A 107,065-nucleotide genomic window follows, 5' to 3' on the forward strand; every position below is an offset into this window, starting at 1 on the left:
TTATGTTTATATTTCTCACAGGCACATAAGTTCATTTTCTGTTGACTGGGTCAAACTTGCTGTTCTGTGCTCACTTCCGTTAGTGGATCATAGCCTGTTTTTGGCTTACATTTCTAGGTACAGAAATCATGAAAACAAGTATCACGCAACACAAACTCCTTTGAGAAAAACTTGTGGAGAATCTCTCATGCCCAATTATGTGATTACCCCTTTCTTTTCCCTGAAAAATTTGATCAAACCAGTCAAGTTTTCATTTCTTGACAGAATACTAATTTCACAGAATGGAACTGCCCTTCCAGAAAAAGTACAAAGATCATCAAGTAGATAAAGTCTAAAAGTTGAATTTTAGGCTGAACAGATTCAACAAAACAAAAATGGAAAGGAAATCTAAGACGTACCATATGCTCTCCACTGAGATCCTGAACAACTTTAATTTGTTCAAAATCATAAGGTCCCTTGAAGCCATGTGCTGCTTTGAACTTAACTGGTCTTGTATACGGCATCCCTTCATCATCACTGGAAGAAGGATCATCTTGATCCGTATGGAAGACTAAGGGGAACACAAATTCAGAATGTTGAAGCACACTTTCTACTAACAAGAATACGTGCCAATACCTTTCAGTAGCAGATCAGTCCTGAATTTGCAAATTTTGATAAACAGCTGTAAGAACTTAAAGCAAAACAAAAATACGTTGCATCAAGGTCCAAAAATACACCTACACTAATTTTGGTTTGCAGTACATCCAAACACTCAACACCCAAATTGCTATGAATTTTATTTCATTTTTCCTTCATACATTGCACCAGGTTTTGCATTCAATACATCCTGCACATAACAATTTCTGCCAAATTAACGCATGCTGAAAATTACAGATTTAATCATACTGGTTTCTTCTGACAATATGCAGAAAGGGCTTGGTGGACTGCCCATGGAAGCAGGAGAACTGCAGAAAAACTGGGACAAAAAGCTAGTGGCAACATAGGATCCTGAAGTGCAGCAGTTCAGTGGCACTTATGTATCTCTGGCTGTGGTTAAACTGGCCTAGTTAAGTACTAGATTCCTGTCTGGAAAACTGCTGAAACAAAGGGACAACTCAGTTGTTTTCAGAAAAACTTCTACCAGAAGTTTCAGCTGTCTGAGGATAGAGCATTGATTGTCAGAAGGCCAAATGGCTTTGTTAAAGCAATTAAGGAAATCCCAACTTCTAACTGTGTTGGAATAACACTTTAAGAAAGACTGTTATACTGTTAGAAAGCTTTCCAGATCTGAATGTAAAAATCATAATATTCAACTGGCTTAACTAAAAGTTAACTCAATATCTGCTGCAAAAGAAACCAAGCCTTGTAACCTCAGAATGCCTACCAAGCTACAAACTTGAAGAAGCCAACTGTACTCAGGTAGCATAAACCAGTACGTCCCCTCAGCCAGCTCTGAATTTGAGAAGCCCAAGGATAAACAGACTTATTTGGTGGGTGGGGAGGTAATGCACAGAAATCATGTCACTGACCTTCATCTCGAACACTCTTGACTTTATTTACAGCACGTTCCCCATATTCTTCAGCAAGGTGCTTTGCTCGCTTTACAGATTTGCCAAGGAACTTTTTCAGCTGCGTCCTTAAAAAGCAAGGGCATTTATTAAACACAATAGTGGCAAATTCTTATTTTTTGTTATTGCGAATCAGTAGCTTTGATTTGAAATGCAGTATTATTGTTTTCCATTACTGTTTCTAAAAATAAGCATTTAATTTGCCAGCAGTCATGTAATCTTCAGTTTTACTGCAGAAAAACAGGCTTAGGTAATATCAGATACCACTTAAATAACTTGTTTGGATTTAAGAAGGGCAGTTTCAGCTTAAAATGAAACCTGACATTTATTCATAAGGACATGAAACAGCATCTTACGTTTTCTGCTTTAACCTCCCTCCATCAGTATCTGTCTGTTGTGTCTGCATTTTGTCTTCATCATCAGACTGTGCTGCGTCATTACTAGGAAATACAGAAGTTGTTGTTCAGTATGAAATCTTACTGTATCTAAACAGTGAAAAACCAGTAAAGTAGGACCAAATGATAAAACAGGTCTTTCATTTTTTAGGAATCTCAATAGTAAAACTGCATATACATCCTAGATGCCAAAGAGACAGTTCTATGGAAGTGAACTTTTATTTAAAACAGCAGTGCAAAAAAAACCCTATTTTTTTTAATGTATATGCATCAATTTAGGCCTTAGAAATAAGTCCAGTTTGTAAGCTGACATAATTTCCTGATCAGTAAAATGTAAAATTCAATTTAAAAAACAACAAACATTCAGTTTTAAAGATGAGAAAGGCCCAAAGCTCTGAACAGAGCTTCCAGCAGTAGCTACAATGACCACAGGCACACACTGCAGTACTATCATAAACTTTTGGTTAAATTAGAAAAATTCAATAAATAATTATGTTACCTCAATAAATAGCCCAGTTCATACAGAACAGGGAATTAAACACGCAAATCAGAGACAGTCAGGCTGGGACTCTTGCACAAAGAGTCCTCTGCATGCAAAAAAAAAAAAATTGACAGAAACAATACTAGAAAGAGTTAAAGCTATCATCATTCGTACCTGACATATTCTTTAGTTCTCCTCATGATATGCAAAGTGAGAGGATTAATGCCTGTTGGCAACTTTTCTTCCGCCAAACTCAGGGGTATTTCTTCACCTGTGTCAAGGTTTTTTATCATTACACTTGCTAGAATTTCCTATGGAAAAAATATGGTGTGAAGTCAAGATGACTCAAATAGGCATCAAAAGCAAAACAGAAATCATGCGGTCTTACAGATTATTTACAGTAGTGAGAGATCATGTTCTTCACTGTATTTTACAAAGTTCAAGCTAATCTTGCTGTCAGCATGTTATTACAAATGTTACACAGCACTACACACAGATAAATAATTACATGTCATCACAAGCTTTGACAGAGCAGAAACGCAGCCATATAATCATCAGACACTACCTGATGCATGCTGTGCTAAGATCAAACATACATAATAAAATTATTCTGAAGCATCTCCCTTTCAGGTATTTTAGCAGATTTAGGCAAAAAACCTCTGCCTACACATAAAGAGTACTTAAACCTATCAAGTACAACAGAAATGGGTTTTTTTGGAACACGAATACACCTGTTGAGCAATAGTAAGCTGACAACAGTTTGATAACATCACTAGGATAAACTGAAGTTATTAACTGAATAAATTACTTCTCAATATTAGGAAAGTCATTCTCTTGTTGCTGACTTCTTCCTGTTTTCTGTGCAGAAAAAAATTATCAACTTTGCTAACATTACCTCACACTAACCTTACAATGTGTTTGCATAGCTACAAGCACAAATTCACAGCATCCCAGATCCACAACAGCTCATGCTTGTAAACACTACTACTCCAAATGATTCAAGAACCACAAAGTCCTTACATGGACAAAGCCAGCATGCCATCCCTTCTATCTGAGCCTCTGGCCACAGCTTATAGCAGGTCAGAGGGCAAAAGCAAGGTGTGAATACTGCTATTAACTCAGCAGACTGGAAGAAGCAAGCAGAAAAAAGTACTATATACAGATCACTTTTATTAATACCTCATCTGTGAGTTCTCTTCCAGAATTAGATCTGGGTCTTTGTGGTCCAAGTACTTCATTCGTTGTTTGGCCATCAGCTGCTTTTCCATTTTCCTGAAATTTTGCAGACAGAAGATACATAATCTCTAACAATGGAATGACAGAAAATGTTACGGTGATTCTCAGAGTTGAAGCCATTTCCCAATACCTGTGCAGTGACTATTTTATCTCCGCTAGTTGCACTTGCCAAATCCAAAGAAGGCTGAGAATCCTTGGGCATGACCTCTGTCACTGCACTTGGAGTTAAAAGACCACCAGCTGTGAAATTCTCTCGAGGAACTGAAAGGAGATTCATATTAGTAAGAAGAACCACAGACAGGCTACAGAGATTACTGGAGATCTGACATTATCTGACAACTTTCTGTTCATTGTTTTTTTTTTTGTTTTTTTTCCAATCAACCACCACTAAATCTGTCCTAACAACTATATATTTCATATGTAGCTAGAAGCATAGGTGTGATTTCACACTTGGTCTTCTTCAATTTTGCTAACAAATTGTTTTTCCTCTTTTGGTTATTTTCCTAGTAACCCAGGATACTCATTTTCATGAGTCCTCAGCCTACACCTTGACTTGTATTTGTAACCTAATAGAGACAAAAGATACTTCATTTGAAGTCTCTTTTCTTTCCTTAGCTTCTGCATTGGTATGGCCAATTCTCCTTCCTGCAGAAGTAGCTCTTTTGGTAAAATGCGTTAGTTTGCAAGAGACCAAGAATTAGAAGCATTTGTAATGCAAAAGGCTTTTTTTTTTTTTTACACTATAAGAAGTTGGAACTGTTAAAGCTTTTCTCTGCTTACAGGTCAACTACACTGAAAGCACAAGATCAAGCAACTCTTCACTGAGAACACAAAAATAGCTGAAGCCAGTTAAATAAATGACTTGCCTTCTAAAACAGGTTTTTGTACTTCAAAATCCAGCTCACTCTTTTTTTTCCGGGGTGGTGGAGCGGGCCGTGCAGGTGGTGGTGGTCTTGGAGGAGGAACGTTTGTTGGAGGCGGTGGCCGTGCTGGAACAGGCTTCTTTGTGCTAGCAACAATATCAGGTTCCACAGTAAGCTGCCTTGGTGGTTTTGCTGGAGGCATTTCTTCTGTTGTAGGAAGGTCTTTGGTAGATAAATCTGAAGTCCCTTGTTCTAAAGTATTAGCCTCTTTCTTGTCAGTTATGTCCTCATCTTTTGATGTTTCTTCTTGTGCTTCAGTTTCATCCTTTTTATGGTCAGTTGTATTTGTTACTTTTGTTAGTTTATCAGTTTCCTGTTCCTCAGAAGTAAATAAAGGCCTCCCAGATTCCAACTCACTGTCCTCACACACACTCTGATGCACTGGTTCACTTGGATCTTCTTGTAATGAAGCTTTAGTTGCTAGTACTTCTGGAATGTTATTAATGATACCTGCACCAGCAATCCAAGCATTTGCATCTGAAGTTGGAACAGTCAGTCCTTTCCCTCTAGAAGCTAAAGAATCATCATCTAGTTGCTGTGCTTTCTGGCTTTCTTCTATAATACTGTCAATAATCTAAGGAAATAATTTAAAAACAACACTGTACTGTTAAACAGTAGGTACTTCTGGGGAACACTTACCATACAGTTTGTACAATAAACAAAAGAATTCTTCATTGAGGAGTTACTTTGTATACAAAACATATTTTGACTAAAATTCTGGAGACCAGAACATAGATGAAGGAATAGGTGCATCTGGACAATGAAACAAAATGAGTAATTTTCTTTTCTCTTTAATTTGAGAGACAATTATTTCTGCATCAAAAGTTGTTCAGCTGTCTGAGATTTCACATACCAGTATATAAGATCCTATGCAATTCAATGCTAGCAAATCTTAAATATGTTTTTAGAATACTTTTGCTTGATGTTCACCCTTTAGGCAAATATTCTCACTAACAAGAGTCACACATTCTGTTACTTTTTGCATGACAACTCATTAGTGTTATTCCATATTTCCAATGTGAGGATGGAAGTGTAAAGAAGCATAACTAACCTCTTTTGAATCATCTTGCTTCATTTCTTGTACAAAGGTTTCATTTCCAGCCTTGTGCAGCTTGCTGTCCACATCCTGTGAAAAAACATATAGGAAGACAGTAGTGAGAAGGTCTTGAGTAAGATTACTTACAGCTTGAAGAAACTGCATTAAGCATAAAGGAAAATAATGCTGCCACATAAAAATATTCATCCATTACGGAATAAGTATCTATCTGGCAGAAGTAATACACAGTACACACGAAGATTATTTCACACTGACACACACAAAATCAGCATGCTCACTGCTAAACAAAAGGCAATTCAACATTTGGTATTCAACCTTCTGCTTGCTTGTGTTGTAATGCACAGAAATCTGATGAAAGACTCCAAGACAAATATATCTTACTTGGAAAATGATGGATTTTATAAATGACCTAAGTTCTATGTCTTTAAAAGATTTCAGCCTCAACTAAAATAAAACCAAAGGTATCACGAAGATTAGACAAACATACATGTTTAAGAATCTGGAGCAAAGAAAAGATACATAAACATACTTTGCTCTTTGTCAGGTTGTGGGAAAAGATGCAAGAACTGCTTTATCACCAGTTACAACAGAAACATTATTAGTTTTCAATTTAAGTGTAGTTTAGAAATGTACAAACTGCAACACCACTTTGGCACAGCCTGTTAAACAAGGAATAAAAATAATTCAGTAAAGGGGGTTGTGCCAAAATAATTTATTAAGTCCTTGCAAGAGTCTTAAACCTTGCATAATAAAATATTTAACCAATCATACTTATGGATAAGCAGCTCCAGAAACAACAGACACCGGGTATATCAGGTACGTGCATCTATAGAGAGGCTTAACACTGAAAACATCCCAGCTCTGAGTGAAAGGATTCGTCAATTTCTGAGCAATCTTATGCTCAGGAAAGCAAGCAGTTGACACCACAGAGGTTACTGCTTTAACCAGAAGCCTAATTTAACCTCAGTTAATATGGTCTATTGCACATCACATGCATCCTGTTGACATGAAGTACTGACGACACTGCCTAGAGCAGTGCCTAAAGGGGAATCTGATAGAAACCCCAATGCTGAAAGGGATACGTAATCCTTCTGGCTAATGGAGCAGTCTCACAAAAAGACTTTTTGTGGCTGGCTTGAATTTACCAAATAAGCCAACACCTGTTCAGAAAGTCTTGGCTGACTCCCTGAGCAGAGATACAGAATCACTGTTCTCCTCCTCCTCCCTACTGTGCAGGGACAGCTGCAATTATTAAAATCTTATTCCTCTCTGTCCACTCCTCTGCCACCTTCCATACAGTTTTTTCTATTCTAAATAGAAGTTCTATTTTTGTTTTATCACCCTTTACCTTCAAAGACACTACTTAAGAATTTAAGAGCAATCAGTGCCTACAGTAACCCATTACATTAATTTCTAATTTTGTTGACTTAATCTCACACACCTGTTAAACTTTGGACTTCAGGAATCTTTCTTACCCACTCCAAGGCAAACTATACCATTAGTCACACATTCAGAGAACTGATACAGTACCAGGCAGAGAGAGAACAGTGTTTCAGCTTCAAAAACAGTGACTTAGGACAATACTTAAAAAATAGGAAGAGCTGTAAGCAGCATGTAAAACTTGTTGACTGAAACACAGAGGATTTTCATTACCAAGACATTCAAGTTAGCTTGGTTGCACCGAGCTTAGTCAGAGTGACAGCTACATTTCTTGAAAGGTTTATTGTTAAAGGGATGTTACATGTTTAAAGTGTTAAGTAGAACACAAAATAGTTGGCTGCTCCACTAGAGATGCCATAGGAGCTGGTATCACTGTAAAAAGATGACTGATTTGCTGGCAGCTTAAGAGAGGAAGCTACCACCTACTTTCAAGTAGTGCTGACAAATGTAGCATTTGATTTATCAGGACAAAACATTGAGCCTTCTTTATTCCATCTAAGCGTTGCACAAGTATCACTGCTGGCTCTTTGGAGACCAGAAAACCAGTGATATTTGTACAATATTCAACTCCTTACTTATTTAACAGGTGTCAGCTGACTGTCGCTGTGCACAGATGCAGCACACCAATTACTTGTGTAGGAAGTGGCAATGCCATCTCCATCAGCTAAATATAGTGTTGTATTTTCACGTCACCTGCAGTACACACACAGATTTTTCTTACTTTGAAGACTGAAAGGAGTAAGTCAGTGTTTCAGATAAACCAGGACCCCAAAAAAAACAAGTCCCATGGAAACGTGCTTCCTATTCACAAATCTGAAAGAGGATAGTCTAGCAGTCAAGTACAGCTCAATTAATTTGCAAATTTCATTTTTAGAATTAAATTAGCTTCAAGACATGTTAAGGTTCCCTAAAAGCTGGAACATCAAGAGACACAAGCAGAACATTTGCTCCCCACAGCAAAGAAAACTTATCATTCCTCAAGGAATGTCATGACTGCCACACTACACCTACATTAAGTAGAAATGCTTACATCTGACTGATTTTAAGAAACTCACCTTCAATACAAAGGATCCAACCTTTGATGGTGACCTGTTAGAAAGAGAAGACAGATTTATGCAGAGCTCCAGGAAAGAAATCTCAACAGTAAGCTTTGCATTAAACAGTTTTAATGGTCTTCCTTTACAATGAGGTATACTTAATGATTCAGACAAGCAGTGAATGCTTCTGATACACTGCTCCTTTATACAGAACACTCCAAAGAGAGTTAAGTGCCCTTCTGTCTGTCACAAACCCACTGGAGATTCTCCAATCCCTGACAGCTCCAGCTTCCAGAAACCATATTTCTGTCATCCTTTTCTAATATACTGATGTTACTCCAAGCACACATTTAAAATCATTTCCCATTACACGTAATGCATACCCTGATACAGTCTGGATGCATTAGCATCCACTTGGAGACAAGCTCTCATTTCACTAATTACACAAAAAAAGAAGGTATCTTTGGGGACTGGCATCATATAATTACTTCTCGTTAGGTCACCACGTAAACCAATCAGTGAACTGTCAACTTTCACTATATCCCAAACTTGCAGTCTCAGCAAGATTCTCCGAATGCTGTTAGATATTTAAACACTGAGTCTTATTTTGATGACAAGATCATACAGTTTCCTATCACAGCACTTGTCCTATCACAACACTTGCCAGCTACCAGCACACTCCCTTCTGCTGCAGGCACATCACTCCCTCACTAGTAACACACAGCATGAGGTTCAAACAATGTAGCTGCCCTTCCCAAATTCCTTAACTTTCACATACTCAGCTTTGTGGAAAATCTGCACTCAACAAAGAAGCATCCCACACTGATGCTCTGACACAACACAGAAGAGCACAAAAACTTGGTTCTGTTTTCACATAGGATTGCTCAGTAGATGATGGGATTATATATTTGTAACACAATGGAAAGCACAGCAATGATAGCAGAGCAGCAAGGCCCCAGGCTGCAGCAAGTGAGGATTTGCTCAAATGCAACAGCTGTGGGCACAGAAACAAAGGAAAGAAGCTGCTCACCTTCACAAGGCATCAGGCATGCAGTGATTTCCAGCAAGATGCCCTCATCTCCACTGCCAACACTTACATGAGGGCTGTGAGGGGTGGATCCTGGCTCCAGCCCTTCCATTCACTCAGGTACATTACATACACCTGAACTCCACTGGGTTGGCCCTGCCTTCCACCAGGTGCTCCATCACTGCTTCAAGTCATGACTTAGCATTTCCACTACAATATATTATAATAGATTTTGCAGATTGCATTTCAAGTAAAACGCTTTTAACTTCAGTATCCTTATGTGACACCACCAGTAACATCAGTTTAACAAAGAGAGGTGTTAAAAGTTACCCACAAAGATTGGGCAATAGTGGAAGAAAATTCCTATTTCACCTGCACAAACAGCACAGGTCTGATTAATCTGAATGCCAAATAAACACTTCAAGATCTTTGTATTTATTCAGCTGCAGAACTCATCCCAATACTGACCAGCCTAAAGGAGGCCACTCTCTCACTAGTAGCTCTAGTGCAGTACCCACTCAGACTGTAATATTTAGTAATTCTTCATTACACAGTAGGTGAACCGTGTTTCTTTATAAAGTGAGTCATGCACCTGCATCCAAACAAGAGTGCCTCATTTCATGTTCTTCTCTCACAACTGCCATCCTCCTTCACGCCTATAATGATTTCTGAGGTTTTTTCCTTGACCTTTTCTCAGTTACAGCTTTTTGACAGTGGAGTGACAAAGGTTAAATCAGGATGTTTTCTGCCACACTGCCTCTCCACCCCCACTCCAATGACCACAGGACCAATAGATGCCTTCACTGACTGGCTACACTGGCACCTAGATCTTTTTTCCTAGGATGCTTATAGAAACAGACATTGCTTTGGACCTAGTAAACAATAAGATGTCCATACATCATACCAAAAGCAGTTCACCTGCAGCAGAAGGGAAGGATGTAGGCCTCACCACAGGCAGCAGAGAAGTCTCCAAACATTTTATTTCAGCACACTTCAGCTCACACACATCATCAATTCAGGAGAGCTATCTCAGCCAATTATCACATGACATTCTGTAACTAATTCTGTCATTTTTGTTAATTAATCCTTACAAACTACCAGTTATACACATACTTAAGGATATGGTGCTTTCCTTCAGAGACAGATTTGATCATTGGTAGTTACTGACTTAGGAGTGGGAACTGGGAGCTTCCATATAAATTGAAAATTCCACTCTCACACATCACAGCAGTAATGAGTAAAACAACCAAAGAGCAAAGTCACCACTTCAGAATTTCTAGATGAGCAATTATTAAACTTCCCCATGCAGGGCAGTGGGGAGGAAACTAGAAAACACACTTATAATGAAAGCAAATCTATCTGCACTACTTTGCAAAAAGCTGTTTATAGTGTATGCTGCAAAATATATATATTCCTATGTATTTTTGCTGATCATCAGAACATGAATGTGTAAGGAAATAACTCAAAATGCAAATACTAACACAGCCTTTTCAGTTGCCCTTCCTCTTACAAGGCTTTCACTATTTTATGGGTCCCAACTCAGTGCCATTACACATGTATACATGTCAGAACTGCAATCTACAAGCCTGCTTCCAAGAAGCATCCAATGTAAATGTGAAATTAGCTCTCAGGAAATTCCAAAACTTATTTAGAGAAAACAGCCTCTACATGTTGTTAGTACAGACTGAATATCAGACAATGACAGACTCAGTATCTGTATTGCAAACTAAGCCCTCTGAGATCTCCTTACTTGATGCCATCGATCTGAGCCAATGATGCATTCTTATAGGCTATGGAAGGGCAACAGGGAAAAAAAAGAACTTGTTTTAATTTCTTTTAACTTATTCCATAGCAAGACCTACTTAATACAGGTGGGGGAAACTTGCAAGTTCAGACAGACAGCTTTATTTATAGCAAATAAAAGGTAAGATATGGAGCTGGGACAGATTTAATGGCTCACTTTTACCAAAAAATGGATGTTTCCTGCTTCCCACTTCTGCTTTTAGCCACAAATCCCACACATCTTCACCCTACCCTGTCTCCATCCTCCCAGGCTGCAGCTATTTTAACTTACTGAAGAGGTTTTGCTGTCCCTTGTTTTCAGCTGCTTTCAGTTACCGAGTTAAGACAACTCAGAAGGATTTGGTGATCACTAGCATCTGGGCAAGGTGAGAAGCTGGAGCATAACCACGTTTCTGTAACAACATGCTGTTAATTCATCTTACTTACATCTTGCAGAACTGTATGCCAAGGCACATTTTTTACCAGGCTACTTAAAAAGCTAAGAAAAGCTTTGCTATGTGTGAGGATGCAGGGGAAGTTTTTCTCACAGAGGGTGGTGAGGCACTGGAACAGGTTGCCCAAGGAGGTTGTGGATACCCCATCCCTGTAAGCAGTCAAGGCCAGGCTGGATGTGGCTCTGGGCAGCCTGGTCTGCTGGTTGGTGACCCTGCACATAGCAGGGGGGGGTTGAAACTACATGGTCATTGTGGTCCTTTTCAACCCAGGCCAGTCTATGATATGATTCAAACCCAGCCCTTCCCTTGTTCAAGGCACCCAGGAGCCATTTATACAGATTCAAATAAACCCCTGGTCAATTATTAAAGCTCCAATGGATGGATCCCACAACCCGTGTCTCGTTGCTTCGCTGAGCTACGTGGCACCTCATCCTGCAAGGTCAAACCGTGGAGAGGTTTGGTCCGGGCTGCCTGAAAAACCAGAGCTGATACAACCCATAGAGCACAAAACCAGAAAGATATTTACCATCCCAAAAGAGGGAGCGTGTTTGGCTAATGAAAACAACATAGTGAGGCAGCTTTGAGCTAACAGGCGCGGGAGGCTGTGCTATAAAACGCAGCTCAGAACCCTCGATACTTAACATCCAGGCAACGCCATTAGAAACGAAAGACACAGTGCACCTGAAGTTGTTTAAAAGACAGGAAAAGCGAGCCCGGTGCTGGAGAAGCCCTGTTGCTCGTTCTGTACCAGAAAAAACACATCTTTCCGTCACTAAAGGAGGATTTGAGCTATCAGCACAGATCACACCGCCGCACATCCCTCCCAGACACGGTTCGCCTCATCCCAGCGTGATAACAACAATGCCAGCCCCGCCAGCCGCCCCGTCTCCCCACAGCCTCTCGGTTTCGGCTATCCCCCCCCCACCGCGCTGCCCCAACACCCGCTGTGCGCCTCCCCCAGAGCCGAGCCGAGGGAGGGCAGGGCAGGGGAGAAGAGGGGAGGGCAGGGCGGCGGCCGCACGGGACTCACGGCGCGGGGGAGGCGGCCGCTAAGTGCACGTCTTCGGGAGCGTCGTAGAACTCCTCGGTGTCGCTGTCGGAGGCCATGGCGCAGCCGGGCCGCACCGCGCTGGGCTGAGCCGCCGGCAGCGCTGAGCTGCGGGGCCGCGGCCACGTCCGGGCAGGACGGGACGGGCAGGCGGGGGCCGAGAAGCTCTCGCGAGAGCAGCGACGGCACCGCCCCCTGCCGGGCGGAAGTGCGGGAGGGGAGCGGAAGTGAGGGAGAGGAGCGGAAGCCGCGTGACGGCAGGCGCCCCCTTGAGGAGCTGCTGTGCGCAGCGTCTTGCGCTAACGCTATGGGGCCTGCCTTACAGCGCTACGGAGGCCTGTCTTACAAGGCTGTGGAGGCCTGCCTTACAGTGCTATGAGGTCTGCCTTACAGTGCTATGAGATCTGCCTTACAAAGCTATGGAGGCCTGCCTTAGAAGGCCATGGAGGTCTGCCTTAGAAGGCTATGGAGGTCTGCCTTATAGTGCTATGAGGCTTGCCTTACAAGGCTATGGAGGTCTGCCTTACAAGGCTATGGAGACCTGCCTTACAGTGCTATGAGGTCTGCCTTACAACACTATGGAGGTCTGCCTTACAACGCTATAGAGGTCTGCCCTAACCTGGCCATCCTGCTGGCCTCCATCCAGGCCCACATTAATAAACACTATAGGAGAGACATACCTGTATGTGGTTGTCCCTGAGCTCCTGCGTCACGCAGGGTATGGGGGAGGTAGGCAGAGCCTATCCAGGAGCTCATGGCTTCAGAGCATCAGGCTCAGCACTGCTTGCACCTTGTGTCTCACCAGTGTTCTTTCAGTGTTCATTGTGCTGCTGCAAAAGCAACACTCCCTGTGACTGTTAGGTGGTGTGCAAGTGGAGGTTGATAAATGAGGTACTGTTAGTGAGTGTCGTTGTTAAATGCTGCCCAAACACCCAGTTAATGGGGACAAGAAAATGGATGGGGAAAAGAGCAAGGAGAAAGTCTGAGTGTTTCCTGACCATAGGGAAACCAGAATCGAGGTGACAGTGAGTGAGAAACAGAAGACAGAGAATTAAGGTATTCTGTTAGATGAATTGCTGTGAATTTTCAAATTGTAATGAATGTCTGAAATCTGTAATAGGAATTAAATTATATGGCTCCTAATTTGCTTTGCCTTGTGTTTTCCTTTCTATAAATTTTCATCTCCTGGTCATTTTTGTGCTGCTATCAGATTATGAATGATCAGACAGTAATAACTCATGGAGGAAAGAGACTTCCTTTGAAATCTGGAATGCTTTTAATATCTGCACAGCAATAAGTACGTGTTTCTGAGCCAAAGCAGAACTGCCGCCTGAGCACAGCTTGGAAGAAGGTCACTCTGTGGCACAGCTGCTGTCAAAATCTGTGAAAATAAAATGTTGAGCCTGATTAACTGTTGAGCTAGCATAAAACTGGTAAGGAGTTAATATGTTTGGGACAGCCATTGTTATCAAATTGGTTGATGTTGAGGTATCAGTGCACACACACATGAGCCCTTGTATGTACATACAATGTAGGGCTGCACCTTCCTGTTTCCTTAAAAAAATTATGAAACTTCCCAGCCAAACCAGCTGGGATGTCAGGAAGGAGACAGATTGGAAAAGCATAAGCAATTCATCCAGTTCCTCTTAAAAACAAGTAGGTATGAGGCTTGTGTACATCTCAAACTCTTCGTGCTAAAGAATTTGGGCAAACAACTGGTACATAAAATTACTGATTTGTGATTCACTGCTCGCTGCTCCTGCTCTAAATGACAGCCAAACACACCGATCGCATTAGCGTAAGTGGGATGGTCTCTGAATTATTAAAGACAACAATGATGTAACCCTAGATGGGAAGGCAGACAGCTCTAGCAGCTGAAAAAAAAAAAAAAAAAAAAAGAGCTATTGAAAAGCATCTTGAATTGTTTAGCAGCCTGTCAGTAACTGATGGCAGCTGTATGACTTCATGTTTTGTTACAGAGAGAAAATTATATAGCTGCAGAATTAAGGAACTCTAAAATAAAAACCCAGCTCAGGGATTTAATCATATCTGTGTAGCTATTAGTGCAGCCTAACTGCAGTGGTCTTGACCTTCATGCTCCAAAAGCATTTGCCTTTTGCATGAAAGCAACTTCTCAGAGACTGTTTAATCCTCCACACCAGGAGCATTACAACCACAGCTCACTGTGGCACAGCCCAACCTGCTTTGTCCATGGAGGCAAATAGAATATTGGCTTTGGAGGTCTTGTCAAGCACCCCTAAGCATCAGGAAATTCACTCGCCAGGACAGAGCCTGAGCAGGAGGTGTTAGTGCCAGCTGGCAGCTAATGCAGGAACAAAGCTAAAGTTCTTCACAGTGCTGTCAGGGCTTCGTAGAGCACTGTTGTCTTTGCTATTGGTGGAGGGCTGCAAGAGAATTTAATAGGGACAACGTTGTCAGGGACAAAAGATAAATGTTTTTATCAGGATTTACAGATGTCCTGGGTGTTTTCTTGTTTGGGCTGGCACAGTCTTTCCCATGTTGCAGACAGAGATTAGCACTGAGGCTACTGTGCCAGCACTGATGAGCTGCATCCCCACAAGCCCGCTCCCCTCCTGACATGGGGATGATATATTTTTTTCCCTTTGGCTTAGATGTGAACTTCCCCTGGCCTCCCATGAATCAGGGCTCACATGTCAGCCTGTCCCCGGCACCCCAATGGACAGCAGGACCATCCTACCAAGAGTAGCACTGGAAATTTCCCAGCCTTCAGCTGTGGGAATACAAGAAAAACTGTTTGGAGCAGCAGCTGTGGAGCAATATAAACAGCATGAGAACCAAGGACACCTCTAGAAGAAGAAAGAACATCTCACAGCTCTGACTGGATAAGCACCTGCATGAACGGTTGAAGAGTATTTTGTAGAATGCTCTGTAGACATGTAAAAGTGGATGGGAAAGTTGTAGGGGTGGATGGGAAAGCTAGAAAAAGAAAACTTGTAAAGGTGTATAAGTGATGTGAGAACTTGTAATAAACGATTTGGATCGTTCACATCTGAGTCCATGCATCAGATGCTGCATTTGGCCACTGCCAGGCTGACTCCTAGAAGAAAGAGTTCTGTATGCTTCACTGAGCATGCTGCTATTTTCCTGGTTTGGAGGCCCAGGAAGCACAGGAGTCTCTCTCCATTGTTTTCTAGCTCATTTGCTAGCAGTGCCGATATTGGCAGATAGGTCTTCCACTGAATCTTAACATACCCACTGCAGACCAATACAGGGTAAGTTTAAGCCTCTGGTAAATATTACCACTCTCCTGATTTAGTCGCCTATGTCCCTAGGTGTGGTGGAGCCTTCAGAAATTGTCACTACCCAGAACAGTGCTGGAGATCCAGGAGGGACAGGGGGAGGGTGACAAGCAGGAAGCAGCTTTGGAAAGTTTCAGCAGAGAGAGGAAATGAGGGAAATAGGAGCAAGAGGGAGGATGCCAGTGAGCAGGGAACCCAGACATGACAGGTGAACTCAATTTAACCTGCAAGGTATGGAGTGGCACAACAAGAAATGCAAACATGGGAAGAACTGGTGGTACATGGTCCAATACCTGCCTTCAGGCATGGAGGAAGAGAAAACCTGTCCTGGGAAACCCATATCATAGAGTGATAGAACGGCCTGGGTTGAAAAGGACCGTAATAATCATGTAGTTTCAACCTCCCTGCTGTGTGCAGGGTTGCCAACCACCAGACCAAGCTGCCCAGAGCCACATCCAGCCTGGAAGTTGTGCTCAGCTGAGGGCTCCCAGGCAGAAATCCTGGTGACAACAGCAATGAAGCCCCCATCAGAAGCAAATCAGATCAGAAAACAAACACACAGCACAATCACAAACCCAATGTTTGCTGAACATGGGGCAAGGGAAAGCTATGGTGATGCTGGCTGTGACTGCTGCTGCTGTGTGTGGTAAGTGAGCAAACAGACAGTGGCATCCGTTGGCTGTCATGAGTGTGCTGTTCATGTCACTGAGTGACACCGGGAGGCTGTCATGGCTGTGCTGTTCATGCCAGCAGCAATGAATGGGTTTATGTTCATGCAGGGGCTGTGCAGTACTCTAACATGTGCCTTTTCTTCCTGGGAGCATGGAAAGAGCTTGTCACCAGTCATGCTGTAGGAAAGAAACCATGTCACTGCAAAACGCAGAATAGTTCCTCTGGAAAATATTATCCCAGGATGGATGGCATCTTTTCCTGCTGTGACTAAGAGAAAAAGGAGCTCTGACAGCAGAGCTGATGGTGTTGAGAGGTTCAGGCTGTGAGCAGCACCTTGCAGCCTGTCCTGACTCAGCTCCTCCCATACTACTTTTCTTCTGTTTGTAGCCTATATTCCTGAGGAAACAGGCTGCAGGATTTACATCCTTGAAGGGCAAAATGTGAGGCACGTGTGATGTTAGATTTCTCCATGGCACAACATGTCTGATCCTTCAGCATTTCAGCATGGCCACCACCACAGTGGAGCAATCAGTCCAAGCTGAAAGATGCTTGACAGGCAATTTTGATTTGCAGTTGAAGTTGTTGGCTTCATTTTCCTTTGGAAAGGCCAGTGCCAACCTGGGGAAACCCAGCAGTGAGTACTTCCCCTGCTCCTGGACCAGGCCCTGCCTCCAGCCCAGGGGCAGGGGGATGTGGTGCCTGGAACTGAGCAACACTGGCAATGTCTGGGGTTCCCCTTTACTTCCAGACCCAGAGCATCAAGCTGTTTTGTTGGAAGAGAAATAACTTTGTTATTTCTCACGCATGGGGAGTGATCCAGAATATAAAACAGGAGGTAGCACAGCTATGTGGGATAAGAAATCAGAGAATCATAGAATCACAGAATGGCCCGGGTTGGAAGAAACCTCAAAGATCATGAAGCCCCACTCCTCCCTACTGCAGGCAGGGTCACTGACCTCCCCATTTAATACCAGCCCAGGCTGCCCAGGGCGTCATCCAACCTGGCCTTGAACACCTCCAGGGACGGGGCATCCACAGCCTCTCTGGGCAGCTGTTCCAGCACCTCACCACTCTCATAGTAAAGAACTTCCCCCCGACATCCAACCTAAATCTTCCTTCCTTCAACTTAAATGGTTAAGGCAGCCCTGGCTCCCAGCCTCCCAAGTTGCCCTCCCAAAACTCCCCATGCACAGCTTTGTATTCAAAGAATTCTCCTGCTGCTCTGACTTGTACTACATCATCTGCTCTCACAAATAAACCAATTTAATTACATAGACATTCTCTTTATTCATTCTTCCTGGCATACTGACAATTTCTGCATGTGCAGATGCGTTGCGTCTCAGCCTTTGCCAATGCAAATTCTCCATCCTCCAAATTTCCATGTATTATTTTTGCCTGAAGATGTTCAGTGGATGCGTATGCTTTCATACGCATTTGTTACAGTTTTGTTTGCTCTGTGTTCTGTCTTTGAGTGCCTAGGAGCGTGCTGCTAGTTTATGAATCAGAGTTGGAACATCACTGTATTGTGGAGCCATGAGTTATGCTTTCCTCTGGAGATCTGCTTTTGTTCTTCATTGCAGCTCACTGAAAGTCACGATGAAAGCAATCCATGCTAAAAGAAGTGCATTCGCTATTCTTGTAAGGAAGAATTGGGAGCAGCTTCCTTTGAACTGAATTTTGTCAGGTTTGAAAAGATAATTAGCAACTTGTGAAGATTAAAAGAGAATCCAAAATTAATGTAAGTGTTGAATCAGAAACAAGTAGCTTTTAGTGACGTGGCTTTACAGAACACTCAGGTTTGAAAGGAAATGTAGAAACAGAAAAAATAATGACGTGCAGCAAATGAATTATATTGCATGCATTTTCTGCATTGGACACACTTAAGCCAAAATGAGTGCATTCTAAAAACACACACACACACACACACACAAACAGATAGATTTTGACAGGTACAAAAACACCACAAGGTATTTTATGGCAACTGAAATCTAAAGTCGGAAGAGACCACTAAGATTCCCAAATCCAACCCCAACCCATCCCTGCCATGCCCATAACCACATCCCTCAGTGCCACATCTCCACAGTTCTGGAGCACCTCCAGTGATGGTGATCCCACCAGTCCCTGGACATTCTGTGCCACTGTATCACCACTTTTGCAGAGAATGAACTGTCTGTAACATCCAACCTGAACCTCTCCTGGTGCAGCTTGAGCCCATTACCTCTCATCCTATTGCTGCTACCTGGGAGAAGATGTCAACCACCTCCTACTGCTTTATATACACCATTAATGTGAATCCAGTCGATACTAAGAAAACTTCCCAAATTTGTGGTCATCATGTCCACGATGTCATGTGCCTGGACAACTCCTTCTGTTGGGATTTGGGAAAAGCCCAGACTGCCCTGGGCTACAAGCAACCAAGATCAAACTATTCTTTAACTGGGATTTTAGCAGCTGTTAATCTATTTTAGACTCCTTTCCTGTACAGAACAATTGCAACCATTACTCTAAGCCACACGAAGAGACGAATGGCTATGAGTAATTTTGCTTGGAGGAAAATAAAACTGTTCCTGTCACACAGAGATATCTACTGGTCATAGAGGGAAGGGGAAGTCAGTAGCTCTGTTGGCAGGATCAGTGCTGGAGCTGGTTGTGATTGGAGGCTTACAGCTGGGATTTCACTGTTCCAAATTTCACTACTAAAACTTTTGTTTTCCATTCCTGACTCAACTACTGGTGCCATGTCCTGCTGGGGCTGGGGGCTCACGACTTTGTGTGCTACCTAACTCATGAGCCTTGGTCTACCAGTGCAGCTATTTGAACCTAACTCATGAGCCTTGGTCTACCAGTGCAGGTATTTGAACCTAACACACGAGCCTGGGTCTTCCAGTGCTTGTATTTGTACCCTCCAAGTCTGAGTTTCCAGATCTTCCTTCAAAAATTACATCCTCTTCCACAAACATACTGGCCACTTTGGCCAGCAGCTCTGTTACATGTCCAAAAATGTGCATAAAATGCTGAACATGGGCACTGCTGGGAGGTCCTGGAGAAACACTGCAATGCCCAACCACATCAGGGTGAGTCGGAGTTGCCATGGCAGCCTTGAATTCTCCTGGTTTTGTGGTTTTCTGCCTCAAACTTAGCATTACTTTAACCCCAGTTATATATATATATCTGTGCTTTTGATGGTAATTACTATTTACTTAATGGAATCTTGATGGATTCTAGATCCCAGAGGGAATTAAATTACTGCTCTCTCCAGTGCCCAGAAACAGCACATGGTGAATATCTACGAACTTGCCTGGCCAGATGTGGGAGATCCATCTGAAATGGGTTTTTCTGGTGTTTGAAAAGAATCCACCTCACTGAATCTGCTCACTGAATCACCTGTCGCATTCCTGGAGGTGAGCTGCACTCCCTGGTGCAAGCAACAACACTGGCAAAGGACGGAGATGGGCAGGGACAGCCAGGTGGTACCAGGTGTCCATGCAAAGTGGCAGAGAGAGATGCAAATAAGGCTGGGATGACAGCAGTGCAAAGCAGAGGCGCCCAAGACAGATCAGAGCCCTTCTTGTGTTTATCTCACATTCTCTTTTCTACTTTTTCCTTGCCAGCAGGGAGAGCACCTTGCTCTGCCATTGCACTTAACTTGAAGGATAACGCAAAGGTCCCCCATTGCTTCTGGATATATTTCTTTAATTACAGCCAGCAGAGGCTATTTATTTGTTTACCAGCGTCCAGGAAACATACCCAAGGGAGATCTCTGAGCATGACCACAAAGCTGATAAGGATTAATGGTAGGTGATAGAACGCTGGATAAGGCTATCCTGACATTTGGGTCAATATGATCTATTAATACCATGAGCATTAAGTAAATGAATATCAGGTTATTATATGCTATTACGCTTAATGAGTCAGTATTTACTTTTCCTCTAAAAACTGCTGAGTACCATGTTTAGCCCCGTTGCATGCTCTGGCAGCCAGGAGAGCAGCCTGTCTGTTTTGCTAGCAGTCAGATTAGTAGCAACAGCACCTCTGAGCTTCCAAAGGACACTATATGCCCTATATCCATTATTCTAAGATAAAGCTAGCAGTATTTAACTTACTTTCCATTGCTGGCAGAGAATGCGTTATTAGTGGGAATAAATCTCCTTCTACAGAAGCTAACAGAGCTCAGTGTTCATTTGTGAAAGCAGCTCCCAGAATCTGGTGTTGGTATTGTTGGGACTCACGTAGCAGCTCCAGATCCCTGCTGAATTGAGAAACAGCAACGCAGCTCCTCTGCTGACACCTACGCCTTCATTCTCACCTCTCTTAATTTCCTGCAACTTCATTTCAATTAAAAGCTAATAATAAACCCAAAGATACTTAGGAAGTGCAGAAACCCAGCTGTATCCTGCCCATGGGGGCCAATGTGCTTGAGCAAGCCCAAGTGGGGAAACTCCATTTCCCACCCCAACAGCTGCCTGCATGGAGCTGCTTCCAAACTGCTGCAGCCTGGTGGGATTTCTTCCTTTCTCCTTGCTCTTCCTGTGCTATTCATGAACTCTTGCACCCTGCAGCCTGCCAGCACTGCCTCTGCTTGCCTTGCAAAGCTCTGCCTAGAGAGGCTGGAGATCTCTACTACCAACCACCGTGGAAATGAAACCAAATGGTATCCATCAGTAACTTTTGGGTAGAAACAGAGGTTGCTTGGAAAAGCCTGGCTATCCATTTGCTGTTTTGAGTCCTGCTCTGGGCCTGCTCTGGGCCCCAGCGAACTCTTGAGGCTGTGCTAAAAAAGAACCTGATTTATTGTGCTTATGCTACAGAGGAGCAGAAACTTCTTTGGCAGTGTGCAATAAACAACCTTTTATGGGGATGCAGAAAGCAGCAATGGTAGAGAACAGCAGACTGGAGATACTTCTTAATGACACCATTTGAGAAAGCCAAGCTTTCTCAAGATCGAAGGAGCCAAAGTGTCAAGAACTTAGGGTAGCACATCAGTGCTACACTCTGGATGTGTTGCCTCACTGGGCCAGCAGCTCACCAATGTGAGGCATGGAATCATAGAATCATTAAAGTTGGAAAAGACCACTAAGATCATCTAGTCCCACCCCAACCCATCTCCACCATGCCCACTAGCCATGTCCCTCAGTGCCACATCCAAACACGGACAAACACCAGGAGGGCTCACAGCCCAGCTGCAAAGCAACAGGGGCCTCTATGGACACCAGGAGACAAAGCCAAAGCCGGGAACAATGAGCCTGTGTTCTCCGTGTGAGAGGCAGAAGTAGCAGCTTATTGCTTATCCCGTTATTTTACAGACTGCTAGGCTGAAAACCAGCACACCTGGCTCTTGGCAGCGATGCAAACAAACCCCGTTGGTTTCCTGTATTGCTGCACCAAGCCCTGGAGATGAGGAACATCTGTGAGCTCCAGGCTGGGACCAGTGTGCCGCAGAAATGCTTTTCCCATCCACGGGAAACTTTCAATATTTTAAACTTTTCTGTCCTTCATCAGCCAAAAATTCAAAAGCAGGGAGAAATGGAAATCTCAGCTATTTCATTTTGAACAGAGATCCATAAATCATGCAACCTAACAGGCCAAAGAGTTTACTTTAAATGCCTTTGTTTAGAACTTTGTTCTAATTTTACAGCCTTTACCAGCTTTAAATTAAATCCTTACAGTTGCTTATGTACAACATTTTTCCTCCTCTTTGTTTAATTTTAGACGTGCACAGCTAAATGTTAAATATGTATTACCAAGTAATTGAAATGTCATAGTCCTAGATTAAACTCCTCTAGTGGAACTAAATTAAAGGTTTCTGCTCCTGGTTGAGAAGAGTGCAGTGTGGATGTTTTATAGCAGCAGCAAAGCCAGAATTACAGGTTGGGCTTCCGATGGCGTGCGTGACTAACACCAGGAATAACAAAAACACTTTGGACTTTTCAAGGCTGGAGCCAAGAAACAATGAAGGTGATGTCACTTGTTTTAGAGCCAAAGGAAAGAAGCTGGAAAGAAGCAGCTGGGCTCATGCTGCTTGGAGTTTAGGGTATCACCCAGGGAGGATGCCTGGACCTGATGGCTGTCATTGTGTCCCCTGCTCAGAGCCAGCCCAGAGGCAGTTTGTGCTCTCAGATATGGGGGAATATTTAAAATCCCCCAGAAGTGGGATGCTGAGCCCCCATCACTGCCCTGCAGTAAGGCAAGGGAGGTGGCTGGGAGTGGAGGTGAAGGAAAAACCTTCTCCAAGCCTTCCTGTGCCTTGCTGGCATTGGGAAGAACAAGACAGCCACTTTTTCTGCTCCTGTATTTAGTGTGAGAGGGAAATACCTTCTTCTGCAGTAAGGTCACATGCTTGGCCCTCTTCTCGATGTGATCCAGTGGGGCAGCAGCAATACATCACTGCTGGCTTTTGGGGACAGAGTGGCACAACTGAGCCGTGGCTGGGCAATGGTTGGCATCTATGGAAGGAAGCACAGTGCTCCCTGCTGCTCTGGTTTGGCTTTCAACTCTCACTCCAGGAGCGATGGGCATTTTCACTGCCTCCTCTCCTAGCATTGACCTTCCCCACCAGCAGTCAGGGGACAGGTGTAGGGAGGGTTGCACAGAGGTGCCTGTCTTGGGCCCTTCCAATGTAATGCAAATTGAAACATCTCATGGAGCTTGGCTGGAAAGCACTGTTCTACACTGGTCCCAGCCCCATTTCCTCCTCAGCATCTTAGACACATTCACAACATGCCAAAGAGTAGTATTTCCTATTTCCTTCCTCAGCAAACCCTGGAAGGGGCAATAAATAAGAAGAGGAATCTTTTATAAGCAGACATAAAGTACTCACGTCCGTGGCATGTTACTAAAGTTATACAGTGGTTTGTTTTACAGTGATTTGTGCTCTGTACGAGCAATGTTTGGATAAATGACAGCCATGTGGCACGATGCTCTGCTGGCCCTGTGTGCTCCGTGCATGCTGTGCTTTGGCACTAAGAGCCAAGGGCTGCCAGATGCTGAGCACCAGGTCTCTGCACTGCTGCACAGCCAGCAGCTGCGTTTGGTGACGGCAGGGCCAGACTGCAGCGTGCCAGCGCCCTGCCAGCCTGACCTGCGTCATTGTCCTCAATAGCCCCGCAGAGGGCTTGGAACAGTCCCAGCCCAGCAGAGCAAACGGGTCAGCGCCTCCCAGCAGCCCTGCTTTATGCAGGGCTGCCCCGGCGCAAAAACGAGAGGGGCTGAAGGAGGGAAGCGAAGGGCGAAGGGCGAAGGACGGAGAACGGGGGCCGGGCGCGTCCCCAGACGGTGGCGCTGGGGCCCCGCGGTGCGCAGCGGGCAGAGCTGGGGCTGCGTCGGACTGCACGTGTGGTGTGAGGCAGACGTCGCTGCGTCCTGCCCTGATGGATTTTTTTCTCCCCCCCCCCCCCCCCATCCGATTTTTTCCTTTTTTTCCCTTCTTTTTCTTGTCTCCTTTCTTTTTCCCTTTCTTTTTCTCCCTTTTCCCTTTCCCTTTCCCTTTCCCTTTCCCTTTCCCTTCCCTTCCCTTCCCTTTTTCCTCTCCTCCCCTCTCCTTTCTTTCCCCTTCCCTTTTCCCCTTTTCCCCTTTTCCCCTTTTCCCCTTTTCCCTTTTCCCCTTTTCCCCTTATCCCCTTTTCCTTCCCTTCCCTTCCCTTCCCTTCCCTTCCCTTCCCTTCCCTTCCCTTCCCTTCCCTTCCCTTCCCTTCCCTTCCCTTCCCTTCCCTTTTTCCTCTCCTCCCCTCTCCTTTCTTTCCCCTTCCCTTTTCCCTTTTCCCTTTCCCCTTTTCCCTTTCCCCTTTCCCCTTTCCCCTTTCCCCTTTCCCCTTTCCCCTTTTCCCTTCCCATAGCTCCCAGTGCACAGAGGTCAGATGTATGTGGGATTCCCCAGAGCATGGAACTGTCAGAGAGACAAAAAATAAACTGGCTTGTAGAAAGAAAAAAAAAGAACCCCACGACAACAGAGGATCGCAGTTACAGATTAAAGAAAATAAGTGCAAAGAGTGTTTTGCCTGGCAGAAACAACCTTGGGTTTGCTTCAAAGCAGCACAACACACTGATGCTGCAGACAGCAGCTGGATGTGGTGGGGCTCAGAGGCAGCCCCCAGTGGGATTGGCATGATTCCTGAGCAAATGGGCACACATTCATAGTGATGGGACTCCAGTTTTAAGCCCTGCTGGTGGCTTTGGGGCCACCGGCTCCCATAGGAGTATCAAACTGGTATTGAATAGTATCAGATAGCTCAGCCCATCCTTAAGAGAAAAACATGGATCATGCCTCCCCCCAGGGGATGGAAAAAGCAGCGAACTTGGAGCCAACCCAATAGAGCTGAGCTTGGATGTGCTCTCTCCTTCAGGACCTATCCACTCACTGCTCACTGTTGTGAAAGCTCTCAAGGGTTAATTTGATCCTCTCCTTACTATAGAATGTAGGACCCTGGTGGCTTTTATTTTCCAGCCCATTTTGAGCAGCTTGGTGCTTGGGTACCAACTGAAATAGCAGATTCAGCGTGCCTGTGGTAAGGCAAGCTCTGGTCCCCATTACCCCATGCACAGCTTGCCTTGGCTGCGCTTTCCTGACTCAGAAATGCAGGCTCTCCTGCACAGACATTTCATGAAAGGCTGAAAGACAAAATCAAGTTAACTCTTATGAGTTTAGTTCTGTATCCTGAATACCATGGAATTAAGGAAATCTGGTTTCCTGAGTTCTCTGGGAAGGACACTGCATCATGGCACCAAGCACAGGCCTCAGCACAGGGCAGGGTCTGTTGGAAGCAGCTCATCTGTGCTTATGTCCTCTTGGAATTTCTCATTTGACACACTAGCACTGCGTTTCAGTCTGAGAACCCAGTCTGGAAGGTAGCATGCAGAGCTCTGGAGGGCTGCTCCTGCCTGGTGCAGTGTTCTAAGGACAATGCTGGGATGGGAGAATGGGCACTGTTACAGTGCAGTAAATCCTGGGAGGATTTCCAGGGATAAGGGAAGTGGGCTGAGCTGCGGGAACGATCTGTGACATCCTCCAGATGCCTTCATTTAACAACTGCATTTTTAGCAGCTGTTGTCATTAATGGCAGTGAGAGCACAGTTAAATCCCAGCAAACAGCCTTGCAATCATCGCAGCCTCCAGATCCTCAGATAACACTGCAGCAGTAGGAGGTGCCCTTCATCGTTCTGCTCCCTTTGCCCACTGGGTCTGCATTGCCTCTGGTGTGTGTGGCTCATGTGATGCTTGGAAATGCAGGGTAGGATCCTGCTGCTTTGCTGATTTGACCTCCTCATTTGTTTTTATAGCAGCAAAATGGGCATCTTATTCTGTCAAGCCTGTAGATAGAGACTTGCCCTTTCTGGGACAGCGTACACATCCCCAGGCAGATGCGGTCCATGTGTGTAGCACAAAGAAATGTGTCATAGAGCAGAAGAAAACATTCTAAGAGATGGCATCTGTGTATGAAAAGCCCGGTGAGTGGCTACCGATGTGAACCTTGAAATAAGGGATCCAGACCCTGCAGCTGATGTGGGGCAGCCTCCTCACAGTGAAAGCAAGAACTGACACTTTGGTGAGAAGGGAAAAAAAGCTTGCAAATAGTGCCTGGGTTACAACTTTCTTTAAGCAGATAGAACCTTTATACTCACTAGCAGTGCTAAATCCAGCCAAAAACAAATGTCAGACCACAGCCTTTAAAGAGGAAGACAAATGGCCACAGCAAAGGACACATTACAATAAGTAAAGCTGAAAGCAGCAGCAGCCTGAGGAGTACTTGGAGGAACACACGGTCCCTGCGTGCTGGTGTTCTCTAAAGGAAGAGAGGCTGAGTGCAGCTGCATGGCAGCACTGAGGCTTGTGGCACCCTTTGCAGTGCAGATCCCAGCTAGACGCACTGGCAAGGCAGGGAAACGTGCTCAGTGCTGTGCCAGCCATTTGCTTGTGCCTCCAGCTAGCACTAAAAATAGTTCACTTTCATCAGCCTCAAGTTCACCACCAAAAGGGAACAAGAAGATTTAATTCATTTGGGCTCAGCTTCAGCTAGAAGGAGGTAAATCAGGCCTGGGTTGTTACTGCGTTTTTTATTTCTACAGAGTGGGAAGCACTGATGGTGGAAGCCGTAGTGTGCAGCAGTTGGTGAGCACTGGTTGTGGACCCCTCTGTGCCAGCTCAGGTGTGGCAAAGCATCAGCAGAAAGGAGCTGCTCACCTCCCTGCCCCTTGGCACTGAATTCAGGTCCCACTTCAATGAAGCTGTTTGAATAAGTGTTCAGCTAACAGCCTGGCAGGCTGCGGCATGGGTGATGGCAGTGAAAGAGTTTCATGAGGGCTGCATATCACGGCCCTAATCAAAGGGAACGTCGGGCTCTGGTTTCAGGGACTCAGTGCTGCTCTGACACCACAGCCCTGGCTCTCAGGGAGCCTGTTGTGGGAAAATGCTAATGAGAATTTTGCTGCTTGTTTGCTATGGGCCAACACTAGCAATAAGAAACCACAAAATGTACCTGGCTGGGGAAAAGACAAAGTCAACTCTGCAGAGTGACTTCAGGAATCTAGGCAGAAGGAAGCAGAGGGAGCATGATCCATAGACTTTCTGTAACTTTGTAGTGTAGGAAAGTACCCATGTCCTCTTCCAAAAGTCTTGGAGAGGAGCTGATAACACTCAGTCCCTGCTGCAGCCACACCTTGAGCTGCTCTGTCCATCAGCAGAACTGCAGCCCCTGTCTGCACCTTCTGCCTTGTGCCAGCCAGCCATTGTCAGGGACACCGTGTTTGGGCAACACTTTGTTCAGCAAATGTCACCAGGATGGGGAGAGGTTTGGTGAGCAGCCAGCAGCCTGTGTTTTACTGCAGGACAGGATCAAGACACAGGGTACATGTACCAAGTCTTTGTTATTGAAAAGGAAGGAAGGAAGGAAGGAAGGAAGGAAGGAAGGAAGGAAGGAAGGAAGGAAGGAAGGAAGGAAGGAAGGAAGGAAGGAAGGAAGGAAGGAAGGAAGGAAGGAAGGAAGGAAGGAAAGAAGGGAGGGAGGGAGGAAGGGAGGGAGGAAGGGAGGAGGAAGGAAGGAAGGAAGGAAGGAAGGAAGGAAGGAAGGAAGGAAGGAAGGAAGGAAGGAAGGAAGGAAGGAAGGAAGGAAGGAAGGAAGGATTTTGCTTCTTGGTGGGAAAGAAGTGTTTCAGCAAAGTCACAGCATTCCAATAGAAAACACAGAGTTTGTAGATGCCACATTCTCTCCTAAAAAAGTTCAATTAGGAGTTGGTGAACAGAGTCCTGCAGGCAATGTGAAGCTGCAGCGGCTGCTCAGGGATCACTAAGGATGGAGCTGCACCATCTGGTCACACACGTGTAGATTTGTTTTGTGCTCTCTCAATTTTCCAGATCAAGAAAAAAAAAAAAAAAATAAAAATTAACATTATTGAAGAAAATCCTGCCTGCCTGGTAGCATGGAGCTGCTGCTGGGAGGGGAACAACTCACCCTTATCTCTATGCTGCCCTGGGGACTGCAGAAGTCCCATTGATGCTGGATGTGAGTTACCTGCCCTGGGGGTGGCCATCCTCCACAGCCAGCTGTGAGGCTCCAGAAGACTTTCAGGCAACACTACCATCCTTTTTGCCTTTTTTCCAACCCCATCCCCCAAACACATTTCTGCAGCAGGCAGCAGGGCTGCAAGAAAGATCTGGCACACTGCTGGAGCCCTCCCATTCTCAGGGGTAACACTGATGCTGATATGAGACAAGTTCCTGTATGTCCCACAGTTTACATAACGATTAGCATCTATGTTAATCCTGGGGGGGTTGAGCTGAATTATAACTGTATCTATGACGTATAAAGGGTGTAACTTAACTCCTCAGAAGGCTTTTTTTTTGCAGCAGCAGATGGGTATCTGAATTATGCCATCTACATATCTAGGCAAATGTTTGCTGAAGAAGTCTTGTTTGTTATCTAAATGCACACTTTTCCCACTGCTGGTGCTGACACAGCAGCTCCGAGGTGATGGGAGAAACTAAATCCTGTAGCAACTCTGGGAGTAGATCACCTGCTCTGGGCACTCTCCTTGCAGACACTGGGCAATGCACAGCCCTCCTGCACTCATTGCTTCTTGGTCACAAGGGCTGGGCTTTGGAATATTTTCTTTGAAAGTGCTTTTCTAAAAGCTTTATACAATAGCTGGGTTTTCTAAACTGATATTTTTCTCTGATAATTTTAGCAAAGCATTGAAATTTTTCAGAAGCTGTGTAAGAATTCCATTAATAAGAATGTAGGGAAAGCAGAAGGGCTCCCTCCATGGCCCACAGCTCCGCAGCCAATGAGTCCCAGGCCTACAGTGCTGTTCTCAAGGGCTGGCACACACCGTCAGCGGGCAACATGAGAGTGGGTTGAAAATGTCCCATGGCTCCCCTGTCATCAGCTGGCTTCATTTAGGCCTGAGGAAACCTGAAAAGATAGATCTCTCCACAACCTCTTTTCAGAGAGTTGGAGAGCACCATAAGGTCCCCCCTGAGCCTCCTCTTCTCCAGTCCAAACCATCCCAGCTCCCCCAGTTGCTCCCCATAAGACTGATGCTCCAGACCCTTTCCAGCTTCATTTCTCTTCTCTGGACACACTCCAGCACCTCGAAGTCTTTCTTGTAGTGATAGAACACTGTGCTGTGGTGCAGGGCTCAGCAGCAGTTACATGATAACAGCTTTACTCAGTGAGGAAAGCAGGGAGGGATAAACATACCCCCGGGTGCACACAACATGCTATGGCACATCTGGTTCCATGAGTCACTTTCAAGAATTTCTTTGAAGGAGTGGGGCCTCTGATGTTATGTCTGTGACAATATAGCAGATGGGCTAGGGAGAGAGGGAAACAACTGGAAAATCATTTAAATACAATTAGGCACAAAGTATAAGCAATGAAATAGGATGAGAGGCAATGGCGTTAGGTTGCACCACAGGAGGTTCAGGTATGACAGTAGGAAAAATTTCTTCTCGGGAAGAATGGTGCAAGTCCAATACTGGGTGTGGGACTGCTTTCCCCATAGACATGGGCTCTTTTTGATTTGAATTTAGCTTAAAGTGGCAGCAATAAAGAGCTTCTACCATAGGGATTGGAGGGAGCAACCCGGCAAGGAAAGAAAAAGTGATGTGGTAGTTTTAGTGACAGCTTTGGAGCAGAATGGCCCTGGAGGTTTTGTCTTTGTCCTAATTTTACAATATTGGTTTCATATCTTTCCTTCTTTCTTGGGGAGCTTTCTTACAAGATATAAATAGCTGTGACTGAGAGCAGAGCAATAGCTTTGCCTCTTCTGCAGCAGAGACAATAACTACAGAGCATTAAACAAGCAAAACCCCCTGGAAATAGCAAGCCAAACTGGTGAGGTGCATTCATGCTTGCAAATACAATTCCATTCTGTGGCAGTCCGTGTACATTCAGATGGACCTCAGGAGGAGGCTGATGGAAGAAGGCAAAGGGCTGGCTTCTCTCGGTGCTCCCTGGGAGTGTTTTCTCAAAAGCTGAAGCTCTAGTGTACAAAGTCAGACGTTTTCTGGCCCTGTGTGTGTATGGTCAGCCTGCATTTCCTCTCTGCATGCTTCCTCACCCTGCATTGAGATGTCTCTTTCTGGACCATCAGTGCTATGTTTTGCAGATCACATTGCTCAGCTGCCTCCAGGAGCTGTCACAGGAGAGCCGTTGTCCTTTGCCTTCTGCATTCTGTGTATCTCTCCCTGAATATCTCCTTTTCCCAGGTGGTCATGTTATCTCCCATCAGGACACCCAGTCTCTCTTCATTTCTTACTTTCCCAGTGAGATACTGCATTGCAAGAGAGCAGCTTTCTGCAGCCCTCCTTTGCTCACACACAAGCAATACCCCCTCTGTTGTGTGGCTGCTTGTCTTGCCTGCATTTCATCCCTCCTGTGGTTTGCCAAGTCTTACAATGTGCAGGATGTTGCCTGGTGTCCCCAGGAGCACATGGTGCTTTAGCAGTGACCAGCACAAACCCAGGCCAGGAGCACAAGAGCAGCATGCAGGCAGCAAGCACAGCTCATTGCTGGGGCAGAAAGCAGAGCAGAAAAGGAAGCAGGTGGCTTCATGCTCACAGACAGTCCCCAAACACCCCCTTGGTGGCAGAGCAGCTGGGACAGCCCTGTTGTGTACCCCAATGCTGGCAGTGGTAGAAGGGCTTCATGCCATCTCTCATTGCCCCAGCCCACTGCTCCCTGGGTGCCTTCCATCTCTTTGGAATATCGCTTCTTTTCCATAAAAAATATTTAAGTTCCAAATCACAGCATTTCAGAGCACTGGCATGCGTCCTCCCAGTTGTTCATTTGTGCCAAGTACATTAACTGAGTCATAAAGTATACAAAACTGAATGATGCCATCTATTAATGGAGCTTATTGGGTGGGATCTGTGGAGCTGGGCAGGGAGAACAGTTGCTCTCCCATAGGTGGAGTGGGAGTTACCATGGGAGTTTTGTTGTTTAATACCATTTCTTATCACCCCTAACTTCAAACCTCCCTTTCTCTGCACCAAAGATTTCCACCTCTCTTTCTCTTTTCTTCTCCCAAACACTAGAGAACTCTTCTGGCAGCACAGCACTTTTCCTATCAAAAACAAAAGCTATGGGTTCTTTTGATCACTTTGATTCCAGAGGCATGGGCAGGAGCACTCATAGTGTTCCTAATACTTCTGTTCTTATTTCTGTTGCCCACTTTTCGGTTTTTATCACCCAGCTGCAAAACCCAGGCGTGGTGAATGAAGTGGGCCAACGTGCATCCAAACCAAATCGCACTGCAGCCACCACTGAGTCATGTTCAAAGAGCGATTGATTTGGGACAGCTACAACACACACAGTGACTCATGTATTTTTGAAGTGGGCTGTGCTGTGTATTTATTATGCTATTTAACACACAAACACATATATATATATATCTGTTTGGTTTCCTTAGAAGTTTTCTGTGCCTGCAGTGTGTGTGCCTCTGTGCTCTGTGTTTCATACAGATTCAGATTCCATAGCCACAAACTCTGTTCGTAGCCAGGGATCATTTATAATACCTTGTCCTTACACTTGAAGCATGGTCTATGTGGGAAATACGTACAGCCCAGCCCTGTTGGCATCAGATGAAGGTTTGGCACAGTGCATATTATATGGTCTGGAGAGGACAAGGTGGGCTGCTGGAAGGGGGTTGCAGAGCCACAGTGAAGAAAGGCAGCATGCTGACATCAATGCAGTGTCCAGATGTGCAGTCTTCCTCCTGCCTGTCTTCACAGGTGATTTTAAAAAGAAGTGTAATTTTACCTGAATTTAAGAGGTAACAAATGGAGGAATGCTTGTGCTCCCACCACTGTGCAGTGAGAGAGAAAGCAAAGAGACAGAGCAGTCCTTCTGGTGTACAGAAAGTCAATTATTTCAGAGGTACGGTGGAACATCAGCGATGCAGTGAAATCCTAAGGTTTGGTTTTAATGTCTTTCTGCTTAACTGTTGGCTACAATTCAGCTAATGTCCAGATGTGCTGTATTGAAGTGTGATTTCTTATAGCTCCTCAGGGGCTCCAGAACAAAAAGCATGGAAGCACCCAGGGCACCACCTGCCTTTCTGAGCACCACAGAGGAGGGATGCAGTGAGGCAGGGGCAGTGATTTCTCCTTTCAGGCCTCTCTGCCAAGAGAAGTTTCTGCTTCTCAGAAATGTGTCCTTTTGAATCTGAGCCTGTTTATGAAAACAAGAACCTGAAGTAGCCCAATGTCTCAATGTCTCTCTTCTTTTAATCCTGAAAAGAGTCTCAGAGCACAGGTTCAGCCTGGTGCTTTTGGGAGCTGCCTCTGGGAAACTGCATCCAAACTGCACGAGGAGACCCAGAATCAACAGTGATGCCTTGAGAGCAGCTCTGATGATGGATGTAGTCATTCTCATTTGGTGAAAATCCTCATTTCATTTTCCAGCATTGCCCACCAGGATGCATGGGCTGGCCAGGAAACAGAGCTGGGAAAGGACAACTGTTAAAAATGATGAATGTTTTTACTATGAGACTGCTGAGGTGCAGGAACAGCTGCCCAGAGAGGCTGTGGTGCCCCGTCCATCCCTAGAGGTGTTCAAGGCATGGTTGGATGAGGCCCTGGGCATCCTGGTCTAGTATTAAATGTGGAGGTTGGTGGCCCTGCTTGCGGTGGGGAGGGGTTGGAGCTTCATGATCCTTTAGGTTCCTTCCAACCCGGGCCATTCTGTGATTCTGTGAAATGATTTCTCCCTCAATTTAAAAAAAAAAAAAAAAAAGGAGAAACCAACTCTACACTTTCAGGCAGCCCTACAGCATAATCCTGAGCATCTGAGCAGTATGGAAACCATGCACAGCAGAAGCTGATGCTCCCTGGGTGCACATCTGGCCACATCTGCCTACAGGTGGAGAGGAGCAGTGACTTCTGCAGCAGCAGCCCTGGCCTGGATGAGGTGATGTTATACATCCAAGCAGGACAGGGTGTAATGAGGGACTGCATATTGCAACCTGTGCTCCGGAGGGGAAACGTGAAAAACAATTTCCTTTCCTCCCTCTTCTCCTGACCACCTGCATTAGAGCTTCCTGCGGGGATTGCTGGAGAGCAGACGTGCAGGATGCCTGGAAGGAGAGGGGAATCTGTTACATCATTCCCAGCTGTGCAGGCTCCAATCACACAAAATACACTGTCAGAGCCCAGAAAACAGAATTCTGCACAAAGACAATCAGGACTTGCTTCTGCCCTCTGATTGCAGCAGCGTGAAGATGGGTGCTGGCTGTGCACTTGCAACCGTCTTCAGGAGCTTTCCAGAGATGCTTTTTGCTCTGTAGTTCAATGGAAATGATTTTCAGCAAAATGCTGAACCGAATGAAGAACAGCTTCACTGAGCCACTCATCCATTGCTTTTGTTTCACTTTTGATACTAATTTCACAGGGCTTGCCCCTGTACACTGTGGGCTGACTTTACAGACAGACTTCTGTGAGATACACGTCCCAGCACTCAGAAGCACTATTTACAGCCCTGCAGCTGTGACCGGTGTTGTAAATAATGAGTTTCTAAAGCAATTGGCTGCGTTCACCTCTGTATTTATTGTGCTGTTGAGGACCTATGATTTCCCTGCCAATACCGATGACCTGTAATTTACAGCCCCCATTTCATGCTAATTCATTTTGTCTCATTGAAGGGAAAATTGTGTGCTGCTGAGAACTTCTGCCAAAACACAGAGGATCAAATCTTTTAAATTGAAAGAATATCCCCCTGGCAGTAAAGCAAACAAGTGATCTACGGCTCCGGGGCACAGAGAATAGGGCCAGAGTGTCGGGATTCCTCCAAGTGTTGGCAGCCTTTGCTGTTCCTCCTCCTTCTCATACATAAAACTTAGCTTTTACATAGCTCTGAGAAGGGCAGGAGCTGAACATTCGATGGGCAGGAGGTGTACCTGCCAAGCAGTTTTCCAGGGATCCTCTGCCACATTTTGTCTGGGAGGATAACCCAGCAATGGGTGCTGGGCTTGTGGTACATAGGAGTTTGCTCTTGTTTTCTCTACATCCCACACATGCTATGGGATATTGAACACAGTGGATCTGTAATGCTATGGACTAAGTTGCAGTTATTTATTGTCAAATGTGCCCCACAAGTCATACAGAGAGCAAATCTCTGCTCAGAACAGAGAGCCCTGAGTGGGTCTGGGGGGTGTATAATATCTGTTAGGTTGCATTTTTGTTTGCGAATTTCACCTTGTGCCATTTACTTTGGCTCAAGAAAGAATCTCTAAAATTCGCCTTTTTCCTCTCTGGTGTTGTATATCTCAGCCATATCAATGCCATGGGCAATAACTGAAACTTTTTCTTATTGCTAACATGTCAGGCTGAACGGCTGCTTTGTTTTCCCTCTACAGTCAACGTCCTTTTGCAGGCCAGCAAGGCAAAAGCACAGACTTTGAGTGCAATGAAGGATTTATATCTGCACAACTTCAGCAGTAAAATACCTTGCGACGAGTTGTGCCCATGCCATGAGGTTCTGCTCACCCTGTGCACACACTGTGATGTCTCAGAGGATCAAGCACATTTCGTGATGATTCCTTTATCTCTGAAGAAATAACTCTGCAAACGCACACTTTGCTGCAGCTCCTGCAGCCCAGCTTTCCGCTGGGAGCTGCATCCAAATCCATCACTCCTTTCTGCCTCAGGGTGGGAGAGCACCTGAGTTTAACACGTGCTGTATATATTGATGTTGGGAAAATCTCTGCGAGATGCTACGTTTTGCCCGGTGGCAGCCTGAAGCTTCTTTCTGAAGCATTCCCTTTGGAAACACACACTGTACCATCCCATTTTGACCTGGTTCAGGGGCAGCTCACTGTGCACTAAGCTCCTTTCCTACTGGGTCAGCTCAGCTGATTACTGAGGACTTCCCCATCATTGACAGTTAATAAATTTGCTCCAGTTGGAACCACTGAGCTTGAGACGAATTTGTTAATGTATTTCCTGGCAGCAGTCAATAATTTATTTTATATCCATTGTGATCTTTGTTGGAAATTAGCCGGAAGATGGATTGCTTGGGTCTAACAGCTATTGATTGCTGCAGAAAGACTGAGCTTCCATTCTGGAGAGCAGGGACACACAGTGGTAAACTTGTGCTTCTTCTGTGAGAGGTAACAGGAGGTCTTCTGCCAGAACACGTGTCATAACCAGCTTTGATCAGATGTTGTGCAAAGGAGCAGCGCTTCAGAAATCAGCATTGAATGCATGAGCATTTCCAACAGACAGGCAAAAAGTTGCTTTTAATCATTTTCTTGTGATACAACAAATGGTATATGACTGAAGTCTGTGTCTTGCTTTGATAGCGGAATTATATATACAGAAGTCCCATATTTGGCTCCTCCTCCATCGTGGTGAGCTGTGTTGGGTGGAGCAGGGATTCTTCCCTGTCCATCCCCACCTGCAGGTGCAGGAATGGGTGAATTGTAAGAGGAGACATGGATGGCAATGATATTAAAAGACAAAATGCATGTTTTAGAAATGTACAGTTGAAGTTGAGTATTGTATTTTGCTCTTTGATGTTTTTTTTTTTTTTTTTTTTTGGAGCATTTCTCATTTTTGCTGCTTCACTTATGATGTAGCAACAAAAAAAAAAAAAAAAAAAAGAATGTGTTTGGCTATTTTTTTTTTTTCTAGAGCACTAAAATCCAGACAGAGAGCAAAGTGTCGGGAAAGAGAGGATGAAGATCCAAAACTGGCTTAAAAAATCAGATAACTGAGACTTCAGACTTGCAGAAAATCTGTGATTCAAACTTCACATTGCTGCCCCTCTCCTTACTGCCTCAAAAATGAAGAAATAGAAATGCAAAGAAATAATACAACTGACATTTCAGGAGCCACACTACTCTTCATAAAAATACATCTCAAAGACAGACAGCAAGGAAAGACAAAAAGCAGCAGTGGGGGGAATGAGTAATGTTCAGGTCTGGATGTCTTCTGTGAATGAAATGCTGGGAGGTGAAGGGCATGGGCTGGGACTGCAGACTGCAGCTGGAAAGGGTTGGCTGTGTGTCAGTGCCTGAAGATGAGGAGGTCCTCACTGCAAACGTAAATGTCACAGTCCTGCAAGAGTTTGCAAGATGAAGTCTAAAATGTGTTGTGTGTCCACCGTGGCAACTTATACTGTGGGCAATGGGCCTCTGGTGATAAAAGGAAATGGTAGCCCCAGATAATATAAGGATGCAAGTGGTGTATTTAGGTCAGATACTGCCTTTGTAGCTGCTATGTTAAATTTTGCAACCACTCCAAATGCCTGAGGCATTTAAACCTCCGACTGCACAGGATGTCCTCCTCTGCTGCATGTCACCAACTGTGCTTCCTGCAGTGCTTTTCCCTTCCTTCTTTCATTCCTTTCACATCTCATTTATCCCTCCAAACTCCTCAGGTCTGAATGCTTTTTCTTTTTTTTTCTTTTGTTTTCTTTTTTTTTTCACACCTGATGAATTTTAATGCTCAGTGACCAAAATAATCCCCTCCTTTCTACATATTTTAATATTTTGACTGTTTCTCTCTAGTGAAATGCTCCATTTATGTTGGAAATGTTTCTCCGTGAGTAGCAGTGATGTCTGTGCTGATCTGTTCCTTGCTCTGTTGCATTTTTGCCTGGAAGAGAAGAACAGTTCTCTGCTGGCCCAACTAGTTTTCATTTCCATTGTGAGAGACTGTACAGAGGATGAAGAGAGGCAAAAATCCTCTGCCCTATTTCTCTGCCCCAAAGCACCAGGCTGGAAGGCTGGCACTTCCATTTTCCCATGTGTGTGCTGTTTTCACTGCTGATCTGGGAAACGCGTCTCCTCACAGGAAATATCTGGGAAATGGGACAGGCACTGCCTTGCTGGGCTCCTGGGAAGTGCCTGCTGCTGGAAGTGGGGATGGAGCACAGGACACCACGTGTCTGCCCTGACAGCTCCTTGGAACCGGAGCAGGTCATAGAATCATAGGATCATGAAGGTTGGGAAAGTCCACTAAGATCCCCAAGCCCAACCCCAGCCCACCCCATGCCCATCACCACGTCCCTCAGTGTCACATCCCCACGGCTCTGGAGCACCTCCAAGGATGGTGATCCCACCACTCCCTGTGCAGCTGTGCCAGCCCAGCATCACTTTTTCAGATAATAAATTGTTGCTCTTTTCTGGAATTGTTCAGGCTGTTACTGCGGCGTGAATACGAATATCTGTTGAACACAGAACATTTTCAGTACAGATAAGGCACAAAGGGCCTGAACCTGAGAGCAATTGCTTTCCAGACTGCAGCACACAGAAAAGCCAAGAGGAGCAGGGAGGCAGAAGCAGTGCTTGCAGGGTCCCTGCTCTCACTCCAAGAGCCAGCAGTGGGTGGATGCTTCTTGCATTGCTCTTGGGTTGCAGGGTTCCTTTTGCAGGCAAAGCAAATCAAAGCAGCTGGAGAATGTTGCTGGGAGCACACATTTGTGGGTGCTGCAGCTGGAGCTCAAGTGAAGTTCAGCAGAGAACATCTGCAGAACTGCAAGCAGTGGATGCACTTTGTCAAGTGGAATTGAAGCATAGTAGGGCTCAGTTCCTCTTCTACCCAAGTTCTGCATTTGGTTTTGTAATAGATCCTGTTATAACTTATGGAAAACATTCAGGATAAGTTGGTGATAGCACACGTATGAACTATTTTTTTCTTTTTTGGATAAAATCAGATAAAAATTTTTGAATGGGAAATTTTCTTAACGGGTATTGTTCTCTATGCATGACCTGGCTACGTTGAAAAAAATAGAGTTTTGCAGCTGAGAATGTGCTCTGTCAACTGGTGTTGTAGTGCTCATTGCACCCGGGTAGTTCACAGAATCACAGATTGGCCAGGGTTGGAAGGGACCTCAAGGATCACGAATCTCCAACCCCTCTGCCACATGCAGGGCCACCAACCTCCACATTTAATGCTAGACCAGGCTGCCCAGGGCCCCATCCAACGTGGCCTTGAACACCTCCAGGGACGGGGCATCTACAACCACTCTGTGCAGCTGTTCCAGCACCTCACCACTCTCTCTGTAAAGAATTTCCCCCTGACTTCCAACCTAAATCTCCCCTCCCTCAACTTAAAACCATTTCCCCTCGTCCTGCAGTTATCAGCCCTTTCAAAGAGTTGATTCCCCTTCTCTCCCCTCTGTATGCTCCCTTTAGGTATTGAAATGCTGCAATGAGGTCACCCCGCAGCCTTCTTTTCTCCAGGCTGAACAAGCCCAGCTCCCTCAGCCTGTCTTCATAGGGGAGGTGCTCCAGTCCCCTGAAATAAGCAGGAGGCATTACTTTCGGAGCAACCTGCATAGAGTCCGACACACCTGTGGCACTGCCTTTAACGAGGAAGTTTGGAAACGTTTTAATTAGCAGGCAGCCACACACGGTATGACCTCACTTAACCTTACCTAACGACGCTGCTCCCAAATTACCAGCCCTGCTCCTCTTTCTTAGCCCCGCCCCCGGCGCGTAGACCACGCCCCCAATAGTTAAACCACGCCCATTTGATTCATAGGCCACGCCCCTTTCTCGCATTCCCCGCCTTATGCTCCACCTCCCACGCCTTCCCTTCGCCGCCGCCACGTGCGCATGCGCGAGCCCGCCATGTTGGCGCGGTGACGCGCGCTGCCGGGGAGGCGTGGCCAGGCGGCGGGCGCGGGGCCGCGCTCGGTACTTGGGGGAGCGCTCCGGAGCGGGGCCCGCGGCCGTGGCTCGCAGGTGGGTGAGGGGTGCGAGGTGCGCGCTGCGCGTTTCAGCCCCGCTCGGACGGGGGCTTCGGAAGGACTCGGGGGTCGCGGGGCCTTCGCGCCGCCCCCGGACGGGGCTGGGGGGCTCCGTGCGGCTGGGTGCACCGGGCTGCCTTCTTCCGGGCGCCGTGATACGGCCACGGGGTGCTCGGTTCCTCCTCGCAGCTTGCAGCCCATCGCTGTTGGTTGCTCTGCGGTTCTGTAAGTGGGACGGCGGAGTCCCGGGGTTGTTTGTGGGATGCAGGCTGTAGCTGTGGGTACCTCGCCGATCTCTTCTCCTCCTTCACTAAAATTCAGGCCGAGCTCTGCTGTTGTTAAGCCCTATGGAGGACTTTTCGTCTCCGTGTAAGAAGTGCGGTGTTAACTTGGCACCCTGCGTTCCGTGTGTAGTTCTGCACATCAGCTCTGCCTGGCGAGGGTCTCGTTAGCCTGAATGCTCCGAGTGTTAACGAGGCTGATGCTGGCTTGGACCTGCCAAGAAACTCTGCGCCAGGAATGCCTCCTGGCTCATAGAAATGCAGCCCGGGGACTGAGGGATGGTGGCACCGAGCGGCGTTCCTTCTTTTGCCTATGAGCTGCACGCAGAGACAACGCTGGTGGGAACTTTCAGGGCTGTGCTGGTTGCGTGGTGAAGCCTGTTCTGCAGTGCTGCTTAGTATTGAAATGCACCGCCGTGCTGATAGTAAAAGTTTGGGCAACAACTTGGGCTAAACGAGAGGCTGCTTCTGATCTCTTTGATTCTGTGCTTTTCAAAATAGTGCTTCTAAACATTTCCCTTTGCTTCTGAAGTTCAAAGCCGGCGGCGCAAATCAGCGTGCTGCTGGGCTTCAAAGGAGCAGCTCTGTTTCTAGGGAGCATTGGATTGCCACCAGGTGTCAAAAATGAATCGAAGTGGCTTTTCATAAGTCAGGTTTTGGTTTTATTCCGCTTGTTCTGTTAAAGGTTCACCAAACTACAAATCGTGTGAGGCTGTGGTTCTGCTGCATCCAGCAGGAAGGGCTCTGGTGCTGGCATGTGGACTGGATATAGGGAACCAAACCCGTGGGCATGGAGTACAGCTTTGATTTCCCTGCCCCTGGATTCTGGTAATCTTAAGGATGATTTCTGTTTTGCATCAAGTTAAGTGCCTTTAAAAAAACAAACCTGCAGCAAACTGTCTCATGTTTAGTGAATCTCAGTATAATGTGTTTGTAGCTGTTCTTTGATAGTGGAGATCAAGCTGCCTTGATGTAAAGGCATAACCTCTGCTATTGGAATTGGCAGTTCCAGCAGCATTACACCGAGGGCTCTTAGAATGGTCCATGCAATTAGAAAAGGGTAATTAATCAATGTTACAAATACCACTTGCTGGTGGAGGCTCCAAATGAATTTGCAGCGTGTTCTGCTAGAAGTGCTTCTGCTAGCATTGCTGTATCACCTACACGAACATTACAAGCAAAAAGTGTCTAAGATGCTCTTTTTCATTGTTGTGCAGAAGTTGCTGTGATTCTTAGTATGTGGCTTTTTCTTCTTTACTCTCTCACATCTGTGCTGGCAAAACTTAGAGGTGCTGCAGCATGGTGTGATTGAACAAATGTCTCCATTTGTTCTAAGAGCCAGCTGTCTCTGAGAGAGGCTTCAGTGTGTGCCATTGCTCTGTATTGATAGCACAGAACTTTTCTAATGACTTCTAATCGCTTAGGAAAGCTGACTTCAGTGGCCTCAGGCTAAGTTCACATGGGTAGATGCCTTTATCACAACTCTGGCACAGTGTATATGGTTGTCAGAATGAGTGGGAGGTAGGTAAGAGCTTAAATAGATGGGGCAACGTGTTCTGCTTTCCTTTCAGGGTTATATGCTTTGAGCTCTAAATTCCCACAGCTGTATTTCTATTAGTTCTATACACAAGGTTGTGAGCTGAGACAGAGCTTGGCAGATCTCCTTGACTTTTGTATAAGACTCATTAAAAGAAAATCCAAAAGATATCCAATGGTCAGTATCTTAGAATTTGGTACCTCTATGCCTATTTTGAGAAGCTCTTTTAAAATAGTGTGTATTAATTTATTTTGCAGAATGCAAAAGTGATGGATTTGTGTTGTTAGTCAATGGTTTTGCTTTAAACTCACTGCTGGGAATGTCTTTTTGTTTCTATTTGTGGAAACAGTGCTTCATTGTAAATCCTAATGATGCTGGTCATATGATTTCTTGGGGCTTTTGTTTTAAGATGTTTGTAATTGATGCAGCTGCTTAGTGGTATATTCCATAGTTGTGAAATACATGAGATTTACTTGGCAGTGCCAATGTGCTTACCATTTTAAAGCTATTCTGCTTAGTTTTAGTAGGAGATATTTACACTGTGAGAATACTTACTACAGGTGAAAGTAGACACAGAAATAGATGTAAGCAGGAGTTCTGCTGTCAGTGAAGTTCTGAGCTTTTGCCCTGTCTCGTAGTTGCTTAAATTTTGCAGACCTTTGAGATGTTTTTTTTTTTTGTTTCTATGCTTAAGACTATCAGCCCTGCCAGGTGCTCCATGCCCACTTCAATGTATGGATCACGTGCTCTGCACTTCTTTCCGAGGGACCAGTCCCAGGCTTTGATGCACACTGGATGCACACTGGGCAGGACACACATGCTGAGCTTTTCCTGCAGGTGTGGATGGGGTCAGAAGCAGAACTGGCTACCAGTCATCAAGGTAGTGAGGCTACTTACCCATAGCATTGGACTCCTTTGTTTGGCTCCTTCTTCCCACTGGTGTGTGTGCCTGTTTGACCTGTCTGTCTGAAGTCTCTTCATTTGGATGAGGGTGGAAGTTAAGCAACTGCTGTAGGTTAGAGCCTTCTCCATGTCCAGGATGTCCAATCTCATTTATAGAACACTTGTCAGCACAAGGCTGTCCTGCACGTATCTTGTGGTTGAATGCAGGGATGGGATGGTTTAAGTACCTGCTCCTGCTCTGTGGGTTTAGAAGTAATTGTTTAAAGTTATTGCACTGCTCAGCATCTCAATCTGCTGGTCTCTTTGAATGTACAATTCTGTCTTTGCAGTGAGGGAATTTTGTTCCTGGTGAGAAAAACAAACAGAAAGGCAATTTTATTGGTCTGTACCATTGGGAAGCTTCAGACCTTTCTTTAGCAAGATGACAAAACTGTGATACACTGTAAACAAGCTTGACTTCACAGAATGGCCAGGCTGGAATGGACCTCAAGGATCATGAATCTCCAATCCCCCTGCCACATGCAGGGCCACCAACCTCCCCATTTAATACCAGCACAGGCTGCCCAGGGCCCCATCCAACCTCGCCTTGAACACATCCAGGGATGGACGGGGCATCCAGTGCCTCTCTGGGCAGCTGTTCCAGCACCTCCATCTGGTCAAGAGTAAGCTTTTGTTATGAGGAAGGCTAGGTTTCACATCACAAGAATGAAAAATAGAATTTTTGAAGTATACAATGATTAAATCTTAAAGAGAACCCTGAGATCCAAGAAAGCAAGGATAAACAAGTGGATTTCAATCTAATTCCCTTTTCCTGATTGTTTTCTAGGATCTCATGAGTGGCCTGTTCTCTTTTCAAGCTGCGTGTATTCCACACTTCATTTAGCATCGTGGGAACTTTGGTTCTTTTGAGAAAGTGACCTTATCTGATAATGCTAATGTGAGATATCCAGCAGTATGATGAGGTGAAGATCTGAGCTATCCATCAGGCTTCTGCTGTACTGGCACAACATCCAGTGCTCTGAAGTGGAAGCTCTGTTTCTGTTGAATCTTGTATTCTATATGTTGACATAATTCCATAAGAAAATGTTAAGTCTTATTTTCTTTCATTTCTTTAAAACTTCATCCGTGAATCCGTTAAAAGCCAATCAGTGCAGTTAACTTTTGTGCTGCTTATCTCCTGGGAAGTGAAACCCACTCAGCGGTGGTTTGCTCAGGTTCCCAGCCTGTGGCTACACCTTGCTGCTGCTCTCACAAGTCGAGGCAGGAATGATGTGAGGGGAGGCAGATCCCTCTCCTCCCAGCGCACACAGACGGATGTGATCCTCATGCTTCAAAGTCTCATGCTTTCAGGTGCCTTTTAGATCTCCAGCTAGTTGTTTGCCTGCACGGGAGCTGGGTGAGCCACACAAATACCTGACTGCAGGCTTGAGTTGGTGTGAGAGTGTGAATTTTGCACTAAAATAAAGCACCCAAATGCTGGGCTGTGTCCTTTTCACAGACATTGGCTGTCTCCTGGAGCGAGCCATGGGAAGGTGGGCTGCTCTTTTGCTTTTTGTCGACTGGAGCATCTTGGTGCCCAGCTTTCTTGTAGCTCTGCTGTTACAACACAGGCACGGTTCTGGGCAAGCTTATGGCTGCCCACAGATTTTGAATAGAACAGAGGAAGTGAGTAGCACATCTGTTATTTAAAGAAAGCCACGAGTGGCACTGGAATCCTACACACTTTGGCACATGGTCTGTGTATTTTTATAGCCAGTTATCTACTGAGGGGGCCAGAGTTGTAGAAGTCATTAATAGTTCATTCCTCCCACCACCCCTCCCCAGTCAGCTTTCTGTTCATTGCTTCTGAATAATTTCTGTAGTAGCAATTGGAAGTTACGAAATGCCATCACATGTTAATAATGCTGTTTCATGCTTACTTTGAAAGGTGTTGGTCAGAAAATAATGTAACCAGCTTTGCTTTCCTCAGTGTTGGATTTGTAATTTACCAGTGATATAAAAACCTAAAATGAAAATTGAGCTGGGCTGTTGTGCCCAATGTTCTAAGTTTATTTGTATACAGTATTAAACAGAGTTAATTTTCATCAGGGCCCATGTGAGATGTTCTGTAAAAACTGAAGACTTGGAAAACTTCCCCCTTCAAATGGGAAACTTTGGATTAAACAGTTGAGCTATGAGAGGACTGAAGGCTAAATGTAGACAAGTCAGCAATATCTGATTTGCTGGACTGCCCAAGCTGCATTGGCTTTGCTCCTTCAGTGGCTATGCAAATCAGAGCATCCTCTGGTGGGTACTTGCACTTGTTATGGGGGAGTAATGGTAAGTGTGTAGGTGTTCACTGACTCTTCACTATACGTGGGCAGTGTAAACCACTGACATATCTAATGATAGTAGGGCTACTTTGGGGTGTTTGGTAATCCAAGTGGGTCTTGCCACCATATCTCCCCTAGAGATTGTCTTTCATAGCCAAACCTGGAGTTTCATCATTTAAAGGAGAGCTGTAATGAGATAAAGGTGATATCTGCCTTATCTGTCTTAGTGTTGATGTGTTGTCAACTCAACCAGTTATGGTGGTGATGTTGGTGAGTGAGTCTGTCCTGAATCTTTGCAGGTAGGCTAATCTTGGTCAAGAGTGGTTTAATAACTTAAAGTAAGGCTGAGTTCATGGAGGAGTTTGCAATGAGGCTCTACCTTGGTACAACTCCCCAGCATCTCCTTTTGCAGATGATGGTGACCCCAAGGTGTTCAGGCTTCCCACTGTAATGCCTTGCTTTTTATTAATGAAGTGCTCTTGCTGGGCTATGAATCTGATAGCAGACTTTCTAGAAGCTCACACTACTTTTGATTGATATTAAATTCTAGGCTCTAATACGCTTTCATAAGATAATGTTTTAATTACTAATGAAAAGCTGTGCTTTGTGGCTTTTGAGGAGTGCCTCTAACTTAGGATGTTACTCATTTCTTTCTTCCCCTGTAAAATCGATGCTACTATTTAAGAGCCAAGTGGACCAAGACCTCTGCTTTGCATACGCAAAACAAAGGCAGTTTCTGTTCTGAAATCTTACCATGCTTACCATAGACTTTCACCTGTTATTTTTATAAGCTTTGTAGATGGGGTGCACACAGGGGAATAATGAAGTAGTTAGCATCACAGGCAATATCTTACTAAGCATGTAGCCTAACTTTAGTATAGGATGGTATCACTTTTGTGCTTGTAGCCCTAAGGCAACCTGATTGTTGTCTGTCTTCAAGGACAGAGGCTTATGTGCAGTGTTAATACACAGTGCACGTGGCTGTTCCTGCAGGCAGGGCTCTGGGAGTTGGGTGAGAGCCTTTCCTTGGAAAGGGCTGGGCAAATAGAAGCTATTGCCTTCCTTTTCAAGTGAGATCCTTGGATAGAGATGATCGTGCTGAGAGCTGTAGTTTCTTTTGGGGTGCCATTAGGGGTATTCGTGTCTTGGTTTACTCTTGGATGTCATTCCCAGGTTTGGAAGAGGCAAATGCTTTGTTAAGGGGGCTGTTAACCATACCTCTAGCAGCTGAGCCAATTGTGTGAGCTCTTCTGTGGCACAACAGCCAAAACAAGATGGGGTGGTTTGAATAGCATAAATAATCAGCCTTTGTATCAGTTGATCCTAAGTAAATAGGTTAGAAAGTACTTAAGGGCAGCTCAGCTGGTGGCCTTCTGGCAGAGCAGTGACAAGCAGCTGAGGGTGATGTGCTCCTCTAGGGCACAGCTGTGTTCAGGAGGAGATCCAAATCCAGGACAGAGGTTCAGAAGCTAAAAGTGTGCTTGACAGGCAGAGATGTGGGTAGAAAGTGAGATGTAGGCATGGCTTATTGGGGTGCAGGGTGATAACCAAGGTGCTCTTATTGTGCTGCCAGGCTGGGGATGCTGCAGGATATGCCGTTGATTTCTGTGCTGCTCTGTCCTGTCTTCCCTGCACGCCCCCAAAAGAATCAACACTATGGTTCTAATCAGCTCCCTTTAGCAGTTTAGATTGTCTATTCATTAGTAAAATTAATAGTAGGAGGGAATTAGCCCAGAAAATGACTGCAAATGAGAGAAGAGTTTGCGTGGCAGCACTTCATGTTCCTGAGTCAAGAATGAATAATGGTGGAGAAAGGAATGGGGAGGAGAAAAAAAGGAGTGGGCTGGAGGGGGAAAAACGCTATCTTTGTATTGACTTCATTGTCTCAGTGCCATCCCAGATGTGTCTAACAAGTCTGATGTTGTTCTAGTTTTTCATTGCTGAAGGCTTTTCATAAAGACCTCCACTGTAATGCTTGTGTGTGTCATTGGAGCAGCCTGACACTGCTTTGCATAGATGGAGATTTATATGGGATACTCGGGGGGGGTGCTGGGAAGCCTGGCTCATGTGCCCGGTTCTTAGAGGACTTTCTGATTTCTTCTTCCTGGCTTTCTTCACCAAAATGATCCATGATAAAGACTTTGTGATGAGTTTTGTCATTCCTGGCACACGAATATTTATTCAGTTCTGGAATGTGAATCTTTCTGACTGCCGTACATAAATGGGTATCTATAAAAGGTAAAGGAACGTGATGTTTTTAAAGAAGGAATATCATCACGAAGAGCACTTAATGAAATAAGACTGCAATAGTGTATCTGACCTTCAGGTAACTTCTCTGTTTTAATTAAGTTTGGTTAAACTGTTGTCTAACAGAGCGTTCACTATTACTTTTTCTTAGTTTCATTGCTTTGCTAAGGCAGATGCATAACTTCATTTCACATTGGGAAGGGCTTGTTGTTGGAGAAAATATCCCCATGCTTTCACTGAACTGTAGAAGTGCTACTAATGTATTGGTGCAAGCTGAATATGAGCATGCATGTTGCCATGTGTAATGCTTTAATTTTATTTTCTGAGAGGAAACACTGGAAGCAGAAGCAGGCAGCACTGCTACCGGCGTTTCGACACTTTGCATTGGAAAGAATTAAAAAAAAGGCTGCCATTGCAAATGACAGTGTTACCGAGTGCTCTTTGCATGTAGGGCTGCCTGGCTGCTTTCCCTTGGCAGTTGCTGCACTGGCTTTGTGGTGTTACAAAGAAAAGCAGTGTCTCCTCTCCTCTTCTGCTCTCCAGTTGTTCCTTCCGCACAGAAAGATGACTTTCAAATGGCTGTGAAACCTTTCACTGTAACTTTATCCTGTTTCAGCTCAGTTGTAACTTGTAGTGTTTTTGTAAGCCCGGCCAGATAGCTTCCTGCTGCGACAGCAACTGTGAGCTGAATTTATAAAAGCATGCTTGGTTTAGTGGCATGATGCAAGGCATTACTTCTGCTTGGACTTCCGTACCTCCTGGGGCTTCTGTGCATTCAGTGGTTTATATAAAATGGTGGCTCTGCTTCTGATCTGGAGACTGACAAACTTAAGTGAAAATTGGCTCTGATGTTTGTCTTCAACAATACTACTGGAATTGATTTTTATTAGGAGCTGTTGTCTTGCAGAATTGTGTATGAGAGATTCTGTATACATGGAAGAAGAGCAGGGCACAACAGCAGCAAGTTGGATCAACTTTCCCTGCAGGCAAGAGCAGGGGCTGTCCAATTTTCCACTCACAGTGGAGACAGCTCAAAACACTGCAGAAACCAATAGTTAGCTCTGTTGGAGATGCTGTACCCTGCAGTTCTTTAAAATGACATCTACAGTGAATAATAGTGTGCAAACGTGTGACGATTCTTTTTTTCTCTTCCTGAACCTTATTCTAGATGTCAAAATTAACCTGGACTACTTGGGAATGGCGAAACATAGCCCTGGGATCCTGCCATGAACAGTAAGAAAGTTGAGATGCTTTGTCTATGCAACTAATTTGATTTAAATGGCTAAACCCCAGTCAAAGTGTTCCTGTTCAATTAACATAACTAGGCAATATATTGTATAGCTTAGCGGAGGTGTGCTTCCAGCTTTTTGTGCAGTGAAGGAGCACTACAGTGAATCAGGGATGGGGTTGGTAAGGGAGGGCTCTGGAGCTGGGAGGGCTGCTATGGGTGCTGCTCCATGAGATGGGAGGTGGAGGCTGTAATGCTCCATGGTCATGCAATATCATGAAGACGAACAAGTTTGGAATGTGATTAGACATTAACAGGGGGAAAAAGTGAATTATGGAGTGGTGAAAACTGCATTCTGAATGCAATTGGAGTGAGAGAGACCCTAAAACACCAACTCATGAAGGCTGTGAACAGTGTTGTGTTAGTTGGTACCTGCGCTGCTTGGGAGATGCCTGCTATTGAACAAGTAGGTTGGTTCAGCAGGTTTTTGGTCTGGCTTTTAATATCTGACTCCTGGAAGGTGTTTTCCTTGCATGAAGCATACAGTAGGAGTTGGTTACCAGGCTTCTGTATCTGAGAAAGCAAGCACCTTTAAAGATCATCTTGAGTGCTGAACAAAATAATCAGATATTTTTGTGATGCTGGTAGTCTGAAACTTTCCATTTTGAAGGATATGTAAGTAAATATTTGTGTGTACATCATGCTCTATATTCTTTATACAGTCGTCTTCCTCTGTTGCAATAGGCATCCCTAAATTGATGCATAGGAAATTATTCTGCTGGATTTTTCCCAGTACAAAACAGATGATTTATGAGGGACTGTGTGGGTGAGAAGCATGCTTGTGAAGTGTAAATTTCAGCTGAGTTTGGTGCTGTTGACACTGTCAGCCAGCCTTCGCAGGGACAGAAATTAGAAGGCTTTGATACTGTTGAATATCATGAATTGGTTGTAATCAATTGGAAATGAGCACTCCTCCTATCTTAACTCTTCATAGCAGTTTAAATGCCAAACATGCTAATGTTCAAATGAAAAATTTCATTTTCCCTTCTAGAACTCTTTGACCACGACATTTTTATTTCTTTCCTGAGCAGTTCTTAGGTAAGGCTTTCATCTGGTTAATATAGTTGAAATGCCAGTCTTAATATCTTGAAAATACCAGAAATCTCCTGTGGTAAAATCCTACAATTGCTAAATTGTGATTTTGGATCTAATTGTGTGGATTAGCTCATCTGTCAGAACAATTGATAGATGCAAAGCTGCTTGGCTCTTTGTATGTGCAAAGCTGTGTGTGCAGCACAAGGAGGCATTGTTAGAGCTGACTGCCCTCAGCCTTTGCAGCAGCTTGTCCTCTGTAGCTGAAAAGGGCACATGATGGTCTGTGTAGTGGGGCTGAGAAGAGTTTTAAGGATGGAAGTGATTCTCATACCTCTGGCTCTTCCTTTGGGGTGGTTATTGGGACTGGAAAAGCTGGATTGGTGTTGTGCTGGTGTGCAAGGTCCTAGAAACAGAACATTCATCACTTCCCAAATACAAGGACAAGTAGCATTAGAAATCCACATCTCCTCTCCAGTGTTAATCCTGCAGTGTTAGAAGTATCTGTATGGTACTTAATAAGTAACATTTTTATCTCTATTCTCATATCATAGGCTTATGATAAGCCAGTGAATGTGCTGTGAGTATCCCTGTGCCCTGGTATTGCCTGAGTTATGTCAGTTCAATGGCTCTCTTCTTGAGGTATGCTCAAAATACTGTTAAGCCAAGAGAAACTGATGCCTTTGAGTTGATCTACAACTTGATGTTCTGTCCTGGAATGGCTTTGGTTGGAAGCAATCTCAAAGGCCATCTCATTCCAGTGCCATCTAGTCCTTACTTTCTGCTTCACCCATTAATAGCACTCCAGAATTAATAAGCTTCCAGGCAGTGATTGAAATCGTGCTGACTAATGTTGTCCTCAAGTATTTTTCCCAGGCCTTTATTTGCATATGTAGATAACTTCACGGATGTGGATTAGATGAAGCCTGCAGGTAAAGGATGTGGCTGAATAAAGCAACAACAGGTGGGAAGGTTCTGTTGAGGGAGAAGTGATTCCAAGGTGCCTCGTCACACGGGGACTTGAGTGGCTGCTCAAGGATTTCATTTCTCAGTGAAGCAAGGCTCTGGTACTCTGGTGTGTAATGTAGCAGAGGAGATTTAATAGCAAAGAAAGCTTTTACAAAAGAAAAATGGGGGAATATCTTCTAATGTTCTGAGCCTTTTTACTTCTGTTGTCAGATGAGATGTAGTTGCTGCTTGAAAAGCTCCTTGAACTGGAAGACTTCAGAATATTGAAGTGTGCATTGTGTTACTAGGAGGCTTTGCAGGGTCTGAACTCCTCTTACAACCACTTGTTTTCAGTCTATAGTGAAAGTGCCTTTTGGATTAACCCTTCCTGAGCAGTAAATCTGTGGCCAACTGTGGAGAATAGAACTGTTGAAAAAAGAGGAGAATTCCATGTAGGTTACAAGCTGGTAACTGTGCTTTCAGGGCTTTTGGGGGGGTTAAAAACCTCCCTCTGGTCATGATCATCATGAGCTTTTCAAAATGGTGCACCTTGGTCAACTGTAATAAATAACTTCAGTTGGATGCTCTGTAGACATAGGGGCTCCTTCTGTGAGTGGACTAGATTCTTTTTCCTTGAAAATGTTTGTGTACACTTGCAATTTGTAGATGGAAAACACTAACGATCAACTTGTTAATTATTGATTATCAGGTGGTATGTGATATATGTTAATGCCACTCGAGTAATGGAACTCTGGTACTGTGAAAACTCCCCAAATGAAGCTGTTCTACATCCTGCCTTAAAATAACAGCAATATATGCTTAGAAGGGCACTATATATTTAAGGAGAGTCTCTTAAATGATCTGTAACTTGGAGATTAAAGTTATTTTATTTTGGAGGGCACAGTTCAATCTCAGATGGCTGCTAAAAGGAGCAGTGCTGCTTTCTTCCTCTGTTCCTTGCTCAGCTGCTGACTGTGTGCATGGAGGTGCAGCTGGTGCCAGGTGAGTGGAACCAGCTTGCTCATCTGATGGAAAGCAATTATTTGCATTGGGCAGTGGTTTTCTCTGAGCCATGCAGTTGGTTGATGTGTTACGTTTGGTGCAAATTGAGTGAGTAGTTAAGTCAGACTAAGTTTAATGTGGAACTACATCCTTAATTAATGTTCCCAGGTTAGAGTTCAGCCTCTTGCTTGCTGTTAGTTTAATTGTCCTGTGTTGTTTCAGCAGTTCTGTTCTGTTGTGGTTCTATGGACTGCAGTTCTGCTGTAGGTCAGGCTAAATCAGAGCATCTCCTGGCTCTACAACTTCTGAACATCATTTGAAACCAACTTACTTAGAAACCTCAGGCTAGAGGACAAACCTTAAGAAACATGTCAAGCGTATTTTTCATATTTGTTCCATGCTTTATATGCTCCTGTTTGTCCATTGAGAATGTGTGGCCTTCCCCATGTCATGGCTTCTTACACTGTGCCTTTGGTGCATTCTTTGACATGCCTTGCATCACTCATTGTGTCTCTAAAGAGCTGGCTGCTGAAGCAAGCCACCCACAGAAGCCTCATTTATCTGTTTGGAAAATTTCAGAGCCTTCTAGCAGGTACTGGAATGCATGCATGAAAATGGAACCATTTCACAGGGTGTCTGCCACATGTGCACTGGTGTGTGGTCAGCATTAGAAGTAGCTGAACTGTGGTGTGTGGTGAGCATTAGAAGTAGCTGAACTTGGCTGTGAAGTGCCCATCAATTTTACACGGGTCTTAACCACACCACTCCTAAAAATTGTATTCCTAAACTCACGCTGAAGGTTGCTAGCAACAAATGTAATGGGTTATGTAGGAAGTAATTATTCATAAATATGTATATTTGGGTATCTGGAAGAATGATGGTGGAATGTGTGGTTTTTGCTCAAGGAAAAAATATGGAGAAGCAGCAAAATGAGCAGCAGCACCAGCAAAGCAGCACAGAGCAGAGATGTGAGGCAACTGTGCAGCAGGGAGGGCTTCAGCTGCCAGCTTTTGTTGGGGAGCAGTTAATGCCAGTGATCATTTTTCCTTTCTGTGCTCACAGAGAGCAGCTGTCAGGCTGTGAGGAGAGGTGTGAATTCTTCCTGTTTGCATTAGGTGAGGAGGATCGATGGTGAGGATGTACAGGTGATAGCAGCTCTGTTGTTGAAGTTGAAAACAGGCCTTGCCAAGTATGGAGGAAAAAGGTTCATGCGTAGCTTGAACCACCTGAATTTCTGTGATAATGAAGTTGGCAGTTTGAGGTGGGTTTCAGTTATCAATTTCAGCACCTGTGTGCATCAGCTTTCCCACCCTGCTGTCCTGTTCTCTTCTGTAATCTTGAGCTTTCTGCAGTGTGAAGGAAGACAACGTGTGACGCTCCGTCTGATTTTCTGTTGTATGCCAGCCAAACAGCTCCAACCAAGGAGCTGCTTCTGTTCTCTCAGCAGTTCATTAAGAAAAAGCCTCACATTCAAAAGCAAGAATTCAGCTTTCTCCTCACGACGTAGCTGGCTTGGCATCCTCTCACCAGCAGAGCAGTAGGAGCAGATCACAGAGAAGCCACTCTGCTCAGATCTCACCCCAAAGAAACCTGTGGGTGAGGAGAGGAGATGTGCACAGACAAAATCAGCCTGGCTCTTGGTTTGAATTCACATGGCAGGTTTGAGGCCAGTTGGACAGACTACTGACTGAGAAGTTTGGTACTCTGTAGTATTTAGCTCCTTCTGGAAGAAGGGAGGACCTGTACGTTCAGGAATACAGGTTGAGTTTCACCAGGCACACTGCAAGATTGCTGTGCTCTGTTATCAAATTTTGTTCCAAAACCAACTTTAACAAACTTGAAATAACCTGCCTAGGGAAAGATGTGAGAAGGAAGGATGGAAACAGTTACTTTTCATTTTTAATTTGTAATGGAAAGGTCAGATTTTTTTTCCCTAATCTTCAGTCAATCTAGGGTGAGCGTGGCAGTTAATTCACATGGATGAGCAGTCCTGTTGAAGACCACATCAAGAGGATGTTGCTTTGGCCTCATGGAGGAGGTGTGTGGAAACTTGTATAGCTATATATACAAACCCATCTGTATATTTGCCCAGGATGAGGCCAACCTCATTTACTCAGACTTAATTTAGTCCTAACCTTTATGATGGAGAGGTAGAATCATATCCTATTTACTGAGTAGACATGTTTAGTAGAGGAAAACCTGGATTTGGTTTGGACCTATGATGTCCCCAGGTGCAGGGATACCAGGAGCCAAGAGGCACCTTATTCTACCAGCTGTTCTCCTGTGGGTGGATGGGAGCAGCTGAGCTCGGTGCTTTTAAGCATTCTGGTGGGTGCTCACTCTTATGGCACACTTAAAGGTGTAGGGCACACATTGAATTCATGATTCATGCTTAGAAATATTATGTGCAAATGTCTTCTGCTAAATGTCTCTGATTCTAGCATCTCCTGTGGCTTGCTCTTTGGACTCAGAATCTTGGTTGTGATGGCATACAAGCACTTGTGGGAGAGGATGATCTGCAGGAATTTTTTTTTTTTTTAAATATACGTCAGCTGCCCTGTTTGAAATCTTGATGTAGGTTTACTGTTTTGTGGATGTATCAATGCTCATTTACTTCTGAGTGCTAAAAGTGGTAGGAAACTTCTTGGGGCTGTGAAGGAGTAGTGAGCACTCAATTCCTACAGCTATAACTTCTCTGACTGCTCACTTGTGTGTAACAATGTGAAATTCACAGAAGACTGAAAATTAAATTGTGGCTTTTCTGTGGGCACTGCATAGCTTAGATTTTGTAATGCTTACTGCTAAAGGATGTCAGCACATTTAAATATTACAGCTTTATCGCTGTATCCTCAATTAGAAGTGAGTTCATAGACTTACAGATAGGCTGCAGCCTTTCATTCTGATTAATAGCTGTAAGATATTGTACCCCTGAGACATTAAAAAACCAACTAACGAGGCTGTCACTCTTTGATCAACTATATTAGATCTCAAAAGTGGAACTCATTAAATTTGCACAGAAGAGGCCAAAATTTTAAAGTGATTGTCTTGTACATAAATCGTTTGAGCAGCATCTCACCCTTAAAATAGTGGCTTTAATGTGTTGCAGCTTCCATTTTAGCACGTGTTCATGGGATAGGCAGGCTCAGGAACAACTGGGTTAAACCAGGAGATTATTTGAAAAATCTAGGGCATGTGCTCTCTCAGTTCACTTGATTAGTTTTCATAATTCACCCTTTTTTTTTTTTCCTGCAGCAAGGAACAGTATCATACATGCGAGCAGGAATCTGTTTTCTGCTTCTTTCTGTTTGTAATTGTACTGTAGAAAGTTAAATGGGGAAGAAGTCATATGGTGTGTGATTGCTTAGTGTAAATCTTGCTTTGTTTTGTGAAAATGCATGGGGTCTGAGCAGCAAAATGCTCTTTATGGATGTTTGTCTGTAACTTTCTGCTTTAATGCTGTTCTGTTTGCTTGCAGGTGCATGAAGAACTGAGGAGGTAGTTCTGCTCATCGGAGATGATGTGGAGAGACGCTTTGTGAGTAACAAACGGGGTTCCTAAATGTGAATATAGGAGTATTTCCTTCCTGTTTTAGAGTAACTGCTGCCTGTCTGGAGTTTTCATTTGGCTCTGAAAGCTGTGACTATAGAGCCTTTGTGGGAAGCATAGGCAAAAGCTCAATGTCCAAATAAAGAGTTGGAGGACGAAGCAGTAGAATCCGTGTGGTTTCATAAATGATTAACTGTCATACTTAATGTTTTTATAATGATCAGCCTACCAAAGGCTTTCTCCGTTGGCCATTGAATGTGTTGAATATGCTTGTAGACACAGTATCTGATGTGTGCTCTGTGGGAGCCCTTAACAGGGTTAACAAAGTGCTTGGGAATTGTTTTTACCATGCGTAGGGCACTCCTGTTTAATATGACTTGGTTATCAATGCTTTATTGTCCTTGTCTAATTTTGGCTGGCAGTCTGATATGCTTCATCCAAAGAAGATGGAGCAGAAGCAGTCTATAAGAGCTTTCTTGGAAGCTTGCAGTTTGTTTGCTACAGTATAGCAGTGTTCTGATAGCATGAAAATGTCCCCAAAATGTGATGGGAAAGGAAGAATGTCTGATAAAATCACACCTGAATAAAAACTCTCTTGCCAAATTTCCAGTGACGGTTGAGAATTAAAAAACAGGATTTTCAATGATAGTATTCAGGCTTTTTAAGTATAACATGAGTAATGTGGTCTTGAGTGCTTTCTTTTGAGCCATAAGCTTTTAACTCTGGATCTACTGCTTTTTTCAGATGATTATATCGGGGAATGGTGCATCTGTGGACAACTTCAGTGCTTTTCTTGGCACTGAATAGTTAAAATTCAAGTTAGAAGATAGCTGTTACTACAGATACCTTGAATTCTTGGTGGTTTTTTTTGCAATTATATTATTATTGCTATACAACAAGAAGTTTTAATGTGGGGGGAAAAAAATCTCCTTTTATTATAATGGAATAATAATACATTAAACTCCTAGGCAGAAATCAGTCTGGCTTCTTACATGCAACTTTTTAAAATCTAGATCTAAGAAAGGTTTCTGGGCTTCCTTCATTCTGCAGCACTTTGCATAATCCTCATTAAACTACAAAATGGTGGTGGTGAGGAATTAATGGTTAATTTCCTTGTTCCTTGTTGATGTGAGATGCATCAAATACAAATAGTAGCTGGTATTCTGTCTTTAAGTCAAGAGAAATTCTGCCTGAAGACAGTACTAACTGCTTGTCAGATATCTCTGGGCTTCTTCCAGGCTATACTTCCCATTTCAGGAAGGTTGGTGGAAGATGTGGAAGGCTGTAGGAGGATTTGTTGCCAAACCTGACAAGGTGCTGGCTCCTTTATGTAGCAGCAGAAGAAATACCTGTGCTGATCCACCTGACTTACTCAGGAGGCAGTGTGACTTCTGGGCCAAAGTCCTTGAGGGCTGTGTCAGTGTTGGCTGCAAGCAGTAATAATATGGGATCATAGAATCACAGAATGGTTTGGGTTGGAAGGGATCTTTAAGATCTTGTAGTTCCAACCCCCTGCTATAGCAGGGACACCTCCCTCTAGCCCAGGTTGCTCACAGCCCCATCCATTCAATCTGGTCTTGAGCCCTGCCATGGAGGGGGCATTCACAGCCTCTCTGGGCAACCTGTGTCAGTGTGTCCCCACCCTCATAGTAAGGAATTCCTTCCCAATATCTAGTCTAAATCTACTCTCTTCCAGTTTAAAACTTTTTCCCCTCGTCCTGAAATGTTACTTTTTAATATTACTTCTAACAGTAATAATATTTTTGATCTGTATTACTTTCTGTGATGCCCTTTGCTGGTGCTGGAACAGCAGATCTCAACAGCTATGGCACACGTTCTCATTGCTCTCATGTTCAGGTGAGGACTCACAGGGTCCCTTGGTTAGGTACTCTGGGCAGAGCTTGTTCCTGCAGCCCTTTGACTGCTCTTCTCAGCCTCAGTGATCCCCTGGCAGCCCTACACGTGACCTGGTAAGGCAGGTAGCAGCTGCTGGAGCTCTGCTCCTTCCTTAGGCTTGTGTAATCCTGTGGTGGGTGATGCTGTTCTTAAAGCTGCCTGTGCTAACGTTCTCCAAACCTCACCACAGCTATCCCTGCTGCTTAGCAGAGTGAGGGGATATGACTAAAGACTTGGTTTGGTACATAATCTTGTTTCAACTTTTCTGTATTCCCCCACGGCAAAAGAAATTGTCTGTGACTCTTTACATTTAAACAATAAAAAAAAAAAAAAGAATTCAAAGAAGCTTTTAAGGTTTTATGTGGCTTTCTAGCAGGATTAAATATGAGGGAGAAGAGTAGAGGTTGTGCAGTGGTCAGATCTGTACAGGCCTGTGAGCAATCTACTTGAAGTGCTTTAGACAGGTACAGTTTTATTTGCTCTCCCACTGGATATTGCTGTATAGAGCTCTAAAAACTCTGCTTTTAAGAAACCCAGTACTTGATATTTTCCTTGTTATCAGGTTAATAACACTGGAACTTGATCAGTGTAAGTATAGTGTGGGTTCCAAATATCAGCCTTCATCCCTTAAATGAAGTGTTTCCTTAGTGATGCCATTATTGCTGATCGAACAGCAGTTCTATTTAGCGTTTTATTTTGTAGGATATCGATTATATTTCAGTGTGGTGATTTTCAGAGAAGGCTCTAGGCAAATACACAGCAGTTACCTTGTGGTAGGGCTAGTGGTTAGTTTGTACAGCTGCTTGTGGCTAAGGACCTTTTAGCTGCATAGCAGTCAGCTTTTCACAGCCTTCAGCATATGGTTGGGTCAGGTGGTGCTCTGATATTTAAGAGTGGATGAGGCTTACAGCAGTGACATCCACAGTGAACAGTGGTTCTGGATCTGCTGACATTAAGACCCTTCTATGTCAGCATTAGTAGCTGCAGTAAGAGGTGATGAATAGCTGGTTAGTTTCATTAATTCTTACTTGAATGCTGCAAGGTTGAATTTAGTAAGATTTATTGAGATAACTTGAATAATTGAGACCTTGTTGTAGGCTGGAGGTGCAGGTACTGGGTTCTTTTCTCAATTCTGTTCATTCATAACCTTGGCTTTAACCTCTGTGCAACAGTGAGCAATGCTTACAGCTTTGTAAAGTTTATGGGATGCATAAAGGGAATTGCTATTTCCTTGTTATTGATGTTTTTATTGTAAATATTACCATTCAGTTTTCAATGTGTAGTGTTTCTGGTTTAAAGTGGAAAATGTTCCACCTTTGAATGCTCAAGCAGCAAGCTTTCAAGGCCTTAAAATACATACTGCAACTTCAGTTAAAATGTCAATTTGATAATAAAGCGTACAGAAAGTCTTTCATTTAGCAGTATTGAGTTCTGTGTTGACCTCAAAAATTAATTCATAAATACATTGGATAACATTTAACTTGAAACTGTATTAAAAAAAGCATTTTGACCAACATCCAGAGATGCACACCCCCTTTGCTATGTTGATTTTGCTCTTTGAGCCTGGCAGCTTGAAGGAGGGTGCCTTGTTCTACTTGACATCTCTGTGTGGCTGAGGAAGTCTCATTTGTACAGTGGTAATAGGTACTTGAGCTGTGCCCTTAGTAATCAGTAGCTCAGGGCTGTGTGTGACAAGCTGGGCACTGAAGGGACGTGCTCCATCTGTGCTGCTCCATTCCATGGAGAATGGACTGATATGTCCCATAGCTTTCCCTGATCTCTGTAATGATGCAAACCCCTGTGCACTTAAAATAACTGACAGTCAGCAGCTGAGTTTTTCTGTGATTTTTTTTTTTTTTCCCACTGCTAGTGAGAAAGTGGGATCTAAATGTTGTTCTGTTGCCTAAGCGGGAATAATAAAGATTCTTCTTTTGCTTGTATCATATTTGCTAGATATTCTGTTGTATGCTTTTGTTTGCTTTGTTTTGAACGCAGTGCTCACCTAATCAAACTGGGGGATTCTGTTTCACCAGCAGTGATTAAATATAGGTGCTGAGCTAGCTGGGATGTGCTGAAATCATGGTGATGGAGGGCTTGTACTGGAGAAGGGTGAGATGTGAGTCCTTTATAGAACACAGTGTTCAATCTGTAGAGACTTGAATGTTTTACCAGCACTTCTAAATCATTTAATATTTTGTGGCCAGCTGAGAAGCTTGATAACATTTTGAGTCATCTAGCTGTAAATGAGAATTAAAATTTGTTTCATTATGCAAAGCCAGGCATGAAACAGATGTCTGGCTGACTTGTAAGTCAAGAGAGTATTTCATTTACAGCAGTGCTTTGACACACCTCACTTGTAAAAACTCTTTCTTCTACTTCCATCTCAGTGATGTGAGTTGAGTTGTCTTTGCGCAGTGCCCTGATGTGGTGTCACACAGCTGCTTGTAGGAGCAGGGGAGCATCGGGTCCCTGTCCTGTCTGTGATGTGCACAGGATGTGAAGTGCTGGGGAGGAGCTCTTTGCCTTTTCTCTGGTTGAGGCTGTCAGCTGCAGTCAGAGCAGCCAGGCCTGAGGTGATGGGTTAAATTCAAGGGTGTGAGTCTGAAGTTTTGTTGTCTTTAATTCATTAGCTCAAGTTCTGAAGCCTGAGACTGCCCAGTGTGGGTTGTCTGAAGCAGAGATCTGTTAGGGCACAGCTGACGAGTGCTTAGCACCAAAATAATCCTGCTTTAGCTCAGGAGCACAGAAGCATGATTGTGCTCCTTTAAGTGCTGTGCACAGGCTGAAATTGCTGAATGGTTTTGAGATTAGTCTTAATGCTGTCAAACTTATATAAAGGCTGTTCTTTTTCCCTGTAGCAGCTCTAGGAGCTGCTTTTGCTGCCTGTACAACATCATTAATGGTTGCAGTTGCTATGCTGTGCACTAGTTTGTGTGCAGATTTTAGGGTGATGCAAGGAGAAGGCAGTAGATGTTCTGGAGCTTTGTAATATGCACACTGGTACTATTTCATCCTCTGTTCTTCTGCATGTTGGAGTGTATTTTTACAAGCTAAATGTTTATACCTTGCTTTAGTAATATTCTTGTCTGCTATAGAAGTAAGTTTCTCAGTAGAATGGTTTACATAAAACAAGAATTACTTGCACTGGCTTTAAATATGGTGTTTTATGGAGTTCAGTGCAGTGGATCCTGTTCTATTAAACAGCTTCACTTCCTTCTTAGTATAAGCTGTATACCTGAAATGATGCTGTCTATAAATGATATTTCAGGAAGTTTGAGCTGACCCAACATATGTTTCTGAATTGTAATGAACTCCCATAGGCAATGCGAGGTTTTTTTATTTTTTTTTTTCAGAACTAGTATCTTCCTTTTGTTTTAGACCTTGGACAGTGTCACACAACTTGGTTTAAACAATGATCATTTGCTTTGGCTTCAAGGAGCCTAAACTGAATAGCCTTGGAGAGAATACATTGGCTTTTTTGATATAGCAGCTGCTTTGTAATAGTTTTGCAGTGGGAAGTGCAGCTCAATCTCTGTTGCAGAAGCCCTCTTTAGGCAATATATTGTTTGCATACTCATCTGACCAGCGCTGCTGGTGTACAAATGTAAGTCCAAACAGCTTTCATCTAACACTCTTACAGCTCAGTGCAAAATAAGAGGGAACGCAGATGTGAGGGGACGTATAGCAAATGAAACTGGCTCAGAAGAAATAGTCATTGCAACTGATGTCTGGTGCAGTGTGTCATGCTTATGGTTGTTTTGAAGGAGGAATTATCTCTGCTTTTTTTTTTTTTTAGGCACCTTTGTGTATAATGATCACATGAAAGAAACCAGGGTTGCTTGTTGAACAGTTTGCCAAAGGTTGATCTAATTAAGGGGAACAAATGTTGCAAATACAGCAAAGCTGAGCCCTGAAGGTCATTAAAAAGCAGCTTTTTGAGCTTGATGTGGTGAGACAAGCAGGAGTATTGGGTGAATGTATTGCAGTAAATAATGTGGTTGAAGGGTTGAGGCAGGAGGATATTTCAGTAGAGTCTCAAAGGCTTCAGAAAACTGAACTTTGCCTGAAACTAGAAATATTTCTGTGAAAGTTGAATTGGGATAAATAAAGAGGGGATATAGGTGACATCTTGAAGAGGCTGTACAAATGCTTCTGGAAGAGTTACCCATTGGACAGCAGCTCCTTCTGCAGACACATTAATGGAAGTTGGCTTCTTCTGCCCATCCTTATGGATTTGATGGTATGAACTGATAAGTCACTTGAGACACGGAATGCATTGAAGAGTCTTGCTTGTATGAATCAGTTTATTCTGAGAAACAGCACCTCTTCATGTTTCCTGTAAGTTCACTCCCTTGCCAAGGGAAAAGTTCCTGCAAACAAAAGCTTTTCTCTATCCCCCCCATCTTGCAAACAAATTACCAAAACTGCTCATCCTTAATGATACAGTACTGCAGGCAGATGCAAAGCCTAAATGCAGACTATCCAAAGACTCCAAGTAATATATGGGTAGAAAAGAACACCCAAAATGCTTATTTTAATCCAAGTGTTGTCACATTCACCTGAGGCTTTATAATATTAAAAGTCTGAGGACCAATTTCAGCTTTGAATTTCATCTTCATCATTGATGCTTCCTGGAAAAGGGAATTTCTAAACTAAGACAGGGGAGGTTTAGGTCAGATATTAGGAGGAAGTTTTTCACACAGTGGGTGGTGAGGCACTGGAACAGGTTGTGGATGCCCCATCTTTGGAGGCATTCAAGGCCAGGCTGGATGTGGCTCTGGGCAGCCTGGTCTGCTGGTTGGTGACCCTGCACATAGCAGGGGTTGGAACTGAATGAGCAATGTGGTCCTTTGCAACCCAGGCCATTCTATGATTCTGTGGTTGGAGACAAGGTGACAGGCTAGCTGCTTGGGAAAGCAGGCTGCTTTGTACTGTTCTCAGTACTGTATGAACTGTTTTTGTTGAAAGTACAAGATGGGGAACTTCTCCAACTGGTGACTTTGTTAGCAGTGTAACATAATGACATGCTGATTGCCATTTTCCCTTTTGTTTTCATATCTCTGTCTTCTGTCGCTTGGATGGATATGTATTTGTTCAAACTCATCTTCTGATGGCAACTGTTGGGTGGGTGGAGGATGAATAATTGTTTTCCTGCACAGTTCAGTGTTTGGAATGCATCAAATTTCAAGAGGCTTCATCCAAAGCATCTTCATGCTTTGTGATAAGGTGGTTCAGTGACCGAAATCTAGAATAGTCTGCTCAAACTGCAGCTATAGCATTTTCCCTTTGGGGGAAGAATGGAACTTTTCTGCACTTTCTCTCCGCTGTGACCTTGTCTTTAAACTGCATGTCATTTCTGGGTACACACTGGCATGGTTATTAAACTGATAATGCACAGAAACTTGGAAAACTTAAGGAGCTGTTTTGGAAGTGAGTCATTTTGCTGCACGGTTCAATCTGCTGTTGCTAGCAGCCGATCATCTGAATAAATGCTTCAAAATAAAGGTTGTTCATCTCCTAAAGTAACGGTGCTGTCTTTAAGTTCTTCTTGTAGTCTGTTCAAGGATGCCATCTGTTGATAAATAAACATGTGCTCTCAGGTTCCTTACTCCCAGGAACTGTTTTTTGTTAGTAACTTTCACCTATAATCTCTCATTTAGTCAAGCATGGAAGAATTAGACATCACTGATTCATAAATGGAAGGAGAAGAAAATGCCAAACGTTCCTATTGGTGGATTGGATCCGTTTAGTTCATTTGACTGATAAGTAAAGCAACTTAATTTTGAAAAGGGAAGCGTACCTTTCCTGATGGGTGCTGAATAGCTTGCTAGTTCTTTCTACCTTAAAAAAAAAAAAAAAAAAAATGGATCTGAAAAACAGCCCATATCCAAACACCAAGAACACGTTATTAAAACAGAATAACAAGCCGAACAAAAACCCATAGTGCTGTTATTCTCTTCTCATCATTTATCATGCTTGATAATTCTTCTGCCTGTTGCCTTTGGACATCAAGGATGTGTCAGTGATTCAGGTTTTAGTTGAGAATCAGGCATGTTTTAGAGAATAGTTATGCAGTGGTAGGGGCTGTGCTGGGAAACAAAATACTCAGTCTTGCTTGGGCATTCATCTTGTAAAGAAAGCTTGTTAGCTTTGGATCTCTTTGTTTTAATTAGCTGGACTTTAGGCTTGGTAACGTTATTAAATGTACTTTGTAAAAATGAGAAGTATTAGGTTACTTGCATTATTTCCTGCCCTGAAAAGTGAAAGCTGAAGCAACTAATGAGCTATCATACGATCTTCTGATTTACAGAAGCATCTTGCAGGACCAGGGAAGGCTGTTGAGGGAAAGGAGCTCAGTTTTACAGGTAGTATGTTGTCCTATGGCCTGGTGGTTAGCAGTCCCATAAATAAATGCATACTGAAATCTGAAGAGCAGATAACAGCGTAATTTCTGCAGGTAACAGCAAATTTAACAGCTGAAAATCCTGCGTTGTTGGAAGCCAGTCAGGACTGCATCTGTCACAGAGAACTTTCTATTACAGTAGAAATACTTGTTCTGCCTCATTACAATGTTGTGTGTGTATTCATGCCTACCTGTGACACTTCTGAAATCTAAGCATCTTGCTAGTATCCTTCCATTTTCCCAAGTGATGTTATCACATTGGCTCCATTTTGGATTCCAAATGTTTCCAGCTTGTAACTGCCCTGTTCCAAGTTCCACACTTAGTTTCACTTTTCTGCACTGATACACCTGCTCCAGGCTATTGGAACCATACCTGACAGCCAGGTGGGTGGAGGTGTATCAGTCGAGGATCTGGAAGGGATGGTTCACTTAGTATGAATGTGTTAAAACTTCAGATGCTCTCAAAGAGTGAGGATGTCATGTATCAACAAGTCGGCGAGTTCCTCAGTATCCCAGCTGGATGAGGATAGCAAAACCTTTGCAGTTGCTTAGACATGGATTGACATGACTTGGGTGAGTCAGAGTCGTGTGGGAGTAAAGCAGAACACGTGAACAGAAGCAGAGAAGCTTGCATGCTTTGTGAAGCTCTTCTCTCCTCTCTGGCACAGCATCACTGGCTGTTGTTTGGGTTCCTATCAGCACTTACATTAAGATTTTTTCCCCCCCCTCTTGCTCTGTCCCTCCAGTGATGAGAGAACCAATGTGACTGTTTAATTCTGTTTTCAGGTAATTAAAACCAGGCCTGTGTAGTAAATTATGTAGTTGTCTAACTTGTATTTTGCTCGCAGGCTTTGCCAGGGCATCACTGGTCTGTCATTGTGAACGGGATATCCCTTTCATTGTGACATGACAAAGACACTGGGTGGTAATTACATGATGTGTGTTGGCTTTATCTGAAGTTAGGCTGGCCAACTCTGCTATGCATAACTTGGGAGTGATGAGAAGTGTTCTTTGAGAAGAAGAATTGCCTTGTTCTCTAGACAGTTAAAAGTATTGGGTTGTAAGACTTGCAGCCCAAGAACTGGGTGCAAAGAGTGAAAATGAGTGAATGGACTGAACCACGCTACTGGATTTTGTTAGAAAGTGTGTATGATGCATGAAAGCCAAGGTTCAATAATTGTACCTAATTTTGCTTTTTTTCTTTTTTCCTAATGGAATATGTGACTTACAGATCATATGGCCTTTCTTTCTAGCAGCTGCTTTTCATGCAGTGAGATGTTGGTAACTTGTTTACATTTCTGCATCAGTTAAGAAATCAAACAGAAAAAGGTATGTTTGTGCATGTTGTTGCTTGATTCAGGACATGAGCCAGAAGACAAGTTAGCAGAAATTTGACACGAAGCACTCAAAGGGTGCTGCTCTGTAATGGTGCTTATGTAAAACTCCTGTGGTCCAGTAATTGCTATATCTCTTGGTTTCCCCATAGAGGCTTATTATTCAATAGCCAGTTCTTAATTCAGTGTTTACAGAGACTTCTGTGGCCAATGCTCATCTTATCTTGAGCTCCTAACTGCATTTTGCTTTGAGTTCAGTGCTGACCCTGGCTTGTTGCCCTGCCTTCCTAATCTGACTGCTGTATCCTGTCCTTTGAGATTTGGGGTAGTGTATGGCTGGCTCAGCAGAGATTTCCCAGGTGCCTCCAGAATTAATTTTGCCTTCTTTTCATGCTTGCAGTATACACTATTCAAAGGCCTCAAAAGCTTCAGCTTTCAAGGATTTAAAGTCATGAAAGCGCTGAGTTCACTTGAAATTGCCTTTGAATTACCAGGTCTGCTTTTAGTCCGAGGTTTGAGATTTGGAATCGGCGTTCCACGTGAGTGAAGAAACACTGCTGAACTACAAGAATGTATCTAGTTAGTAGTAGTTCTGGGTGTCTGTAAATACATGGGCAGGGAGGAACAACTCAAGCATGACTGATGGTGCCTGCTTTTTTAAAAACTGTCTTAACACTTCATTATGTGGAATGATTGCGTTGCCTTTCCAGGCAGTGCTTGAGGCGGTATTCAGCAATGCTCTGTTCAGGTGGCTGCAGTTCCCAATCTCAGTTCTTCCATAAAATGTGCAGTCGTGGTGTTCTGCTATCTCTGTGGTTCTTGGAATGTCCTCCAGGTTAAAAAAAAAAACAAAAAAACAACCAAAAAACCTGCTGTCACAGCACAGTCTGGTGGTGTTTGTGAAGAAAGCTGTGCTTTGTACTTCTCATGCTGTGTGCATTTTGCAGTGTGAAGGCAAAATAATTACTGCATCTCCAGAAAACAAAGTTCTGAAGTTAAGAATAAGTAAAAGGCCTCAATTGTGAGAGCGTGTTAGAGCGTATGTTTTGTTTGGAGATTAAAAAAAACTAATTTGTCAGTAAGATAGACATATATCCAGCTCTTTACAGTGTATATGTAATTTTAAAGAATGTATGCAGGCTTATGGGAGGCTGTGTGAGCAAGTGGGGATGCTCGTCTGTGTCCTGTGCGTTGTAAGTACCTGCAAATGGGCCTGGGCTTATCTGATGCTGACACCAACAGGCTTTCTATTTACTTTTGCAGTCTGTGTAATTGAACTTGTGTAGTTCAGACTTACTCTGGAAAATTATCACCAGGAGTAATTAACTTGTGGGTCAGACAGACAGATTGCAGAAGTGCTAGGTATGCACCTGGTGAGCACCATCAGAGTCAGTTGTGCAGGTTCTCTATTAGTGTTACCTCGTACCTACTGCCATACCCTTTTCCTTCCTCTACCAAAGCTGCACTGCTTTTTGTCTGTGTGTGAAACTTTACAGTCTAGAAACAGTTCTATACTGAAGGCTCAGATGTAACCAGAAGTTTCTTGAAACGGTTTGTGGCTGAAATTCATCCTTTATTGTGTGCTTGTGAATTGTTGAACAGTTACAGATGCTACAGAAAGAAGGATTTTGATGGCTGATCCCACAGCTCCATATGTTGGTCCTGCTGCAGTATTAGTATGTACCTGGATGTCTGTAGTATCCCCTTGCAGTCTGTGGCAACCTGTGCTCGGGGGCCTTCCAGACTGAAGCAGGACATCCTGTTCTGTAGCTCTAATTTCAATACTTTTCACATTTGCTTTGGATTTTTGTGTAGTAAGAAGAAACAGTTACTGAAAAGCTGGTAGTGTCACAACTGAAGCACGTGTTGTGTGATGCTTCCTCTTTTTTCACCAGACATCTGCTAGTTTCATATGAAGCTTCCTATTTCAGTTAGAACTGGTGAGTAATTACTCCCTGTTCACCTTTGCCATTCACACTGTGACACTTCAGACTGTTAATGTTTTTTTCCTGTGTCTTTGCTGCTGTTACACCCAGCCTACTCCTCCTTTTTGCCCTGCCTCTTCCAGTTCCTTTGCTGTTGAGATAGGGACAGGTAGCAGAATAGGTTGTGTCTCAAGCCATGGAACGTGGATGGATGTTGCTGGAAAGGAAGGGGGACATGCCTAGGGACTGAGGACAAGCTGATCCAAACAGGTGGCAGTGTACAAATTAAACAAGTGAGAAAAATCATTCTGCATCAGTATCTTACCTGGATGGAGTGAGTTCTCTGGGTGTCCTGTTTTTCCCATTTTTAAAAAGGGGATTTATGAAAAGCACATTTGTCTTGTAGAGCAGTTCTTATGAATACCAGAAGGTGGCATAATTGATTTTCCTAAAATACACAGGGTGCTACTAAGCTCATGGTAAAGCTGTTGGTCAAATGTTGATCTAAGGAGGGTTGGCCTTCAAAGTTTAAGGGATCTATTTAAAGCTCTATACATCCTGTTTTTTTCTCTAAATGTGAGAGCTGGTGGGATTAATGCTGGCATTAGATATAAAAGTTTGTGAAGCTGGAAGCACTTTAAAGTGCAGGCTGGAAAGTATTTGTCCATAACTTATAGGGGAATTCTTTCCCAAGATGTGTTTCTGAATCTTGTCTAAAAATACCCTGTCTTGCATTGATGGGAGAGCATTTTGCTCTACTATTTGGCAAGAAGCAACCAATTCCTGCCTGTTTTAAGTTCTCTGGGTGGACTGCTGCTTTGCAGGAACAAATTAATGATAAGATAGTTCAGCTGTATGCAGTAGCACTTCTGGGGTTCTAGAAGCAGTAAGTGGAAAGTGTTTGGGGGAGAAAAAAAGCACATAAGCATTTAAGCATCAAGCTGGAAACGGATTTTCTTTCTTTTAGTCTGTCAAACTGTGTACTTGGTCTTTGCACAGTGTTACTGTGCATGGAGTGAGAAGAACTTGATGTAAAAGGCATTAGATAACATCAGACGTGGTGCTTGCACTGTTAGTCAGAGCAGCTTATTTCTATGAGCAGCTATGCTGTGGATCTCAAGCAGCAGTTGAATATCACCTAAAGGTAGGTGATGGAATTCTGAGTTTGAAGGGACTTGCTGACAGAGGGAGATGTGGGTGGTGGTGGTGGTTTCACAGCAGGACGAGCTTTGTCTGAATAGTGAAATGATTTTGTGTTGTGCTAAACTAGCCCAGAACTTTGGAAGTATTGCATTGCATCGTGTTTTTCTCTTGGCTTCAGCTCCCTCTGGCAGACAAACACCTGAATTACAGCTGCTTTGAGTTAATACTTCAGAGAAAGGCCAGACCTGGTTCAAAGCTCATGCAGTTGCTTGGTGTTGTATGTGTATATATCAAAAGACACTTTTCCTGTCAGAAGGCACCTGCTGTGGAGGCTCCTGAAAGCACTGACCTCCAGTTTTCCTCAGGGATGAGATGTTCTGCACATCCAAAGTTCATTGAGGCACTCTGCAATATAAAACATGCCTGCAAGTGTTATGAAATGAAGATGTATGAGTAGGAGATTAAGCTATTTAGTTTGAAGACTTAACAGTTTTTTTTAAATCCAAACAAGTTAACGTAATGAATTTTTCTAAAAGCAGCTTTTGCTGTGCATGGTTTTCTATGCAGTGTGCCTTGGCTTGGTCCTAAATTATTGGAGCAGTTATGTTTGTTGTCACTACATTGGGATGTTGTAACTGCGGAGTTGTTCACTCTAAGTGAATATCCTAAAGCTGTCATTTTAGATTTGCTTCTGGAAGCAAATTCACAGTTATGCATCTGCCCACTGTAACAAACTTGAGTGAGATAAATAACTGGCACCTTTTGAAACTTTGCCTTGGAAAAGTTTAGCTTCCTTTAAATTATAGTCTCATCAATTCCAATGCAAAATGTAATTGGTACTTTCCTTTCTATATTAAGCAGGGATTTTGGCATTTGGTGATGAATGAGTGTATTTCTAAAGCAACTTTGCAATCATTTTTGTGCTCAGTCTTTTATCTTTTGGAGTCCTGTGTTTTTTATCCATCTTAACCATGAAGATTGTGCTTGCTTCTGAATAGAAGAACATCAAACCAGGCTGTTTGGATTTGCTTTCCTTTTCAAACAGGTAGCATACAAGTTATTGCTGACCTAATTTCTGAGGAAAGGGGGAGGTCCTGAACAAATAGCCCAGGGAGAGGATCCCCCATATATCTTTTGGGAAGAAGCTTTTGGACTCCACCTGCCTTTGACAAATGGAAAGAGTTGATTCCTGGTCACCTAAGGCTTATAAGAAGGAAAAAAAAAGTCTTATATGAAGGGCTTTTCATATTTTACTGCCTCTGACTCAGCTGGTCCAGCTTCTGTCCTGGTCCCACCTGTTCCTCATTCCATTTAAATGGAACAATCTTGAAGGTTCTATGATAGAGAACCTGTTCTGTTTTTCATGCTGGTGGGGGGAAAATGCTGATGGTAGTGAGAAATCTCTCAGCTTTTTGCCATGTAAGCTTTCAGGTGCCTTTGTGTGGAGACGAGCTGAACTTTGAAGCTTGAGTTATTTTATTAAAATTTATATCTAACGTAAGACAGACTGATGTAATTGATCAACTCTCTTATTTATCATTTCTTTTGTGACTTAAACCACCAAGCAGCAGTGAAATAACAATGTGCAGCATGGCATAGCTGCTTCAAGTCTTGCCTAGGATGAGTGTTCCCACTGATGCTTTTTTCTTGGCTCACGATTGCACATGATGACTTATAATGGCCTGTAGCATCAGCATCTTTCTCTGAACCTTTTGTCTGCCTCAGTCTTCCCTGAGGGACTTTGGCCTTGGGATAAGGCCCCCGGCCTGCCCACGTTGGCTGTGCAGGATTGTGGGTCAGCAGACTGGATCCATCTGTGCTGACAACGCAGCAGGAGTTGGTGTGCACAGAAAGTTGATCTTTTTGTCTCTTAAAGAAATTGATCACTGCTCTTACTGTGTGTTTCTATAGAGACTCAGTCTGCTTTATCCTTGCTTCCCCATGCCTGGCCTTCTAAACAGGGACTGCCTTACATGTGTGCAGGAGGACAAAAACCCCTCCTGATTAATGATAGTAAGGTTTAGGGAATGCAAAATGACTAATAGCTCCTGTGTAAAGGAAATAAAAACCTGCGTGCTTCTATTTCAGAATATTTCTTAAAGACAGCAATAGACACATCACTAACATCACTTGCAGCTTGCTGTCTAGTACATGGGATATGTTGCCAATCATTGGTCCTCTGTCCTATCCTCCTTCTAATTACAGAACTGCTTAATATATTGGTATCGTATCATCCAGTTTGTGCATACTTTACTAAAACAAATTGCACAGCCAACAAACCTGTGTGAAATTTGCTTTGAAATAAACTTTCTAGCCTTCAGATTGACCTAATAAAAACTTGTTGCTTTGTTTTCAAGAGGGTCAATCTGGCTAATGTGCCTGTGCATCCAGATCTGTGCTGATTTACTAAATATAACCACCTGGGGAAGATGAGCACAGTTCTCTCAGTAAATCAGTGTTAATTCAAAACCATTTCATTAGAGCTGTATGTTGTCAGCAGAGTACGTGAGCTCAGAGCAAAACTCAGAAACCTTAAAAACCTGGTTTTAATTCCTACTAAAAGGATTTAACACTTTCCTAACAGTTTTGTGGCTTGCTCAGTTGAAGCTGAGATTTTTGGTTTTTGCCTTGCTGTGACCTGTAGCTTGACACTGAGTTAAAATCATGTCTTTGACTCTTGGAAGTGATTTCCACTGCAAATCTTACCTCTGTTTTTAGAGCAGAGCCCTCTTCAAGAATCCATGCAACACCTCTAGAAGTGCAGTGGAAAAAAAGCTACTTTCATGGCCAGGAAAGCACACCTAGCATTCTATTTGCTATTTCTGAGGACTCTGCATCATTGTAAAGCATACCTGAAACTGAATTACCGTTTCTTGGTCCTTTGTGAGCAGTCACCTCAAAAATAAAGCTAGAGAATTAAAATGAAGTATTTTCTGTGATATTTTGTAAGGTAACTCGTTTCCATTTTAGAGGTTGTGTATGTCTTCTATGGTGCAATTGCTTCCAGGAGATGCTGTAACTTAGAAAAGTTACTGTGGGTATCTTGTTAGTGCTCTGGAGTTGTATTTTCATTTTCTTCTGCGTTAAAATGGCCTCGTTCAGCAGTATGCATCAGTTTAATGTGTTGGTAGTTGTAAGATGAACAAAGGACCAGAGCAGTTCCTTCCAATCTGAAATGGAGTTTCTGCCTTCAGCCTGAAGCAAACTGGGGTTAAAATCATTTAAAAGAGGTGTTAGCCATTTTTTAAATGTGAAAAGGCTTTGAATCACTTAATTCTTATAACATCAGGTATGGGGATGAAATATCAAAAGTTCAGAAATGTTGGAAAGACTTTGAGCATCAGCATTGGAACCTCTTTTTTTGGCTGTCACTGAGTCCAGAGCTTTATCTTAAGCACTGCCAGTAAAAAGTAGTCTAATGTTAGCAAATATTATTTGTGATGCAATGAAATATTTCAGCCTTCCTGTCCACGTTTCTAAATGTAAGTGGGAGATGTGCACTGCCCACTCACTGTAGCTTTGAATGTTCTTTATGGTTAAAATGAACACAGGGTTCTGAGAGTTGGTGATGATTTCTCTGGTCCTGCCAGAAAGGGTTTGCAAGGCTGAGGAAGCTCCTGTACAGCAGAGCCCTATTTCCACCTAGTGGTTTCAGCTCTCAGATACACAGCAGATGAATGAAAGGAGGGATGTAAGCAGCTGGCAGGATCAGAGCAGTGAATCACTTAACCTACAGCAAATGATTTGGCTGAGCAAATGCTTTTAGTTTTTCTTTTTGTGCTCTTTAAAGAATGAAAAAATAAGTTTGTCTTAAAGCTGATGAAAATTCAGTGGCACATCTAGGAAGAAGTTAAGCTAAAGCTGCTTGGTTTTCGTATAGGAGTCACATGGCATTCCAAGACTCAAATAATATTCTCGAATGAGCGTGTATTAATAATGCTGCTGTGCTTGGTCACATCTTTCTGTATGTGACTGTTTCTTCTTTGAAAAACCACAAAGGGAGGGAAGTCTGATAGGGAATTCAAAGGTGGTTTAAAAGTTGTGTGGGAAATACATGTGCCCCAGGAATGTGAGCATGCTGTGCTAGAAGAGAATTTGTAATTCATAATATGGTGAATTTTGCAAAAGGGAGCAAATGAAATTGTAGCAAGTGTGCATGTGGTAACATGGGAATGGCTTGGTGTCCCAGGAGCACAAAGGAAAGAGGATGATGGAATGGGAAGGGAGAGAATCACAGAGGGAACAGTCCCTGCTATGATGGGGCGTAGCCCAGACCCCAACAATGATCAGCACTCATGTAAGTGTTGTTTGCTGTATGGCCTCAATCATTTCCCACCAACAGCTTAAGGCTATGAATTGGCTCCTTGGGACTTGGGCTGTGGTCTTTTTTCCTTCTTGTGCCACCTGTTGAGTCACTTCATGGAGGAGTTTCCAGCAGCCATGCTCGATGCTGTGCCACTCACTTCCTTTGCTGTCTGTCTGTGCAGTGTGGGTTTGGAAAGAGCAGCGTGGAAATAATTGCTTAAAAAGCAAAGGCTTCTCTCTTGTCTTCCATATATAACATAAGAGATCAGCAAGACACTTGGATAATAAGTAGAATATAACTTCAAGTTTGAAAGAATCTAATATTTTAACTTACAAGCAAACTTGCTTGAAGTCACACCCCTTAAATGAGGAAATGGTCACAAGGAGCTGCTCAATCTGAACAGTTTTCTGACTCCTTAACTTTAAAATTCATTTAAATGCTGAAGCAGAGCTCTGGTTTGCTGCTCTAATGTAGTGTTTTCATAGCACTCACCCAGGAAAAACCACTTCTTCAGCAAGTGGGAATCTGCATGGTGCTGTAATGCTGCTTTTGGCCATCAGGACTGTTGAGTTTGGGGATGAAAGGAAAAGCAGTATAATGTGAGGACAGAAAATGTAGTGTTTTCAGTGTTCAGTATAACATGCTGAGATCTTCTCGTTCACAGGACTCGTTCACATAAAGCATATTTAGGGAGTATTTTATCAGGGAGTACTTAACTGATTTGGGACCACTGGGAAGACATTTGATTTATGGTGATGTGCACATAGGGGATTTGTTTCTCGCGTGGTTCCTTTTGAAAGTGAAAGGCATTTCTCTAGTTTTGGAGTACCTTGTACTGCTGCTTCCTTGTCTGTGCTTTTTGTGCACTGACAGATCAGTAGTGTGCAGTGTTGGGAGTAGATTAAGTTGGGTGGTGCTCAGGTTTTTATACACGTCTACAAACGTTAACTTTACTGTTATTGATTTCTTTTTTTTCACTGTAAGGGTTTTAATTAGATTGCTTGTCAACTAGATGGAAAAACAAAGGCAGAAGCATACAAAGGAGGTATTTGAGCACAAGTGTTGCACTCTATGCACAGTGATCTTGTTGGCCTTGGAACTGAGGAGCACATCTGCTTTCTGGATGTGTGTTGGTTGACTTAGTACTTAGTCAACGTGTGGCAATGACTACTGCTAAAGTGGGCCTTTTCTTCATCAAAAACAGATACAAATATATTAGCAATTCTGAAAAGGTGATGCATGGGCTGTTCTGGTGTCATTCTCCCACATTAGCAGTGCTGCAGTTGATAAACAAAATCATAGAATTGAATTGTTGGAGTTGGAAGGAACCCTTAAAGGCCATCTGGTCCAACTCCCTGCACTGAGCAGGGACACCCACAGCTCCAGCAGTGCTCAGAGCCCATCCAGCCTGACCTTGGGTGTCTGCAGGGATGGGGCACCATCACTTTTCTGTGCAACCTGTAATGAACTCTTTGGGTTGGGTAGAGCCAGGGGGGTGCAGACTTCAGATGACCAGTAGGTGATGGCATTAGCTCAAAATGAAGAAAGAAAACAGCATCATTTGCTTGTTATAAGGGAGTTTGTATGTGATGGTAAATGTAAAAAGGAAATTCACATAAAATTCAAAATCCTAGGGTTCTCTGTGTGGTTACAGGACCTGCTATCTGATGTTCTTTAGTGTAGCAATGCAGGACAGGGTGATCTAGCAGTCTGCTACACATGTGGGCATGTGCAGTTTGTGGGTGCACAAGTGTGGATGTTGACATGTGAATGCATGCATTCTACTGGAAGTGTAGGACTCCTTGATGCTGAAAATGCATGCTTGCTGTTTGTGGGACTGCTATTTCTTATTATTCATAGCATATGAATAATCTGTCCTAACTCATGTCTGTGCTGCACCCTTTGAGTAGCAGCTCCTGTCTTAATGCTGCTAATATGTAATTATGAATCCCAGAGAACTGGGTTTGCTCAGTAAGTGTATCTAGCCTTGAATACATCCTGGGATGTGATCTTCCTGGATTATTTTAGTCCAATGCTTGTGGCTATGGTAACAGTTTTAAATGCACAAAACTATTTTTGGGAAATACTTTCAATAATAACCATCAGAAGCAGCAATTATTGCACGGTGACTTCATCCCTCAAATAAACTTAACAATGTAGGTTTCACCTCTGGAAAAACTCATCAGAGTGTTACTAAGCGCTATTAAATTGCTGTAAAAATTAATAGGAATCCTGCTCTTTGTTCTGTTCTTTATTGCTGAGCGGTGTGGCAGGGTGTTGGCTTTTTTGTGATGGGATTAAGCTGTCCTGATGAACAGAAACATTGTCACACTGCACAAAGACTGTTCTGAAATCTGTAGAATAAATGTCTCCAATAGTGTTGATGCTGTCTACAGTGGCCGTAAGCGGGATCTGATTTTTTTTTTCCTTAAGGGAGGTAATCAATATGGTCAAAGCTTTCCCTTTTCTTCCTAGAAACCCAATCAGCTTATGCACAACGCGCTATTAAATCCTCCATTCCATTTTTAATAGCTCTCCTTCTAAACTCCCCGCTGTCGTCAGCCCTGGGAGGTCACGGAGTTGCAGAGTGGTCCCTGATGGACACCTGCGTGCCTGGCTGCCTCCCCACTTCTCCAGGCAATGCGTGAGCTGCGGGGCTGGGGGGGCCGGGGGACGTTCAGGATTAGATTGTTGATAGCGTCCCTACGAGGACTGCTATTAACAGCACGCCGCTCTGCTTCTGTGCTGCGGAAAGCAGAGTGATATTTCTGTTCCCATAGCGTGTTGTAAAATGCATGAGATTTTGCTCATCCTCCCTGGAAATGAGAATAGGAAAATGAGAGCGTCCTGAAGCAGAAGCTATTAGAAGAGCGTGCAGAAACCTGCAGCGATTTATGCTTTATTTTGTCTTCCTAGCTATGGATTAGAAGGACTGATTTCTGCAATGGGCTTTTTCCATAATGGCTTTCTTGTATTGTTTGGTCAGAGCTTGCACAGGAGGAAAACAGGCTGCTGAATTTAGTCACTGATCTCTATTAGCCGTGGCCTAAGGCTATGCTGAGATTTATATCCCATTTGTATTGTTGCAGCTCAAAAGAAGAATGTTCAGAGGATGACAAGTGTATTCTGAGTAGGTACGTTGTTTCATTTTTATATGAAACCCATTTTTCTGCTTTCATTGGTCAGAAATGAGGTTAATAGGGAGAGAATACAGTGCAGTGCTGCAGTGTCCCTGTTAAGGTAGAACAATAGCAGCAGGAATAGTTCTTTTAAAAGAATTAGTTGCTTTTATTAAATAAGGCTGCATTGTGCTGGTGTGCACGGTGCAGTCTTTCTCTTTTTTTATCCATATACTGCAGTCAGCGCTTCCCTAACGAGGTGGCACTATTGTTGAGTTAGAACGATAGAATCATCGTATTGCTTTAGGGGACAGCAGGATTTAAAAGGAGATGCCTTGCAGCCCCGTCTTACAGATTGGAAGCATCGGTTTGAGGGCATTGGCAGAATCATTTCCTTGTTCTTAGCAGCAGCCACTGCTGTGTCAGTAGTGTGTGGAATGGAAGTCCTAGTTGGTAGTCTGTTATGGAAACGCTGTTTACTGTTATTGTAGTACCGTGGTGACAACATGCCATTGAAATGGAAAACGAGCTCTCCTGCTATCTGGAAATTCCCAGTTCCTGTGCTTAAAACATCCAGGTCATCGCCACTTTCTCCAGCATACATGTAAGTGAGAGAAATGAGGATATTAAGGTGGGAATTCTTTCGTGAGACTACCCTGTGGCAAAATACCTTGTTATGTATTGAATGACATTGGCACCCAGAATTTTACCTTGTTTTGTATGTAGACCCTGAGATTTTTATCCTGGATGTCTCATGATGGATGTCGTGTCGAGTCTTTCCCTCTCTGTCGAAACGTAGAGAAATTGTGCAGATTGAGCCAATATTCGTAATATCGTAAATGTTGTTTTTTGAAAAGTTCATGTTAATTTGTAGAGCTGAATGGAGAAGTTTAAGGGGTGAGGCAGGCTTAATTTGTGGTGTATATGCTAACATTTCCTCCTGATTAAAGACTGAACGTGGAATCACCTGCTCTGTTGTAGTGCACTTCTGTTCGTGTTCCTCTATGCAAGAAATCATCTTGCTTTGGTCTTTTATCCTTGCAAGCTGTAGCCTTAATACAGATTGAATGCCTTTAATGATTTTAAAAAGTTAAAATAAGTGCTTAAAAGAGAACTAGAAATCATTGGTATCTGAATGCTTGTGCACTTATTCAGTTTGCCTGTGTAAAGTAGCTTTACATAAAGGAGTATTTCAATGGCCATGAGAGCAGCGTGCTTTGTTTGCCTCGCCAAATCTTGGTGGAGCTTTTGTTCACCTTTTGCTGCTGCGAGTTCTGTGTTAGAATATACAGGTGGCTTTGTTGCCTTCTGTGAAATAAAGCTAAACCTTGGGTAGAAAAACAGCTTGTGCCTTTAAGGAAGCAGCTCTCTCATCATGAGTTGCTTCAAGATGCAGAAGTAAGTGTGTAGGTGACTTCTGCATTTGGGAAATCCCTATGAAAACTGACTTTCTGATTGTATTGCAGCCTGATAGCTACCGGATTAGTGCTTCCCTGCTTTTATTTCTTTGCTGCAGCTGCTGTAGGGATGTGCTACAAGAAATGGCTTTTCCAATTCCCTGAGCACGGAATGCTTCTGTTTTAGGATGAATTTTCACGGAAAGGCTTAAAGCATTTATGTCACAGAGTACAACCAACGTGCTTAAGGCTGCCAGAAAATAAGCTATTTCCAATAAATCGTTGCTTCCCATAGGTGTTTTTTAATGACGAAATGCAAAATACCCGAAGAGTTGTGAGGCTTTGAAACTCATTGCACGGTAGTAACGTCTTTTGGTCTTGTCTGATGTGTTTTTAAAACTACAGAACTTGCTAAATGCAAGCAACATCAGAAATGGCCAGGTCTGATCTGTCTGCTGCTCAAACAGAACCCTTTTGTGTGTTGCCTTTAAGTTGTTAATCTAGCTCTGTGCGTGCTTCAGCTTTTATGATGGGGATCGTGTAGCTGATTACCTCAATGTGTTGAAAGTATGCGAACAGGTTTAGTGATCAGACGTAACTATATGATGCTGAGCTTATCTGGAGCATGAGAAATATGTAAGCAGCAGCCTTAATCATTTCTGTAATGTGTATCCGAATGCTTATGGAGGTGTTTATTCACTGCCCTGACTTCATCAGGACTCTCAAATACAGCCTCCAAATTATTCACGTACTTCATAAGGGGGGAAAAAAAAGAGGAATGCTACAAAATGGCACCTATTTGATTAGATAGTAGGTGTGGACTGGCACAGCCAACCTTGTGATTTAGTCTGATCGGTAACATCGGTGTTGGGATCATCGTTTTCATTGCAGAAATGATGCTAAATTTACTAGGTGCTTCGTGATACATTTTTCACCTTCACGGCTGTAGGATTTCTCCCCCAAGTAATTGCTCTGCATGCTGGCAAAGGGCTTCTTCCAAGTACGTACTCAGAAATGACATGTAAAACAGTGCATCTATTGATGTAAAATATGACCGTAAAACCACTGAATGTACAGATGAACACATCCACATTTGATAATTTGGATCCAGAGTATTCAAATCTAAACTGGAACTTTAGTCCCTTTAATATTTGGCAATGTAATGTTATGGGTCTGTAGTGCAATTTTTGTAATGTAAAGGAGAGAGACATTAAAGGCTTGGGTTTTGTCATCCTTACAGTGAAATTCTGATTCTTCAGGCTTTTTCTTGAATTAAAGTTGGCCTTAGCTTGAGAAGCTTCATTCTACTTCTGATTTATAAGTAACTTATCTAGAGAATAAACCCATTGTCGGGACTCACAGATTTTATGAGGTCTGTGCACCTGATATCTGAACTCTGCCTTAGTTTCCCTGTACTGGAATGCTGAGCTGTGGCTCTTGAGCACGTTTGGTGCTTGGATGAAGCAGGCATCTACGTACAAAGTACCCCTGTAAAACAGTTAATTGTCCTGCGGGCTGTGCAGCTGAATAAGTCTAACTGCAGTTTCTGCTTTAAAAGTTTGTTCCCAAGCTGCAGAATGCGTGCAAAGAGCTTACCTGAGAGAGTCCTCTGCTGCAGGAAACTTGTGTCCAGGTAGTATATGAAATAAGGGACCTGCTGAAGTTGAGCTAATGGATTTGTAGGCAAGTACATGGTTCTGGTGTGGGGAAATCTGCTGTTTGCACTGGGGTGGTACTGCTTTTCAGGCAGCGAAAGGAGAAGCAACGATTCACCGCTGCTTGGCTGGTTGGTTTCCCATAGCTACAGGTATAGCTACAGCTTTAGAGACCTTTCCAGAAAGCCCTCACATTATTCAGAGGGAGAAGGGTCCCTCCGAAGAGAAGCACAGGCAACCTGTCTCCTGGTGGACTGGTCGCAAATAGCTTGAAATTGCCCCAAGTCCACCGAGAGATCCAGGGACGTTTCATAGGGAGAGTCCATATTAGAAATGGGCTACTGGCATGTGACCAGCATGCATGGGTGGAATGCAACTTGTGATTTGGTGTGAATGTTGGCAGTGTGCAGATACACTTGCAGGTGTGTGCTTTCACGGAGTCCTTTTGTATTTTCTTCTGCAGGGCTTAGAATGCACTCAGTTGAAATGAGTGCAAAAGCTCTTACAGCAAGTGTACGCTGTGCTGGTGGAAGTGTTTGTGTTGGCTGTGTGGGGATGGGCACAGGTAGCTCGGTGTTGGTGGAGGCATGCGAGCAGTTCCAGCAAGTAAACTGGAAGGAAGGAAGTAGTGAATGATGCTAAATGTAGGATTTCTCAGAATTGCAGGTATTTATTGATGGCTGTGTTTTAAAAACAGGTAATTTAAAAAAACAAACAAAAAGCAACAGCGAAATGTAGATGGAAGTAAGCAGAAGTTAAGACTGAAAGCTCTAAATTAGAGAACGGCAGGTCGGTGTGGTTATGTATAGCAGCTTTAAGGCGTAATGAAACACGTTCACAAAACACAGTGCTCACAATGTCATCCCCTAATGTCATCTCGTACGTGAGGGACTTATGAAGAATGTTCTTATTCACAGTGGGAATGTCATTAAGGCTTGTGCACGTCTTCCTCTTACAGGAATGGAAGAAACCTTGAGATCAGAGTACTGTGATACGCACCTGCTAATTCAATAGCAACGTTTCAGTGGCAAAAATAGTAAGAAATAATTCAATACTAGAAACAAGGATAATGAGAGCCTCTGTAATCCTATTTAGAGTCAAAACATTTTCTGGAAAGCTAAATGTTGAGTGTTCTTTGTCCTCGACATGCCGTGTTTAAAAATAAGGAAAATTGAATTAGAAGGATCTCCATGTGAAATAATGTCTAAAATTAGTGCCATCTATCCTTTTCTGTTGAGCAGTGTTTTGATATTTTTAGGTGGCAGCTCTTCTTTGGATGCATTTCCATCAATGACTAATGGTAGGAGAAGTAAACAAATGCAGTGGTCCAAAGATATCCTTAGCAGAAGGTTTGTTGGATATCCATCCCGAATGGTCTGGTTTTGAAATGTCTGACTGGATATGCAGTGCAGCAATGGAAGTCGGTGTGCAGGAAAGTCGAATGAGTTCTTAATACTCCAGAGTAATCAGTGTTGGTTTTAGCTGCTTATGTAGGTTAATGCTTTTTTGTGTTTTTTTTCTAAATCTCTGATTTGCTCTCCAGTGAGCTCTTTGAATTTGTGCTATGCAGTGATACACTTACACAGGGCAAGGTGTGTGTGCGTAATTCAGAGCCCAGCTGTATTGATGGGTGGCTTTTGTGACCACACTGTATCTACTACCTCAGTTGGGCATCTTTAGCAAACCCTTCTGCTGGGCTCTTGCCTGCGTTTGACACAGTGCTCCATTCACAACAAAGCAAAGACTTGCTCAGCTTTGGCAAGATTTCCACTCAAAGCAATTGTTTCCTAGCTGTTATGTCAGTCACCCCAAATACTGCTTAGAAATGATCCAGCAGTGCATGCCTGCAATTGAAGAGAAGAGGTAGGGTTTGGAAGAGGTTTGTTTTGTAAATAGAGGGCTACTTTTAGTCCCAGTACATAGACTTCTTACTTATGCCTCTTAATCTTATTTTTTGCATTTTAAATAGGTATTCCAATAAGTTAATTCCAAGTTTGAAATGTAAAACTTCATTGTAATAATAAACTGGCACAACAAAAGAGAAAGTGGTTGCCGTGAGATGTCTTAATGCTACTGATGTTTTTCTGGTCAAATCTTCAGAGGTGATTCCATGACTTAACTGTTCCCAATTGCCTTCTCCTTCCATGTAATCTTGCAATAACGGCGTCATGCTGTGCTGTGCTAAATCACTTCCACTGAATTATCTTGAATATATTACTTGACCTGTTCATCCAGAATACCACATCTGCCACTTTGTTTTTGCCCTAATTTGATTGTTGTGGGAAAACCTTGCTGTGCAGTTGCTTTATACTTGCTGTAGTGTTGTGCAGTAGTTTCAGTTGAGTTAAATGGGGATGGCTGTGTGTTTCTGTAGGGAGCACATGGGGAATACTGGAGTCTTAAAAGTAATAGAGCTCTGATTGAGATTAGTGGGGATTGTGGAGTGATCAAGTGTGGTTAGAGCACTAAAATGGAAGTGCATATTCATAGCGTGGCTGTAATGTTCAGTCCAGCAGTGACTGAGACTGTTGCAATATCAGCTGTGAAAACGAGTTTCTATCCTTTATCCTGGAATTGACAAGTACCCCACAGCTGTTATCTGATGTGCCTGCATTTAAACTCTTAAATAATGTGGAGGGGGGAGAAACAATTTACAATTCAAACCTCAAAACAAAACACCAAGCCAACCAAACATAAAAATCTCCAGTCTTCCCAGGGGGGAGTGTAGTCAAGGAATACTAAACAGCTGTGAGAAGTGACAGCAAGAGGAATGATAGAAGGTCCTAGGCAGAAAGAGCAAGGGTTAATTACCAAGTCATGATGTTGGAATATTGGGTATTAATTTGCTGGCCTTGAAGCGCACAGATTTATCCTCTGTAGCAAATAGAGAACAACCAATCTGTGACAAAGAACAATGATGGAGTAAGTTGTTGCAGGGATACTGTGGAGTATATATATATTTTTTTTAATCACCAAAGCTTGAATGCTCAGGTGCCACCGTAAATATAAACGGGTTTTAGTCCGTTAGCTTTGCTTTCATTCTGAGGGACCATTCTGCTAATTTAATGATTTCTGTGTGTATGAAAACTAGATTTAATGACATCAGGCAGGATGGTGCATGCAAAATATTTTCAGTGTTTCCTGCAGTGTGCGGGAAGCATTAAGCTGTGCAGACAGAACTAGGGCTTACATTTCTGATACTTAAGACCAAACGTGAAGGGCGGAGAGCAGGATGTGTCAGTGCAGCATAGAATATGAAGCCTCTGAGTGACTGCATTCTGCAGTTTTGAGCATCGAGGACATAAAATAGTTCTTTAGAAAAACTACAAAGCGTGTGCATGTGCTTTGCTTTCTGTTTTTTAATGGTAGGAATCAATGCACCAAGACCAACTTTGGCAAAATGTCATTAGAGAACCACTTGTAATTTAGCATCGTTAAACAGTGTCTGTGAATTTAAGCTATAAATGAATGCAAACCCTTTGTCAAATAGATAAATGTGGATGTGGCACTAAGGCTCCTGGGGTGACTGCACACTGCGAGGAACAAAAGCTTTATAGCAATGACTGAGCCAAATATTGCTTTGTTTCTGTGGAAAGCATATTTGATTTAACCAGTGGGCTGTAATTATTCAACAAACAGCTTGAGAGCTCGGATAGTTTGTAGTTGTTGAAATAATTTTGTGGAGAATGTTTTCAGTGTATGTATGCATCTTGAGAAATGAGACCTAAGCAGTTGCTCAGTCCTTTGCTGACTTTGCAGGACCTAATTTAGTGCTGGCCTTTTGTCCCAGCTTGGCTTCATGTCAAGTAACACAAAAATGCTCAAAGTGATGTTGGGATTACCCTTATTTCCATGTCCCCTGTTCTGCTTGGTTCCATTGGCACTTGGTACAGCAATAGCAGCTTTCATTGCCTGACTTCCCAGTACTTTTCTTGGTGTCTGCTGACGTTGTGTGCTTGTGCCAGAGCATCGTGTCAGGATGATGGTGAGATGTGTTGGAGTCCAGATGGCATTGTTTGACACATACTTTGTTTTAAATAAATACTGGGAATGGCTCGATTTCTATGCTTTTGTCTCAAAGTTTATTAAAAACTTTATCTCTAGAATGGTTTAAGTAGGTTCTCTTGAGCCTGACTGGTTGGTGAGGTTCTGTCCGAGCCATTCTGGGTGCTTTCATACTTCTGGTGATGGTGCTTGCAGAACTGCACAGACTGCTTTGCTTCCCTGGTTGATGTCAGCCCTAGATGTGGTCTAAATGTGTGGTGAAAATGTTCTAGAAGTAGGTAGTGCGTATCTCTCAGCGAGGATTTGCTTCTTCTAAAAATATAATGTAATTTTTCTTTCTGTAGGACTGATTCATTGTTTTCCCTGTTGTAGGCTTGCTCTTATATATTTCCTACAGCTGTTTCCTTGCCATTGTAGCTTGCAGTTACCCCAACAGCTTTTCTTTGCGAAGACCTGGTGTGCAGAAGGATCAAGGACAACTGCAGATTAAAGCAACGTTGCCTTGCTGTGCAGCTATGCTGGGAGCAGGTGCTGCTCATTGTTATGTACGTTTCATGTATAACTGTGCCCAAGCTGCAATTAGAGCCAGGAATCCACCCACCTCTGCTTACTGCCCTTCAGCATGCATCCATGAGCTGTCCTTGTCATTCTTTGCTGGGTTTGGTGGGTTTGGAGTCCTTTATCCTACTGAGAGTAATATGCAACTTCTCATGGTTTGTTTTGCTGCACAGAAGCTGCTTTTCTGCTCTCATCGTGCAATATTATACTGTCATAATATTAGGGAGCAACCTGATTTTAAAGGAAGGGCGGAGAAATGAATGCAGGAGCATCTATTTGTTTAATTCAAGAAACAAATTCAAGCTTTGTACCTTTGCTCCTTGAACGTAGATTTCAAAGAACTCAGGATAGCACTAAACAAATATTGAAGCGTTCAGCTGTTAATGCCCTTCTAACCTATAAAGGTCAGGGATAAAACCCAAGATATTGGAATATACAAGGTGTGAGTGGTGCTGCACCAACTGCTGTAACTACTATTGAAAATGGCAGCCATAGCAGTGACAGTGTGGTGGTAATTCATGGGGGTAAAAGCTTGCATGTTCTGATTGCAGCAGCCCCTTTCAGGTTTGCAGTGTGAAAATGGAGTTTGAAGAAATTATGGCAACTGGATAAGTACAAGTGCTCCTTGTTATGCTAGCTGCTAATTCATCCATTAAAATTATGGCTTTTAAACATGCATGGCAGGTCATTTTGTAGATCCTTCCAGTGCTGTTCTTGTGTTTCTCCTACTTCCAGTTGTCCAGCAGCACCAGACGGTGCAGAATGCAACACTGATTGCCCTGTGCCACACACAGTAACAGATTTGAACATTCTGGTTGGTTTGTCAACCTGACAAACCTGACAAAAAAAGTGCCTTTTGTCCTTCTCTTCTGGCTGAGCTCATGCTAAATGCAAGCTTGCATTCCTTGTGCTATCCTTTGTGATATTTTCTGTTAAATAATTAGCAAGCTGATAAAATGGGTTAGTTTTACTGGGTTGTGGATCCACCAAGGAATGAAGTTAGAAACTCTTCTTTAAAAATAGGAAAAAAATGAGATGTTGCTGTAGTGGGGGACAAGTGTGAAAGTTATTTACCAGAATAAAGCATGTCCTGAAGCTGTGTCATTAGAAGATTCAGAGTGGAATAAATGTGAAATACAGTGACTGGGTAATTTGTTCCCCTTTGTTATACTGATTTTAGAATTTCGTAATAGAAGTGTTAGGAGTAGCATTGTATAAAGTAAACCAATCAGTTATGTTCATCGAGCTCCTTGGTGGCGTGTAATTCGTTGGGGAGCCCCTGTGTTCATTATTTCTGGAACTGGAACATCTTTTCATAATGGAAAATCAGAAAGACAGGTGATGTGTTTTTTTTTGGTGGACTATGTATGCAAAGCAAAGAATTACTATATCTAATAGTATAGAAGGGTTTAATTGTATTTACTAAGCTTCTCATTAATAGATTCATTACCAAAATGTGTACAACTGCATGCAGAACAGCCCTGTACCACTCCGTATCTTTGACAGATCATGAAATAGTAAAGATCTCTACTGTTATAGGAATGGCTTAGTGTGAAGTAGAACAAAGTTTTGTTGCTGGCTCATGCCAGAAGTGATGCTGGGGATGCACTCAGCCCTCATCAAGCCTCCGCCTTGATCCTGTGATTAGATAGTGCTATGGGATTTGGACCTTCTCTCCATTGAGATGCTGATTAGCAGTGATTGCACAGAAGAAGCATACTGCACTGTGAAGAAGTCATTGTGGATTCATGTTTGCAGTAGTTCAACAACCTCACCAGTATTTGTAGCTTAACATTGAGCTTGGTCACCTTTCCAGTTGCTGATTGCACATTTGGAGTATTTAGATACCTTGTTCATCTAATAAAAGGTGAGAAATTATACCCTTATAGGGAATAAACGGAGTTAGTGGGCAGTCCAGAACTTATTTCTTTAAAATGGTGAAAAGCAAAGTAATTGTCATTCAGATTGACAGAGGCAATGGAATTAGGCTGTATAACATCCATACAACACACACGCTGCTTTGCATATTTCATTGCTACAGAATTATCGGTTGGAGGATTAACTTGGAGTCATGAGAAAGCAAAGCATGCTTGGCTACACTGGCATAGGAAAAAACTTGAAAGAGTTGGCATGAGGTTTAAAAAAAAAAAAAAATCTCCTGAATGACAGCTTCTTCTGTGATAGCAACTAATTAACCTCCTGTGGCTTTCCCTGAACTGCTGAGAGGCTGCAGCGAGTCAGGAAGCTGCTCTGCTTTGCTGTTGCAATGCTGATGCTGTGTGCTGAACTCCAGCATCCCCTTGTTCTTAACGCTTAAAATTGAAAAGCCCATCCAGAGCAATTGAAAGTGATGTAATATCCACGTTCACAGCTACTGGTGGATTATCAGTACGTCTTGTTGCAGTGGTAGCTGCCTCCTCCAACTTTTTTAACCCCAATTAAGAATGCTACAGCTGTTCTTGTTTAATGACTTCTATTGATCGGAACAATAGAATTAATTGGAAAATGAATTAGCTTTCTTTTTTGGTAGTATGCTTTATTGTGATATACTGTGCTTGCAATAAAGTACCAATCAATATATTTACATTCATTATGCTCTAATTAATTATAGTGCTTAGCAGACCTATGTTAATGAATATAAATAATGCCTGTGGTGGCAGCATGCAAATGTGACAGATGTATGTACTGTGTTTTAATTGGGAATTCAGTCAGATATGAACGATGTTACCCGTGTGTTCTGGGCACGAATGGTGGAGATATTAATGAGGATTCACTTTACAGCCCTAAAACTAAAGTAGTATTCTGAATAGTTTGAAATTCCTTTAAAGGGCAGTTTTAAATTCATCTTGTTTGCGAGGCAGGACTTGTTTCTGTTGTTTTCTATATTGGTATCACATGTTATGGAAGAGCCTGTGCATTATTTTACTTTGTCTTAAAAAGATGGGTTTCTGGCCTTATATGCAGATAAATGTTAACACTGGTGCAATGCTAATAATGTGCTGCTGATTTTTGGTTGCTCTGGGAGGGCTCTTTCCTGCCCACAAATGTCACAGCACTTGGATTCAGGGCATCAGGTGTTGGATGGGTCTCTTGGTGCACTGCTAATACTTCAGCATAGATCGTATCCCCTCTGCTGGCTGTGCAGCAGTACGAGAGGTCATGTGCTATAAAGGACCTCGTTAGGACAAAGCATAGAAGTTTTATCATAGAATCATAGAATGGCCAGGGTTAAAAAGGACCACAGTGATCATTTAGTTCCTATCCCCTGCTATGTGCAGGTCACCAACCAGCAGACCAGGCTGCCCAGAGCCACATCCAGCCTGGCCTTGAATGCCTGCAGGGATGGGGCATCCACAGCCTCCTTGGGCAACCTGTTCCAGTGCCTCACCACCCTGTGTGTGGAAAAACTTCCTCCTAACATTTAACCTAAACCTCCCCTGTCTCAGTTTAAAACCATTCCCCCTTGTCCTATCGCTATCCACCCATCATTTCCTGTTAAAGATTCACGTGAAATGTAAGAAAACAGAATGTACCCAAGTTTAGAATAAGGCTTTTAAAGCCCTTTCGTAGAACAGCTATCAGATGTGACATTTCTGGGAGGTCCTTCAAGAGCAAATACAGTTGACATTCATGCCAGGTGACTCTGTGGTCCCTCTCCACCCACGCTCAGCCATCTCCCAATGTGACTTTATATTCCTTCTCTTAGAAAGACATCCAAATTTAAAGACTAGATGTCTCTTGAAATTGTTAGCGTTTCCTTGATGAGACTGTAGTCAAGCTTAAAAAACAACCAACAAAACACTGTAGAACAAAGTGAATTTAGGTCATGAGCAGCTGCTTTGCTGCTGTATTACGTTGTATGCGTTTATTGTATGGCAAGGAACTTGGAGAGCACTTCGAATTCAAACACAGCTTGTAATTTTTTACATCACACTCTGGATTTATGTTACAAATATGATGATTTGGTTTCAAACAGGACTGAATTGCTTACTGCATTACATCTGTGCTGATTAATTTTCTTAGATGTCTCACTACTGAGTTGCTACACTGCAAGTCAAAGCTATCTCGATGTGCCCTTGTTCCTACAATCTGTTTTGTCTGTATGCATAAAATCTCCCTGTTTCAAACCCATGTGTGCTGTTGAATGGTGAATTTGTATGAATATGTTTTTGTATCTGATGTAACCATGGGTTTGAACGAAGCACAGCGGTGCTATCAAGAACTCTAAAGTTTCAGAAACTGCTCTCTGTAGCAATGTACCGAAACAAGTTGGGGGGTAATAGCTGCTCAAAAAGAAACCAAACACTTTGTTTTTCAATTGCAGACTCTCATGTCATCCTTATACAGCAGTCCCAATCAAAACTGGGAAAGAAACCCAAATAATTCAAACGCATTCTTGTCACTTAAAGTAATTTCTGAAACTAGCTTGGAGGCCAATGTGTTTACCTGCATGTTTAAAATCTGGAAAATGTTTTGTATCTGAGATTTGCAGCATTTATTTTAAACTGCTATGAATGTGTTGAAACGTGGAGTCTTTATTAATAATTAAGCCACTAATCCACAGACGGGAGAATTTTCTTTGCTAATTAATATTGTGTATATATGCATTAGACTGGTATGCATGCTAATAGGTAATGTATTAGCTTAAAGAATTCATGGGAACTGGTAACATTTCTGGAGAGGAAATTTATTTACGTTTTATAATAATTACAGGTTAGGGTAATTAGAATCTCATATGCATATCTCTATGTAAATCCAATTTACATCTCAAGATGCAAGTAGAAGGCAAATAACAGAGCAGTAATCCTTAACAATTCTACCTAAATTAGTCCTTTCCATCTGAATTTGGGCAATAATTACTTGGAATCAAAATGTGTGACAACTTAACACAAGCAAATCTTAAATTAAGGTTATGAAGTGGTTGCCTCTAGTAGCAAAACTCTGAGTATTGTGTCCTGAAGGATTTCTTGTTATAGTAGCTTACAGCTGAGGCTCTACCAGTTATTTGCTATTATTCATGTGTGAATGAGTTGATGTATGCCATAAGAAGCAATTCACTGAACTTTAAAGTTATATTTAATGTTTCAATCTTCTAACTTTGCTCTGCAATCTGATGCAATAGTTGATTTTGAAAATGGAATGGGACTCCTGCAAGCATCATAAAATACTGGGAGGACGCGTGGAAATAAGCGTGCAAGGCTCTTAATGTGGGGGGGGGACCAGGATTTATGGCCTGTAAATAAGATTTTTGAAACGATGCTGTGTAGGTATTTCAGTTCCTTAGATGAGCTGACGAGGACCGAAAAGAATCGATTCTGTTGCCTGCTGGTTTTCACGACCTATTGCTTGGTCCTGTTACTTGTCATCCCAGAGGACTGTGTTTTTAATGCAGAAGAGCACCTAATGAAAATATGAGTTTGATCGTAAGATTTCTCTTTTCTCATCTTCTTAGATCTCTGGTGGAAGAGGAGGATCCTCATATGAAAGTATCTCTTGGTAGCAGCGATATGGGCGTCTCTGCCCATCTGCAGTCTTCAAAGACAGGGACCACAAGATTTTTCACCAGCAATACTCACAGTTCCGTGGTGTTACAGGTAATTATTTGTGTCAGTACAGATATGCACTGAGAATTTTGGATGCTCTAAAGAATACCTGTACTCAACAACCTTCCCCGTACCTGTAAGTTCTAAGAAGTCTTTAAAACGTGTTGGTGTGCTGTGCTGGTGGTGCCTGCATACAAGCATAGCTTGTAATTTCTTTTCCTGCAAGTTAAAGGTTCCAGTTTTAGGAATCTTTAGTGTCTACTCTGTTTTCATAGTCTCTAAGTATATGCTACAAGCAGACTTCTTAAGCATTACCTACGTAATCTTAACGACGCAGGCTTTCCTTAAGATAGCTTAACTCTTAAATTATGTGAGGTGAGGCCAACACTTCTCCAAGTGCTAAATCTAAAAAGACAGTGTTTGCCTTGGTAGTACGAGAAAAATGCCTGATGACATCCCTAGTTGAAGGGAGTCATTTTGTTGGAGCTTCTATTCTGTAGTATGTGAAGGAGGCCGGTGTTCCGTGCATCTTCCAGTGTGCCCAGCTGGGTTTGTCTTTAGAGGAAAATTTTACTTTAAAGTACTGCTGCAGACAACTTCCTTTTCTATTACAGTTAGCTATTTTGAGTAATTTGGAGTAGATCAGCTCTTTTCATAGTTTTGCCTTGTAAACTTTGCTAATAAATTTGATAAGCAGTGAACCAGATAGCAGCTTTCCTTTCAAGCCTTGGTATTTTACAGCCTCTTAATTGGTGGAACACTTAAAGTGGTATGGAACAGATTTGTGTCTATAGTGCACATGTGTCTTAACTGCATAGGTCAAAAAAATACGAGTGCCTGCCTTCAAATAATTGCTGGAACATGTTTTCAAAACAAATTCCTTCCTGGAAATAACTTAATTAACTGAATAAAGCAACTTTCTAAGGACCAGGGTACTTTGTAGTCTTCAACCTCTTATAGGAAATGTTCTGATCAAGCTTTCAATGAATAATTCTTATTGAATATATTAGATATAATTATTGTAAAATGACAGCTTATTCCTCGGTGATTTTTTTGTACTACATATGTAAATAAAATAAAACTAGTATTTACATAAGGAAAAGAGAAGTTAATTCCTGCTCTGCTCTCAAATCAAACAGCTGCTTTGCACTGTGTTCTTCTTGCAGGGCTTTGACCAGCTGCGAGTGGAAGGTTTGCTGTGCGATGTGACCCTTGTTCCAGGAGATGGTGATGAGGTGTTTCCTGTCCACAGAGCAATGATGGCTTCTGCGAGTGATTACTTCAAGGCGATGTTCACAGGTGATTTTATTCTGATGTTTGTACAAGTCCATGAAATCACTCAAATCCTATCAAAACGATCTTATAAACTTACCTGCATGTCTTTCTCAGGAGGAATGAAGGAACAGGACTTAATGTGCATCAAGCTTCATGGTGTCAACAAAATAGGCCTGAAGAAGATTATAGATTTTATTTATACTGCAAAGCTTTCCCTTAACATGGACAACCTTCAGGACACTCTGGAAGCTGCCAGTTTTTTGCAGATTTTACCTGTTTTGGACTTCTGTAAAGTGTTTCTTATCTCTGGGGTAAGACTTGCTACTTGTAGTTCACACTTATAAAAGCTGTTTACATTTTAAATCAGAAACAGTGGCATTATAATACTTGAATTCTGTTTCACTGTTGTTTATAGCTTGAATTCACAGGATAATTTTTGATTTTTTTTTTTGCAGGTTTTTTCTGTGTATTGTTTTTAGTATGAGTGTGAGAAATATGTATCGCATTAAAATCCTTCTATTAGTTGCAGTAATGGTAGTGATATTATTATAGTTTCCAGGATCCTTACTTTGTTTCTTAGTTCTTGCCCTCATATTCCATATCCTTCCATAAAAAAGCGACTTGCTGAGTTAAACCTGAACAAAAAGCAGAGCTGGCTGTTACAGCGTGTTAATTTACTTTCTCAAAGCCTTTTTGTTTTTGTGGAGTGATGCTTATTGTAGTAGCAACTGTCATGGAGACCTTTACATCATTATTCTTGTAAACCATTGGACTTCGTGTCTGTTCTTTTAGTAGTCTGTTCAGAGGATATATTTTAATACAAAGATGCTACAGAAATAGTAGTTAGATGAAAGAGAGCTACCAGAATTTGTTGATTTCCATGTTTTGCTAGAACTGAAAATGGCCTTGAATGGCTAGTGGGGCACTCAGCAATAACAAATGAAGTGCTTTGGTAAGCAGAGGACAGCCCCCAAAGTAGCAACCATTTCCTCATTTACTGTCAATGTTTGTTAAAAGAGGAATATTTGGGGGCTTTTAACACAGATTTTAACACTTTTCTGCAGTTGGAACAGACAAAAAGTTTGCCCTGCAAACTAGCATTGCAATGCAGTACAATATTTACAGTTTGGTAATGTGTTGTTTATTACAGAAATTAAAATCTCAGGTTGTGCCCCTAGTGTGGGAGGGACGCTGGTAACAACAGCATCCTCTGTTTCATATCTGTGCTTTGAGGAATGCTGTGCTCCATTCAGGCTGAACGTCTGAGCAGTTCTTGCAGTTTTCTCTATATTATAAAAACAAAAATCTTTTTTTCCGAGAAGATGACAGCTGTAAGGATTCATCTCCTGAAGTGCTCACCTTCCCATGCAAGTTTTGTCCAGAGTTCTGTCTTCATGGGCAGGGAAGGATATGACAAGAAAACACCCCATCCTTTTATCTGGATGATAACATGGTGTGTTCTACGTGAATTAAAATACTAATTGAATCTCTTGGAATCCTTAATAAGAAATTAAGAAGCATTGGTTTTCAATGTACAGATTCAAAAATGTGTTCTCTCTCCTGAGAGCATGTAAATAGGAGGACTCAGAAATGCCACTGACAGAAACCTGTTCTGTGACAGAAGTGTAAGATGCATCTGGGCTCTGTAACAGTACTATTTTATGTTTAACCTTGGCATACTTTCCAGCTCCCCAGTTCTCAGAGTTGCCATAGTGTTTAATTTACACTCTTCGATCCCATACAATCTATTCCGCATTGCTCAGGTTGCTTTACCTTCCAAAATGAAGCAGTGTGCCTCTGTAGGGCTTACGTTTCTATAAAGCACCAAATTGAATTAAGGGCTTGGTGTTTGTAGATCCAAATCAGTGACTTGGAGCAGCCTCCCTTTAATGGGAGCTGTGCCACAAGTAATTCTTGGCTTCTTGTTTGCTGCTTTCTGCTCTGTCTTGTTTCTACTTTGTTCTTTGGCTCTTGGCACTGTTGGGGCAGGGCAGCTACTGTGAGTTTGCTTTCTTAAGGAAAGAGCTACTTTCATCTTATATTGCTTTATTTGGGACATTTTTTATTGTTTGAATGCTCTTTTTCTGAAGGTTCCTCCATATACAATGTTGGTATGGTCTTTGATCTTGCGGTATTTTCTTAAATCCTTTGATTTATACTGATATCTAAGGGGATTTCAGTTCTTTCAGCCCTGTAGAAATGTTTCTATATTCATCTGTTTCAAAAACTGCCTTTTAATTTGAGATGATGTAGTACCATAGGGCCCTTCGACACCTTTTTGTCTGCTTGCAGGATGGTCTCAGCCTTGTGGCAGAGTGGGACCTGATGCAGGGGCTGTTTCTGCCAGGCACCAGAAGTCAGCTTTTTCTAATGTTATTCCCTGGGATCCACGTACTTCTAATCATGTTACTCCATATCCAGTTTTGTAGTATTTTACAACTAAGTTTTTACAAGAGCTTGAGAATTGACTGTTTTAAAATTCCCAAGAAAGAAGTCAGCTGCTTTCTAAAGAAAGCCCTTCTGTGTTAGCTCTTATTTTTTCAGGCTATGGTATCATAGTGCTGGGTTGACATTTTAAAAAATATTTTTAAAAATATTTTCTGGAACTTTTACTGTATAATAAGCAATTGAGTAACGTGACCGAGTGGCTCTGCACAGTGACCAGTGCCCAGGTAAAATAGGATCTACCTGAAATTCTCAGCATCATATGAAGTCAGTTCGGTGTTTGTTCACTTCTGGCTTTTAGTTGTTTCTGTGTATACCTTTGCTGTTTACTGGATAGATTGTACAAACGGTTGCATTCTTTGTCTGATGTTTCCCTTCCTCCCATTCACTTCAGTAGGATGGCCAGAAGTAGTAGTTCCTTCTGTTTCTTGATGAGCTCCTGATTGACTGATCCTGCAGAGAACAATTTCTGCACCTCTCATAAGTATCATAGCATAAGTCACACTTCTTTTTTTTGGAAAATAAACAAGTAATTTATTCAAATAGCTTTATTGTAACTTAACCTGTCCAATTTTGTATATTTGTGTGAATAACTATTGCATTTTGTTCTGAAAGTTTTTGACTCAGGACTTTGGAGTCTGTAGTGTATTTTTTTTTTACTATAAGATTTTTTGCAATATAATTTAGCATGATCATGTTATCTATGTTATCACAGACCAGAGTGAAGCTGGTAATGGTGCTTTTGGTGAGGAAAGTAAACTTTAAGGAAATACTAAATGTAGTACCCAGATTTGAGTGGTAGATTCATTGATGATAAGACAAAGTACATCATTTCATAAACGTAATGGGGAGGAATTGCAAATGCAATACAAAAAAAAAAAACCCCTGATTCCTGTCCAATCCTGTTTGGTTAATTAAAGCAGAATAGCATAGATTTTATGAGAAGTCAGGAGGCACTGGAAACTGCTGATGTGATGTTCCTGTCATTAACAATGTGTGATACGTCAATAAATTTCTCAAGTGCAGGCATTCCAGGAATATATTGAATTGCATAGATTTCCCATGCAACTTAATTGTGGTACATCAGCTAGGATGCAAGCACTGGGACAAGCCTAGAATAGTCCTGTGAGCTGGGCACTTGAGAACTGACATGCATCCATCAGTGTATGTAAATATTTCATTGCTACCTTAATGCCTGGTACCAGTGCTATGCAGTTCTGTCCCCTTTTTTGCTTGATCATCTTCCTCCTTCAAGCATGTCTTCTGTGTATATGCAATAATGTTTCTACTTACCTTGACGCAGAGAAAATGCTGTCTCTATAGTTGGATGCCAGTAGGTGCATTGCAAAGTAAGTTTTTAAATGCCATAACATTACAGCAGGAGTTAAAGGTTGTCCTATAGTATGTAATCAATTTGAGGGGTTGTTTGTGTTGTTTTATTTTTTATTATTGATCTTGAACAAAATTTTAGGAGTAAGTGTGATCAGTTTCATTTGCTTAATTTACAATATGCTGTTACTTCTATTTAATTCACATGTATTACAAAGCCTTAAGGGATCTGCACAGAGATTTGGTAGTATCTCAATAACAGTTGGAAGACAGACCAAAATGTTCCCTGAGTAACAGAATGTTTTATAAGTATTGCTAGCTGATAAGATGATATTTTGGTATAAATAGTGCAGTCTTCTAATTCAGTAATGATTTGTGTATGTACTGCATGGATGTTGTATAATAAAAATGCTGACAGTCTGCCACACATTCATCTTGTAGATACGGCTTGATTGATTTGTATTAGAGATAAGAATGAGATAAGAATAAGATATTAGAACCTTTGATTCTAGGAAGGTGTTTCAGGGTTGTGAATAAGTCTTAGTGGCTGCAGATCTCAATTCTAGGATAAGTTAGGTGAGTTTCTAGTGAATACAGAAGTCTGCTTTTCCCATGCTCATTAACTTTTGGAATTGCCTGTTAAAGGTTAATGATAGATTGAAGTAATATAGTGCTAAAATGTAATCTGTCATGACCAGAGCACGTTTGAATGTTTCAGAGTCATAATCTTCAACCTTACAACCATTTAAAAAAAAAAAACCTACAAGATTTAGAAGTTCAAATTCTTCTGGAATTACAAATGTGACAATCCTAAAGCTGTGGTGTCAGTGCAGAGTGGGGTTGGACATGCTGTTGGCTTGATCTGTAAGGAGACTGTAAAGCATGTGTGAAGGAAGTTTGGGGTAGAATATTGAATGCAAAAAGGTGGTGCAGTTCTCGACAAGAAGTGTCTGGAAATGGACTTGCTTGCTGTATGTAATGTAGGTCTTACTGAACTGAAATGCGTGGGTTTGCTGCAGTCTTGCTTGGTTCCATCCCATCCCTCCTGTCTTTTTCTCTCTCCCTCTTGGATCTTGAAATGTAAGAAGGATGTAGGAAAGGCAGATGCAGCAGCACTGGAAAAGATGTGGATGACAAGAGTATAGTATACTCACTTGAGTATTGAATGCAGTCAGGATATGATCCACGCTAAAGGATTTCATGTGTTGGTTATTTCTAGGGGAAATCCTACGTTGATTATCTAAGACTGCTAGCTTTGTGTTATTTTTGAGTATGCTGTGTCTGTAACTTGCATGTAGTATGTAAGACCTGATCTCGTCCACCAGAGATGCAAAGATGCAGTTTTATTCATTTTTAAGGAATATATGTATGGAATTGAACCCTGTAAATAAATTGTCTGTAATGCACAGCACTGGAGAGGTAACTGTGCCATCCTGCTTGGCTGCATCATGGAATCAGAATACTTTGTAGGTTGGAAGGGACCTCGAAAGATCATCAGGTCCCAGCCTTTCATGGGAAAAGGGATTATGACAATAGAAGTTTAATAAGGTTGGAAATGCCTAATGGCAAGCCCTGTTTTTACATAATTCTCTGTAACCTTAGGCTAATCAACTTTCCTTTAACTGTATTTTCCATGTTTCTTTCTTACAAAGACATTTGCACAGCATTTCAAAGGTGAAGAGCTGTATAATTGCTATGTATCATCATTGTGTAATGCATCTGACATTGGCTCTCCCCTTGCGGTCATGAATATATACATCAATTGAATATTTTTGCTCATGTGAAAATCAGCCTGAGCATTGTGAAACAATGAATACTGTAGAATCTGCAGTATTTTCATCAAATTCAACGCCGCCGTTTAGACGCCGAATTAAGAATGTGTTTTAATTCCTCTTTGTTTCCTCGTTAGGTTTCCTTGGAAAACTGTGTTGAGGTTGGGCGAATTGCCAACACGTACAATCTCACAGAAGTGGATAAATACGTTAATAATTTCATCCTAAAGAACTTCCCTGCGTTGTTAAGTACTGGTGAATTTGTGAAACTCCCCTTTGAACGTCTTGCCTTTGTGCTTTCAAGTAATAGCCTTAAGCACTGCACTGAACTTGAACTCTTCAAGGCGGCTTGTCGCTGGCTGCGGTTTGAAGAGCCTCGAATGGAATATGCTGCAAAGCTAATGAAGAACATCAGATTTCCTTTGATGACACCCCAGGATCTTATTAACTACGTTCAAACAGTGGACTTCATGAGAACTGACAACACCTGCGTAAACTTGCTTTTGGAAGCCAGCAACTACCAAATGATGCCATACATGCAACCAGTTATGCAGTCAGAGAGAACTGCCATTCGATCAGACAGCACTCACTTGGTAACGTTGGGGGGAGTGCTGAGGCAGCAGCTGGTTGTCAGCAAAGAACTACGCATGTATGACGAAAAAGCCCACGAATGGAAATCGTTAGCTCCCATGGATGCACCCAGGTACCAGCATGGCATCGCTGTCATTGGAAACTTTCTTTATGTAGTCGGTGGCCAGAGCAATTACGACACAAAAGGAAAGACAGCAGTTGACACAGTCTTCAGATTCGACCCCCGCTATAACAAGTGGATGCAAGTCGCGTCTTTAAACGAGAAGCGCACCTTCTTCCACCTAAGTGCCCTCAAAGGACATCTGTATGCAGTTGGCGGTCGAAATGCAGCGGGTGAGCTGGGTAAGCACTTGAACTATGACTCCTTGCCTTTCTTTTTAGGCCTTGAAGTCCTCTCTCCCTCCATTCGTGGGGCAGCAGAGGACTGAGTTTGTTAGCATGCAGCTTCTTTCTTGCAATCCTGGAAGTGCATGGATACGTTTGTCTGGATGCAGGTAGCTGTTTTAGAAGGGCTTCCATACAGACAAAAAGATGCCTGTATCTCACGTCCCGGTGCAAAATATCTGGTCTCTTCAACTTCATCATCACTGTATCTACATGTAAAATAATATGTATGAAATGTGTATGCACAGCTGTACAATTTGAGCTGAGAAACCAAACCAACTCTAAAGAAAGATGCAGCTTTCCAACTGAAACTCACCGTTGCAGGAAGGCTGTGTTTTAAAAGGAGCACGTTTCCTAGAGCAGTCATTTTGAAATGCTAGTTAGGCTTTCTTTTAAGACAGCCTTGGATGTCCTGACATTCTGTGTTTTTTAAACCACTTAAAATGTTCAATTTTTTTTTTTGCCTCTGATCTTGTGACTGCACAGGTAATGTACCGTTACAACAAAAGACTGTCAAAAGATACTTAATATTACTCCTCTAAGTTTAAATTAAAAGTTACCATGTAACTTTTAATTAAGAAATCAATAGTGGTTGGCCTCCGTGAACCCACTGGATCTTCCAAAGTGAGAGTGTTAAAATTTACACCCAAATCAGGGACTGTACACCCAATTGTAACTTTGTGTCACTGCTTTAAAATTGGAAAGTTACAGTGATTATGCTTGGCATTTTAGCATAGTAATATATTTAATACGGAGGAAACATTTCATTATTCTGTTTGCTGCTTAATCCCAATACTCAGCTGTCTTATTTCTTTAGTAGCTGCTAAAAGCCCTGCTTTTTATAAATACGAGTAAATATTCATTTGAAACAATACAGAAGTGAATTTGTTATGTAGCAGTTCATAATTTTTTTTGAACTAGTGCATCTCATCTGTTCAGATAAACACTCTTCTATGAACTTACTGCAGGCTTTTAGGAATCAGTGCGTTCTGCTCGTATGACCCAGCAGGGCTGGTGCTGCATGAGGTTTAGAATCCTATCTGCTTGAAATGAGATTTCTAAACGCTTCCTAAAAAACATTCATTGGAAAATAGTTGGCAAAAAATTCATTTTCTTTACCAATATTCCTATTTAAATTGGGAGATTTTAATAGCTTTGCTTACATGTCCCTTTATCTTACCCCGTTGTAAAAGCTCATATGTATTTATCCTTGCCTTGAATGTCAGAAAACCTGACATTAATTAATAGCAGCCAGCCAGATTACTTACCTTAAGTATTTTATAACCCTTTTCTATGCAGTTAGTACAAATGTCAGTGAAAATGTTGCTTGGCTGTTACTGAGCCATGGCAAGCAGTTGCTTAAAGCAAGCTGTTAGTGCAGTGTTTTTCTTAGATCTGATCATGCAGTATCATTCTGCTGACCTCAACTCTTCTGCAACTTTGAAACACAAAATCTATCACTTGTTTAAAACTATTTTGTAAAGATATCATTAAAATACTGCAGCAGTTTCCTCATAGAGCTGGAAAATGTCATTGGATCATTGTGGGAAGAGCACTCCATAAATGCTAAGTATTGTAGCTGTCTCATGCTTTGATTCAGGGCTTCAGTTTCTTTTCTTGTTAATTGTGAGGCAAGTCACTTTTCATTTTCATGTTTCTTTCATAAACCTTGACAGCTAAAAGATGAAATCCAGCTTAAACTTTCCATTCTCATCAGAGGAGAAAAACTTCAAGCTTTCATACAAGAGAAGGTCAGGTGTGTGTTGGACAGGTATTAAGGAACTTGCCCTTGGGTTCAAACTAATTTCAATCTGTTGTAAGAGGAAAAATTACAAAAACCTCAATTCAGCTTTCCAGAAGATCACCTCCTGTGGAAAAGGGCCAAAGGATTTAAGTTACCAAAATGAATTTCTTTTTTTTTTTCTTTACCTCCTGACAAAATCCTGGAATAAAGATTTTATTTGAGGCTCTACAGCAAGTCTTCCCCAAACAGTTTTCAAATGATCAATCTTCTGAGGACAGTGTTGTAAATATCACTTCCTACCTCAGCAGTATGCACTTTAGCAGTAATAAATTGCTGCTGTTCAACAGTGTATGGCACTTTGAGAAAAATTGGGTTCGGTGATAAGGATGAGTAAACTGGTGTGGATGTGGTGGATGCGACAGTGTCTTATTAATGTGCTGAATTCAAAAATTGTAATTTAAATTTCCAGATATGCACCGGTCCCAGGAGGACTGTGTGTAGTTCTGCTTTGTTCTTTTTAAGTGTCAAAGCAGGGCAGAAGACAGAGAGAATGGAGCAGCTTGGAGAAACCAGGCGTGCAAGAGGAAAGGCTTCTTGGGAAAGAAGACAGTGTGTGTGGTCACACAGATGCTCAGAAGCAGTGCTTGTATGGCACTTCAGTTGTGTAGAACACAGGATTCTAGTTTCCTCTCAAAGAAAAAGTGTGTTTTTTGTTTCTGAAAGACCTGAGTTGTTCCTGATGCTGGCAGAAGCTGCCCCTCGCATAGGGAACTTAGCAGTTGATGTTCTGATGTTTCAGGCTCTGCTGTTGCCTGACTTCACTGAAGTTTGGCATTCTGTGTGAGATCCTCCTCAGGGTTTTGGAGGATGTTGGACTGTTTGAACTACAGATTCATCATGCTGCAATAAAGGCAGAAGGCTACTCATAGTTTAGGGGAAGACAGCTACGTTTTGTCCTGCCTCTTACCCAGTAACTGGGAAGGCACTTATTTGCCATGTACTCCTGTGATGCTTAACTCTGAGTTCAAGCGACATATTTTTGTGATAATGAAAAACACAGCATAAATGTACATACAATACATATTTTTATGTGTGCTCTTAAGTGAGAAGAAAAATCTGCCTTGTTACACTGTTAGGCTGTTTGCTGCCTGTGTAGTCCTGTAAATATCAAACTGAAGTGAGAACCAAAGGACCATAGAATGGCCTGGGTTGCAAAGGACCACAATGCTCATCTAGTTTCAACCCCCCTGCTGTGTGCAGGGTCACCAACCAGCAGACCAGGCTGCCCAGAGCCACATCCAGCCTGGCCTTGATCTCATGTAGAAGCTTATTTTGAAGCAACTTCTCACTGTGCTAGGAATCAAATTACTTGAGGCTCTTTCAGCTTAACAAAGTAAGCTTTGAGTTCTACAGCAACAAGCTGCGTTATAGGAAATATGGTAACATGAAAATTCCAGGTTTTTGGACACTGTTCACAGTTGCTGAAGTGTGCTGCTGTAATAAACCTCAAGATCCTTTAGAAGCTACTGACAGAAGTGGTTCATAGCTGCAATATCCTCAAGTAGCATCACAGGTGGCAAAATAAAGTGAGGGCAGACTGAGCATCCCCTGGGACTGCCAAAGTTTTGTGTCCTTTAAAATGAGACCTGTCCTCCCTGTGTTGTTGGTAATGGCCAGAGCAGGAGTTTCACCATTAAAACACAAAGCCTGATTTGAATCATTCACGCTCTTGGGAAATGAATCCATCTGTCTCATCCGATAAGAATATATGTGCTTTGGTTCAACAACATAGTTCTTTTGAGTTCTGTGTACTGTGTTCAAGCCAGAGATAATACACAGAATTCTTCCTTAAAACAATGGCACCTTTAAGTAATAGCTGGAGTTATTTTTTTCCTTTTCAGTGCAGTGGGAGATGGCGTTAAAGCAAAGTTGGAACGACCTTGCTGGGAAACAGGGCCACAGCTATGCAGAAAACCCAAGCAGAACAGTAGGCTTTTCTCAGCTCAGAAGTAATCGGAGTGGTTTTAGAGCGTGGTGGATGTGAGTTTTGAGTTTGGATGGTTTGTCTGTTATTTTATCAAGCAGATCTTTATGTGTACAGGTGATATTCAGGAGAGTTTTTGAAGCCTCATCGGAGGTGAGGGATGTTGAACTCAACAGCATCTTTGCTCAGAGAGCTGATGTCTTTACTGTGTGGCAATAGTGATGCCAGCAGAGTGATGTGTACCCATTTTTGCATCTTTAATTTTCTCTTTGTGTCTTAAAGTGGTCTTTTGACTAAAGATTCTCTCAAATAGAACCTGCAGTGCCAGTTGAGAGAAACAGCTGCCCACTGCTGAATGCCTTGTTACATTTGCAGTTTTGTGGTTGCTGATGGCTTCATGATTTTTATAAATGCTCTACTTTTCCTGCCTCTATACTGCATTAGAAATGTAAGTTCCTCACCTCAGCACAAAGTGTAAGCACTGTGGGGAAGAGGATGTCTTTGTTTCTGTGAAAGCAAGTGATGGTTTTGGTGCACCATGGCAGCTAGCAGGAGGTCGGAAGGGTCTGCTGTCAGGATGGAACTGGGACACCTATAATTACTTGCACGTCTGATCTTTTTCTATTCCTGAAATTTCTGCATATCTTTGCTTTTCTGATTGCTAAGTAGAACAGAGTATAAAGAAGCTTTCCTCTTCAGAAAAGACTATTGAGATGGATGAATACATTCACACAAGAAAGAGCTTGGAAATGTTTGAGAGTTAGGCTGATGCTGCACATGGTACCAGAATCCCACTGCTTAAACGCAATTTGGATTGAGATACTGAGTTTACACCCAGTTTATGGAGTTGGTTTTTTTGTATGTACTTCCAACCAGGTAAAGTTCTGTCTTCTGCCCTACTGACATTATGGCAGTGTAAATCCCTGATGGATGTAACAAGTCTACAGGAGATTAAGTGCGGATAAAAACAAGCTTTGTAAGGAGAGATTTTGGACTTGAAGTAAAAAATATAGCATGACTTTAAGCTTTTATTTGCAGAAGAATGCTTGAGTGCCTTCCCTTCACTCGTGCACATTTTTAACTATCTGTGTATAAGACGTATTTCCAATGGCTGAGATGGGGCTGTTGTATAAGAAGAGAGCTGTGTGGGATGGGGAGTGCTGAGTGAACATGGAAACTTGACCACCACCTGGGCAGGTCTTACAAGCCACACATCTGACACGTCAGCAGCAGTGTACAGAGACACTTCAGTTACTTTACATCCGTTTGGGTTTTTTGTCCATCTTGCAGATTTAAATTTCAGCTCCTGTGGGAGGGAAAGCTGAAAAAACCCAGAGTGCTGGAACATCTTAACAGTTCTCTCGTGCAATGTCATCCTCTTTGAATCTTGCATGGTGCTGAAGCAGTTTTCAGATGGTATTCCTGACACTTGAATTGGAAGCTTCTAGTTGGAATGTGTGTTTCCTTGGGATACTAACTGTATGGAGTTGCAAAATACCCTGTTCTGCAGCTATAAAGAGGTTATACATTTTAAAGGGATTAAAAGAAGTCCACTGTAATGCATGCTTTACTAAATTTTCCTTGACCAGGGTTCTTTTGGAGATAGTCTGAGGCTGTGGTTTAATTTATCTCTTCCAAAAAGCTCCAAAGGGTTTCTTAAAGACAGATCAGCAGCTTAGGGTGAGGTATCTTATAGTCACTGTGTCAGTGTAACTGAGCTGATTGGTGTGCCTCACTAATATATTGGTGTGCTGTAATGAGTTTCTGCCTTTATAATGTCAAAAATATCAGCTTCTGTGTTCTTTGATGGGAAATCCCACCCTGTCAGTCACCATTGCTGTTTCTATACAGCTGCCTGAAATCTTCTACACTTGATTGAATGAAAGCTTGTTCTGAAGCAAGTGAAATGCCACAGATTGCATTTTGAATGCGTGGTCCACAAACCTCTCTCAAGTGTTATTTAATAAGCATGAGAATCTGATTCTTAATTTTAATTATTTAAAAAGAGATTGAATAATTCTAAGATAACATGACTGTTGGTAATCACTTTGTATTTGGAAGGTCGCTGTATTACAGGTTTTTCAGGATCTCTTACCCTTCTGGTCATATGGTGCTATTCAAGCTGCCAGTCTCTACAGCTTGCTCTGTTCTCTGTCAATCTCCAGCAGACACTGGAGGAAACTTTCCAAGAGGCAGGAGCAGAACGGCTGGATGCACCCAGCTTGGGTGCTGGGTCCCACAACTCTACTTCTGACAGAGTTCTTTAGCTGGGGCAGGTTATGTATCAAAAAGGAATGGGAAAGGAATGAATGGAAGGCAAGAATGCAAGGTTTTCTTCCTTTTTGTTCCTTTGGGATGACGCTTGAGGCTTTTCCATATTGTCTGTACACATAATATTCAGTAATTCCCTTAACTCTCAGCTATACAATGTTTCCTATTAATACTTCCTGCATTTATGAATATATTAATGCCACTGCTGCTATATTGAAAGCCAAATTACTGTGTTAGATTCAACATTTATATTCTCATTTGTTTTAAACAGCCACTGTGGAATGCTACAATCCCAGAATGAACGAATGGAGCTACGTTGCAAAAATGAACGAACCCCACTATGGTCATGCTGGAACTGTATATGGAGGTTTAATGTACATTTCAGGTAATTTCGTGGAATTGTGTTGCTTCTATGAAACAATTACTTACCTGACTTCTCCTATTTCATGGGAGATGATGAGATAGTCGTCTTTTGCAGTATGTTTGCCATGATGCAAACTGGTGTCATGTTTGGCTTCATACAGGTAAATGGCATATATATGTGGAGTCCCAGAAAGTGATTTCCAATAATGTTGGGCATTTAGATAATAACAGCTTCAAATTGCAAAGCAATTATTCACTTAAGCCATCAGAACATTTCTTTTGTGGCGTTAATGTGGCAATAACCATTAAACAAATGACCATTAAACACATCCTTATTGATATATTTTGGAAAGCATTGGAAATTCTGGTGTTTTGAAGGCATCTGCTGTTATTGAGCTGACACAAAGGGATAAGTACTGACATTAATCACAGTTTACAAATGATGTGTATGCTTTCAGTAGTCTTTCAGTGTAATATACCTAGTCTTATATCACCCAGGTTATAGCTTCATTTCATTTTTTCCCTGAACTGGGGAAGTAGTTTTCTGGAAGTCTGGTATGTGCTCACTTCCTAAAGGAGGTTTGATCTCAGTCTTGGTGATCAAGTTGAATAAAGCTAGTAATGATGTTTTTCACCACTAATGGCAAAAACTAGACCCTGAACCTATGTTTTTGCTCACTGATCTAAATACTTCCCTGTAGGTTGGTGTCTGGCATCAGCCACAGGTCCATTCTCTGATCACAGAAGGTGAAAGAAGGACATAGTCCTTATATGTTCTCTTGCTGTTTTAAGGGGTATCCTCTAGTTTCTAAGCTGAAATTCTGGGCAGGAAATGGGAAAGATTATCTACCTATAGACAGCTGTGGGGAGATCCACTGAGACCAGTTGATTCTCTGGATAATTTGCATGGAAGGGGCTTTGTGCTAGTAGAAAAGGAGGAGTTTATTTCAAAATTTACCATAAGGTACAGCTTCACACTTGTGTTCCTGTGCTTAAGTCATTTAGTTAGCTTGTAGTCACTGTGCTGCTATCTGTGCTTTTTTTTGTTCTGCTTGTCTTACTGTAGGCAGAGTGTGTGTGTACTCCCTAATGTGACTATTCACATCAATACTGTATCCCACATTTTTCTTTTCCTCTTCCTCTATTCTGTTATCCCCATGAGTTGGGACGCTTTAGGGATGAAAATGTGAAGATTTGATTATTTGTCAGTTCTTCATCACTACATTAAGGCTTCTGCTCTCTGACAGGCCACCAAACCCTGTCACTACCATGGCTGTCAAGAAGTGTCAGGATTTTGCAGTCCCTCTGTTTTTCCTGTAGTTACTTTTTACTCTCCAAGTACTTTCTTACCTGATGCCTGTAGACACCGTGCAATCTGTCAGTTAATCCAAGGATCATAATTCAATGCTGAATGGTTAGCACAGCAGGAGGTTGTTCAGTGACAGCATTCTCTGTGTATTTTTCAGCACCTCAGCTAGCTTTATCACGATCTGAAATGAACCATAGCCAATAAGCCTACTGACTTCGATTACGTGATCGATAGGCAGGTCAGGATATGGGATGATGGAGATACTTCATCCACTGATGGGAAATCCTCCCACTGTTTCCTTTGAAACCTCTCCAGCAGCCTTTGCAGGGAATCATTAAGAAGGTATAAACATACAGAACCGTAGGCACTATGAGGATATCTGAAATATCTTCTCAGTTAAAATTACTGAAAGGTTTCTGTCAGGAAAACTGTGGTAAGGACCACTTAAAATGTAACATCACTGAGTCAGAATTTGGAAGAGTAATGGTCTTCACTTCTCATGGTATGAAACAATACTAGCGAGCTGAATAAATAGTTAAAAAAAAACACAAAAGTTTTGCCAGAATGAAGAATGGGTAACAAGTTTCTGTTCTTTTAATCCGCCATAATCTTATTTAATGAAGTACTGCATAGAGTATGGCTCCCACATATCCAGATTTAAAGGAACAAAGTACATTAAAATGTCATCTGAAATGGAGTGCGTATGTGATACTAATCTAAGCCAGTGGGGGAGAAATTTTAGATAAGGTGGAATGAATTCACTAAAAGATATGCTTTTGCTGTTTAATTATTACTTATTAGAGTAAGCACTATTCTAACACCTGTCTTTATTTTTTAGGGGGAATCACCCACGATACTTTCCAGAAGGAACTTATGTGCTTTGACCCTGACACAGACAAATGGACTCAGAAAGCTCCGATGACAACAGTCAGAGGTCTGCATTGCATGTGTACTGTAGGAGACAAGCTCTATGTTATTGGTGGAAATCACTTTAGAGGAACAAGTGATTATGATGATGTTCTAAGCTGTGAATATTACTCAACAACTCTAGACCAGTGGACTCCAATTGCTGCCATGTTACGTGGGCAAAGTGATGTTGGGGTTGCTGTCTTTGAAAATAAAATCTATGTAGTTGGAGGATATTCTTGGAATAACCGCTGTATGGTGGAAATAGTTCAGAAATACGATCCAGAAAAAGATGAGTGGCATAAAGTATTTGACCTTCCAGAATCACTTGGTGGCATTCGAGCCTGCACTCTAACTGTTTTCCCACCGGAGGACAACACGGGGTCACCGTCCAGAGAATCTCCTCTTTCAGCACCTTAGAAACATCCCTTGACTTACGATGTTGTAGTAACACCTTTGCACTGCATCATGGAGTCTATTACTTTCCTTCAGTAGTTTCTGTTAGGCTTAGCCTACAGCGTTTGGTACAATTACTGGAAAAAAAAAAACGATTTTGACATTACTTGTGCTGTTTCTTTGGCCTAGAATGTTTGTGAAGTGGTTAACAAAGAAAACCCTGTACTCACTTGAGCCAAGCGTTTAACAGATGAGAAGATGCTGTCTGTAAAATGTATGAATTAGGTACGTTATTAATGTTGTGTATTGGGTGTGAGGTGCCTCGTAACTTCATTTGGAAGCCCAATGAATCAAATCTGAAGACTTTGTATTGAATGCATTCTTTCACTAAATTTCACAATTGAAATCCTTTTTCCGTTCATTTTCAACTGCAGATTATAGAGGGAGGTAGACTACATCAGTATAAACTGTCCCAAGGTGGCCAAAGGGCCTGAGCTACCTCCCTCCTTTCCAAGTATCTCTGACATATCTGTTGACCCACCTGATTTTCTGGGTCCTTTCAGAGCGTATGAAGTTCCTTAGGCAGAGGGAAGAAATAAATAATTTTAATAATCAGTACTATACAGGAAGTGGACCTTGTAGAGGTCAGGAGTTTTTTATAACATACGGAGTGTTTTTTCATGAGTCAGTTAAGTGATGCTTCAAGCAACAGACTTAAAATATTTGGGTATTTTTGAGTCTTTTTCAGGAATTGGCTTCTGCTTGCGTGGGAGCACACGCTATAACAAATGGGAATTCGGTGCAGCTGTATATTCTGTTGTACATTTGTACTGAATATAGGTGGATAAGGGCTAGAAACGTTCACTTAAGCCACTGAATTTGACCAAATTGTTCCATCAGTTGAAATTTAATCTACCTTTTCTCCTTTGCTGTTGAGCCAACTTGCATAACGTGTCCTCTGTATAGTCTCTGTTAATAGGGTTATTCAGCACAAGGCGCAGCTTCAGCAGGAGAGCTGCTTTTGCTCAGTGAACTTGGACTACCACGTTTTACCTTCTTTGGTTCAATAAAACTTTTAACTGCAGTTATTCAGTCTAAGCTACCTCATGAATGTATTTGGTTTTCTTCCTCTGCCTCACTGTCTCCAGGATACGCATTACGTATATCTGTGTGGGTAGATTAATTTGCTAGGAAACCAATGCAGAAGCGATCATGACTGGGTATTTTTGACCTACTTTTAAGAACCTATTTTGGCCTGATGTGTCCGTTTTATTGTTAAGGACTGGGGGGGAAAGAAACCCCACAAAAAAACTGTCCTAACTCCTTCCTTGGACAACTACTGCTTGTGTGCAGCTGTGCAAATTGTACAGAGGTCTTTTATCTGCTCCAAAATACAGTGCACTGCTGACAAATGGTAGCTGAGTGCTTCTCTAAGGCTAACAACACCACGATTTTCCTGAACTTCCCATCATGTTACAAGTGTTTTTCCTAATGAACACGGTCATAGGGGCATCACCTGGGGAAAATTGTTTTAATCGGCTTATTTTATTGTGCTGCGTATTACTGATAACCATGTAAAGCTTAATAGACTTGTTGGGAGTATGCTGTTTGTATTTTTGTCCTTTGCTTGATGAATCAAGCAGCAGTATTACGGTGTCAGTTTTGGAAACATTGATATTTATTCTTAATGCAGTTGACCAGTTATGATCACTACCAAAATGTATGTGTAAGCTTTAGGTTTTAATAATTGTTTTGGTTAAAATCAAAAGCAATTCTTCCTCTTAATAAAAAAAAAAAAAGAAGAAAAATAAACTTAATTCTGTGTAGCTGTGCAAGATTATTGCAGGTGGAAGTGTAATGCTGGTGGAATTGGGGTGCAGCCAGGCAATGCTTGTTGCCTTAAGGATGCTCTTCTAGTGCTGTGTGAAGCACAGATAGCAAAATGTTGCTCTGTCATTCAAGTGTTACGTGCTACTGGTTCTCTTCCTCATTCAGTTACAGGATTTTAGAGGCTGCAGTTGAAAACCTTGAAATCCTTGTTCTGTTTGTGTTTTATTAAACTGAAAAGCAGTTGCAGTGGTTGAAACTCCTTTTGGATAGCTGAGTGTATCCTCTTGTCTGCATGCCGGAGGTGAGGAGATGCACTCCTTACAAGTGGGCTTCTTTGCTGCTGCTCTCCATTCTGACAGTGCTTAAGGTGGAGTCTGACCATTGTGAAGCATTTAGAACTCAAGACAGTGGCTTTGTCTGAACCTTGAGAATAAGCCAGGAGCTGTTATACTGCCACAGTGCAGAGATGAATTTTAGGGGTGTGTTATCCTTATTAAAGTGGAAGAATTCTTTGTCATCAGCATTGGACAGAGCATGGTGGATTAAACATGGCACTCAATAAGATTAATCTTTGAGTTTTTTCTTATCTCTTTCTTAAATATAAGTGTTCATAATTGCATTAAGGTCTACTCACTTGGTTTGAGAAGCGAACACCAAAGGTTCACCAAAGACTGCTGTTTTCTTCTGTAATGCAGTATAAAATGATTTTGCTTATGATGTTTTTCTTGGCCATCCTGTAACAAAACTTTTGAGTCCATAGCTGCAGATATAGGGGTGTATGGTGGTGTCTCCTAAGGCTGTTTGGATGAACCAACCTCAGTATCTCATGCCAGCAATGTGCAGGTAACATGCAGCTGCTTCCTTCTCATTGATCTCATTACTGCTACATTACTGAATTAGAGAAGTATCAGGATAAAAGCAGTAAGTAGGGATTGGAATATGTCCTACCAGCTGCCTGCAGTTTTGGAAGCCTAGCTAAAATTGGAGTGCAGGAGGCAAATCTCTTAAGGCTAATGGCTGATCTCAGACTTTACTTACTCTGGAACATAAAGAGCTCCAGGACTGAAGGGCCAGGCTGGGTGCTGCATTTTGATTTTGCTGTGAAGAGTTTTGGGAGAGGTTATTGGTGAATATTTCATCCTGCAGCAAGAAAAAGCAAAGAAAAGGAAACACCAGCTACCAGCTGGATTATATGTTATCTACTCCAAAAGTAATGCCTCCTATTTTATTGTGTTGGCCCACAACATCAGAGGAGGATGTTGGTGGTGTGGCAGGAGAGGCTGAACCTTCCCACCAATATTCCATTCTATTTTATTGCTGTGTGATGGAAGGCAGCAGAGGGGATGGCTGACACAATGTCATTTGACGTGGAAGTGACGATGAAGTAAAAAGGCCTCAGCCCTGCAGAACTGGAGTTGGTGGAGGAAATGTAGGAAGCCCCAGTGGCATCTGTGCCTCTGCCCTGTGTGAGCAGAGACAAGTAGGGCTCAGTTCTGGAAACTCCTTCAGCTCCCAAGGAGA

At 42.5% G+C, this 107,065-nt stretch overlaps 2 protein-coding genes across 6 annotated transcripts in view; one reads left to right on the forward strand and one right to left on the reverse strand.

The window, feature by feature from the left end:
• WDR44 (WD repeat domain 44) overlaps positions 1 to 12,619 on the reverse strand; it is a 21,125-nt gene extending 8,506 nt beyond the window's left edge. Inside the window, exons 1-10 of one of the 3 annotated variants that reach the window (XM_090150383.1) lie at positions 11,218 to 11,277; positions 8,135 to 8,168; positions 5,634 to 5,708; positions 4,526 to 5,156; positions 3,790 to 3,920; positions 3,603 to 3,695; positions 2,598 to 2,734; positions 1,904 to 1,987; positions 1,509 to 1,615; positions 399 to 550 (exon numbers count right to left, since the gene is read on the reverse strand). In XM_090150383.1, coding sequence (XP_090006509.1) covers positions 399 to 550; positions 1,509 to 1,615; positions 1,904 to 1,987; positions 2,598 to 2,734; positions 3,603 to 3,695; positions 3,790 to 3,920; positions 4,526 to 5,156; positions 5,634 to 5,657 — 1,359 coding nt within the window. In that variant the 5' untranslated portion in view covers positions 5,658 to 5,708; positions 8,135 to 8,168; positions 11,218 to 11,277. Of the gene's footprint in view, positions 1 to 398; positions 551 to 1,508; positions 1,616 to 1,903; positions 1,988 to 2,597; positions 2,735 to 3,602; positions 3,696 to 3,789; positions 3,921 to 4,525; positions 5,157 to 5,633; positions 5,709 to 8,134; positions 8,169 to 9,146; positions 9,549 to 11,217; positions 11,278 to 12,410 lie in introns of those variants that run through there. The other 2 variants (XM_090150384.1, XM_031594201.2) reach the window with 2 other exon arrangements.
• Positions 12,620 to 38,421: 25,802 nt separating this feature from the next.
• Positions 38,422 to 106,089, forward strand: KLHL13 (kelch like family member 13). Of its 3 annotated transcripts, XM_031594198.2 has the most exons (9): positions 38,422 to 38,560; positions 47,014 to 47,078; positions 53,591 to 53,649; positions 86,855 to 86,996; positions 88,112 to 88,244; positions 88,335 to 88,531; positions 93,904 to 94,699; positions 101,012 to 101,125; positions 103,251 to 106,088. In XM_031594198.2, the coding sequence occupies exons 3-9, from the start codon at positions 53,630 to 53,632 to the stop codon at positions 103,736 to 103,738; spliced, it is 1,890 nt and encodes a 629-aa protein (XP_031450058.1). In that variant the 5' UTR covers positions 38,422 to 38,560; positions 47,014 to 47,078; positions 53,591 to 53,629; the 3' UTR covers positions 103,739 to 106,088. The 3 variants fall into 3 exon arrangements, with proteins under 3 accessions (XP_031450058.1, XP_031450059.1, XP_031450060.1); XM_031594199.2 differs by lacking the exon at positions 47,014 to 47,078 and having other exon boundaries at positions 38,461 to 38,560; XM_031594200.2 differs by lacking the exons at positions 38,422 to 38,560; positions 47,014 to 47,078; positions 53,591 to 53,649 and adding an exon at positions 74,098 to 74,391 and having other exon boundaries at positions 103,251 to 106,089.
• The last annotated feature ends 976 nt before the right edge of the window (positions 106,090 to 107,065 follow it).

Source organism: Phasianus colchicus, chromosome 14, assembly GCF_987193195.1.
Source record: "Phasianus colchicus chromosome 14, bPhaCol1.hap1.1, whole genome shotgun sequence".
Lineage (NCBI taxonomy): Eukaryota > Metazoa > Chordata > Aves > Galliformes > Phasianidae > Phasianus > Phasianus colchicus.

Excerpts from the sequence above, each read along its gene's own strand:
- KLHL13 (XM_031594200.2), top strand. The coding sequence starts at position 74,294 with ATGCCATTGAAATGGAAAACGAGCTCTCCTGCTATCTGGAAATTCCCA. Across the intron at positions 86,997-88,111 it reads ACAGTTCCGTGGTGTTACAG|GGCTTTGACCAGCTGCGAGT; the intron begins GTAATTATTTGT and ends TTCTTCTTGCAG. Across the intron at positions 101,126-103,250 it reads AGGTTTAATGTACATTTCAG|GGGGAATCACCCACGATACT; the intron begins GTAATTTCGTGG and ends TTTATTTTTTAG.